The sequence below is a fragment of the Neophocaena asiaeorientalis genome, unplaced genomic scaffold (assembly GCF_003031525.2).
Source record: "Neophocaena asiaeorientalis asiaeorientalis breed wild unplaced genomic scaffold, Neophocaena_asiaeorientalis_V1.1 scaffold43, whole genome shotgun sequence".
Classification (NCBI taxonomy): Eukaryota; Metazoa; Chordata; class Mammalia; order Artiodactyla; family Phocoenidae; genus Neophocaena; species Neophocaena asiaeorientalis.
This window is the reverse complement of record NW_020173674.1, coordinates 15,239,835-15,384,013: the sequence shown is the minus strand read 5'-3', so window position 1 is coordinate 15,384,013 and position 144,179 is coordinate 15,239,835.

Below are 144,179 nucleotides of genomic sequence, written 5' to 3'. Positions count from 1 at the left end.
TGGATTAGGGTCCACCCATATGGCATTTTTTTTTTTTCTTTGCGGTACACGGGCCTCTCACTGTTGCGGCCTCTCCCGTTGCGGAGCACAGGCTCCAGACGCGCAGGCTCAGCGGCCATGGCTCACGGGCCCAGCTGCTCCGCGGCATGTGGGATCCTCCCAGACCAGGGCACGAACCCGTGTCCCCTGCATTTGCAGGCAGACTCTCAACCACTGCGCCACCAGGGAAGCCGCATATAGCCTTATTTTACCTTAATTAACTCTTTAAAGGCCTGACCTCCATATATATATGGTCACATTCTGAGGTACTGGGGGTTAGAACTTCAATATATGAACCATGTGGGGACACAATGCAGCCCATAACAGGGGTCTTGAACCAAAGCAACTTGCCTGCCCATCATTCACCTGCAGAGTTTCCTTGCTTTGGCCCTTGAAGGAATTTTGAGCTTTAAGAATTCCCTCTCCAAATGGGTCTATCTCTAGGGTGGAGCTGTCCTCTTATCAGCTAGCTCATAAGTAAAAGCAGAGATTAGCTGAAGTCACTGGGATGGGCTTCATGGAGGACAGAGACCCAGGAGGGATGCTCACTGGCCAGGGAGGATGTCCGGCTATGGCAGAGTGCTACACGTGTCCCCTGGGCTGGTCCTGGGCCCAGACTTTTCCTGCAGGGTCTTTTCAAACCCGACTTTGATGCCTGTAAATGTCAGTCTCATTCCCCACTCGCTAGGCTGCCAGGCCTGGGTGTGTGGGGCATTGGGGAGAAGATGGGCAGACTGTTTTGGTGAAACAGGCATACTGGCAGACCTCCCACAGAGTGGGGCAGGTTGGCATGAGCTTGAGGCTCATCTTGTTGGCAGCCACATCCTGCATCTCCCGAGGCTCCTCTACATCCCTCTTGCCCAGAGCTTGATGCCCACTCCCAGGCAGAAGGCAGACTAAACACGAGCAAGGCCCAGGGTTGGCACAGATCTCTGGGCCTCAGAGACGCTGCCATGGGCGTCCTTGCCATTTCTGACAGGTCCAGAAACTGATTTGCTCCCTGCTGAGGGCAAGAAACTTGAGTCTCTGTGAATCCATTTCCTCTGGTTGTGAAATGGATGATCCTGTTGTATTGCGTGACAAAGAAGCGCTATGGTGATTCCTCCATGGCGCTTGGAACAGATGGTGCCAGGCTCTGATTCAGCTGAAACACGCTATGCTTATTTCGTGAGAGAGGGGCTTGGGGGTAGGATCAGGGTCAGTGGAAGCACTTCAGGGATTATTAAAAAACTCTGCCTCTTTGGGGCAGAGGTTATGGGGAGACAAAACCACACACTAGTGGGATTTGTATCTCTCATTTGTGTGTAGGAGCTGAGAAACCCTGGAATTTGCCAGAAGAGAGGTCTAATCATAGACTTTTATTCTACATTGATGCACATACATATCAAGATTTCCTTTTTGATCAGATCTTATATAAGAGAAAGCGCATGAGCTCATTCGATCATCAGACAATAAGAACAAAACCATGGGCCATGTTTTCCTTTTCACCTTGGCCACCAGGAAGCTCTGGGTAAGATCTAGCATTCAGTTGCTGTATCTTTCAGATCTCTGGTTTCTGATACATTTTCCTCTTCTTTTCCCTTAATATTTGTCACTTAAATTATGTTCAAGCATTAAAATTAAAGGCAATATTACATGTGCATGACTCACTTGGTATGGAATTTGATAGGTGCTGAGGGGTGTGTGTGTGTGTGTGTGTGTGTGTGTGTGTGGGTGTGTGTGTGTGTGGGTGTGTGTGTGTGTGTGTGTGTGTGTGTGTGTGTATGAGGAGCAATACTTCTGACATTTATACATAGGGACACATTGCCAACTTCCATAATTTGTAATCCAGTTTCATTGACTAGCCCTTATCTTGTGCCAGGTGCTGATGAAGTGCTTTACAAATATTAATTCATTTAATCTTCGTAACAACTCTAGGCAGTACGGACTATTATCATCCCCATTTTGCAGATGAAGAAACTGAGGTAGATGCAAAGGAAGTAACTTGCCCAGAGTCACACGGCTATTAAGTGGCAAAGCCAAGATCTGAATCTGGGCAGCCTGGCTCCGGAGCCCAGGTTTTAGACCAGTGCTTTAGGACTTTTCTGTGCTGTCCAATCGTGGATCCGCCAGCCACACGCGGCTTCTGAGCACCTGAGACCTAGCTAGTGTGACTGAGGAACTGGATTTTAGATTGAACATAATTTTAATTTAAATAGCCATTTAAATTGGCTAGTGGCTAGTGGCTAAATTGGCTAGTGGCCACTGTGTTGGTCAGTGCAGCTCTAAACCACCAGGCTTTGCTGCCTCTTTACATTCCTGATGTTGGTGGGAAGGCAGTTCAGGGCAACGTAGTGTAGTTGATTACAATTTGCAATAATTATCCAGAGGCTTCAAAAATTCCTCTTCCTCCTCCTCTCCATCTTTTTTCTTTTCCTTCATCATCATAGCTAACATTTTCTGAGCACTTAAGATTCTCATTTAATTCTCCCCCAAATCCTTGGATGTAGGTGCTTTTTCTAATAAACCCATTTAACAGGAGAGAGAACCAACACTGAAAGAAGATAAGTGTCTTGTGGGGAGTCACAGAGCCACTAAATGCTAGAGCCTGAATCTGAACCAAAGGCTATTTGACTCTAAAGCCAAATTATGTTTCTCCATTTTTTTTTAAATTTTAAAGTAAAATGTGCTCCATTCTGACTCCTTAGGCCACAGGCCTGTTAGTTTCCTCCAAAGTAAAGTTATGTTGTCGACTAAAGTCAGCATTTTTGAAGGGAGGAGAGAGGAAGACGGGGTGGTGAGCAGAGGCGGATGAAGTGCTGGGTCAGCACAGATGCGGAGCAGCTGGACAGGCTGGGGCCCCCTGGGAGTAGCCAGGGCGGTGCCCAGAGAGCCTAGGCCCAGCCCCACCTTCACCAAGAAAGGCCTACACTCCGGAAGGAAGGTCAGAACAAGACACCTCAGTTTCCCCATCTGTCAAATGGGAACAGGAGCATTAAAAAAAGGCAGTGTCTGATAACATGCCTGGCAGATAAGACGGAGGCTGCCTTTCCTGCCTCAGAGCTCATCTCTGGGGTAGAAGCTTCTGGGAGTCCTATCGGGGGGAAGTCATCTGGGCGCAGAGCTGTCTCCATTGTGGGCGAAGGGAAGAAAAACAGCTTTTTAGCTGAGGGGTCGGGGTGGGCGGCAGGGGCTGCAGCACATACATGGCTGTCAGCTGAGATCACTGCCTTCTCCCTTCCAGCTGCCTGGGGATATTATGAAGTTGCAGAGACATGGAGAGGAAGCTCAAGCTTGGGGGCCTCTTTGGGGGGCTGGGGAGGGGAGCAGAGAAGGAAGACGTTAATGAAAAAAACATTCCTCGTTCAAGGTGACTGAAAGGGTTTGGGGCTGGTTGGGTCAGGGTCTGACTTTGGCTGAAAAGAAGTCCCCCAGATTCAGAGGCGCCAGGCGTGGCACAGCTGCTGGGTAGCAGGCTGGTGCCAGCCCAGCTGACTGACCCTCTCAGGGGCGGACAACTCCCAAAGACCCCTGACTCTGAGGTGGGGCAGCTGTGAGATCCTGGGGCCAGCGCTGTGCTCCCGTGGCCTTCCTCTCGCTTTGCAGATTCCAGCCCCTCCTCACCGCCTGCCTCTAGACTACATTTGGGCACAAGGGGGGTCTGCTGAAGGATTCTAGCCTGCTCCAGAGATGACACATGCCGGGCCCAGCCTGAGAAATGGAAGAACCTTCCAAGGTGGGAAGGCTAAGATGGGTTTCTTGGGGCAACTCCTAACTCGACTCCTAACTTTGCTACTAGACAATTTCCAGATTTGCAAAGAGTGTGTAATATCTGACAAGCATCCGAATAAGGGCCCCTCCCAATCAGAGAAAGTCAGCCACTGAACTTGTCCTCAGGATAGACCTGACAGGTGGCCATTCTCATTTCACAGCTGGGAAAACTGAGGTTCAGGAAGGTTAAGACCTTATGCTACTCGGCTGAGAAAGGAGCAGGGCTGGGACTAGATTTCTGATCCCAGGGGAAGAAACCCCTAACTCTTTACACCGCCTCTCCCCACTTCCTTCTAGATGCCAGGAAAACCTCTAAAGGCCCAGAGACCTTGAAAAGAGCCCCAGCCTGGAGCGAAGCAGGGAGGGGCAGAGCGGAGGGTTGAAGAGTGCCTGTGATTTGTCCTCAGGTCACTTTGACAAAAGACAAGGGTCCTGTTTCTTAGAACTATGGCCCCAGGGAAGCTAAAGGAATAGATCAAAGCCACATGGAACCAAGAACAGGCCCTGGATCATGCTGGGACCCCCATTCCCTCTTCCAAACCCGATTTCATCACGACTGGTCTTCATCCCTCCAGAGGGAAACGGGCCCCTGCAGTGTGTTTTAGGACACACACAGAGTCCACTTTCTTCCCTTGGGAAGCTTGGTTTTCCTTGGGATTGAATCTCTGATTAGCTATGCACACAAATGCATCTTTCATCCCCTGGAAGCCCCCCTCCCCCAGGATGGGGACCAAGCCACCCCTCTCCTGACTACAACAGTGTCTCGAGGGGCCCAGCTGCATCAGGAAGTTGCAGAAGCTGCTAAAGGTTGTGAGCTGACTCAGATGGGATGCCCAGACCCCGTAAGTCCCCCTGTTGGGCATATGGAAGCCTTTGCAGGCCAGACAGCATCTCAGCCCTTCACAGACTGGTGAGCCACCAGCTCTGGAAGAGACCCTGGGCATCATCTCATCCAACTCCCTTATAGCACAGACAGGTAAACTGAGGCCCAGAGAGGGGAAGGCACTGCCGAGTGTGGGCTGGAGTGGGGCTCCTGACTCCCGGGCTGGAGAACCTTCCAGTAGTCCACACTGCCTTTCCAGAGACGAGCTGGTGTGGATAGGGAGGAAGTGGATAGTCAGGGGCCTGGTCGGAGGTTTTGGGAGGAACCAGCCCCTGGAACATTCAGAAACGGCCTCTCTGCTGCGGCTTCTGAAGATGCAGGATGTCCCTGTCTTCCTCAAGTCTTGTTCGGCTTGGCTGTGCTCAAGAAGAGGGGGTAACGCCCTTCTCCCCTCCTCTTCTGGGAAGAGAAAGGGCTCTGTCAGCTCTGAACAGGAGAACTTTCTCCGCTGAAGGGCTTCGCGCATCTCCAGTGGGTTCCAGAGAAAACTAGATGAGGGTGTCCTCAAAGGAAACAGCCCCAAAGCACTCTCAGGGTCCAACAGCTCCCATGACCGTGACATCCCCAACCCAAGTACCATGTCCTGGCCACAGATGGAATGTCACACACACACCAGGCACTTCCTCAAGGGTCACCTTAAGTCCTCCGAGGGGCCCTGTGAGGGAGGCATTATCACGGTCCTGTGGAAAGATGGAGACAGAACTACGCGGGGTGCGCTGACTTGCCCGGTACACAAACGGAAGCGGGCAGGGCAGGCTGTAAACCCATCCACCCCTGACTCTGCACCGCCCGCTTCTCACGAAAACCGTTATCAAACTTGTGCGTTAAAAATCCTAACTCCATTTGCATTCATTTTTGCCCACTTCAGACACTCTCTACCCTCCCTCTTTTTTATTTTCCTGCTTTAAATGGAACTTGCAAATCTCTAGCGCCCTGAAAAACCAAAACCAAAACCAAAAATGACCCTCCAAGTCCTGAGAGATACGATGGGCCGGGACACCAGCCTCCCGCATCTTCCCAAGTGTAGGACTCCCGAATTTCTGTTCAGAAGCAGAACGGCTTTTTTTTTTCCCCCCTTAGACAATGTGGTTCTAATATATATCAACAGAGCCAAAGAAAAGCCCCCCCCCCCTTTTTTTTAAGAAGTTAACTTCATTTCAAGAACTTGTGTGTTTCTCATTAGTAACGCTGTCTTTTGAAATCCAGCTGAGGGAGGTAATTCCAGCTGAAATCAAAACTGATATGTGAGGGTTTGACTCCAGTGTCACTCTGTGCCCCCTGCTCGCTGCCTTGTTGGGGCTGATTGCTGCAGAGATGGGATAGGCAGGGCAGGCCGCCAGCTCTCTTCTCCCCCACCCATGGTCCCATGTCTGTGGTGGGTGTTGGTGTGTCTGGGGAGCTGGGTAGGTAGGGGGGCTTTCAGCCTGGCATGCATCTCACCTGATGAAGGGACTTGAGACTTGAGCTTGAGATAAGACCTTGAAGGAGGGAAAGCAGGATTCCTTGGCCTAGCAGCCGGGGTGCTGGGGGCCTATGGGGGGCAGAGGGCTCAAGTCTTGATCAGAGCTGTGAACTGAGTAACTTTTACCCATCATGGGCATGATAATAAGGCAAGATCAACCAGTCCCAAGGGGAGCCACATTACTCTCCAAGTTCTAGGTTTTTCGAGCTGTTCTAAGCAGAAAACTCTTACTTTTTGGGCCAGTTTTGGGCATTTCTTCTCTGTGAGACCAGGCTTCTTGTAGAACATTAGGAAAATGGGAAAATCTTTCCTTGGTCAGCAAAGGGGCTGCTCAGCCTTCCTGCTGTTGGGGACCACTTTCTCTGGAAGGGTCATTTTCTGGATGGACCAGGAAGGCACAGGGCATTCTCTGCTTGTCCTTCTCTTCTCTTCTCAATGACCCCAAATTGGATTTTTTTTCCTTAATAAAAAACCGTCTTGTTCTTAAGGAGAGCTGATGTGGCTTGATCTGCAGGCCAAAGGTATTTGTTTCAAGGGTGATAGAAACGAACAGGATGGCTCCCCCCACCCAGCCCTCTAATCAGATTTCCCCATCCTTCAAGACCTAGCAACATCCTTCCTTCCTTGGGAAACTTTTCTCCACCCGCAACCCCTCAGGGATGGCTCCAGCCCCAGGGTTAAATCTGAACCATTCTCTTTACAATGAACGGGTTGTTGTCTTTTTTAAAAAATTGAACCATCCCTTCTCTCTTGCATTATTTAATTTTTCAGAATCCAGACATTTCTGTCTTGTCTCCTTAGCTAGAGGTATGATTTTCTCGAGGAGCTGAGCCTTTTCCATGCTTGTATCCCCAGCTCCTTCTCAGCCAGACTTAGCAAAGGGTTTGCAAAGAGTCGCGGTAATGATTTAAAGACTATCACAACATTTAAAGGCTCTAACCTGTGCTCTTACCTGTCCCCTTGAATGGTGAGTCCCTTAGAGAAATAAAAAGTGTTCCCAAGAGACAACCAGAATAATCATTGAGTCACTTTCTCTTGAAGGGCCCTTCTGGTCCCAAGAATTGTGATCTTCAAATTTGTTGGGCAGTCTCCATGTGCTTGGCCTATGCTGGAAGCTTTCTCATGCATTGCCTTGTTTAAAGAATTTATGGATCTATTGATATATCTATTCCGTTTTCCCAAAATTACGTTTGGGGAAACAGGAGGCAGTGTGTTTTGGAACCTGCCCTGGTTTAAATCCCAGCTCCGTCTGTCTGTGGGACATTCTGATCCTCACTGTAAAATGGGCATCACCATGATGCCATTCTTCCCTGGGTGTGGTCTCGATGAAGTGAGCTCTCAGGAACATTGCATTTGCTCCCATTTGTTGAGCTTTACTAGGCTTAGAAGTAAACGTGAGAAGCTCAAACGTCAGCTTTTCCAGAAGTCCTTCCCACGTCCCTGCCCCCACCGGGTCAGCTCCCTCTGTGATACACTCTGCGTCTTCCCCTCACAGCAACCCAGTTTGTATCTACTGTGTGTTGTGTGAGTGGTTGACATCATTCTTCCTCACTAGAGCTCCCAGAAAGCCAAGGCCTTGTCTGTTTTCACTCCCACTATTGATCTAGGGCCTGGATGAGTACTTAATAAACATTCATTCTCATCTCCCTTGGGTCTCTTTTCGGAATTAAATCAAAAGTTCCCTTGCTCTCCTGAGAGCCGTGTATCAGGGACTATAGCAGCAGAGGCCACAGAGTGGAGACTTCATGTCCATTTTATGGAGGTTTGAGCCACGCAGGGATGTTCTCTCCTGATTGAAACCTACAAGATCCCTGTGCCCTTGCTCCTGCTGAGGCCTTGGCAGTTGACAGCCATCCCATGTCCCCATCCCATCAACCTTAGTCCCCCTTTAGGATGTGCTCCAATGCCACCTCCTCTGAGAAGCCTTCCTTTACTCTCTGTAATAGACTGAAAAATCTGAAAATACTTATGAACACAGGCACAGTCTTGATCACTGGACCGTGGCTCCCTTGGGGCTCGCTGAAGCTTTGGCTTCCAAGTGCCTGGTACAGAGATAATTACCAGTAAGTGCTAATCGAATGAATCCTGTCAAAGCAAAACCAAACCCAAGTCACTTCCACACTGCCCAGAAAAAGCTAGTATACACCCTTGTGATTTACACAGCTAGTTTCTTTCTTAATTCATTCAAAACATATTTGTTGAGCACCCAATTTGGACCCCACGTTGGGTGCTGGGAGCCAGTGGTAAATCAGGCAGACTCTTTCCTTATGTCCTGGCAGCCCTGGAACTCTCTCTCTGGGCCAGTGGATTCATGGGCAAGGGTAAAACAAGACCAGGGAGCAGGAGAGCACAAGCCTCCCCACCAGACACTTGCTGGAACCCACCATCCCCACGACGACCATGCATCTCCAAAGAAAAAGGATGAAAACGAGCCATCTCTCCACAGAGGTGCGTGGGTCCAGCTTCTTCCCTTGGCTGCAGCACCTGTGGGCCCAGGGGAGCAGACAGACAGGGCTGACCCTCTGAACTCAGGGCAGGGAGGGCTCCGTCCACCCAGAACCAGCTGGGGCTGCCCAGCTGTGGGCCAGCACAGCTGAAAGGTCCTAATTAGCTCATTTCCCCAGCCCCGTGGGCTGTGAGCAGGCTCCCTTCACCTTTTGCCCTGCCCCATCTCACTCAATTTAGCAGTTCAAGGTTCACCGTGATGCCAGGGTGGGGACAGGGAAAATGTCCCCCCACTCCCATGCCATTAAGCAAAAGCATCCCTTGTGGTCAGCTCTACCCTGAAGACTTCGGAATCCTTCCCTCCTCAGCCTGATCCTGATGGCTGCACTGAGAGGAGAGGCTGTGGGGTGTACCCAGCTTCAGACTCTGTCTCTGCCGTTGGACGAGCAGCTGTGTGATCCTGAGCAAGTGACTCACCCTCTCTGACCCTCATTTTCTTCAATTCTGAGGACGCTGACACTCACTTCACTCGGTGCTTGTGAGGATTTGATGTGATGAGGTCTGCAAGGCAAGGGGCACATGGCCCGGATGTAGCAAGCCCTCAGTTCTAGCCCTTGCACTCCGCCCAACTCTCCCCAGACTGTAAGCCCTGTGGGGGCAGGCACGGCGTCTGCGCTGCTCACCACTGTGTGTCCAGCACCTTGCTGAGGTCCTGGACACAGAAGGGGCTTTCTTCTTCCTTTCTTTAATCACTCCTCTATGCCAGGCCCTGAGCCCAGGAAACAGCCAGTGAATGAATGAATGTTTTCTTCTTCCTCTCCCCACTTTTGCAGAGCTGAGCTCTGGCAAAGGGCATCTCTGGCAAGCTAGTTAGACACTGTGGATGGAGCACGGGACACAGGGTCAGAAGGCTGGGAAAGAGCTGGAGCTTTGCATCCCGGCAGCTCTCCTGTCTTAGGCAATGTCTCCCCCCCCCCATGCCCACACTAGCAACCTCAGGGCCTGGGTGTGCCATGAGCCCCCAGCCTACTCCTGTTACTGGCTCCAGTCTGGAAAATTGCCCGCAGCTCCTGAAGCCTCACCTTTCTCAGGAGCGGGAATGGGGAAAAACGTTTCTCTGTCCCAGGGTGACAAGTGGTGTTGACCAGGGCGTGAAATGGGAGTGAACACAGTAAAGAGCCTGGCACAGGGCCTGGCTGGGAGAGGACTCCATCATGTCAGTTTCCTTTTCTTCATCCAGCATGACAGCTACCTTGTTCCTCTAAGCGTGGTCCTCAGACCTGGGAGCTGGCTGGAAACAGGATCCCTGGGTGTCATTCCAGACCCACTGCATCCAAACCTGCATTTTAACAAGATCTCCAGGTGCTTCTGTACCACCCAAATTTGAGGTGCATGTTCCACTGCATGCCCTCTCCTCTGCAGCTCTAAGCCGTGGTGATGTTAATAAGAGCTCTCCAGCCTTGGCATAAGCCAAACGGAATGAGGGAGGATTGGGATGGCCTGTTCCAAAGCCAAACAGAAACAGACTGAGGGCTTTCTGCGGGTCTGTGGGCCACAGCTCCATTGGTTGCTGGAAGCAGATGGAACCCAAGAGTGGGTTGGGGGATGGGCAGTGGGGTCAACTCCTCCATCCTGTGTTGGGTTTAAAAATAGAGCTGAGGGAGCAGTCCACGTCTGGATGGGTAAAATACCTTCTCCTGCTTCTCTTTATTACGGGGTCTGCAGAGGCGAGGTCAGGAATCACGCCCCATCCTGCGGTTTACAGGACCTTTCCCTAATAAAGCCGAGGGCCAGGAGGCCGCGCATTCCAGGGAACGTAATTAAAACCACCGAGGGTTATTCGGAATAACAGACCCGTTTAGTCGGAAGCACTTGCCATGCTAATTCAAACAAGGTGATTACAGGCGATTAGCAAACCTAATGCCTTCAGTTGAAACCCAGCCTGGAGGAGGGATGAGCAAGTAGCCCTGGCTACTTCCTGTGGGTGGTGGAGGGTGCTGACCTGGGACTGAAGTTTCCCAAGGTCAGTGCCAAGTGGGGCTCCTGGGCCGCCCACCTGGGTAAGGTGCTCTCCTAGTGCAGACTCCTTGGCGGGGAGGAGGCTGACCCCACCTGGGGAGGGTCAGAAATGAATCCCTCCAGGTCTCCTGGGACCATTCTGGGCACATCCTACAAGAGCTGGCCCTACCTACCTCTTCGGCTCCATCCTCTGTGGCCTCTTGAAGGCAGGGGCTGTGTCTTCTGGTCCCTCTTTCCCTGAAAGGGGATGATTACAGATGTGCCTATGGACACCTAATAATCATCTTTTTTTTAAAAAAAAAATTAATTTATTTTATTTATTTATTTTTATTTTTGGCTGTGCTGGGTCTTCGTTGATGCGCGTGGGCTTTCTCTAGTTGAGGCGAGCAGGCTTCTCATTGCGGTGGCTTCTCCTGTTGCGGAGCACAGGCTCTAGGCGCACCGGCTTCAGTAGTTGTGGCATGTGGGCTCGCTAGTTGTGGTTTACGGGCTTAGTTGCTCTGCGGCATGTGGGATCTTCCCCGACCAGGGCATGAACCCGTGTCCCCTGCGTTGGCAGGCGGGTTCTTAACCACTGCGCCACCAGGGAAGCCCTCATCTTTTACTTAGTGCTTATTATGTGCCAAACACTGTGCTAAGCAGTTCTTACGCATCACCTCATTTAATTCATTGAAGTCAGCACTGTTTTTGTCCCCATTTGATGGATGAGGAGTAGTGGGCATGGAGAGAAGTCTCTGCTCCAGGCTGCACTGCCCGAAAGTGGTCACTGGGGTCTTCTACCCAGATCCACTGGACTCTGAGGCCCTCTCAGTACCTCACTGAATTTCTTCTTACAGTTGAAGGGGACTGAAGCTCAGAGAACTAAGTAAGTTGCCAGAGATCATCAGCTGGTGAGTGGCGGAAATGGAATTTGCCCCTGATGTTGCTGCTTCCAAAGCCCCTGTGCGACAACTTCTACCGGAGCACCCTGGAGAGCACACAGAATGGTAGCCAAACCTGGAAGGGGAGGTGCCACCAGGGAGGCTCATTAGGGAAGGGCATCCCAGACAGAGGGAGCTCTACAGACGCCTGTGATAGGGAGCTCTCAGCTGCCAGTGACCAAAACCCCCAAATCAACCAGCTTAAACTTATTTAATAAGGGCTATTTATCATTACAAGCAACCAGGATTCCTGAGGGCTGGTTAATTTAGAGGCTCCTCAGTATCACCAAGAATACAGGTCTCCTTCCTCCCTTCCTGCTTTCCATCCATCAGATATTACTGGGTACCTTCTAGATGCCAGGTGCTCTCCTAAACCCTGGGGTTAAAGTGCTGAAAAAAAGGTCCTTGACTTTTTGGAGCTTGTATTCTTGTGTTAAGGACTGATAATCAACATACAGTGTGTGTGTGTGTGTGTGTGTGTGTGTGTGTGTGTGTGTGTACATTATACATATATATACAATACATACATATGTATATGTATATTTAATGTGCATATATAATATATAGTGTGCATATATAATGTGTATATATGTATTATATGTATATAAATATATATCATATATTGTGTGTATATATACATGAACAGAGTGTGTGTATATATGTTATATACCCACATTGTGTATATATATATATATTTTTATATATATATATATAATATATATATAAATAACATAATGTCAAAAAAAAAAAGCCACAGGAAAAGAGAGTAAAGGACGGGAAAGAAGTCAGAGAAAGCCTTCTGAGGAGCTGACATTTGAGCAGAGACCTGAATGAAGTACAGGAATGAGCTCGAAGAGATCTGGGGAAAGTGTTCTTGGCAGTGGGCACTGCATGTGCAAAGTCCCTGGGGTAGGGTAGTACTTGGAGTGGAGTGATTGAGACCTCTTTGCTGTGCATCTTCAGAGGGTTGGCTTCTCCTCCAGATAATTCCCCTCATGGTGGTCAAGGTAGCTGTAGCAATTCCAGGCACCCTAGGCAGACAAGACACTTGCTGATGAATAAGAGGGTGTCTTTCGTAAATCAGTGGAGAAATCCTTCCCAGAAACCCCCAGTATATTTCTCCTCAATCCTGCTGGCCAGAATTGAGTCACGGGCACATGTCTAAATCAATCCCAGGCAGGGAAATGGACTACAGTGGTTGGCTTAGACCAGTGGGGATACACCTTTGCAGCTGGAGATGGGGCCATGCTTGTTTGAGTTGTAGGGGATAGATAACCCCCTGATAAAATGGGGCCCTGCCAGGAAGAAAGAAGGGGGATATAAGTAGAAATGATGTGTACAATTATGGGTCATGATTTTAAAAGGAAGGGGCATGTCCTTCCCTTCACTGGCTGGAATCTGAACTTGCTGGTGGTTATCCAGTCTTTTTTTTTTTTTTTTTTAACATCTTTATTGGAGTACAATTGCTTTACAATGGTGTGTTAGTTTCTGCTAGTTATCCAGTCTTGACCATGAGGACAAGGGCAGCTGCCTAGGGATGGCAGAGCAACATGGCAGAAGGAGACTGGGAATCATCAAGTTAGCCCTGGAATGCTCGCGTTTAGATGACAGGGAGACATAGTTAGAGATGATAGAGACAGAGAAAGAGACACAGATAGGTTCCTATCAGGGGAATTTGCATTCTAACTGATTCAGCTCCCCAGCTTGCCTCAACCAGAGTAGGTCCTCTTCACTTATCAGGGCCCATGTCAGGCTTTACTGGAGAAAAAGCTCTGCTGCTTAAAAACCCTTTGACAATGACTAGTGTAGTCCAGCCTCCTCATTTGACAAACTGGGAAGGGAGATCCAGCAAGGGGAAGTGACTTGCCCAGGACCACACAGTTAGCAGGTATCAGAGCCAGGACCAGACTCAGACTCTGCCCAGCAGGCACTGGTACCGCATTCCTGGATCACTCCCATCAGGCACATTCTCTATTGTGATCTTAAATCTGTGCTATGGGGAATTCCCTTGTGGTCCAGTGGTTAGAACTCTGCACTTTCACTGCTGAGGGCCCAGGTTTGATCCCTGGTCGGGGAAGTAAGATCCCACAAGCCACTTGGTGCAGCTCCCCGAAACCCAAAACAAATTTAAAAAATCCAAAAACAACACACACACACACACACACACACACACACACACACACACACACAAAACCAGAAAACAAAGCAAAACTGTGCTGTGGAGAGAATGTGGCTGATTCCAATCCTGATGGAAGACAGCCTCATGGCTCCTAGGCATTACATGCTCAGGCTGCTACTCCAGCTTTTACTTCCATCTTCATGTTAACCTCAGCCAGGGTCCTGTGGACCTGGGCAGGGAGACAGCTGCCTCTTGGCTTTTGTTAGCAGGTCTTAAACTTTGTTCTGCTTAAGAATCATCTAGGGGGCTTCCCTGGTGGCGCAGTGGTTGAGAGTCTGCCTGCCGATGCAGGGGACGTGGGTTCGTGCCCCGGTCTGGGAGGATCCCACATGCCGCGGAGCGGCTGGGCCCGTGAGCCATGGCCACTGAGCCTGCGCGTCCGGAGCCTGTGCTCCGCAACGGGAGAGGCCACAACAGTGAGAGGCCCGCGTACCACAAAAAAAAAAAAAACAAAAAACAGTCATCTAGGGGTGGGGGTGAAGGGGGGCCAGTGATTATGCTGTAGACTCCTGGGCCCTCTCCTGGAAGATTCTGACTCAGTAGGTTTGAGGTAGGGCCCAGGAATCTGCCTAGAAATTAAGGCCTCTCTAGGTAACTGTGCTGCAGGCTGTCCACAGGCTACACCCTGAGAAACAGTGGCCCAAAGGATTCTGGAGGAAAGTTCTCTTCATCCTAAAGAAACAATCCCACAACCAAATCTGAGGCTTGATATTGTTTTTCCAGGTGCTAACACTTTTATTACAGCTGGAGATCAGACTGAATACCTAGTGAAGAGGAGAGCTGGGTTGTTGCACTTAAATCCAAACTAGTGAAAATATTTTTAATATTAATGGCAATAAATTTAATCCAAAATTGCTGAAAACTGGGATCCAATCTTTCCTGAGAGAAGGTTTTTCAGGGAGCTTAAGCTGGCATTGGGTACCCAGGAGCCGTGAGTAAAGGACATGGTCTCCCCTGCTCCATGGATCTCTTCCCTGCATTCTGCTTCCCCTAGCCTGTGGCAGGTAGGTCTGGGGAATTGCACCCCCTTTCTTCCTGGAGTAGCTCTCTCCTTCATCTCCCTTCCCTGGACTCTTATCTACCTCAATATTGGCTTTCAAAATATCTCCACACTGAGGAAAAGAAGCAGCAAAACTAAAAAATACAGAAAAACCCCAGCTTTTGACAAAATTCACAGCTGGAGAAGTAAAAAATAAGTGATATATTGGTATTTTGAAAATCAAGATTTTATAGTTTTATTTTTTTAAATTCCCCCTAAAGCAGTCAGGTCCAGATATTCCTTGCTTCTGGCTTAGATTTCCTAAGGTCTGGGTTTCAGAGGCCATATAAACACTGCCCTGCTTCCCTGTAACCAGGAATTCCAGGGGTCACTGTCTTCAGGCATGGCTGGATCCAGGAGCTCTATGTCTTTGTCTCTTCCACCTCTTGACTCTGCTTTTCTCTGTGTAGCTTCATTCTCAGGTAAGCTTTCTCCCTGTGGTGGAAAAGATACCCACTGGAAGCCTGAGGCATGCACGGCGCTGACAGCTTGGGATCCCGAGGAGGAGACACTCATATGGATCTCTGCCAGCATCCATATAGCGAAGCCCAATTCTTGGACCAATCACAATGGACTGGAGGGTGGGGTTCCATGGTTTGTAGGTGTGGATCCTGTTCCCACCTCGGTCATCTGGGGATAGGCAGGGCACTGAGATTTTTTTCTCTCTGTGCTTTGGAATGTGGTGAGGTTGCCCTAATAGACAGAGGGTTCCTGCTGATGAACCAGGGCTGCCCACCCCTGGAAGCGATTGGCCTGGTGTCACCCTAGGGCTGAAAAGCAAAGTCTAATTCAGCCCAATGTCCTTATCCATGGTCCAGGGCTCTTCCAATCATGTCACTGACCTGAAGAGGACACTGGGAGCCTCCTGTTGGGGCTACGGTGTCTGTGGATGACAATATAATGGAGTTAGGGTGGAAGTGTCAAGGTCTTGGCCAAGCTTTCAGGCAGCCATGAGGGGAATGGGCAGATCTCAGTGCCAGTGATGGAATTCTGCCATTTATTCTGTATTTGGACTCTGCCATTTACTTGTAATTGTTAAACTTAGTTAACCTTTCTGACCCTCAGTTTTCTCATCTGTAAAAGGAAGATAATAAATATCTATGTCCCTGGACTGAGCAAATTATTGATAATCCTTGTGTGGAGGGAGAAAGGGGGAAGGGAGAACAGTTCCGGGAGCTATGCTCAGGAAGACTGGCACAGGTGAGGAGGGACAGAGGACACAGATGAACCCTGTCCCCTAGAGTGGCCTTGGTAGGAGACGGCCTGCATGGGGCCTCCCATAGTGCACTATTACCTGTGGGGTCAGGGAGGGTTTGCAAGATTTAGCAAATAAAAATACAGCACACCCAGTTAACCCAGAATTTCAGATAGCAATTTTTTTTTTTTTTTAGTATAGGTGTATCTCATACAATATCTGGGATATACAAAAAATTATTTTTGTTGTTTATCTGAAATTCAAATTTCCTGTATCTTATCCTGTATTTTAGGTCAGGGGAAAGTGTGAGGATCCCCTTGATTCAGGCTAATGAACCTGATCCCGGTTGCGGGGGGTGGTGGGCAGCCTACCCAGAGCTCTAATTATGCCATCAGGAATTTGTCTTTCTCTGTCTCCTGGCTCTGCTTTCCTCTGTTTTGCTTCATTCCCAAACAGTATGAAGGTAGTCACGAGCAGCTCCAGGATCTCCTTCCGAGCAGCCTAGCAAACCCAGGAAGAGAGCACACCTCCTTCCCAGCCGGTCCAGCAAAAGTTTCAGGCCTGACTCTCATTGGCCTGAATTATCACACGCGGTTTCCTGAACCAATCATTGTGGTCTGGGAAGATGAAGTCACCTGATTGGCCAGGCCTGGGTCATGTGCCCATCTTAGGGGCTGTGGAGTGAAAGGGGGAAAATGTGGTGTTGTTATCACAGTGGGAAGTGGAACTGGACTGCTGGAAACAGCAGGAGCCCACTAAGGGGGATCCACTTCCTCCTGACTAAAGCCGTCTCTCTAGGGGCAGACTCAGCTAAGCCCGTGTGGCCTCCTGGGCAAGGCAAGTCTGCATTCCTGCTCTTCCTGGAGAGGTCTGGGGTTACAGACCATGAAGAACTTGAATAAGTCCCAGCTCTGCCTGTGTGATCTTGGGCCAGTTCTTTTACCTCTCTGTGGCTCAGTTTCCCCATTTATAAGTCAAGAATAAATGGCACCAGCATTATCAGTGTTATCAAGCAAGTAGAGCACATGGCACTGGGGCTGGCACATGGTAGCTCTAACTTTTCTGGAGGTTTTTGATGGTTATTGGTCCACGTGAGGTCCTTTCAAGGGTGAAGTGGCAAAGCTTTGATTCCTGGATTGTCAGAAGGACCACCTTTCCGTCTTTGGGTAGGTAAAATGTTTGAATGGTCCTAGCCCACTGGCTATACCTACCATTGGAGCTATATATCAGGGTGGGGAAAGCAGATTCCTTGGAGTCCGTGAGCCTGGGCATGCCCTCCCCCCCCACTTCCCCCTACTCCCGCTGTCAGTCGCATGTCAAAGTCATGCATGTGGGCAGAATGACTCAGGAGACCTAACGTAGGCTGCCCCTTCTGGGATCCGTAACCATCCTTGGCTCTCACACTCCCAGACTGACCTACACAAGAGACCTATGGTATTTTATTCACCAGCCAAAAAGGCTTGAAGTTGTCTATTCCCAAGCCTGCCACATGCTTGAAGTGCCCTATCACGGCTCTGTGACTTCAGTTTTAGACTTTCATCCTTTCCAAGATATAAATACTCCTGGGAGAGGTTTGACTTTAAGCAGTTAATAACTGTTGACACCTCTCTATAAATGAAGGCACTGAAAACAAGATTTATAAGGGAAATGAGAGAGGGAGAGAAGGGGGCACTGGGTATAAAAGGAAGTGGGTTTGGGCCCTACGGATGGGGAGAACTTTTAGGACGGGGAGGCTGTGGCCGTCTCCTCCACGTGGCACTGCCCCGCGCTGTGGAGCCAGCTACTCGCACTGCCCTGCCGCTCCCTGGTGCCTGGGGCCATGCAGATGGTGGCAGCACGTGTAATGAAAAGAAGGTGGGCTTTGGAAGCATCTGGGACGGGAAGAGAATTCTGTCTTTGCCAATTAAACACAATGTTTGACCTTCCGCAAGTCATTTAACGTCTCAGAGCCTCAGTTTCCTCATCTGTTAAATGGGGATCCTACTGCCTCCCTGACAGGGTTAGTACCAGGATTTGTGAATTATACTTCAAGACCCTGTATTTTGACTTACCAACCTAGATTTTCCTGAAAGCAGTTGGCTGGCTCTAGATCTTTCTGTGTTCTCATGGCAACCCCACCCAAAGGATTCCCCCCTCATTACCAGGCTCCTGACCTTGACTTCAGAAACAGAACCAGACAGCCCATCAGAGGCTTACAGGGTGAGGTCCTGGCTTGGGCTTCACCCCCAGGTCCCCAAATCAGGAGGCATCTTATACCTCCAGGCCCCCTCACCCTCCAAGCACCGCCATTTGCCTGTCAAGGAACTTGGGCCCATGCGGAGCTCAGACAACAGCAGCTTTTTTCTTCATTAAAGTATCTTACTGGACTGAAGAAGAAGAAAAAAATCTGAGCTCGTCCATAATTTAATAGGTGAAATGTCAGGGAAAGTCAATGCCAAGCTGTTTCTTGGCGGCCTCATTATGTCGTCCATTAAACAACTTTTATGTTTTGTTTATAGTCGCCCGTTTTTCCCCTTGTTATTCCACCCCCCCCTTTTTTTTTAAAAATAAAAGAACATTTAAAAACTTATAACGTTAAAAAGGGACATGGGCTGAGAAACCGATTACGAGAAATCTACTGGCCATCCCTGGCAGGGCTGGGAAAATCCAGCCACCACAGAAAGGAGATGCTCCCAGGAGCAGCCCCTGCTGAGGTCTGGGCCCAGCAGCGCGGGCTCAGGGTCAGCACGTTCTTAGCGTTTTGCTGATTTTGAGGGCATTTCTGAGGTAAGAAAGTCCTTATCTGTTGGGTAATGGTCAGAAAGGCCCTGGAGGGCCCAGAGAGAGAGAAGAGCAAGAGAACATTGGAACTTTCCTTTTCCCTTCAGGGAGAGAAACCCTGGGCCCCGTTGTCTGGCAGGACCTGGCAGGTCAAGAGAGGCGCTGGTCCGGATGTGGCCTTGTTTACAGGCCTGTGTATGAGCCACTCAACACGCAAAGGAAAGTCTTAGGAAGCGAGGCCTCTGGCACGGTCAGCTGGGTCGTGCTTGTTCCCAGCTATGCTCTGGCCACAAGTGTGACCTCTTGTGGGACATCCCGATGTGAGAAATGACCCCGGCTCAAGATGAAGCTGCCCCCAGCTTGGGGGTCTCCAGCCTTGGTCAAGGGGGTGAGCAGAAGTAAATCTCTCTGGAGCTTCTAGAGGATGCTGCCTTGGGATTCTTTGAATCAGCTCAGACATGAGGGTCTGGACCAGTTCCTGCCAGGCTCTCAGGGGAGAAAAGATGCCCTTTCTGGAGGTCTCTAAGTATGGGTTCTTCCAGAAGCTGACCCAGAGATGAGGTGCCCACTGCAAGTAGTTGATGCACGGGGTGATCCCAGGAAACACCAGCAGAGGAGTGGGGAATTGAGAGAGGGAAGGGGAGGAAGCCGGTAAAGGGTGACTTATCAACTTGATTACCATGGGCAACTGGGACTTAATTCATCTGGGGAAATAGTGTAGCACATGCCCCGGCAAAGGCTGGGAAGGGTGCAGATTCTGGATCAAAGCTTCCACCCTGGGCCAGGCTCCTGCCAGGCACAAGAACACAAGGATGGAGGGTGCAGAGATGCAGCCCCTTGTCCTTCAGGACTTCTCTGCCCGAGGAGAACCAGAAGAGGGATGGTGTACGCTGGGACTGGCGTGGCCGCTGTGAGCACAGAGGCTGAGCCGTATCCTCGCTGTGTTCCTCACCCGCACGGCGGCCCAGAGCTGAGTTCTAGGGCCTTCAGGTTCCTTGTAAGATGTAGGTCATCATTCCTACTTGTGGCCCGCACTGTGGCTGTGAAGGTGGCTGGGTAAAGAGGTTCACTCCTTGTTCTGGACTGAATTGTACCCCACCCACCCCCAAATTCATATGTCGAAGCCCTAACTTCCAAGGTGACTGAATTTGGAGACGAAGCCTTAAGGTTAAATGAGGTTATAAATGTGAGGCCCTACTCCCATAGGGTTCGTGTCCTTTTTTTTTTTTTGCAGTATGCGGGCCTCTCACTATTGTGGCCTCTGCCTCTGCGGAGCACAGGCTCCGGACGCGCAGGCTCAGCGGCCATGGCTCACGGGCCCAGCCGCTCTGCGGCATGTGGGATCCTCCCAGACCGGGGCACGAACCCGCGTCCCCTGCATCGGCAGGTGGACCCTCAACCACTGCGCCACCAGGGAAGCCCTCGTGAACTTTGAAGAAGAGGAGGAGACACCAGAGATCTCTCTCCACATGCTCAAAGACTATGAGAGGACAGAGTGAGAAGGTAGCGTCTCGAGCCCGTGTCCCCTGCATCGGCAGGCGGACCCTCAACCACTGTGCCACCAGGGAAGCCCCCGTGAACTTTTAAGAAGAGGAGGAGACACCAGAGATCTCTCTCCACATGCTCAAAGACTATGAGAGGACAGAGTGAGAAGGTAGCGTCCACAAGCCCAGGAGAAAGCCTCACCAGAAGCCAACCCTGATGGCACTTTGATCTTGAACTTCTAGCATCCAGAACTGTGAGAAAATCAAGTTCTGTTGTTTAAGTCCCTCCAGTCTGTGCTGTTTTATTTGGCAACCTGGGCTGGCTAAGACCCTCCTGAACCCCGGGGCCAGACTAGGTGGGTTTGAATCCTACCTCTGTTTACATTTAAGCCATGAGAACCTGGGAAGTTTTTACTTATTCTTAATTTTCTCATCTGTGAAATGGGAAGAATAATGATACCTGCCTCCTCAGGAGCTACCACTTCACAGCCGAGCAGCTGAAGACAACGAGCATCGATTCCTGCTCATGAGTCTGCATTCTGGGGGGCAGGCAGCTGTGGGCTGAACAGGCAGCTCTGCTCGTCTCTGCTGGGTCCTCACGTCCTTGGGTGTCAGCTGACTATGGGCAGGTCTGGAATGGCCCCAGCTGCCTTCAGGTACGTCACTACAGGCACACGTATATGAAGATGCTACACAGGCCACCTGGCACACCACACATGCAGAGCTATGTCTCCATCCCCCAGCTGGCTGGCCCAGGCTTCTTCACAGCACTGCGACAGTTCCATGCAAGCGAGTGGAAGCTGCCAGGCCTCCAGAGGCCTAGGTGTAGAGCTAGCACTCCATCACTTCCACCCCATTCTACTGGCCAAGGCAAGAGTCCCAGACTAGCTCACATGAAGGGGAGGTGAAATAGACTCTACCTCTGCATGGGAATTGAAACAAAGTTATATTGCAAAGGGCAGGTCGTTACTTGGGGCCATGAATTCAATCACTGAACTCATAGCACATTTGGGGGGTGAAATAAGGCACCATGTAAAGTACTTGAAAAAGCTATGACTGAAACGATGCTCTCCTACCGTATCTGTGAATGAGCCAGGAATTTTCAAGATAAGACTGGATGCCCGTGGGTCATTGAGTCAGAACTTAATTATTTTAAAGCCAGAGCTTCTTTGAGCGTGAACACAGGGGTCTACCTCTCTCTGCCACACACACACACACACTTAACACATTCATATGCAGACGCACCCAGCTGAGATGCTCAGACATATCTAGATGCACACAGGTGCACGTGGCCCCTACACACCCCATATGCAACATGTATTGTCGCACAGGCCCCAGGAGCTGGTTCACACACCCAGCGGACACGGACGTCCCCACACACACACCACACACGTAGGCACATGTGTTCACACACCTGGACACGCAGATGGCGCAACCGACACACGCGGCTCTCGCAGGGACACGGATGCACGTGTGCCCCGCCAGGACCCAGCAGCCTCTGGCACCTCAACTCCTCGCCCCCACCGGCCTTTTCGGTGAGGCCTCTTCAGAGGGGTGCGAGCAGCGCGTGGGTGCAGTGGGTGGCAGTGTGATGAATGCTCTCCTCGGGCCCCAGCGTCTGCTGGGGGTTGGCATCGGTGCCCACGGGGCAGGCCACAGGATGCCTGGCAGATGAAAGGGAGGTGGGCAATGAGTCCTGGGAGGAGAAGGGAGTCTTCCCAGGTGGGCCCGGGACCTGAGGGCAAATAGCCCTCCAGCAGCTCCGTGCCTGCTCCGCCCCCTGGGAGGGGGAGTGTGAGCCCCGGACTGAGCAGGCTGATTGAAGCTGCCGCACCCCGCCACCCCGGGTGCACGTTAGCAGGCGGTTAGAGGGGACAGTGATGTTGAAAGGTCCCCCGCTTGGAACCTTACATGGACTGTGTCACAGCTTCTTGGCCATCAGACCATCAGCTGCTGCAGCCTGGGCTATAAACGGGGGAGGCAGTGGGCTCCGGAGGCTCAACCTTCTGCCTCTAGATGGTGACGGCCGGGCAAGCTCCCCCCGACCTCCCCTGCAGCTAGTGACTGTGGCCTTTGTGGGGTTTACTGTGCCCTGAGTTTTTGCGTCTTTGGCCTGACTCTGTCCCAGAATCCAGTCCTTCAGGGTTTGGGGTGCGTTGGGGGCAGAGTGCAGGGGACTCCAGGAGGCTAAGAGAGCTATCTTTGACCTCAGGACAGCCTGATCCTCTAGTGAAGTGGGCCCAGCAGAAAGACATGCATATGCGCCTGTCTGCCCCCAGGGGCTGGGTCTAAACACTTCAGAGAAGGGAACCTCCAGGGCCACGGGGAGAAAGTGGGGTGGGGGTAGTGGCGGTTGGCAGCTGGGGCCACCTGGGCAGGTCTGGGATCCGCGAGACAACCTGGATTTGTCTTCCTGTTCTTGTTCTCAGGAGTGTCTGTGGTGGGTGATGGTGTGGACAAGCTTGTGAGCGTGCTTTCCCCAGGGCTCAGCAAACTACGGCCTGGGGGCCAAATCCCACCTGATGCCTATTTTTATAAATAAAGTTTTATTGGAACATGGCCACATCCACTCCAGTATGTATTGTCCACGGTTGCTTTCACACGATAACCACAGAGAGGAGTAGTTGCAACAGAGGTCTGACGGCCCACAAAACTGAAAAATATTTACAGAAAAAAGTTTGCCAATCCCTGCTTTACTTTATACCCTGAAAACAAGAACGTGGGTTCCAGAATGAGAAAGACCTGGGAGGAAACACCACTTCCTAGCCCTGTGACCTTGGGCAGGTCACTTAACCTCTCAGAGCCTCAGTTTTCCCATCTGTAAAATAGGGATAATCACACCTACCTCACAGGGGGGCACAGAGAACAGCACTCAGCCTGGCTGGTGCTGGGCACGCGCCATTGCTCAGTAAATGGCAGCATTTTTTCAGTGTTTTGCTAGAGGCTCCTTTAAATTAGTGTTTCCCCAGTTGAATCCCTGGTAGGGGAGAAGAATCCCTGGCAGCGGAGCTTGATGAAAATGCACAGCCCTGAGCTTCACCCCAAACCTGCTGAATCAGCCATGCAGAGGATGGGGTGAGCTGTGTGAGGGCTCATCAGGCCAGCTGGGAAAGGGGGGCGGGGCCAGAGTGGAGGTGGGTGTGGCTCAGGACGACCAAACTCATCCTGTTTGCGTGGGACTAAGGGGCTGCCCTGGGATGCACTACAACCAGGAAAGTCCTAGGCAAACTGGAGTGAGCTGGTTGTTCTAAGTTGTTCATTATAATAGCTATCCAGTGGGATGGCTTGGCAGGCAGAGGCCTGGTTCCCAAAATACTGCTCAGCTGAAGTGACTCGCCCCAGGTCACAAACCACGAGAGCCAGGGTCTTCAAGCCCTGCGGAGGGGGCACTTCACAGTATTTCTCTTAGGCAGCCTTACCCACCCCCTCTCCTCCCTCTCCATCTCTGCCCATCTCCTTGTTATTCCTATTTCCATCATTTTCCATCTTTGGGGGGTCTCATGCCTCCCTTGCTCCATCAATACTGATTCTGTCAGGATGGATGAGCTGTCAGTTATAACACCTTAGAACTAATTTCTGTATGTGAGCTGTGCATTTGACACTTCATTTTTTTTTTTGTTTTTTTTTTTTTTTTGCGGTACGCGGGCCTCTCACTGTTGCGGCCTCTCCCGTTGCGGAGCACAGGCTCCGGACGCGCAGGCTCAGCGGCCATGGCTCACGGGCGCAGCCGCTCCGCGGCATGTGGGATCTTCCCGGACTGGGGCACGAACCCGCGTCCGCTGCGTCGGCAGGCGGACTCCCAACCACTGCGCCAGCAGGGAGGCCCGAGGCTCATTTTTAAGCGCCTGCTGGCAGGCACTGGAAAGAGATGTCTGGATTCCCACATAGCAATAGCACCTCTTCCTACTTAGCCTGCCCTGGGAGCCCCGGGAGAAACTCAGGGGGTGTCCTCTCGCCCCTGAAGGGACTCTGGGGCCCTGGCCACCCTGGCCCATCTTTGTCTTGACTCCCCTGAGAACGGTGAAATCTTAGCTTTTGAGCCAGGAATATTGTTTTGAAAAAATTAAATGCCCCAAGAGTCCCTATAGTCCCCAAACCTCATTTTAAAGGGATTATAGCAGCTGGCTTGTAAATCCTGTTTCTTATGGTGGGGGGCTTAGAGTGGGGCTCAGGCAGGGACTGGGGTGGGGGGGAAAGAAAGGAGGTCATTTCATTTCCTAGAGAGAAAGGCCTGGGTTCTCCCTGCTGCCGTGCCTGGGACCGGGCTCAGTGCCTCCACTGGGGAAAATGGACTTGGAACCTGGCCACCAGGGTTCCAGCCCCAGGTTTGCCATCGGTTTATGGCTGACCTTGGGGCTGCTCTGTTACCTTCTCTGGGCCTCAGTCTCCTGAGTGACAAGGATTTGAAAATTAAGAAGAGTTTTACCATCCTCCCTTCTTTTCTTACCTTCCAAGTAGGGGTCTCTGTCTCTGGGCTCCCACACATGTGAGGCTGTGACAGAGGCGGGAGACTGGAGAGCTGGATCAAAATGCTCTGTCCAGGGGCAGCTGTGTGGCTGAGAGATTGCAAAAACTTTAATTTAGAAAAAAAAATGAGGCTTATTTTTGGGGACTGGGTGGAATTGAGGAAGACCTTTGACACCTGCCAGGAAGTGGGACCAGGGGGAGGGCCAGGTGGGAAAGGAGGATTTCGAGTAAGTTTCACTGCATGCGCTTCCCCTCCCCTGAGCCCCTGCAGAAGCTTCAGTCAAGCTCCAGCGGCTACCATAGTTCGTTTGGGCAAGTGCCTACGCAGACGCAGGCCCGCTTGGAATTGACTGGTGCTTCTAGACTACAAGACTGGTCCAGATTGGTGCTGGCCTGAGGGTGGGGGACAAATTATTAGTGATACAGGAGATGATTTGGGTGAACTTAAGGGAATTGTGATGTATTTATTTATTTATTTAGACTATGAATGCTATTTGGTAGTTTTTTTTTTTTAATAGATCTTTATTGGAGTATAACTGCTTCACAACACTGTGTTAGTTTCTGTTGTACAACAAAGTGAATCAGCCATATGCATACATATGTCCCCATATCCCCTCCCTCTTGAGCCTCCCTCCCATCCTCCCTATCCCACCCTCATCGCAAAACACGAAGCTGATCTCCCTGTGCTATGCTGCTGCTTCCCACCAGCTAACAAATTTATATTCGGTAGTGTATATATGTCAATGCTACTCTCACTTCACCCAAGCTTTCCCCTCCCCCTCCGTGTCCTCAAGTTCATACTCTATGTCTATGTTGTTATTCCTGCCCCGCCACTTGGTGTTAGGTAGTGTTCTAATTTCATTCTTTTACATGTAGCTGTCGAGTTTTCCTAGCACCACTTATTGACGAGGCTGTCTTTTCTCCATTGTATGTTGCCTCCTTTGTCATAAATTAGGTGCCCATATGTGCATGGGTTTATCTCTGGGCTTTCTATCCTGTACCACTGATCTACATTTCTGTTTTTGTGCCAGTACCATACTGTCTTGATTACTGTAGCTTTGTAGTATAGTTTGAAGTCAGGGAGCCTGATTCCTCCAGCTCCGTTTTTCTTTCTCAAGAGTCCTTCGGCTATTCGAGGTCTTTTGTGTTTTCACACAAATTGTAAATTTTTTTGTTCTAATTCTGTGAAGAATGCCATTGGTAATTTGATAGGGATTGCATTGAATCTGTAGATTTTTGCTTTGGGTAGTATAGTCATTTTCACAATATTGATTCTTCCATTCCAAGAACATGATATATCTCTCCAACTGTTTATGTCATCTTTGATTTCTTTCATCAGTGTTTTATAGTTTCCTGAGTACAATTCTTTCGCCTCCTTATGTAAGTTTATTCCTAGGTATTTTATTCTTTTTTTTTTTTTTTTTTTTTTTTTGGGTATGCGGGCCTCTCACTGTTGTGGCTGCTCCCGTTGCAGAGCAAGGCTCCGGGCTCGCAGGCTCAGCGGCCATGGCTGATGAGCCCAGCCGCTCCGCGGCACGTGGGATCTTCCCAGACCGGGGCACAAACCCATGTCCCCTGCATCGGCAGGCGAACTCTCAATCACTGCGCCACCAGGGAAGCCCGGTATTTTATTCTTTTTGTTGCCATGGTAAAGGGGATTGTTTCCTTAATTTCTCTTTCTGATTTTTCATTGTTAGTGTATAGGAATGCCAGAGATTTCTGTGCATTAATTTTGTATCTTGCAGCCTTACCAAATTCATTAGTTCATCAATTCTTTGAATTGCTATAAACTTCCCTCTCAGAACTGCTTTTGCTGCGTCCCATAGGTTTTGGGTCATTGTGTTTTCATTGTCATTTGTTTCTATGTATTTTTTAATTTCTTCTTTGATTTCTTCAGTGATCTCTTGGTTATTTAGTAGCACACTGTTTAGCCTCCATGTATTTGTGGTTTTTACATTTTTTTCCCTGTCATTGATTTCCAATCTCATAGTGTTGTGGTCAGAAAAGATGCTTGATATGATTTCAATTTTCTTAAATTTTCTGAGACTTGCTTTATGACCCAGGATATGATCTGTCCTGGAGAATGTTCTGGGTGCACTTGAGAAGAAGGTGTATTCTGTTGTTTTTGGATGGAATGTCCTATAAATATCGATTAAGTCCACCTGTTCTATTGTGTCATTTAAAACTTGTGTTTCCTTATTTATTTTCTGCCTGGATGATTTATCCATTGGTGTAATTGGAGTGTTAAAGTCCCCTACTGTTATTGTGTTACTGTCGATTTCCCCTTTCATGGTTGTTAACATTTGCCTTATGTATTGAGGTGCTCCTATGTTGGGTGCATAAACATTTATAATTGTTATATCTTCTTCTTGGATTGATCCCTCGATCATTATGTAGTGTCCTTCCTTATCTCTTGTAACAGTCTTTATTTTAAAGTCTATTTTATCTGCTACAAGTATTGCTAGTCCAGCTTTCTTTTGATTTCCATTTGCACGGAATATTTTTTTCCATCCCTTCACTTTCAGTCATATTTGCTCCTAGGTCTGAAGTGTGTCTCTTGTAGACAGCATATATATATGGGTCTTGTTTTTGTATCCATTCAGCCAGTCTGTGTCTTTTGGTTGGGGCATTTAATCCATTTACATTCAAGGTTATTATCAATTTGTATGTTCCTATTACCATTTTCTCTAATTGTTTTGGGTTTGTTTTTGTGGGTCTTTTTCTTCTCTTGTGTTTCCTGCCTAGAGAAGTTTCTTTAGCATTTGTCGTAAAGCTGGTTTGATGGTGCTGAATTCTCTTAGCTTTTGCTTGTCTGAAAAGCTTTTGATTTCTCTGTCACATCTGAATGAAACCCTTGTTGGATAGAGTAATCTTGGTTGTAGGTTTTTCCCTTTCATCGTTTTAAATATGTCTTGCCACTTCCTCCTGGCTTGCAGAGTTTCTGCTGAAAGATCAGCTGTTAACCTGATGCAGATTCCCTTACATGTTATTTGTTGCTTTTCCCTTGCTGCTTTTAACATTTTTCCTTTCTTTGTATTTAATTGTTGATACTTTGATTAATATGTGTCTCGGCGTGTTTCTCTTTGGGTTTATCCTGTATGGTACTCTCTGTGCTTCCTGGAATTGGTTGACTATTTTCTTTCCCATGTTAAGGGAGTTTTCTACTATAATCTCTTCAAATATTTTCTCAGACCCTTTCTTTTTCTCTTCTTCTTCTGGGACCCCTATAATTTGAATGTTGGTGCATTTAGTGTTGTCCCAGAGGTCTCTGAGATTGTCTTCAATTCTTTTCATTCTTTTTTCTTTATTCTGCTCCTTGGCAGTTATTTCCACCATTTTGTCTTCCAGCTCACTTATTTGTTCTTCTGCCTCAGTTATTCTGTTATTGGTTCCTTCTAGTGTTTTTTTTTTTTTCCTTCTAGTGTATTTTTCATTTCAGTTATTGTGTTGTTCAACTCTGTTTGCTTGTTCTTTAGTTCTTCTAGATCTTTGTTAAACATTTCTGTATTTTCTCAATCTGTGCTTCCATTTTATTTACAAGTTTCTGGATCATCTTTACTATCATTACTCTGAATTCTTTTTCAGGTAGATTGCCTATTTCCTCTTTATTTATTTGGTCTTGTAGGTTTTTATCTTACTCCTTCATCTGTGTCATATTTTTTTGCAGTCTCATTTTTTCCCCCTTATTTTTATGAGTGGGATTGTGTCCCTGTCTTACTGGTTGTTTGGCCTGAGGCTTCTAACACTGGAGTTTGAGGCTGTTGGGTAGAGCTGGGTCTTGGTGCTGAGATGAGGACCTCCGGAAGACCTCACTCCGATGAATATTCCCTGGGGTCTGAGGTTCTCTGTTAATCCAGTGATTTGGACTTGGAGCTCCCACCACAGGAGCTTCAGCCTGACACCCAGAGGTTCTCTTAGGGGTTATTCCCATCTCCTTGGGCGTCGGGGTCCCCCAACAGCATCCAGCAGGCACCCTAGTTGTGGGGAGATGTGAACTCTGCATCTTCCCACACTGCCATCTTTTGATGTATTGATTTAAATGGGTCCTGGAAGAAGGTAATGCATGAAATAATTATGAAAATAATTGCATAATCTGCAATTTTGAGGATATTAATGCTGAAGACAAGGTCCAAAGAGGTGTTTATGTTAATAATCTGTGAGTTGATTCAAGGGGAATATTAAGTGATGCTGTGACCGTGAGGCCACTGACTGAAAAGGCCAATGGCAGCCACCAGAAGGATGGGACTTTGGTGGGCATCAGCCAGCCCACCCCCAAAGGGCCTGGCTCCACGTTCACTGCCCGCACCCTGTATGCCATGAGGTTACAGAAGCCCCTTCCCCAAACACCCAGTTTCTATCTGAAGAGAAGTAGGGAGAGCTGGGGAGGAATTGAAGCATCAGTAAACAGAATGAGCTGATGCAAAGAGATTGTTAAAATGATTGGATTGGAGGGAGTCGTAAACCAAACTGGACAAAACTCAACCTCCCTCTCTCTCTCATCCCCCTTTCTGACTTCTTTTCTCCCCTTCTTTCCTTCTACCCATGCAGTGCAAGCTCGTAAGGAAATTTAGAGTAGCTTTAGAGAAATAAACTACATGTTTGTGGCAAATTTGCTCCACCTAGAACAGTAGTGCTACTGGACGATCTTCACACACACAAATCATATGAATCAAGTTAAATAAATTTTCAATCAACAACACCTCATGGCCTTTTCTTGGACAGTCACAATATTACATGTGCAAATTTAAGTCCTGAGAAGTCCTGTACTTAAAAAGAATATACCTGAGTGTGAGCATTTCTCAAATACATTTGACTCTGGTATGTTACCTCCATACAACATGTGTTGAGATCCAGCAGAATTGGTTCCTGAAGAACCCATTTTTGGGAAATGCTGGACTGGGCACTGGTGAAGGTGCCTTGCATCCCGACAACTCATGCATTGATGATCGATAAACCCCAGGAGACATCCGGCTCCCAGGCCAGCCTCTCCTGGGTGGGCAAGAGGACTGACTCCTCCACAGGAGGCTTCCGGCCAAGATCCTTCCCCCACACCATTCCTGTCTCCACCAGGGAGAAGTTGGAGTGACCTGCCAGCCATGCGGTGGGGTTTTTAGAGCTCCCAGTTTCCAAATAATGCCTTTCTACTGCCCAGGCTTCTTGCCTCTGTTTATTGGGATTAGAAAGAGAACAACAGCTACGAAAACACAAAACACCAAACAACAAAAACCCTCGGACTGAACAATACCCCAAGCCACATCAGAAGAGCCTTTTCCCTGCTGGCCCGCCGCCTGTGCAGAGTTGGGATGTCTGGGTATGGCTCCCAGCTCCACCCTTGGTCAAGGCCAACATGCTCTCTGGGGTCCTCGGTTTCCTCAACTCTCCCCTCTTTCTAGGCCACCCTCCTTGGGTGGTATAGCCCCCATGATGAAATCTCAGCCCTAAGGTCATTGGAAGCTCTTTATTTAAATACTTAGAATTCTGAACAACCTGAATAGTGTATTAATCATAATTAGTAAGTTGACATCTATTCAGCATTTGACAGTTTACAAAGCCACTATACAGTCCTTCCTAAGAAGAGCCCATGAAGAGAATAGTGATTCTCCATTCCATCAGTGAGGAAACAGAGAGGATAAGCAGCTTGGCCAAGGCCACACAGGTAGCTGGCAGACCTGGGTTTTGAAATGAAGTTTTCTGATTTTAAAGTGGGCATTATTAAGAGCAGAAGACATAGTCCCTGCCTTTGGGAGTTTTAGTCCTGCTGAGAAAGTGAGGCTTACTTAACCCCATTTTCTCTTGTCTGTTATTTTGAATGTGTGTGAGAATAAATTGGGCTGTACAAGTTGTGTAGACACTGTCTCACTCAAGAGATCTGAATTCAGAGAAAGGAGAAGTCCTGTGGGCTGGGGTGGTTAAGGGAGGCTTCCTAGAGGAGGCAGACCCAGAGCGAGGCCTTAAAGAATAAAACACAAAACTTAAGAAAAATCTCTAATACATCAGTCATTTATACCACAGTATAAAATTCATTTGGTACCCCATCTCTGAACATAGGACAAAAACAAGGCTTTCTTACTTTTTCATTCAGTTCAACATTTTGAGCCATTACTGTGTGGCAACCAGAGGATAGCTTGCTGATGCTAGCTTGTTCCTTGGAATAGGCCCCTAGGATCAGAATATGCCTTTAAATGTAAAGAGGAAGGAAACAGGGGTCCCCCAGCCAGTGGGTGGTAGAGTAGGATTAGCACCCAGATCTCAGTCTCTGTCCTTAACCCACTTCTCTCTATCAAAGTAGTTCACCTGCCCTGAGCAGGTCTGAGCCACGTCCAGCTCAGACGGGGCTGAGGACTCAGACGCTGGTCGTGGAGTTTCGGTGGGAAGGGGTAGAAAATTCAGGGAACCAGAATTTGAGCCTTGGGACAGGGAAGGCTGGAGTTGGAGCAAGAGGGAACAGTGTCTAACTGCCTGTTTCACCAAAAACACAGAAGAAAGAAAGAGCCTAGAGCAGAGATTAGTAAAACCAAAGGAGACCAAGAGGTCAAGAAGTGGATCATCTGGGAGGCTGAGCCTGCGGGCGGGTGCTGGGCAGAGGAGCTAACGAAGGCCCTTGGGCAGGTTAACAATTAGCAAAAGAGTTGTGTTTCTAATTACATTTCTGATCTCAATCTGTTCGTTCCTTGAGTGAAATGAAGTAGTGATAGTAGATGGGGAATTGCTTCGGAAAGTAGAAGAGGTTTGCAGTGTTAAGTGACCGATGAACTCTTCATTAGGGGCTGTTAGCTTCTCTCTCTGATATTTATCTTTGTAGGTTGCAAAAAGGACACTTGTGCCTGAATTTCTTTCTTTCTTCCCCCCCCCCCCCGCTTTTTTTTTCTTTCACAGAGAACATTGTAATGAATATCATATGGGTAGTGCCTGTTGACTTACTTTCTTGGAACATACTCTTAGGAGTGGAGTGAATATCTCAAATCATCGAAAAGGTTTTGTCCTTTGTGCAGTGATTTCTTTCCTTTTTCCCCCCCCCCCCCCTTTTTTTTTTTTTTTTTTTTTTGCTTCCTACAGGGATTCTTGTACACAAGGGAGACCTGATGTTTGCTCATTGCCCGGCTGATCTCTGGTCCCGTGACTTTTAACATCCATCTACAAATTGAGTTTCCCATGTGGACTTGCCAGCTCTGATATGTCTTCTGGGCCACCTTTCCAGTCCAGAACCCCTTTGAGCTCACCGCAGCCAGTCTCCCCTTCTCTTCTCCAAGTTCAATCCAGCCCCTTTCTGTGCTCTCCACAGTGCACACACACTGTCTTTTCTGTCCTTTGAACATCCAAGCTTGGTCTCACCTCTGAGCCTTTGCCTGTGCTGTTCACTGGATCTGGAATGCTTTCCCCACACCCTCTCATGGCTGACACCTTCTCATGTAGGGCTGAGTCAAAGATCGCTTCCTCAAAAAGGCCTTCAATGACCATTCATCTCAAGAAGCATCCCCATCACTAGTCACTCTCATTACTCGCTTTATTTTCTTTATGGTGTTTGATGATAGGGAATTCTTTCTTTCTTTCTTATTTACTTTTTTGAGAGGGAATGTCTAGTTTTGTAAAAAAGTAATATACGTACATGACTTTAGAAGTTTACATTCAAATAAAGGTTACATAAAACACAGCAGTCTCCTGCCCCCCTCCTCTCTGCTTCTCAGAAGCAAGCATTTTTAGTTCTTTTAGCTGCTGCTTCTATTTCCTGCTATATTTCTAAATAATATCCTTGTATTAGAAGTCCTTGATTTTTCTACTTTATTCACAATTCATGCTATTTCTACTGATGGTTCAACTTTTACATACTCATACATGGTTGTATGCATACACGGGGTTGTCCTTTCCCTCCATCCTCCTTGAATAATTTATCACAGTTTTTGGAAAATTCACTATTCAACTCTTTAGGATCATTACTATGTAAATATTGTTCACAGATAAGCCATGTGAAATAATAGCATTTTTCTCTTTCTTGCATAATTTTGTGTTTCTTCTGCAATGATCTGAGAATTATTAAATGGCTTCTTGTGTTCATTTTCTTTTTTTTAAATTAATTTTTATTGGCATATAGTTGCTTTACAATTTTGTGTTAGTTTCTGCTGTACAGCAAAGCTAATCAGCTATACTTATACGTATATCCTCTCTTTTTTGGATTTTCTTCCCATTTACATCACCACAGGACACTCAGGAGACTTCCCTGTGCTACATGGTAGGTTCTAATTAGCTATATATTTTATACATAATATAAAATAGTGCATATATGTCAATCCCAATTTCCCAATTCATCCCACCCCCCTTCCCCCCTTGGTATCCATACATTTGTTCTCTACGTCTGTGTCTCTATTCCTGCTTTGCAAATAAGTTCATCTGTAGCATTTTTCTAGATTCCACATATAAGAGATATTTGTTTTGCTCTTTCTGACTTACTTCACTCTGTATGACAGTCTCTAGGTCTATCCATATCTCTGCAAATGGCACAATTCCGTTCATTTTATGGCTGAGTAATATTCCATTGTATATATGTACCACATCTTCTTTATCTATTCCTCTGTTGATGGACATTTAGGTTGCTTCCATGTCCTGGCTATTGTAAATAGTGCTGCAATGAACATTGGGGTGCATGTATCTTTCTGAATTATGGTTTCCTCCTCATTTTCTTAGTTTTCTGTTTGCCTATCATTAATTCTCTCCTAAACTCTCTGACAGATTTAAAACTCCTCTCAGTATAGGTAGTCTATCACCTCTAGTTTTTAAATTCCTGGAGACATAGCTCCTGGAGCACACCTATCTTCTGCTTTAATGGGGGCTGTTTGCTCTTTGAGCATAGCTGTAGTTCTAGAAACTTCCTCCTCCCATCTACTATGTTGGATCCAGATCTCGGGTTTTGGTGGGTGGGGGGGTTTGTTTGTTTGTTGGAGTTTTATTTTTGTTGTTTAATCCAAGGACTGACAAACATTTCTGTGAAAGGTGAGATAATAAATATTTTTGAGTCTGCTGGCCATATGGTCTCTTGCAACTATTCAACTCTGCCATTGCAGTGTGAAAGCAGCAGTAGAAATCATGTAAATGAATGGGCACAGCTATCTTTCAATAAAACTTTATTTACAAAGACAGATGGTAAGCTGAATTTGGCCTGCAGGCCATAGTTTGCCCTCCCTTGGTTTACACCTTCATTTTGGTGGAGTACATCCTTCAGTAGCTTCTTGAGAAAGGATGCATGGGAAATAGTTTTAAAAGAATTTGCACACCTAAAAATGTCATCATTCTACCCTGTGTTTAATTGATAGTTTGTCTGGAATTTCATTCTAGGTTGGAAATAACTTTTCTTCAGAATTTTTAGGTCATTCCTCTATTGTTTTCTAGAGGTTTAGGTTGCTATTGAGATGTTTGATACTCTTCTGATTCTTTGCATAAATTTATTTTTTTGTTTCTAAAAGTCTTTAGGATATCTTTATCATGGAATTTCTGAGATTTCCTGATGACATCCCTTGGTGGTTTTTGTTTTAATCTATTATCTGGGCAAATAATAGCTCTCCCCCAAATTTATCCTAATAATCTATGGGCTTCAGTTTGAAGAAACATTCTTGTATTATCTCTTCACTGTCTACCTGCTCCCACATGGCAATTTTCTCTACACTCTTTTTTCTGGAATTCCTGTGAGTTGGTTGCAGAAATTCCTGGTTTGACCCACTAATTTTTACTTTGTTTCCTCTCATAATTTCTACCTTTTCTTGTCTTTTTGTTCTCTGAATTATTTTCTTATTTTTATCTTCTATTGAATATTTTATTTTAGCCCCCATTTTTAATTTCAAAGAGCTATTTCTAAATGTGTTCCTTTTTATAGCTGCCTATGGTTTCATGGATGAAATATCTTCCCATATGTTATGAGGATGGAAATGATAATTCTCTGACATTTTCTTTTGCTCCATGAATTACTCACTTCGCCTGTTTGCCTTTCTCCTCCTCCCTCTCCTCCTCCCTCTCCTCCTCCTCTGCCCCCTCTCCTTCTGTTTGTTTTGTTGTCTACTTTTCATGTTAGAGGATTTCTCAGGTCCCTGGTGATCGTGGTTGTCTGTCTAAGGGTGAGAATTCTGTAAAGTGGACTGGAAGTCTCTGGGAGTGGGCAGAGTTTGTGTGGTATTATTGGAGAGTGGCCCAGACCTTTAGTTGGGAGCCCCCCAGATCAGTATCTCTGGGTCTCTGCCCTTGGCTGAAGGTCCCTACAGAGATGGATCACCCAATCTTTCACCTGGTTGGTGGGGAGGGAAAAAACTGGGGTCCCTGGGTTTTGAGAGTTGAGTGGGGAAAAGGAGCTGGAAGTTCCCCGTTCTGGCTGTGGACTTCCACTTCAACCTTCTTCTTGCCTCCCCAAGTCCAGGGTCTTTCTGGTTCACCCCCATCTTCAGTCATATCTGCTGCGTCCAATTCCTGGCCTTTCCTGGATTTGGTGGCTCATGTTGGCTTTTCTTCTTCAGGCACTTCCCTTGGCAGTTGGATTTCAGTTTCTCCAGACTAGAAAATCAGTTCCCACTCCTTCCTCCACTTTCCATCTTCCAGAAATGTGTTACCTCTGATCTTTAGTGGTTTATCCTCTTCCATTCTCATTGCCCTTGCTGTTTGAGTGGCATTTTTGAAAGGCGTGGAGATAAACTCATGTATGTAAGTGGGTGTTCTTTTTATTCTGTTCTTGGCTGCCTTCTTCTTGCTAGGCTCCAGGAAGGCAGGGAGCTTGTCAGTTTTTTTGTGACTTTGTCTCTATCCAAAGGGGCAGGGCAAATCTTGAATAAAAAGCCTGCCCAGGAGAGGACATCTGGGGCTGTGTGAGGGATTCAGGGGGTGCAGTGGCCAGGAGGAGGCCCCACTCCCATTTAAAGCAGCATCTCTTTCATCGAGTTTCACTCATTCATTCATACTCCTCATGTTTACTGAGAACTTACTGTGTGCTTGACATTATACAAGACCTTGGAGATGTAGCAGTGGACAAGACAGATGTAGCCCCTGTCTTCATGGCGTTAGAACCTAAAGGACAAGTTGTTACAATCAAGTAGGGTGAGCATTTAGGAAAAGAAAAACAGATACTACTGTCTAGGGGACCGAAAAAGTGATGGTTCAGGAGACACCTTTTGGCCAGAGGAGACTAAGCTATCCAGTTGAGGAAGCAACTGACTGGAGAGTAGTGTGTCCTGGGCAGAGGGGAGAGCATGTGCAAAGCCTGGTGTATAAGTTAGCTATTGCTGCATAACAAATAACTCCCAAAGTCAGTGGTTTAAAACAATATTTGTTATCTCACAATGTCTGTGGGCCAGAATCCAAACATGGCTTAACTGGGTCCTCTGGCTCAGGATCTTTCACAGGCTACAGTCAAGGTCTCAACTGGGGCTGCAGTTACCTTAAGGCTCAACTGGGAGTGGACCTGCTTCCAAGCTCAACCAACTGCATTTTTGCCAGATTCAGTTCTCCCTCAGCTGTTGGACTGAGGATCTCCATTCTTCCTAAGGGGTTGGCCCAGTTGGGCTTCTCCACAGAGCAACTCTAATATGTTGGGAGGCTTCATCAGAGCAAGCAGGTGTGAGAACAGGACAGAAGCCATAGTCTTTCATGACCTGACCTCAAAAAGTGACACCCATCACTTTTGCTGGTCAGAAGTGGTTAGAGGGGAGTCCCTGGGTCCAGCCCACTCTCAAGGGGAGGGGATTCCACAAGGGCATGAGTCCCAAGGAGATAGGTGTTCCTGATCACTGGGAGCCATTTTAGAAGCACCTTTCACCTGGACTGTGTGACTGGATTATTTGACTGGAGTGTATATATATCCAGCCAAGCTGGAACCAAGAGTGTGAGGGTGAGAGTGTGAGTGGAGGCCTGGAGAATTAGGCAGTAGCCATGGAAGGTTTTTCAGCCCATGGAAGGTTTTTGGCTTGGGCTATTATAATAAAATACCATAGACCAAGTAGCTTGAACAACAGACCTTTATCTCTCACCATTCTGGAGGCTGGGAAGTACAAGATCAGGTGCCAGAGGACTTAATTCCTGGTGAGGGCTCTCCTTCTGGTTTGCAGATGAGCACTTTTCCCTGTGCCCTCATATGGCTGAGAGAGAGAGAGAGAGAGAGAGAGAGAGAGAGAGAGAGAGAGAGAGAGAGAGAGGAAGCTCTCTGGTGTCTCTTCTTACAAGGGTGCTAATCCTATTATGAGGGCCCCACCCTCATGACTTCATCCAAACCTCCCAAAGGCCCCATCGCCAAAAACCATTGTCTTGGGGGTTAGGGCTTCATACATGAATTTTGGAACCACAATTCAGTCCATAGTAGCAGGTGAGGTTCATGATTGGATATACAGGTTTTGGGAGATCAGTTGGGCTGCTTTAAGAGGTTTAGAGGAAAAAGACTGCAGGACAGGAATCAGTTAGGATAAGGAGAAGTGGCAAAGGAGACCAAGAAGGGGCATCCAGTGAAGTCAGGGGAAACCTGGGTGAGGGTGGTGGCCTGAGGCCCAGGAGAAAGAATTTCAAGGAGGTGGAAGCACAGGTCTGGTCCATTGGATCCGCTGTCCTAGGTCCAACTTCCCTGGTAAAGGCATCCATGGCTCAAAAACCCTGAAAAGCAACTGCTTAGCTCCAAACCCCTCATATATACCTGAGGAAACTGAGGCCCAGAGCAGTGATTTCTGTGAGGAACGAGACTGTCTGGGGCTCGCAGGCCGAAGGTCACACTGAGTGCCATGGTGTCCAGATTCTGTCCAGTGAGCAAATTTGCATTCTGCTTCCCCTCAGCATGTGATGGAGCCCTCACGATTCCAGGTGTGAAAGAGGCTGAGACAGGCAGAAGCTGTGAGAAACGTCTCTGTGAGCCTTCCAGAACATGAGCCCATGTGGTTCAGACAGGGCCATAGGAGACCTGCTTCAGGGGGGTGTAAGGGGAAACGGAGCCTATCAGAAGGACCAGCTTTGCAGATATTAATTATCCTTCTTTTGGGGCTCCTGGCCACAAGTCCCTGTGCCCAGCCTAGATTAAAACCCCACGGTGCTGCAATCCTGGGCCCTCAAGGAAGAGGTTTCCAACAATGCAAAACTGCTAATGAGGCAATCCTGATGGAAGGCGTGGGCCTCCTCCCTGGACCCCCTCCTGGGTCTTGGCTTTGAAATCCCATCCCATGGAGGTAGGGGGGAGGGCTGTAGCTCTGACTGTCTGGAGGTCCCCTCCCCCCCACGCTGGTGCTCCCTGGATGGGGCTCAGCCCCTCCCCAGCCTCCTGCTTTTGGCCGCGCTGCTGAGCAGCTCACTTTCTTGGCGGGGGTTCGTCAGTTCCAGGCATCAGATCCCACCATGGGAACCTCGCTAGTTGGGGCCACCTCGCCAAGGGGCACAAGTGTGTACCACACGCAGGCGGGCAGGGAGCAGGAGCTGGACTCCTTTCTCCCCAGAAGGAACAGAAGCGGCTGTCATTCAGTGATGCCTGGGCCTGGCGGGAGACCAAGGTGACACTTCAGGGACCCCTTCCCACCTGCTGCCCCACCCAGCCTTGCGCGGGGGCTGCCGGGCTACTGCTCATTAGGAAGAGCTGCGGAAAAATGGGGCCCCGAGCGAACGCCCTACCTTCAACAGGAGCAATGGGCGGGCGTTTCCATAGAGAATCTAAGCAGGGCTGCTCGCTGACACAGGTCATGCCCTGACCCTGTACTCCAGGCGGCTGCCCTCTCAGCACCTGGGGCACCTGGGACAGAACGGAGGCAGAAACCAAGCAGTGTGGGGAGGCCCTAGTGACCCCCTCCTCATTACCTTCACGGCCAATCTCAAGTGTAGGACGGACCCTGAGGTGTGGCCCATGGCGAGGGGTCAGTGCAAACCCACGAGCCCATGTTTGCTGCCACCGAAAAGGGGCCCATGCTTTTTGCCTACCAAGCCCATTGGGCAAGAGACCTTTGGGTCAAGGGGCCAGCTGAGGAAACTGTCCCAAAGTAGTTTTCACGGCAAAGGACCATGGAAGGTTCTGGACCTTCTGAAAGCTGCCCCATAATATTCTCAGGTGATTCAGGGAGGAAAATGAAGCACATTACATTCAAGATCACATTTAATCAATAACTCCGAGATAGGTACTACTGTTATCCTCATTTTGTGAAGACACTGAGGCATAAGGCCCCTAAGGAAGATCCTCAAGGTCACACCGACAGGAGGTGCAGAGCTGAGACTCGAGCCCACGGCTGTCTGCTTGCCCGGTCAGTGCCCATCTTCCCTCTCCTGCCTCCCCTTGGACTCCAGGCTCCCAGTGGGCATGTGCCCCAGAACAGGTGCCCGCAGAGTTCTAGATCCTCCTCATCTATGCTGCCCTCCAGCCCCCTGTGCAAGGGGTTCCACAGTGAGAAAGAGGCAGTTCTGCTTCCTCGTTCTGCTGGTTCCAATGATGGTGGCTCGAATTACAAACTACTGCAGTGATGCTGTAGAGCTGAACTGAGGCCTCCGAAACCTAGGGCAGGCCTCTGGCTGGGATCCAGCCTCTCTTGAAGTACCTCTGTCCTCTTCCCTGGAATAATGGTTGGACCGTCCAGAAACTCTGAAACTCTGGGTTTCAGAATCCCAAGGTACAGCCTGCAAAACATTAGTTTCTCTGTGCTGATCTACCACAGCCTCCAACACACACTCACACACCTCACCTACCCTTTTATGCCTCTTGTTATCTTCATGACCTTGGGCAAGTGACTTCATCTGTCTTAACCTCAGTTTCCTCATCTGTAAAATGGGGATAATCACAGTATCTAATTCTCAGGGCTGTTGTGAGGGTTAATATGATGTGTCATTTTCATTTTCTTTCCTCTTTGCCCCAAATCAAGCCTGACTGTTACTATCATTCTCCAGACGCTGTCATCCTTTGGCGGAGGGCATAAGAGTAGGGCAGGGAGCCTTAAGCCACCATTGCAGAGGCTTCACCCCACTCGGCCATATGCCAGCACCCAATATAGAAGTTGGGGGCATTCCTTGTTTTCCCAGCCCTGCATGTCTTTCTCCTCTCCCTTCTTTTCTGGTAATAGGCTTGAGATTTTTCTCTGGGGAGCCATGGGCTCCTGAGGCTCAGATAGACCTGACTTTGTTTGGGTTCTAAGACTGGGCATGTGATCCAGCCTGCCCAACTAGCACATTCCACTCTCTAGCCAAGCGCTTGGTTCAGGGACGGCCATGTGATCCAGGATGGGCCAATGAGAAACCTGGCTGGGATTTATGCAGCTTTTTTTCCTCTGCGAGTGCTAAATTGGTAGAACGTAAACTGGAAGAGGCTGGCAGGTGTCTTTGACATCACTTGGGGAGAACCCACCTGAAACTGAAGCCATGAACCCACATAGCTGTCTTCTTTCTCTCCAGAGGAACTCAGAGGAAGATAAAGAGAGACATATAGATGGAAAGACTGGACAATTGTGGTTCTAGGCTGTAGAACCCATGCTCTACAAGAAAAGAGTCCATGGCTCAGTGAATCTGGAAAGGCCTGCATCTGTACCCCTTCCTGGGGCACTAGAGTACATATTAGTATACTGAAGTATAGATAAGAAGGCCTGAACAAAAGAAACCTGTTTATCTTGGTTTACCACATGTTTCCCAAACTTACTGGACTATGGAACCCTTATCTCAGAGTCCTTCAACAAAGAGTTATTGAGAGCCTACTATGTGCCAGACACACTTCTAGGTGCTGGGGATACAGCGGTGAAGAGGGCAGACACAGCCCCAGCCCTCAAGGAGCTGACATGTTCCCATCACTCTAATTGACACTCTGTGGAACCAGTGGACATATTGGAAAATTCTGCTTTAGACCAGCCCTTAGGCCAGAGACAGAGCCTGACCCAAGTCCCAAGGATGTTTGAGGCCAAGCCCTCTTCAGGATTTTACCACCTTGTACATGCCTTCTTTTTTTTTTTTTGCGGTATGCGGGCCTCTCACTGCTGTGGCCTCTCCTTTTGCGGAGCACAGGCTCCGGACGCGCAGGCTCAGTGGCCATGGCTCATGGGCCCAGCCGCTCCACGGCATGTGGGATCCTCCCAGACTGGGGCACGAACCCGTGTCCCCTGCATCGGCAGGCGGACTCTCAATCCCTGCGCCACCAGGGAAGCCCTGCAGTGGATTTTTACTTGTTTATTTTCTCCTGTATGAAAAAGACACTGAAACACACAGGTATTCTTGATGGTTGCACCCATTTTCACTGCAGGACATTCTCCCTCGCTCAGGCCAATGCTATCCGCAAGTTTACTTTAATATTGTCAGACCTTAACCTGCTCTTTCCTTTAAATGGGTCTATAGACATGGCTCCTAGAAGAGCTGAGAGTGTCAGGGGAAGCAGCAGATGGTCCTCCAGCTCCATGATGGGGCCTCTCTGTCCCACACACACTAGCCAGCTCCCTGCCAGTTGCAGAAGGTACGCGCTGCACGGTATCAGAAGGAAGAGGTCACAGGTGATGCATGGCTAAGCTGTTGAGGGATTGGCTCCTGAGGACCTGCCTTTCTCTGCAACACTGTAATTGGTGCATCTTCACAGATTTTCACGTGGCTTCTTCTTTTCTTCATGTTTCTTTCTCTTTTTTAACATTTGAATGATCTGTCTTTGGTTTTTTTTTCCTTTCCATCTCCAAAATAATTCAGTAAAGAGCCTTCCTACTTTCTGGCACTGACAGGGCAGCAACAGCCCCTCCCTGCCCCCACCCTGCGCTCCCTGCCTCTACCTGCCCATCGTGGTCTCATCTGGCACAGAGGGAAGAGGAGCCCTGACAGAGGGTAGAGGCAGTGGGGAGGAGCAAGGCCTAATGCTCAGAGAAGATGCCAGAACCAAGGAAGAGACATTCCTGGGATGTACGTCTCTCCTTATTTCCTCCCAAATCTTAAGTCAATCTAACCAGAACTTTGGGGGAAATTTCTCCCCAAGAATCCAAGAACTTGGGAGGCCTCTGAGAGATGAAGCACTGTGGTGACTTCTTTTTTTTTTTTTCCTTATTTTTTTTTTTTCGGTATGCGGGCCTCTCACTGTTGTGGTCTCTCCCGTTGCGGAGCACAGGCTCTGGACGTGCAGGCCCAGTGGCCATGGCTCAGGGGCCCAGCCTCTCCGCGGCATGTGGGATCTTCCCGGACCGGGGCACGAACCTGTGTACCCTGCATCGGCAGGCGGACTCTCAACCACTGCGCCACCAGGGAAGCCCCACTGTGGTGATTTCTAAAGATTCCTACCTACTGGTATTCATACCCTGTGTCATGCCCTCCCCTGAGTGTGGGCTACCCCCAGAGACTTACTGCTAAAGAATAGAATATGCAAGAAATGATGGGATGTCCCCTCCGTGACTGGGTTAGGAAAGACTGTGACCTCCATCTTACGGGTATTCTCTTGCTCTCTCTCCCCGGCTCACACTAACGAAGCCAGCCGCCATGTTGTGAGCTGCCCAGCAAGGAGAAACTGAACCCTGCCAACTACCACAGGAGCGAGCTTGGAAGGAGACCCTTCCCCAGATGAGCCTTGAGAATGACTGCGCCCTGGAGGACAGCTTGACTGCAGCCTATGAGAGACCCTGAGCCAGAGGACTCAGATTAACTTTGACCAATTCCTGACCCTCAGCAACTTTAAGATAGTAAGTGCTGTTGCTTTAAGCCACCGTGTTTTGGGGGGTCATATGTTATGCGGCAGTAGATGACCAATACAAGTACAAACCTTCTACTTCCCACGGGAGACCATGAAGGCCAGAGAGAAAGTAAGTCACCTGAGGCTGTAGAGATGGTGGCTGAGAGCAGAGCGAGGGCTATAATCCAGGTCTCTGTCCACTGCCCTTGGGGGGGGACTGGAAGTAACCCCACGCCATGATCTTTGTCCGCACTAGGATTGTCACCATGAATGCTAAGCCTCGGTTCTGTCATCTATAAAATGGGATGACTAATAACTAAGTGGAAAGATGGTAAATGCTGCATGTAAAGCACCTAGTACCTGGTGCATAGTAGGTGCTTTGTCTAGAGAATTCTTTCTAGAAGAGAAGCCTCACCTGAAACCATCTTTCCAGAACGTTTTAGGAAATCAAAGCAGCTGGTCAGAGGGGAATCCTAACAGTTATACGCGTTTTATCTTGGCTAAAACTACAAATGGGCCTCCATGTTGATGTGAGGCCAAGCGTTTTCTTGGCCTATAGGTTTACTTATTGGAATCCTTTTCCTCTTTCTTGTATAAAGTACACCCATGATGCAGCATCTCCATTTCTTTAAAAAGAAGAGAGAACTTACAGATATTTGGAAATAATATGATGGCAGAATCCTGGATTTTTATAATCCCCTACGTCCATCTTTTATAGTCATCTTCTTTATATCTAATTTGAAAGCCATGATTTAGGGGAACTCACCCTTTTTTTTGAATATTTCCAAAACGTTCAAATAAGCATTCATAGAAATATTAGCATTATTTTGTTTCATCCTTGTATTTCATGATTTTCCTCGTATTAAGTTCAAGTCCATGATATCGAGCTTAAGGGATATACGCAGACCGGTGTGGTAACCACACAAGTGCCTCCTGGTAAAGCTGGAACTCAGTGATGGGGAGGAAATTCAGGGACATGTTAGTCACAGTCACTTACCTTCGGCATGCCACCCCTGTCACCCAGATGTTTACAAGAGCAGGGATAACACTGGCTCATCCCATGAACCAGGCAAGTTGAACTCTGTTAAGGAGAATCTACCAGGTTAATAACTTCCAACAAAGCAGAGGTGCGGTCGTGAGCTCTACTTTCCAGCTGAGAAACAGAGGAACTTGCCCAGGTGCACACAGTTTATTCATCACAGAACTAGACCTGTATATATTTTCATCTTATATCTCTTTTCAATCTTTATAAAGATGGTTATAATGCTGCAATGTAACCTTTTTCGGAACTTACTCTTTTCACTTAATATTTGCCTTACTCTGTTTGGGCTGCTGTAACAAAATACCACAGACTGGGTAGCTTATAAACAACAGAAAATTGTTTCTCACAGCTCTTGAGGCTGGAAGTCCAAGATAAGAGTACCAGCATGATCAGGTTCTCCTGAGAGCCCTCTTCCTGGTTGCAGACTGCTGACTTTTTGCTGTGTCCACACACTGTGGAAGGGGTGAGCTAGCTCTTTTTATAAGGGCACTAATCACCTTCCAAAGGCCATGCCTCCTAATATCATCACCTTGGGCATTAGGTTTTCAACATGTGAATTTTGGGGGGGGACACAAACATTCAGACCATGGCAATATTCTATTGTTAAGATTCATCCCTATTACTGTGTGTGTTGCCCTGGTTCACTTATGTTTTTAAAATTTAAACTTTTTATTTTGAAATAACTTTAGACTTACATACAAGGTACAAAAGTGTACAGAATTTCCATCTACCCTTCACCCAGCTTCCCCTGATAGTAACATCTTACGTAACCACAGAACATTTATCAAGACTAAGAAGTTAACATTGGTACAACAGTAGTAATGAAACTACAGACTTTATTCTGATCTCACCAGTTTTTCCTCTAATGTTTTTCTGTTCCATAATCTAATTTAGCACACAGCACTGCATTTAGTTGTCATGTCTCCTTAGTCTCCCATCTGTGATGACTCCTCTCTGGTTCACTTATTTTGACAACTGTGTGATATTCCACTCTTTGAATTCACTATGTTGGTTCATCCATAGATGAGCATTTGGGTTGCTTAGGAGGTTTTGCTCTCATGACCAGTGCTGCTGTGGAACCACACATACGTATGTCCTGCCATACAGTGGCCAGAGTTTCTCTTGTGTGTATACCAGGAGTTGAATATTCCGGATCATAGGTTTAAATGTTCAACTTTAGGAGATAATGCCAAACCTTTACAGAATGAGTGTGCCAGTCATAAGTCTACCGCTGTAAATATGAATGTCTATGACCCCTTCCTTATTTGATATGGTCAGACTCGTTAATGTTTGCCAACTGCATGGGTCTAAGTGGACTTGATTGGGGTCTAAGCGGGCTTGATTGCTCTCAGTTCTTTGAACACACCAGTGTCTTTGCCCCTCAGGACCTCAGGCATAAATGTCTCCCCGCGGGCACAGCTGTCTCCCCATGGGCACGCCCCTCCTTTCCAGCTCTCCCTTCCTCTTGCTCTTCAGATCCCAGGGTGGGCTTCCTCCCTCACCCTCTCCAAGTCTTCCCCCACCCTCATATTGCATCTTAGCATCTTGTCTCTTCTCTCTGACCACAGTGTCAGCTCCATGAGAGCCGTGATTGCATCACTCTTCCCCATTCACGCTCCCCAGCTGGGCACAGTGCCTGGGACTGAGTAGATGTTCAACATGTGTCTGTTAAATGAATGAATGAGTGGATGGAGCTTGTCTGTACAGGATGCTTCCTATTGGGAATCACCCTGGCCCCATAGCCAGTAAAAGTAAAAGCTTCATCTGGTTTCCAAACCCCAGCCTCCTGTTTTCACCAGCAATAATTTGCTGCAAACCCTGCCAGTAAAGGACAGACCATTTGGGATGCATAAAGCAAAACGGAATCATGTGCAAGATCTTTGGGGTGGGCTGTGCTGCTCATCCCGAGTCTGGGGGGCCACAAGTCAAGGCTGGAGGACAAGCTGGGTGGGTGAGAGAGAGGAGGTGAGGGAGAGGACAGTCTTCTCCTTGTCGGCCACCTTTTCTTCAGTTTGAGAAATGTGAGGAGGTGGAGAGTGGGGGGGTGGGCAGGCCACGCAGGTGGTCTAAGGATCCTCCACTTTTCCAGTGGGAACTTCGCTGATGTTGGGTGGTCTCCTGGGCAGCCCCATGGAGGGGATGGGCTCCGACATGCTCTTCTCATGACTGTAGGGCTGATGGGGCTTCTGGGAGAATTTACAGTGTGCCATCAGGGCTGCTTGCTGATCTCTTGTTAAAAAATACTATTGTACTGTTGGTTGTCTCTGACTGTAAATAAAATACATGCAGTTGTAGAAAAGAAAACAATAAAATCATTAAGGCCTTCCCATCACCCAGAGATCTCACTGGTTCCATGCTGCCATATTTCTTTCCTGTCTTTCCTACTCCTCCCTTGTTCACTTAGGAGAGCCTGGGGAATTGAGGGATTAAGAATATGGGTTTTGCAGACTGGCAGCCATAATTCAAATCCTGACTCTGCCTCTTGCTAGCTGCACGGTTTTGGCAAATTCCTTAACTCTTCTGTTTTCCAATCTGTAAAGGGGAGCATTAGCCCATCCATAGTGCCTGCCTCTTAGAATGGTTGTAAGGATGTCATGACCTATTACATATAAAGCACCTGGCCCACGGTAACGGCTGAATAAATGTTAGCCACTATTGTGTCAAACCCATTCAGTCATTCAATTAACATTTATTGAGCATTTACTGTGTGCCAAGCACTGTCTGGGGAGCTAGGCGTACAGAGGTGAACAAAACAAGCATGTTGCCTTCCCTGGGGGAACTTACAGCCTCTTTGGGGTGAGGGTGGAGGCACACATGGTCCAAATAACATGCTACTGAGTTTATAATCATGTGTTGCCCGGTGCCTTATAAACATAAAGAATAGGAGAAAGTTACATTTCAGCCAGACCTGAAAGACAATGAATAAGGTGCAGTGCAGCGGTGGGGGAGGGGTGTCAGGCAGAAAGTGGAGGGACTCGAAGGAGGTTTGGGTGTGTTGAGGTGCTGACAGCCGGCCTTTGTGGCTGAACACAGCTGAGCAAGGGGACAGAGGAATGATGTGAGATGGGGCTAGAGGGGCAGCCGGGTCAGAGTCTTTGGGGCCTTGTCAGTGTCCTTGAAGATTTTTAATGCAATTCCCATGCAGATTGAATATAAATTATAGGCAAACATGTCTAAAAGGAGATCACACGTGTCCACCATTCTTCTTCCATTTAGCCTGGAGCCCAACTTCTCTACAAAGGGCTTGTAGATATCATTTTGAAGGACGGTGTAGTACTCCATCATGTGGATGGAGCTATAATGAGTCATCTCTCCATTGTTGGCGGTTTGGGCTGTTTCCATCTGGGGGCAGCCAGTGCTTGCTCTTCATATGCTCCTGGCAGCTTTCTGCGGGGACACTCCTCCACTCTGACAATCCATCCAACCATGGCACCGGGACACCTGTAGACAGGAGGGAAGGGGAGTTCAGAGCTACCTCTCTGCCCCTGAAGGTTTGGCCCAGGCTGGCCTCTGATGTCATGGAAAGTGGGCCGGTAGCTCCTGGCTCTCTCGCCAACACTGGCTGTACCAGGCTGGCATCTGCCCCTTGACCGCAGCTTGCAGCTCAAATGCTCCACCAGGACATCAGGGGCCAAGGCAGGGCCTTCTGGGGCCTCGTTGCTCCATTCTGTCCCTTCTCACTTCACCCCTTTGTTCTGCAGACCCCACCCCCAACCCCCTGCCCCCAGCCCTACCCCCATGGGATGAATGAGCTGGGGAGGTGTCTCTGGCCTGTTACTGATTATTTCCAAAAGCCCCTTGTGACCAGGCTGGTGGGGCTGGGACAGACACCAGCTCTTCTCCCGCCGTCCTGCAGCTTATCATTCAGAAAACACATCTTAGAGGAGGAAGTCGGGGAGCTGGGCACAGGTGCGAGGGGAGGGGAGGGTTTCTCTGGAGGGACAGGCCGCCATAAGGGGAGGTCCCAGAGGAAGTGATTGATGTGGGATGGGATCTGGTGTGGGCCAGTGGGAGGGCTCTCACCAGAAGAAATGTATGGGCAGCTCACGTTTTTACCTTCTTTTTCCACTCCTAGGGCCATCCTGGGAATGTGGGGATAAGAAGGGCCCCTCTGGGCCTGACACAAAGTAAGAGCTTGATAAAGGTTTGCGTGAATGAAGGAACAAAACGACCCTTGGATTCAGAATCACAGAACGGCACACACAAAGGATCCGTGGAGATCACCCAGTTCTGTGTTCTTAAGCTCTCTCGAGTCAGGCACTTTTAGGAGAACCTGATGAAGTTTCTGGTCCTTTTCTCCAGTCCATACTCCTACCCACACACCCTCAAAGCTTCTAATATGATTTAGAGGAATTCCAACCCCCTAGAATCTTTCCATGGACCCCTCATTGTCCAATTCTCTCTTTTGACAGAAGGTGAAAGAGATGCCTAGGGAGGATCAGGGACCAGCCCAAGTTCCCCGGAGGTGGTGGCCAGAATCTTGACCTTCCTTCTCACCCCAGTGCTGGGAATCCTGTACAGCCGTGGTCCCGGGCCTGCCATTCACATGCTGTGTGATCTTGTCAAGATACCTGAGCTCTCCGGACCTCAGTTTCCTCATCTGTAATTGGGGAGAAACAAGGCTCATGGCCCATGTCTGTGCTTGTACTAAGCAAGGGTGCTTGTCGAGTGCCCCACCGCACGGCAGGTGGTAACCACACACTGGCTGGTCTAGCGCTTCCCCATCACACAGAGGTCAGTAGAGCTTCAGTGAAGGGAAGTGTTTTTGCTTAAGGCTGCAACATGGGAGGAGCGTGGAGAGTCTTCCCTTGGCTCAAATATGAGTCCCGCATGACACTGTGTCTGTCCCCTCGGGGCTGAGCACCTCCAAGCCATCAGAAAGGTTCTCACATTTAGGTTCAGTGTGTCAGAGGCAGGCTGTGTGGCCTGGGGCCTCCATCTTCTGATTTGCTGCATTGAATGGACATTAGTTCCTAGTTCCCTCCAGGATTAGAATGCAAAAAATTTGTTTCTTTCCAAAAAAGACATTCTCTTACTCTCTGGGGGAGTCACTTGCCCCAGTCAGCTGGCCACAGAGACGGCAGAGAGGTAGTGACTTGATAATCCCTTTAGTTGGGGGTGGATGGGAGTGGGCAGAAGGGAGCATGGCCAAGGGTCTGCTGCAGCAAGTGACAAATAATCAGTGACCTTGAGTTTGGACTACCGCGTGAGAGAGTTCAGTGAGGGAGACCGTCGTCGTGATACGAGGTGGCCAGGAAAAGTTGTGGAGCTTCCCAGGGGAATATAAAGTGTCACATAAAGTCTAGAATGTGGGACCCTATACCTCTCAGCACCCGGGCTTCTGTCTTATAAATGGTTTCTTCTGTTCTGACTACAAGCTTTGTGATTTGTGTTCTACAAAGGCAGAATTTGTGTCTGAATTGCCCTTTAGACTCTGCACAGAGCCAGGCACATAGTAGGTGCTCAATAAATATTTGTGGAATAAAGGAACCAACTGGACTGCAGCAGTACAGACTCTGCTGACCCCAGCCCCAGCCTAAGAGCCTTGTTAGCGAGACGACAGAGGCAGCTCCAAATACAGGGGGCACCCGTGGGTGTCTGTGCAGTCACCACCCACTCTCAAACCCCTTTGACATGCCCACTGGCATTTGGCACATGGAGGTATCTGCCAGGCCATGGAGTGCTTTCCCATGCATGAGGCCCCATGGAGGCCTCGGAGAGCTGGGCATTGTCCTGCCCAGAAAGCTTCCATTTCTTTCAATGAAAGGGTCATTAATAACAATGTATTTAATTAAAGGAAAGCTGGCTTCAAAGAGCTGTGGGTTTATGGGAAGAGACTTGGATGGAAGTCATTATTCTTTTTGTCCCATCTCGCCCCTCATTCTGTCTCTTCTGTCTTCCATTCAGCCCACGTTTGCTCTCCTGCCTGTGCTTTCTTCTGCCAGTTCAGGATCCAGGGGGAATGGGCTACTGTGTCCATGGCGGGAGGAATGGGGAAATCTTTTGAACTGGCCTCTTGTCCAGGAGAAGCGGAAGCCATAGTGGAGTGGGATGGGGGAGCTCTGAGATGTGTCTGGGGGTGTGAACTGAAAGCAGGAGCTGGTGGTGAGGACCCAAAGGAAAGTTCTCTGCCAGGTCAGGTGAAGAAGGGGCTCTGGTTTGCAAAACACCTGCCAGAGAAAGAACTGGGACCTTGTGCTCTGCCCTCCCTGATAGATATAATAACAATCACAATGATTAATATAGCTCATACTGAGAGCTCACTGTGTGTCAGGTCTGTGCCTGGCACAAGGGCATTGTTTCATTTCATCTTCACAATAGCTGTCCTCATTTTACAGATGAAGAAACAGAGACTCTGTGCCCTGTCGCTTCTCCAGTCACACAGCTGACATCACTCCTCTGTGTGACCTGGGTCACAAAGGCTCACCTCTCTGAACTTCTGTTTGTTTGTTTTTTTTGAACTTCTGTTTTATTTTCATCTGCAAAATGGAAAGGCTGAACTAAGTGTTTCTGGTTCTTGGTATGAATCACATGAACTTTGATGTAATTTTTGTCTGGTTAGGGCAGGGTGGACCATGAAGAGGTACTCAGCACCCTTGCTTTGGCAGCACAGCTCCCAGGTCCCAGGGGAATTCTTCAGGAGGTGCCTCTCCATAGCAGGTAGGAAAACATGATAATAAAGCTGTGTCTTGAGGATGAGTTCTAGTCCTTACTTATCATTAGTTGAATGTGGCTATTGGGGAAGACCACAGGTCTTCCTGTAGTCATGGACTACAGCCTCCTGGAGGAGGATGGGACCTCATGTGTAAGCCGGAAGTTGTGGGCCCTGCCTTGGAGAGAGCAAAAGAGGGAAATAGAGATAGAGGAGAGATAGAAACAGACAGAGGTATAAAGAGAAAGACAGAGACAAATGGTTATACAGAGAGATAGCGAGTGAGACAGAATGAGTCAGAGAGAGAGAAAGGGGTCGGGGGAAAATATCAGAGAAACAGGGGCAGAATAAGAGAAGAAGAAAAAGAAAGATAGAGGAGAGAAAGTCAGAAAGACGGAGAACCTAAACGGGGTAGGAGTGGAGGCTGCCCAGGCAGCCTATCCGGGATTGGGCCTCATCTTCCTGTAATTGCAGTTCTGATCGCTCAAAGACAGTAGCTGAGAAGCAAACCCCAGCACACCCCAGAGAGCTGCCTGGGGTGAGGGCCTGGAAGGCAATGCAGAGATGCGAGGCCTCAGAAGGTGTTGGATGGGGAGAGAGAAACCTGCGGTTCTTTCGGTTAAACCAAAATTATGATTGTCCAGCTCAATTTCAGAAGTGAGCAGAGCCCTCAAAGCAGGCCTCGTGCTCTTTCTGTGTTTTATGGGAGCTGGAACATTGTGGGTGTTAAGCAAACATACTCTTTCAAGTTCAATCATGGAGGGAAGCTGGATGGGAGCTATTAAACAGAGCAGCTCTCACAGCTGGAAAAATAAATCCATGGGCTGAGGCATCATCCAGCGGCATGAGCTGGGCCCCTAATCCAAGATGGCAGAGGGAGCCCATCTGCTCTGCTGTAAAAGGGAGCCCTGGGGTGGCCCTGGAGCCCAGGTCTTCACTTGAAATCTCAAGGTCTCCGACGTGCAGAACGGCACAGGCTCTTGGAAATGGATAATAATAGCGCTCCCTTCCAGAACATGACGAGGCCAGCCCCATCTAGTGCCTTACAAATATTCTCTGTAACCCTCAAAGTAACCCTATGAGGTACGTCCTTTTGCTGAACCTACTTGTTTACTATGACTTAACCTGTTCATTATGGGGTAGCCCCATTTTATAGGCAGAAAAACTGAGCCCTGCTATTTGTCCAAGATCACACCTGGCAAATGGCAAAGTCAAGACTTAAACCTCAGATCTGCTGCTTTCCTGGCCATTGCTGCCCAGGTGAGCACCATGAGATATCGCAGGTACCTCCAACGGGGAAGGCCCTGCCTGTGGTCACAGAGGCACCCCCATGGGTTGAGAATAAGGGGCAAGGGGCCAGCTGGAGGGACCATGTCTCCTTTCCAGGTGATAACCCGGGAATGCAGACTTGCTCTTCTTTCTAGACCCTCTGTAAGTAACATGTACCCCAAGAAGCCCCTTTGGGGAGGTGCATTGGGGGGATGGGCAGGTGGCAGGGTGGGAGATGGACAGCTACTGACTTGTGGGCTCAGCATCTTTTTATTTCCCCTTTTGCTGGTGACACCCTTTTCTTTTCCTCTGGGGGATCTCTCCCCCTCTGTACTATGTGATTCTAGCAGAGATTTCCATTCCCCAACTGTCCCCTGCCCTTCATAGTGGCTCGCGTATGACACCGTGTCTCTGTTAGGAATGCTTTCACCTGCGAGTAATGGAATGCACACCTAACGGGAACTTCAACAATAAAGACATTTAATTACATCCCGTAGGGAAAAAAATCTGGAAGTGGAAATTTCTAAGTTTGGTGTAACAGCTAAACAATATCATCAAAGAGCAGATTTTTATCATTCTTCTGGTATTACTGTGCTGGAGTTTTGTCTTTGAGCTCGTTGCCTTATGGTGGCAAGATGGCTGTAGTGACTTTTGCATCATGATTCCATTCAGAAGCAAGGACGCAAGAATCTTTCCTCTTGCTAACGTGGCTTTTATCAGGGAGAGAAAAACTTTTCAAGAAGATACTAGCATACTTCCATATATATATGTGTGTGTGTGTGTGTGTGTGTGTGTGTGTGTGTATACATATGTATATATTTCATGTTTTCTACCTGGACATCTCTCTCTCTTCATCTCTCTCTCTCTCTCTCTTTCTTTCTTCTAAATTAAATTAAAGTTGCCCAGGTGAAAGTCTGAATTCTTTACTTTTGACATTGTTATAGGTGAAAATATGGTGGTGTCTTGTGCCATGGTAGAAATGAATATTGGTGGAATTGAGTACAAAATGGAATGTTGTGAAGGTATGAGGATGAAAGGGCATTGCATCGGGTTGCTTTCCTTAGAGATCTGTTAAAATAGGATTCTATTGGGTTTCTATTCCTGCATAACAATTGACCACACACTTAGTAGCTTAAAAAACACACACACATCTATCGTCTCATGTTTTCTGTGGGTCAGGAGTCCAGGCACAGCTTAGCTAACTCTTCTGCTCAGGCTTGAATCCGAATGTTGGCTGGGGTTGAAGTCTTATCAGAAGCTTGACTGGGGAAAGATCCACTTGCAAATACACTCAGGATGTTGGCAGAAATCATCTCCTTGTGGTTGTAGGACTGAAGTGCCCATCTTCTTGCTGGCTGTCAGCTGGTGGTTGCTGGCAGCTTCTAGAAGCCACCACAGTCCCTTCTACATGGCCCTTGCACAGCAACGTAGAAATTTACTTCTTCAAAGCAGCAAAGGCATCTCTTTCTGTAGTCCGCTAAGATGGAGTCTTTTATAAAGAATCGTAACCATGGAAGTGATATCCCATTGCCTTTGCCACATTCTATTGGTTTGAAGTAAGTCACAGGTCCTTTCCCACACTCAAGGAGAGGGGATTACAAAAGGACACGACTCATGGGGGAGTCACTTTAGGGCATGTTTGCCATAAGGATTATTCCTCAAGTGCTTCTTGGTGGAGTTTTGCAGGAGCAGAGGGATAGCTTTGATGACTTTCAAGACACCCATGCGTGTCAAGAGTCCAACCAGCATGCCATTCAGGTCTCATTGAGCTTGGTTCTAATGGCCATATGAATAAGGGGCTACAGCTCCCTGCCTGAATTCCGTGATGCTGAGCCTGTTTTGCAAATCTCTGATTGGTGACGTACTCCACTCCCTCCCCCGAAGACTTCCTCTGCAGTTTCAGAGGTTGGCTGGGACCAAGAGGATGAACCACAAGTGTCTAAGGCCTAGGCAGTCTCCATAACTGGGCACCCAAGTGCATGCCCAGCCTTTTGAGCTGCTCACCAGACAACTGCTAAGTAGAAGGGGAGGAAGGCCTACAAGAATTGGGCGAATTTTTTAATTCCCTCATTCTGTTGGCTGTAATTCTGCTGGATTTTCTGTCTCTGAGTCCTGCCTGCTTCTGCAGCTCTGCCCTCTCGTCCTGCACACTGCCCCCAGCGCCACTCTAACCCTCCCCTTAGCTTCTCCCTGCATCATCCATCGGCCTGGTCTTGTCTGGCTACCAGCTCCTGAGTCAGCTCATTCATTCATGGATTCATTCATTACGCATTTACTAAACACTTAGTAATGAGTCAGGCAGGGTCTATGTACAAGGAATACCTATCAGTGAACAAAATGGAGAAACAAAGTCCCCGCCTTCCTGGAGCAGTAGGCATACGAACAAATAAATGTATGATAAATTGTCAAGTTCAGTGAAGAAGTTAAAGCAGGATAAGCGTTTTGAGAGCAAGGCTGCTGCTTTATATCACAGGTGGTCGGGGAGGCCTTTGATAAAACAACAGCTAATTACAACTCTGTGGGTGTCTGGGGCAAGCATTCCTGGGAGAGGAAACAGCATGTACAAAGGCCCTGAAGTGGAAGTGTGCTTGGTGCATTTGAGGAAGAGCAAGGATGCAGTGTGGATGGAGCAGAGTGAAGAGAAACTGGTGAGGAAAGAGAGGGGAGAGGTTGGCAGAGCCTTCTAGCCACCGAGGGGACTTTAGATTGTATCTATGTGATGATAGAGTTCATCTCTGTATGAAATGCCATCCATCCTCTCCTGAGGACAAACCACCGTAAGGAGATGTCATGTAGAATATCTACTACTTATTAGCTCTGTGGCCTTCAGCAAAGGACCTGAATTTTGAGTCCCAGTTCTCTTTTGATCTGAAAATTGGGGATGATGATAATGGTGTTATATCAGAAAGATGCCGCTCATTCAACAAACAGGTGTTGAGTTCCTCCTTAGTGTTAGGCCCCAGGCTATGTGCTGAGAAAGACAGAGCTCACTGAAGCTTGTGTTCTGCTTGGGGAAAGAGATCAAAAGTGCACAAGTAAACAATAACATAATTACAGATGGCAACACAGACTAAATGGGAAACAAACAGGGTGCTGCTGGAGTGTTAACAAGTGGGACTTACTTTGACTAGGCTAGATGGCATCTCTGAGAAGGGGCCATTTAAGCCAAGTCTCAAAAAGAAAGAAATTCAGTAATTCAAAGTTGGTGTGGGGGGAAAGGAGAGTTTAGATAAGATATGTTTATAAAACCTCTTGCCTGGCACATAGAAAGTCAATGGTGGCTGTGGTTTTTATAGGATTCAAGGTCAGGGAGGTGGTGAGTAAGGAAGGTTCAAGGTCAATGGTAGCAGTTCACCACAGATCTGACAGCTGGATTAAGGAAATGGAGCTTTAGTTTGAGATAAGGGGAAGCCTTCGATGGTTTCTATTAGCAAATTGTTGTCCTTGCCGCTGTTGGGAGAGGGCTGGGTGCCCCGTGGAGAAAAGCAGTGATTTTTGTGGCCAGTGGTTAGATGGTCCCTGATTGCCTCTGTGTCCCTCTCATTCTCCTTCAGTCCACTTCTTCCCCCCAAAGCCCTCAGAGTCCAGGAAGCGGTAGGATAACAGCAATTGTCTTGATACACTAGAGCAGCACTTTACAGTTTGTACAGGGCTTCCTCCCACTTGAGCAGAACTGCTCTCTAAGGGAGGAGGAAGAGGGAGGGGGTAAGGCACTCTCTCCATTCCACAGCTGGGAGACTGAGTCCCAGAGAAGTTGAGGAATTTGCTAAGTACTCACAATTCAGGAGGGTTTGACCTCTTAGCCCAAGAGCCCAGGAAAACCTCTTCCCATTCCCTGTTTGTGTGTGTTGGGGGAGGGGTGCATGAATGAGGGAGACTGCCCCAAAGGGGAGACACCCTTGTGGTTAACCAAGCCACGTCAGGCACACCCCAGTGCCAAGCCACTTGCCTACCAGAAAAGCAGCCACCACCCCCCGCCGCCCCCCAGTATGACAGGGACATTTCTCTCCCTGGGATTCCCCCGCCTCAAGACAGGAAACTAAGCGGGTTACGAGCTGACGAGACAAGAGACATGGGCTCATTAACCCACTCCTCTCGGTCCCTTGGAAGGCTGTGTTTGTCAGTCTCTCTTTTCACATTTTTTTTTCCCACTTATCTCTTGGCCATTAATCTGCTGCCTTTACCAAGGTTCTCAGGCTCCTCTGTGACCTCCTGCCCTTCCTCGGCATCCCTCCTGTCCTTCCCAGGAGCTTTAGTGGGACAGGAAGTTCATCCGCTCACTCATTTATTTTTTCCTTTTTTCATCCATCCACCCATCATCCATCTATCCACTCATCCACCCACCCATCCACTCACCCATCCTCTCACCTATGTATCTACCCACTCATCCACCCCCCCATCCACTCCCCCATCCTCTCACCCATCCTCTCACCTATGTATCTACCCACTCATCCACCCCCCCATCCACTCCCCCATCCTCTCACCCATCCTCTCACCTATGTATCTACCCACTCATCCACCCCCCCATCCACTCCCCCATCCTCTCACCCATCCTCTCACCTATGTATCTACCCACTCATCCACCCCCCCATCCACTCCCCCATCCTCTCACCCATCCTCTCACCTATGTATCTACCCACTCATCCACCCCCCCATCCACTCCCCCATCCTCTCACCCATCCTCTCACCTATGTATCTACCCACTCATCCACCCCCCCATCCACTCCCCCATCCTCTCACCCATCCTCTCACCTATGTATCTACCCACTCATCCACCCCCCCATCCACTCCCCCATCCTCTCACCCATCCTCTCACCTATGTATCTACCCACTCATCCACCCCCCCATCCACTCCCCCATCCTCTCACCCATCCTCTCACCTATGTATCTACCCACTCATCCACCCCCCCATCCACTCCCCCATCCTCTCACCCATCCTCTCACCTATGTATCTACCCACTCATCCACCCCCCCATCCACTCCCCCATCCTCTCACCCATCCTCTCACCTATGTATCTACCCACTCATCCACCCCCCCATCCACTCCCCCATCCTCTCACCCATCCTCTCACCTATGTATCTACCCACTCATCCACCCCCCCATCCACTCCCCCATCCTCTCACCCATCCTCTCACCTATGTATCTACCCACTCATCCACCCCCCCATCCACTCCCCCATCCTCTCACCCATCCTCTCACCTATGTATCTACCCACTCATCCACCCCCCCATCCACTCCCCCATCCTCTCACCCATCCTCTCACCTATGTATCTACCCACTCATCCACCCCCCCATCCACTCCCCCATCCTCTCACCCATCCTCTCACCTATGTATCTACCCACTCATCCACCCCCCCATCCACTCCCCCATCCTCTCACCCATCCTCTCACCTATGTATCTACCCACTCATCCACCCCCCCATCCACTCCCCCATCCTCTCACCCATCCTCTCACCTATGTATCTACCCACTCATCCACCCCCCCATCCACTCCCCCATCCTCTCACCCATCCTCTCACCTATGTATCTACCCACTCATCCACCCCCCCATCCACTCCCCCATCCTCTCACCCATCCTCTCACCTATGTATCTACCCACTCATCCACCCCCCCATCCACTCCCCCATCCTCTCACCCATCCTCTCACCTATGTATCTACCCACTCATCCACCCCCCCATCCACTCCCCCATCCTCTCACCCATCCTCTCACCTATGTATCTACCCACTCATCCACCCCCCCATCCACTCACCCATCCTCTCACCCACCTATCTACCCACCCATCCACTCACCCATCCTCTCACCTATGTATCTACCCACTCATCCACCCATCCATCCACTCACCCATCCTCTCACCCACCTATCTACCCACTCATCCACCCACCCATCCACTCACCCATCCTCTCACCCACCTATCTACCCACTCATCCACCCATCCATCCATCTTTACAGTCATTACTGTGCTCTAGGTGTTACAAGGATGGACAATGATGGCCTGCCCTGACAGGCCCTAGCTGTTGTGCTGTATCAGGCAGCATGAAGAGAAGGGAAAGCATGGGAAAGGGGTTGGTGAGATGGTGATAATGATGATATGAGGCTGGGGACACTCTACCTTGGGCTCAGGCTCCCCAGGAGGTACTGGAATTGGAAAGGCAGGAACTTGTTTCAGACGGTCAAGGGGAGATGTCTAAGGACCTTCCAGATTTGATGTGATGCTATGGGCTTCTCTCCTGAGCTGGCAACCTTTCCTGTCAGGGAGAGGAGTTACAGAAGCCCTAATGCCTTAGGAAGTGGATATGCCTCCTAACCAGCTTTCTGTCTCAACAGCCCACCCCTTTCATCCATCCACAGAGTGGTCCTTCTAAAGCATAAATCTGGCCACATCCCTCCCCTGCTCAACAACTTTCTGTGGCTCCCCAGTGCCTTTAGGATAAACTCCAAGCTTCTGTGCTTTGCCCCATGTTGTCTTTTGAGTCTCCTCCTACATTTTTTCTTTAGAACCCTATGTTCCAGCTTGTTACCATGGGTACTCATGCCTTCTCTCCTGCCACTTCATATGCAAGTGGTGTGCTGGTCAACCAGCTCTCTGGAAAAAATAAAATAAAAAGCCCTGATCTGTAGCACTTGCCAATTTCTGTGCTCCCACCATGGCCAATTTCAAGCTGCCAACCTGATACCATTGAAAGTAGAGTTGAGAAGAGATGACAAGAATGGGTTCTCAGAAACCCTTCCCTTTTCTCCATCTGAGGCAGGACAGTGTCCAAAGTAAGGGTGCTGCATTCCCAGTTTCCCCCTTGGGTCTGTGTGACTTTGGGCAAGCTACTTAAGCTCTCTAAGCCTCAGTTTTCCCTAATCTAAAATGGGGACAGGGATAATATCCCCTTCATACGATCATTATAAGAACAAGATGAGAGGATGCATCAAAGTGCTTAGCACAAGGCCTGACACACGGCAAGTGCTTAATAAACAGTGACCATCATCTCCACCTGTGAGATGCCTTCCGCATCCTCCATCCTCTGCTCGGAGCCACCTCCAACCCGGAGCCTTCTGTGATTTCATCATTGAACGAAGTTCCTCGTTTTATACACCAGAGCACACGTTTTACACGCCATTGCTCACATCTTTATCACTCAGGTCATTTTACCTTGTAACAGGTTATAGGGTCTGTAGCCCCACTGCTGTCTTGTGCCTGATTCCTCAGTATTCTGCAGAGCCTGGCACACCAATCCATCTTTAAGGAATACTGGTGAGTTTGTGCGTGAAGCACGTACATGAAGCGTGTGCTGGTGGGCTGGGGGGATGGGAGGCACTGACATGGAGGGAAGTGTATGCCTTGGTAAGAGGTAGCAGGGTGGGGGCCTAGTCACTTATGTTGGATGGACTAGTGTGTGTATGTGACAAGCAAGGACATCTGGCCAGCTGTGCACACCTGGAGACCCAGGCGGCCCTCATTCCTCAAAGCTGAGAAGATCACAGCCATCCCAGCTCGGCGGAAGGAGCCGGGCTCCCAGGGATGGGCTCGCCTGTGACAGTGAAGCTGACGGGCTGGTTATTAGAGAGAAGCCAGCACGGGGCCGAGACCCAATGGAAAAATAAATCCACATCGTGCCAGACAAGCCTGGTTCCAGGCTGGGTGAGTTAATAAAGTGGCTCCCAGACTGGGGAGGAATTTCCTCATTTCTCATAAAGACTTAATCAGTGTTAGTCACTTCAAGTGATTACGAGGGCTTAAAATAGCCACCAGCAGCCAGCCTGAAGGAGGGGTCTGAGGCTGCTTTGTTTTGTTCCTGTGGGGAGCACAGCTGGGCCTGGGAGGGACACATGTCTGTCCCTCACTGGACCACGAGCGACCCTGAGCTCACGGAGGGCGGAGACGGGTCTGGCTGGCTGGCGTGTCCCCAGGCCTGGGATAAGCCTCTTCTGGGATAAGCCGCTGACTGGCTGAGGGGGTCACTCAGCTCGATTCCGATCCTGGGGCCACCACTGTCTCTCGAACACTTCTTCCTACTTGTTTGATTTTTATCTGTTTTTCTCACTAGAATATCAATGTTCTGTTCACTGCTGTATTTCCAGTGCCTTGAGCAGTGCTTGGCCGGTGGTAGGAGCTCAATGGAGAGACAGATGAGATGGGAAACCATCTTCTAAAGACTCCACTAAGATTCTCAGAAGGTCACCGGTATCACCATCCCCATGGGCCTACCCTTCAGACCCGGCTCCCCATAGCAGCCCGAGACCTGCTTCCAACAAACGTCTTTGTTCCACAAATTCCTCCCTGGCATCCCCGACCCCTGATAACATCCTGATAAAACTTCCTCTCAGGGAAGGATCCCAGAGCAGTCATTGACACTGTAGTGTGAATTTCAGGCAGTGTGTCACCTTGCGAGGTTATCTGTGGAAGTCTCCATTCTCGCCAGGGAAAGGTAAACAGCCTCTGTAAATCCATCTTGAGCATCAGAGGGAAAGGAGGAGGGTTTAGTCCCAGCGCTCCCCGAGGGAGGTGTAACTATTAAGAGAACAGGTTTTGGAGTCCAACTGCCTCGGTTCAAATCCTAATTTTGCCCCTTCCTAGCTTTCTGACCTTGGTTTTCTCTTTTGAAAAAGAGGCTGATAAGATAGGATTTGTCTCACTGAGGTATTGTGACGAGCAGAGGATGGGACACAGAGGTGGGTAGTGGTTACCTAGCGAATGGGAGCCAGTGGGAGTCTTGGCTGTGGGACTGTGGGCATGTTCCTTGCCCTCTCTGAACCTCCAGAGGTGCATGTGGATTGTCACTGGCCTGAGTTCCTTCCCCATACCCGCCATTTTTGGCTGTGTGATCCTGGGCAAAGACCAACCTTCTCTGATCCTCGTTTTCTGATCTATACAATGAGGGGAGTTAATCCATGTCATCGAGAACACTATGCGGGTAAGGTCTTAGCACCTGGTGCCCAGTCTACGTGGGTCAAGTTGATCAGTTTCCTACATCTGAGTGGAGAGTGTGACCCAGCTTTGCCTCTGAGGGCCTTCTGCCTCCACCTGTCGCTGTCACTCAGGCCAAGTCTGAGTGAGACGCAAACCCTTTGCCTAAGAAACACAGTCACCTGCCCAGTGCCCCCATTCCCTCACAAAGTCTCCTTTTCCTGGAGCCCAGGCGGATCTTCGCCGATCAGACTGTGTGTGTGTGTGAAGTGGAGGGGGGCTGCTGGAGAAATTTAAGGAGGTCCTGCCTGGGAAAATGGGGATGGGGCTGCTGTGAGAACCCACCACCAGCACATTCAGCCCTTGGGGCCGAAACCCTGCACCTGGAATCACCGCCAAACTTTACCGGTGAGGGCGCCCAGTCCCCTCACATACTTCTGCCACGCTGACTTTCCAAATCCATCTACTGATCTCACTCCTTGCTGCTTCATGACCTTTGCAAGTACAGTTCCCTCTGCCTGAAAACCCCCTCCTTATGCTTAGCTGGCCCTTGAGTACTCACCTTTCAGGTCCCCTCTTAAATGTCACTTCCTCACGGAGGGCATCCCTGACCACTCAGGCACCTTGGGGCCCCTCTGTTAGACACGGCCACCATGCCCTCTATGACATGGTCATGGCGTTCATAACAAAAACTCTCAGTCAGTCAGTTAATCAACTGTGTAATGGTCATCCACACTAGACCCTGAGCTCCAGAAGAGTAGGGACCTGGGTCTGTCTTGTTCACCTTGTTGATATCTGGAAAGTATTCATTAAATAAATACAGGGACTGCCCACATTATGATCTACTAGATCTGCTTTTGTTACTGAGGCTGTTTGTAATGAACACATTACATGTATTCATTCAACAAACACTGGTTGAACACCTACTGTATATCAGGAATGTGGAATTTTTGTTCCTGACCCTCAGAGAGGGTTGGGAGTCCAGGGATCCAGACTGACCTGGAGAGGGACAGTTGGAAAAGCACAACACTGGAGAAATGTTCTAGGTGTTATGGGATCACAGTGGAAGGGGTCACAACATGGTACGGAGGAGGGGTTAGGTGGGGATGAAGTGAAGACTGGGGAGGTTTCACGGGGCAGGCAACTCAGAATTGGGTCTTTATGAACGCTTAGGCATTCCAGGCATGTGTATGGCATGTGCAAAGACCCCAAGGCACCCCCAGAGCAAGGTGTGTTGGGCTCAGTGGTTGATGAGAAGAGGCAGGAGAATGTCCAGCGCTGGAGTTTGGGCTTCATCCTCTAGGCCAGTGGTTCTCAGGAGGGGCAATGTTGTCCTCTTCCTGCCTGTCCTGGGGGCTTCTGGGAATGTCTGGAGGCATTTTTGATTTTCATAACTGAGTGGGGAGAGAACTACTGGCATCTAGTAGATAGAGTCAAAAGATGCTGCTAAACACCCTCGAGGGCACAGGACAGCCCCCTTAGTGAAGCCTTATCCAGCCCCAAATGTCAATAGTTCCAAGGCTGAGAAACCTGCTCCAGATGGGGTTCTGTTAGCGTGATGTACAAAAGTCTCGAAAATTGTTATTTTCAGAGGACGTAGTAGTGACTAGAATCTCTGTTTACAAGATAAACCTCTACCTCTCTGTTCCAACAATACAGACCTCAACCTAACCTGGGCACCAAGGTGATGGCAACTGGCCTGAGCGGCGGGGGTGCTGTGTCTATGAGAATTCCAGGGGCCTTCAAAGCCTTCAGCATGACACCCAAGGGGCCCGGCTGGCCACGATGAACCCTTTCCTCATGTCAGCAGGTGGCTCCTGCCATGTCCTTTCTGCTGCCCGCTTTCTGGCTGGGCAGGGGGCCAGGAGAGGACGCTCATGTGGTCAGGATGACTCCACCCCAGGAGGTGAGACGCAGGACTCGGAAGCCAGACTGTATAGGTTCGAATCCCAGTTCAGCCCTTCCTGCCTGTGTGAGCTTCGGCCAAGTTCTTAAGCTCCCTGTGCCTCAGTTTCCCCCTGCTAGGACCCACGCCTCGCTGGCTGGGCTGTTTTCAAATGAAATGAGATGATGAGATTGTTGGTTAAGATCCTGGCTGTGGTGTCCAGGTGATCTGGGTGTGAGTCCGAACTCTCCCACCCACTGTGCGACTGCAGGAAAAATCGCTTAACTTTCTGAACCTTTCTGGTTTCCTCATTTGTAAATCGGGAGACATCGGAGTACCTGCCTCAGCGTGTTGTTCTGAGAATTAAGGATTAACTGTGACAACGCAGCTAAAAGAGCCCAAGCCAGCGCCTGGCTCCTGATGAGTGCTTAGCCTGTGCTACTTGAATGCTCCCGGGTCCTAGCACAGAGCCTGGCACATAGGAAGTGCCCTGGGTGTTAATTCCTTCCATCCTTGCCCCGGTCAGGCGCGGCGCCTGTGGAGGTCTTGGTCCCTGCTGGGACCTTTCTGCTTGTGCAGACTACTTTCTGCCCCAGCCTCTCCCCAGGTTTCTGGTACAGGGCGGCCACCCTGGGTCAGGGCAGGGCCTGGAGCAAGCCGGGCCTTCAGCTTTCAATTTCTGCCGCTCCCCCTTCCCTTCTTTGGCCCATTCCATCCCGATTAGCTTCCTGGCCACCCCAGCTCTTCCTCTTCCCCTTTGAAATCCCTGCCGCTGTCCCGGGTCCCTTCAGACATTGCACAAAGGCGTCTTGGATTCCAGCGTCAGCCCCAGAGGCCAGCTCCGTAATTCAATTATGGTGAGGAGGATTTCTCCTTTCCTTCCCCCCTCTTCCCCTGCCTTCCTTTCTTCTTTTCTTTTTTAGATCAAAAATAAAAAGACAGACATCGTGACCCTCAGAAGACGCCGGGGCTGAAAATTCCCTTCTCGGCTCCAGGCCCCTCAAATGAAATACCAAGAATCTTCTCCCCTTGGAACACGTGTGCATGGCATTTGATGTGTGTTCTTTGTTTGGGGCTTCTTTCTGGTGCCTCCCACCCAATGCCGGGGACCCATATAATTTTCCGACCAGAGAAACGACGGCGGTCCCCTTCATCTGCCCAGCCTACACTTGGGCGGCCGTCGGCTGGACCCAGGAAGAGAGGCTGTCTCCTATAAGGCCTTGCTCATTTCTGAGCTTGGCGTGTATTTTTTGCTGCCTTCACACATGTGGAATGTGTGGATGGGGTCATTGCCTGGAAGAGGGCAGGCGGAGGGATGGGGGACAGGGCAGTGGTCTGGGGGCTGAGCCTGGGACCCCATCCTGGCTCTTCTGTGTAGTGTGACAGAGGCAGGTCACTGGCTCTTGCTGAGTCTTGCTTGCCCGTGGACGTCAGTTCTGTCTGCAGTTCAGCAGATGTGGGCTTAGAGTGCCCCAGGTTCCCAGCTCTGTGCTGGGGTCTGTGGGCAAAAACCCAAAAAACCCTTGTCCTGGACCTGCATGAATTTGGAGAAGACGGTTTTGGAAGCCCTTTCTGGCTCTGATGTGCTAGAAACAGCCAAGACAGGCTCAAAATAGACACTCGAGCTGATTTAGCCAGGGGCTCACAGGAAACCAGGTGGCAGGGATAGAAGATTTTCTGTTGCTTTTCTAAGTGAATTTTCAGGAACAAACAGAGTCTTAGAGGCCAAATGACTCTGAGTATTCAGTTGTTCCAATTCCTCTCCAACACAGGAAGTCTCTCAAAAAGTTGGAGACCAATGCTCTTCTCATCTTGCCCGGGAGCAACTGCCGCCCCTAGGGGGCAGCACAGAGCACAGTGGGAGAGCTTGGCCCCTCCGTAAACCCCCCTCACTCATTCTACTTCTGCCTCCAAAGGGCCTCACAGACAGAGTCCAATCGCTGGAAAGATGGTGATCATGTTTCTGTAAGCCCTCCTTTTCCAGTCTCAGCTACCCCGATTCCTGCACTCGGGGCCCCCAAGGGGGCCAAGAATGACCAGAAGAGGAAAATGACAGGCAGGGTAGAGTGACACTGGTGACAGGAGTGGATCCATGGGATATCTTAAAGATGTAAGAGAATGTTGGTGGCCCAGACTGGAACACCTCAATGGAAGTCGTTCACCGGGGATGGCAGAAAAGAAAGGCTGTTTCCCAGGGGGAAGGAGGTCCAGAGGATGAGGGTGCTTTGCCTTTTCCTGCCTCTGGGCTTTTGCTGAAGCTCTTCCCTTCCTCCTCCCCTGCAGCTCTGCACACTCACACCTTTCCCATCTGTCACTGCCCTGTTCAAATGGTACCTCCTCCATGAAGCCTTCCTACATCTCCCAGCTGGAAGTTGCCTTTTCCCTCCTTCAGACTCTCATTGCATTTTGCCTGGACTGCTCACGAGACATTTAAGACGTCCTTCTCTGTGTTCTATATGTGTGTACAGGAACACTGGGTTGCAAATTACTGGGATGGTGTTGATTGTGTCTTATCCACTTCTGAATCCTCCAGAGCTATGAGCACAGGGCTTAACTGCTGTTTATGGAATGAATCAGTGAGAGACCTACAACGACAGCCAGTCTCGGTGATAGGTGCTTTAGTTGCAACATTTCATTTCATCCTCACACCACCTTAAAAGCTGCAGACTGTTGTTTCATCACTTTGCAGGGGAGGAAACCAAAGCTCAGAGAGGTTCTATAATTTTTCCAAGGTTGCAAAACTCATTTATTGTAGAGCTTCATCTGCACTTTTACCCTAGAGCAGCCTGCTCATTATATGTGGCTCAGGCAGTGTTTTTTTTTAATGCTTCGTACCCACTCCATTGGGGATGACTTTAAAAAATTTAAACCTTATTATATATTTACATTAATGTGGAGTAGTAAAATTATAATCAGCACAGTAAACCTGTTATTTTATAAATGCTATTGCATGAAATGAAGCCAAAAGAGGTAAGTGAGTTTTAAAAATTCAGAGGATTATTTTGTAGGAGATGAATTTTAAATACTAACTAAATGGTATACAGGATAATAACTGTGAATGTGGTTTAGAGATGACTGGAGTTTGTGAAACATTGTTGCAAGTGAATCCATGGTCTACCTAGTTTTGCTTAAAAACGTCAAAAAATTATGAGGAAGAGTAATTACGTATTAACTGGAGAAAGATTTGACAATTGAGATAAACCAGGAAAGAAAAGTTAAAATCCTCCTCCACCCCACAGGGAGGCACTGTGCACAGTGGGCCCAAGCGGAACCTGGGCCCAAAGATAGAATTTCCCTGGTGAAGGTTCCTTGAAGCTACACTTAGAACCTGGCCTCAGGCTGTTGCTGAGACCTTTGAGTCCATGGTACTAGCCTGCCCAGTGGTTGGGGGATGCCAGGTTCAATGCTACAGACAATGCAGTCATGATCCCATTTCCCCATCCCCTGCCCCAGGTGTTCAATGTAGACCCCAGAAGCTGGTGCAAGCTCCTTCCTTTGCCCCTACTTGATGAGGCCACCTTCAACTTTTGTCAGCACTTGTACGTGAGTTTTTTATCAATACGTGTATACCATCCTCGCCCAAGCCCCTGAAGCTCTCACAGGGTCTGAGCTTTGCAGTGCTTTGCATACAGCTTGGCACACAGTGGATTCTGAGTAAAGAAAAGTTTTGTGTCAGTGCAATCCTGTCTGGAGACCAGACCAGATTATTCCTGAAACCCAATGGGATCTAAAGAAAAAAAACTTTAAGAGTCTTTATTCTCTGGCCCTGAGACAAATTCTCTCTCTTTTTCACTGTGGTCTTCTTGGTTTCTACTTTTCCTAAAAAGTAAGCACTGGATATCTGTCTATCTATCTATCTATCTATCACCTATCTATCTATCTATCATCTATCTATCTATCTATCTAGACTCACAAGGAAGATGGTATTGCTCCTTTGGGACACCTGAGTGATGAGGTCAAACAGTATAATTTATTACAATGAATAGCTATTATGTTTCTGACCCAAGTTAGTGCTTCTTCCAATTTATCTCATTCAGTCTTCACACACGTGCTGAGATGACTGATATGATTATTCTTCCTTCTACAGGAAGGAAATTGACCTCAGAGAGGATCAAGACTTGTCCAAGAGGACTGTGCGGATCGTGAGTGAGGTTCACCAAATATTTTTAGTTGAGCTCCGTGGCACGTGGTAGGATTGTACTTCCTTTGGAATTTGCTTTAGCCAATGAAATGTGAGGGCCTCATCCTCTCCCATTGCCCAGGCAAGTGGTGGCATTTCAGGTGGTGGTGACTCCATCAGTCTTGGCTCTGGAGGGAGGATATCAGGGAGCAGAGCCTCCCACCAGCTTGGAGTGGACTTGTAGCGTGAGCAAGAGATGGGCCTCGTTGTAAGCCCCTGAGTCTCGGGGATGTTTGTTACCACAGCATAGCCCAGCAGCCCTTCCTGAAGCAAACATTTCCAAAGCCAGTGAGTTGGCAGAGCTGGAATTTCGATCTCAGTCTGTGTGACTCTAAAGCTATTGCTTTTCCTACTATCCCCATAGTTCCTGCCACCACGTTTTGGGGGCTGTCTGATGGTGAGATCTCAGAACTTCTGATATACTGATAATGTACACGTGGGAAAAGTCACCTCCCTTGCAAGCTCTAAGTTTTCCTGATTTCAGATGTGTCTGCTGCAAGCTCATTTTAGTAGGGAGGGCTGAGTGAGTGATAGGCAGTATAAAAATAACAATAATAAAGGAAGACAACTAAAGCGGGTGCTTCCTACACATCACCTGTTGGGCTGAGCGCTTTATGCCTTTACAACCACCCTCAGCAGTAGGGACTGTTATTTTCACATTTCACAAATGAAGAAAACTTGAGATCTAGAGGGGTTAAGTAACTTGTCCAAGTTGATACATCCCTGTAGTATGGGATGGCTTCCTAGGAGTCAAGGCAAAAATGGAAAGCAATGGGTTACACGCTTTTCATTATTGGTTGAAAGAAAGCGTGTTGGCATTTAGCACCAAGGAGAAATCTGACTTCCCCCAAGAAAATGAAGGTTTTTCTATGGATCATTTATAAGGCATACTGTGCAGTGCATGACTTTTTATAAAATAGTTTATTGTGAGATAACTTCAAAGTTATAGAAAATTTGCAAGAATAGAAGAAAGATCCCCCATATGCCCTTCACTCAGATTCACCCTTGTTAACATCTGCCTCATTTGCTTTATCGGTCTTTCCCTCCACACATATGACTATTCGTTTAGTTGTAACGTCTCTCCGGACCCTAATCTGAGTAGTTCCTTGGCCTTTCATTGACGTTTTCCTAGAGCAGATCATTTGTTTGTAGGGTCCCCCTCAATATAGGTTTGCCTGGCGTTTCTTTACATGTAGATCTGAGCTGCGCACGTTTGGCAGGAATATCACTGAAGCGATGTTGTGTCCTTCTCACTACATCATATCAGAAGGCACGTGATACCTGTGTGTCCCATTGTTGTGGAGGGTGAATTTGTCTTCTTGAATAAGGGCGTACCTGCCAACTTTCTTCTATGTCAAGGTGCTATTTTTCTTTTTGTAATAAGTAAGTGATTGTGGAAGGATACTTTGGGAGTATGAAGATATCCTATTAATCCTCAAACTTTCACATACTAGTTTTAGCATCAACGGATGTAACAGCTCCTTGACTACTAACTTGTCCCAAGAGTGGAGAGAGGAAGACTTTGGAAAACTGGGAGTCATTTCAAGTATCTGAGGGTAAGGAAAGCCTGTTACTCTTTGTTGGAATAAGTGACAGAAGGAAGGAGAGGTTCACGTCTAGAGAGTCAAACCGGCTCTTGTATTAATCTGCAAGGGCTGCTGTAACAAAATACCACAGACTGGGGCTCAAACAACATAAATTAATTTTCTCAGAGTTCTGGAGGCTGGAAGTCCAAGATCAAGGAGACCTCTCTCCTTGGCTTGTAGGTGGCCATCTTCTTGCTGTGTCCTCACGTGGCCTTTCCTCTGTGTGCACGCATCTCTTCTTCATCTTATAAGGACATCAGTCACATTGAATTAGGGACCCACCTTTTGACTTCATTTAACCTTAATTACCTTCGTAAAGGCCCTAGCTCTAAATACAGTCACACCGAGGGTTAGGGCTTCAACATATGAACTGTTGTGGTGGCGAGGTGCACAATTCGGACCATAGCACTTGGATAGGGGAAAAAATCAGGAGGACTAAAGAATGAGCTAGTGGTGTACAATTTCCTCTCCACCACCTCTGCCCCATGCACTCAGTGGGCTTGTTTATAACTGCCATGTGTGAGCAGTCCCCAGCAGGGCAGACCCTCACGTTCCTTTCTCCAGATGATATATCCGACCCACTGGCAACCCCATAGTGTACAAACCCCTACTGTCGCCTAATGCTGTTTACCTGAAGGTTCTTCCCTATCATTCTAGATTCAAGAATGGTCATGATCAAAGGACTTCCAAGGCACCCCATGAGGTATCTCCCAGGGAAGTGATGCCTTGATCTAGGGTCTGTGCCACACCTTGCTCCCTAGCCTGCTCGCACAAATGTGTCCAGCAGAGCCAACTGATAACTATAGCAATATTAAACCTATAGGAACCAATCCCTTAGGTCTCAGAATGTTTCTTTCTTTAAATCTGGCCCTTAGTTCTCTGCACACTTTGTCTATACCTTCTTGGCAAGAATGGTTCCATCTATAAAGAGGGTCTCCTCAGATCCAGCCACAAAGTCTTTTCTCTTTGTCAGAAAGACTCGCTTTCTCCAAGCTCTACTGTCAGAGAGCTCCTCAATGAAGTATGGTGCGGAGGGGCCTCCCCATCCTCTTAGCTCCTTGAGTCTAAAGGGCTCCCCAGTCCCTCAGTCCCGTTATTTTAGGGCTTAGCTTTCTTTCCCATGGCATCAGCTGCAGCCACCTCCGGCCATTTTCCCTGCTTCCAAATTCTGTTGTTCCTGCCTACAGTCCTTCACTGAGTCTGACGCAGGAGGCCTGAAGACCGCTCGGGAGCGGTCCCAAGTTCTCTCTCCCTCCCAGACCCTCCAGGGGGCTGCCAAGTGGGAGGAGATGGGGCTCAATTCTCCGCCTTCCTGCAACTCAGCAAACTGCAATTTATGAGTTTCAATCCACATGAAAGGGCCCCCAACTAAGTCTCTCTGGATTCATTTGGAATGTTGAATTAATTTGGAAAACAAGGGGAAAAAATCCTTGGTTTCAGCCCAGCAAGGGATCATGACATTTTACCAAGCCCTGTCACCCCTTTAAATTTTCTTCATCTCCTACTTGAGTACCTCCTTCCAGACCGACCACAGGTAAAGTGAGGATGGTAGCAAAATTCTGTCCTGTTGTGAGAGTCATAATTCACCCAAGAGAGGGTGCACACTGAGGAGTTCGGGCTGTCACGCATCTCTGCAGAGAGCAAGTGAGGCTTAAGGGAAAGGAAGCTCTAATGGGGGTATTCCCCATGTTAGAGAAGCATGATCCTTGAACTCTGAGGCCAAAAGACCTAGATTCAAATTTTGCCTCTGCAGGAAATACATTTCTTGATCGTTGCCTTTCCAAACAGCTAGGGGGAGGACAACAGAAGGGCCCCCCCCAAAAAAACTCATCCTGTATCAGTACATTACTCTCCTCCAACACGCTCACCTGAGTTCACTGTAATCTCGCTCCTTTCCTGGTGCAGTTGCCACTGGTCACCCCCCTTCCACTTTCTCCATCCTCAAATCCATTCTCCATGCAGCAGCCAGAGTGATCGTTCTAAGATATAAATCAGATCCCATCTCTGCTCGGCTAAGCCTTCCATTGCTTGTCGTCTCACTTGGATACAGCTCAGACTCCTCACTGGACCTACCAGGTAATAAAACCTGGTCCCTGCCTTCCCCTCCATGCCACCGCCTCTCCCTCTTCCCACACTCCACGTTCTCACTGCTCCTCAAATCTCCAGGATCCTCTGCCACTTGCTGTTCCCTCTGCATGGAACCTTCTTCCCCCTTCACCTGTCTGGTTCCTTCCGGTCATCCAGGTGTCAGCTCAAATGGCCCTCTCCGGAGAGGCCCGCACTGAACCATCAATTTAAAGAGATGCCGCTGACCCCAGCCTGTTCTATTTTCGTGGTCATTACCCATTGAAACCCTCCTCTCCATTTTGTTGCTGTTGTTTTGTCGATAGACTGCCTTCTCCACCGAAATGTCAGGTCCGTGAGCACAGGAACCCTTTTGGTCTTGTATCCCCAGTGGCTGGAAAGGTGCCTGGTCCATAGTAGTTGTTCAGCAAATGTTTGTTCAGTGAATGAATGATCAGAAGGGGGCGGGGGCAGGCAATGAGACCTCGTCATCATCATCTGTTGCTTCATCTAGAACATGGGGATAATAATAGTATCTTGCTCATGAGATTGTTTGAGGACTAGATTAGTTAATAGAATAAAGTGTTTAGAATAGCGCCTAGCGCATAGCAAGCACTCAGTAAGTGATAACTGCTAATATTGTTATTTTAATATTATCACGATTAGTGTTACCGATGTATTTCCTAACTCTCTGAAGATTTAGTGTCTCACAGGGTGCCACAGTATCCAGGGGTGCTTTCCTCTCTGAGGGATGTCCTCGAGTGCCCCCATGGTGGTGGGACGCCCCACTTCATCCCCTGCCCTTAAGGAGGCCCTGTAGAGAGTTGAAAAAATTGTGAGCTGTAGTCCAATGCGGTCTAGTAGAGGTCCCAGCTCTGCCGTTTAATTACCACGTGCTTTTGAACAACAAATGAGACCTCTCTGAGCCTCAGTCTCTTCAAAAAGGAGATACTAGGAATTCCCCATTGTTGGAAGGGTTAATGACATGAGCAGGTCCTCAGTAAAGTTCTGTCCCCATAGAGTCCAACTCTGCCCCTGCTGGAAAAGGCATGGACCAGGCCGTTCTGATCTCCCCGGGATGCCTGACACCTTGGCCCGCTGCCGCTCTCTGTGTAGGCTCCAGAACTTGCCATCTCCGAAGAAATCAAGAATTCCAGGGAAAGTGACCCTGGTCACGTTGTCAATGTCCAGCAGCCATCAGGATTTGGCAGGCCCTCCCCATCTCCTGAGTGGGGCTGGCTTCCTTCCTGCCGTCCCCACCTCTCCTGGCCCTGGTACAGATAGGAGGGGTGGGAACCACGTAATAAGGACTTGCAAATAGCTACTCGCCCATGGCAAGAGCTGGTTTATACTTCACTGTGGACCACCTGGCTGATATCAGTGGAGCGTGGAGGTTAAACTTCCTGAGTCTGAGCCAGGCATCAGGCTCAGATCCTAACACGACCATGTAGTTGTATGAGACCAGAGGGGTCCAGTCACATCGAATTCCATGTCAAGGGAACCTGGGAAGCAGGGGCAGCTGCATGTCTCCATAACTGGGGAGTAATGCTCCGGGGCTTGTGCGACCAAACTTCAGTTTCCTCATCTGTAAAATTAGTGTGTGGAGCGCTTAAACAAGACAACGTGTGGAAGAAGCTGGGCATCGTGGTGGCTCAATAAATAGCAACTGTGATGATTAGTTCTGTTTCTTTCCCTCTCTGGGTGTCCCTGGGATGTCTACCTTGTGTGAAAGTCCCGAGGGCTCCGGGAACAACTGTCCCCACTTTGGAGACTTGTTCCTGAGATCTTCCTGAGTAAAACACTCCAGTGTATCTTCCCAGTAGAAGATACCCAGGGTGGCTTCCAGATCTTTCTCTCTAGCTTCCATCCTTCAATTCTTCTGATTATATGGGGAAGAAAGTCTCTGTTGGTCTTAACACCTGGTGATGTTTGCTGCCCAGGGCGTCTGAGCAGCAGGGTTCCACCGGGGAGCAGCCGTGGTCAGGAGGAGAGGATGGTGTGATCCTGTGGAGGATGAAGTGCTATAATTTTCCCAACCTTGGCTCCCTGCCTGGTGACTGTCTCCCTCAGACCTATTTGAAAGGTGAAAAGAGGTGCCCTGTGACTGCCCCTCCCCAGTGTGGGTGAGGTGTCTCGGATGCGGCCACGTGAGGTGCGGAGTGAGCCCTCTGGCTCTGGAAATGAACCCATGAAAAATCTTGGAGTGGCATTCCCGCCTTTGGAGCCACTGGGACACCGCAGACCTCAGGCTGGGGGCAGTAGACAGCAGCCCACAGGGCTGGAGGCAGGAACCGGCTGTGGGAACACACAGAGCTGATGGGGTCAAACTGACTTTTTGGACACATTTCTGTGGGAAGGCGTCCTCAAGTGAGGAGCCAGCTCCCAGAGCAGAGTGGGACCTTTCATGTGGCTCCAGGGCTGACACTGGTCCCGTTTGCGGGACGTCGGGGCCCTGCCTGGGCGGAGAGTCAGAGGGTAGGACAGGAGGATGCCTGATGGGCATACCAGGGTGACCCAGGCCCAGGCCACGAGGAAAAAGCTCAATCCCCAACTTCTTTCTACTTCCAGCCCCATGGCATCTGCCTCACCTATGACTGGGACAGCAGCCTGTATCCGGGGTTCAAATCTCTTCTCTTCACCAGCTGTGTGACCTGGGCAAGCCATTTAACCTTCTGGACTTTCGTTTTCTCATCTGTAAGACAAGGATGAGTCAGAAATGAAGCCAACCAGTGGGAAAAAGTAGTGCTAGTGACTGATGGCGGCAATGTTCCAGGCACTTACAGGGGCTACTATTTCATTAAAATATATTATTTTATTGATACAGGTTGCCTATTTTATTATTTCATCGAATCAGAACAATCCTGAAAGGCAGGGATTATTAAGTCCATTTTACAGATGAGGAAACTGAGGCTGGGGCTTAAGGAACACCCAGAAGGTGAGGGGCACAGCCTGGATGTAAACCGGGGCTGTAGGCCTCCAAAGCCAGTGTTCTTTTCTCTACCTCAGAAACCACTCTGCTTCATGTTATTAATGGAAATACAGTTTGCGTTTTGTTAGTGAAGCTGATCACAAACGACTGGAGCAGACAGCATCCTCGTCGCCCTGTCCTTGGAGCCTCTGGCCATCCCTGTGTGGTAGATACAAATATCCTCATTTCATGGTGGGGAGGCTGAGGCTTATGAGACCAGAGAAGAAACCCAATGAGGAAAGGGAATGGACAGCAGGCCTCCCACTGATGGTGAGACATCCAGCTCACTCTTCTTCCCCTGGAGTCACGCCAAGCCTGGGAACCATGGTGGCTTTGGAGAATACCACCCGAAATTAGAGTGGCCGGGCAGGAGGGGGTCTGCCCCTCGGCCTCCCTGCAGGCCCCCCACATAGCTGGGGGATGAGTCGCACACTCCTGGGGACTCCCCTAATTGCCCACAAGACCTTACTGACCAGCCTCCCGGGGGCTTGATGGAGTCCAGGCCCGAGTGCAAGGAGCTGGGAAGTAAAGTGGTTGGAGCGGCTCAGAGGAGGTGAGGGAGGGTGGCCGTGTTGGTGCCACCTGCCCTGGGATCCCCAGGGTTCTGTCTGTCTGGGCAGGGATGGATCAGCTGAGGCTCAGGCCAGGCCAGTGCCCGGAGACCACGTGGTGGAACATGGGGCTGGGGAGACAGACAGAACTGGCCTTGAATTCCAGTCCTGCCACTTACCGGCTCAGAGACTTTGGCCAGCTGACGTCCCCTCGCTGAATCTCAGCTGCTGCTTCTGAGAAAAGAAGCAATAAAGGTACACCCTCCACAGGGGTGTCAGAGGACCCTATATGATAGTAAAGAGCGTAGTACATGGAAACACTCAATATGTGTTGGCTGGTATTGTTGTTATTATTATCACCCTTGATTTAATTTCCAGAACCTTCTGCCAGCTCAAAGCCACACACAGAAGGGCGGTGCCCAGGACTGCTTTGATTAGTCAGTGAGGTACGCAAGTCCATGTGGGGGGCCCTGAAGGTCTATTTTCACCAGCATCTGTTCCTATTTAGGGACCTGAAGGATTTCTGGTCTTCAGAGTGTCCCCTGTGGAGACACCATTGCCTGGCAAGGGGCTGTCTGTGGGCTTTTATCAGGGAAGCTTTTGTTGGGTGATCAAGGGATGGAGTGGGGGGGCTTCCAGGGGAGGCAGCTGGGATGGGGATGCTGGCTGGCGAGACTCCTTTCCTCTCTGGGCCTGAGTCCCTTTGGCCTGGCAGAATCTGGATGGACTGCCGCCCTCTAAGCGGTGGCGTTTTGGGACCTGGGATTCAAATGATCCAAGCTGTGTGGCCCTCTCCTTGGTGGGTCCATTGAAAGACACTATCTGGACACAGCCATCCTTGCTGCTGAGGTGCGGTGCCCTCCGAGTTGCTAGAGGACGGTGGGGCCGATTTACAGTGGGACTTGGGTGAAATGAGGCCCCTCTCTCGGCCTCAGTGTTCCCCTCCGAGAAGTGGGTAGAGGCTCCTTGGCTTCCTCTGCCTTCTTGGGGGAAGCTGAGGATGTGGAGGCTAAAGAGCGTGCCTGGGGGTACCCAGGATGAGCTTCTGGTTTGGCTGGGAGCCACGATGGATCTTCAGGGCTCCTGGGTGGGCAGCCTCGTCCACACAACTGAGGGTGGTCAGCACATGCCAGGCCTCCCCCTGAGCTCTGTGTCGCTGGTGGAGGCTCCCGCTCCCTGGAAAGGAGTGAATATTAATTAAAGTCATCAGAGCCTAAGTAAACTCACCACTGTCAATTTCCTCCCTCTGGTTCTTGCTGTCAGAATAAATTGGACGGCCATTACCTAATAGTCAGCCCTATTTTCCTAATATTTCTTGGACACTGAAGTGCTGATGGGAAAGAGGGAAGATGCGGCCCTTCTGAGCAGGGGAGAGGGGGAGCTGTGTGGGGCTGTGCTGTCCTGGCAGAGAGGCCTGCCTCAAGCTACTCTCTGGGGCTGTGGCCTCAGGAGGGGGCTCAGGGGACAGTCCCCAGGGGCCAGGGATTGGGTTCTGTCCACAAAGGTCTGATCCAAATGAGACCAAAGAGCCTCTGTTAGCTGATGTATAAAATGGAGATGCTGTGCTCTGGGCCCTGCCTAGCTCCCCAGAGTATACATAGGCTCCATCACACCAGGCTTAGTGTCATTCACCTCCAATCCCCAAGGCCTAGAACACACTGAAAGTGGGGACCCAATATATATTTTTTGAATTAACGTGCAATAAAATCAAGCATGGGATGGGTCCCCAAAAAGCCAAGGCAATCTTGAAAAAGAAGAACGAAATTGGAGGACTCACTCTTCCTGATTTCAAAACCTACTACAAAGCTATGGTAATCAAAACAGTGTAGCGTTGGCATAAAGACAGACATATAGACCAATGGAATAGAATAAAGAGCCCAGAAATCAATGCTCAAAGATACTGTCAAATTATTTTTGACAAGGGTGCAAGGCCATTCAATGGGAAAAGGACAGTCTTTGCAACGAGTGTGCTGGGAAAACAATATTCACACGCAAAAGAGGAAGTTGAACCCTTAGTTAATACCGTACACAAAAATTAACTCAAAATGGATTAAGGACCTAAAACATAAAACTCTTGTAAGAAATCACAGGACAAAATCTTCATGACATCGGATTTGGCAATGATTTATTGGACTTGACACCAAAGGCATAGGTAACAAAAGAAAAGATAGACAAATTTGACTTCATGAAAACTTAAAAATTTTGTGCATCATAAGACACCATCCGGGCTTCCCTGGTGGCGCAGTGGTTGAGAGTCCGCCTGCCGATGCAGGGGACGCAGGTTCGTGCCCCGGTCCGGGAGGATCCCGCGTGCCGCGGAGCGGCTGGGCCCGTGAGCCATGGCCGTTGAGCCTGCGCGTCTGGAGCCTGTGCTCCACAACGGGAGAGGCCACAGCAGTGAGAGGCCCGCGTACTGCCAAAAAGAAAAAAAAAAAAAAAAGGTTAAGAAAGTAAATTTTATGTTATGTGTATTCTAACACAATTTTTAAAAAATCAAGCAGAGGAAGTGGTTTGTAAACTATGAGACTAGGTATATCTTGGACATTGTTATATTTACTCCTGGCTTGGACCCTGAGAGATAAAATTGGGACCATCCCTCAGCTCGGGGTATATACGATGGGGAAGGGACACCTCCCAGGCAGCAGGAACACCTTAAGCAAAGAGGAGAAGCGGGAAAGGGGAAAGCCCACAGCGATGGAAGTTTGTATTTTTTCTTTCGAAACAGTATGTGGGTCTAGAGCAGACACAGTGTCACCCTAGTCCCTGATTTCAGCGACGCCACCCGGAAGGTCCCGCCTAGGTGGGACATGGACACCCCCCATGGCTGCATCTGGGAGGCTCAGCTGGCTGCTCTCTTTGAAGTCCCCATCGTTCCCAGAGCTTCACAGTATTACTTAATCCCCCCAAATACAAGCAGCTTTTAGTTTACAGGGACACAATCGTGGCCCTGGGGTCTGAGCTAGGAATCAAAGCAAACAGGCATCATTTACCATAAACAGGCAGTTCCCCAGTGGGTTCTGAGGCCCGGGGACAAGGAAACCCCGAGATCCTCGGGCATTCACAATAGAAGTCACCAGCACGCAGGGATGTCATCCAAGGCTCTGACCACGAGGTTCCCTCCCGCCCCGCCCCGCCCCCTCCTTCAGAGGAGCCTCGGAGGAGCTGGGCGGGGCCGTGGACAATGGGGGGTGGAGCCCACCGGCTAGACGGGGGGGAACAATGGGTCCCATCAATTTAGGAGACTCCACGGTTGTTCTAAATAAGGCCTGGAGGTTGGGGGTGGAAGTAAATCCCACTAGGGAAGAAGAGGCTCACATTCGTCTGTTGGGAGTGGGCTCTGGTCCTCTGAGCCCGCAGCAGCTCGCCACTGTCGTGCAGGGCAGGGGTGTGCTTGTAAGCGTCTGACAACCAGTTCTGGAGGGGGCAGCTATGCTTTGTGGCGTTTGCTGATTTCCATGGTGTACATACTCCCTCCAAAGCCAATTTCAAACACCCTGGGTGGTATCACAGATCGCAGAGCTGGGAAGAGGGGTGCAGACAGGGCACCGCTGTATAGGGCTTCCGCCGTGCACAGAGCATAGCTGTAAATAACCTCGTGGCCATTGATAATGGTACTACTAAGAAAGTACTAAGTGCTTAGGAAATAATGAGCTTTGGCTATTTATTACCTTTGTTTTTAATATAATTTATTTATTTAACTGTAGGTTTCTATTGTTCAGTTTTTAATAACGGCTCACGAAAGTCCTGAAAACATACCAGTGGGTCTCGTGAGCCGAAACAGGTTTGTATGGGTTGGTGTGGCTCCTGCACATCACCAAGGACAGGGAACCTGGGCCAGGCCCGTCACAACCTCCTCTCCAGCCTCTGAACAACGCTGAACAGCTCCTGTCCTTCTGGGAGGCAAGAGGGGCTGCCCCTGGGTGAGATCTGGACTCCAGTGGGGATGGGGGAGGGGGAAGAAGCCGGAGTTGCCACGACTTGCGCTCCAGCCCTGACACGCCTCGGCCTGGGCAGCCTTCTCCTCCCCCAGACTCCTGCTAAGGTGGGGCCCTGCCTGACTCCAGCCTCCTTCATGGGGTCTGGCTCCTTCTGCGAGCCCCCTCCCCTGCAGCAGGGTATCCGACCTGAGTCTTCCACTATCCCAGCCACTTAGCCGTGGGTAGTTCCCACAGGAGCGCGATTCCACAGCTTTATCACTGCGGGAAACCTCTTGATGCTGGGCTCCACGGATGCTTCTGGTACCCCAGTCTGCCCACACCACACCTTGCCTGCCTACTGCTAAAAGAACAACTCACTTTTATTGAGTCTTTACTGAGTGCCAGGCATTGGGCTACCACAGTGGGACCCTATGTGGGAGGAGCCACGCTTACCCCCATTTTTGCAGAGGGACAACCCCAGGCACTCAGAGTGAGGAAGTCACTTGCCCAAAGGCACACAAAGGCTATGTTACAAGCTGAAGCCTGTCACTGAAAGCAATTGTTTTAGTTATATTTCTTAAACATATTTAGTCCTCTTTTTTTGTTTGTTCGCATGCAGTTGATCTCGCCCAGGTTGTGTCTACAGAAACCTTGGCTGGTGGTAGAGTCCTGGATCAGGGGCAGGGAGCAGCTGTGAGGATGGGCAGACATACCAGGAACAGAAATTGGCATGTGGGCAAAAAAAAGGAAGGCATTTCGGTCTTTCTCCCTCTGCCTGCTCCCCACTTGGGACACGCTTCCCTACTGGGGAAGTGGGAGCGGTTCTTAAGAGACCTCGATCGGTGCTAGGTTTGAGGTCCCCCACTTCCCAGCTATATACCCTCGGGCAGGTCAGTTTGCCTGTCTGAGCCTCAGTTTCCTCATCTGTAGAAAGGGGAGAGCATAATAATGGGCAGTGAGGGTGGTGATGAGAGAGAGAGCAAAGCGCTCACTCGGCACAGTGATAGCAGATGCCTGTCCATCGTTATTTATTGTCATCAGATGACCTGGGCATTCGTCACCGTGGTCTGGCTTCACCCCTGCCCCGAGGCTCTGGTCCCTGTCACCGCCCCCTCGCTGGCACCACTAGCAGACTGCTTCTCTGGTCTTTTGACAACAAGATTCAAAGCCCCATCTGGGTGCATTCATTGATACTGTGAATGAAATTCTAGGGGGGCAGCGGCCTCCCTTCCCCTGCTCTGGGGCCGCCTGGTATTGACAGAATAAGTGCTCACATTTCCCCAGCTCTCCACGGGCTCCGGGCTCTGTGTTTGATCACTTCAAAAGGGTCTGACACAGACAATCCAGGTTCGGAGGCTGACAGGGGAAAGAGTGCAGAAGACCAAGCACTGGATGAGGCGCTCCCGGGGCCCAGCCAGGCCCGTGGAGCGGGCAAGCAGCTTACACTGGCCTGGGACGTCTGGAAATGGGTGAAGGGACCAGGAAACCAGCCTGGTCAGGTGCCAAGGAGGCCTGGGGGAGGGGGGTCTCTGGGGCTGCCCCGGGTCTCTCTCCACCCCTGCTGCCACCCGGCCCTCTGCCTGTGAGGCCACACCCTTCACCCACAAGGGCCAGAGCAGTGATGGGAACAGAGGCCATGAGCACTACTCTCTTCCCCCAACTTTGCCAAAGAGAGGCACCCTCACCACAGTTTTGCAAAGTCAAAGGCTGAGCTCCAGTCATCCTCACAACCGCCTTTGGGAGGTGAGTGAAAGGCCCACTTCACAGATGGAAAAGTAGAGGCCCAGAGAGGCCCACTGGCTGGGCCAGTGGTGGCTCAGCTGTGAACTATAGTCTCTCCTCTGGTTCTGGGTCTTCTGATTCACCAGTGCTCTTGCAACCTGGCCACCACGTTTCCCACGAAAGTGACTGGGTGTGTGGCACGAGGCAGAGGGTAGATAACTTTGTCATTCTTCTGTAGTGGCTGTGACCACCCCAAGTCCGGCAGATTTACAAGAACAGGCTTGTAAACTCAGCAACACCCCATAATCCTTTTTATGGGGTCTGCTGTGGTAACGGACATTCATCAGATCTCCCAGGCTAAGCGTGGTAGGCCCTGGGGGTGAGGGGCTGAGGGGAGCCAGGCCTGCCATCTACCAACCCCCTTGGTGGATCAATCATCCCAAGAGAGGAGCAGGGCCAACAGGTTTCTGTACATTGCCAGGATCCTCGGCCAGGGGGCGCTGTGCAGCCAGGGCTGGAGAGGAAGCTATAGAGGTAAACAATGGGTCAAAACACCTGGACACCTGCATTAGCAACATCTTTGCGTCCCTCCAGGGGCTCGGGTGGGCCAGGAAGAGGGGAAGCGTTGCCTAAATTCCAGTTTCCAGGCTCCTGTCCAAACCTCCTGATTTAGAATCTCTGAAGGTGGCCCAAGGAACGTGCATTTAATAAGAGCTCTTGATGCACTTTCACATCCACTATTTTAGGAAGAGGCAGCGAATAACGGCAGGGAAGTGCAAGGCAGATCAGATACTTGATTATTCATGTACTCACTCAACAAACATTTGTCCAGATCTGGCCCTGATCTTAGACAGGTGTGGCTTCCCTTTGCCTCCATGGGGATAGGGCCAGCCTCCACCCTCACCTCCACAGTGACCTTGGACCCTTCCCTCCCCTCTCTGGCCACTGTATCGTCCTCCGTCAAATGGGAGGAGTGTTTGTGGTCCCTTTCAGCTCTAACATTGTTAGATGTTTCAATCGGGGTGTAAATAATTAACCAGGATGTGCTTGTTATCAGTTAACATCTGGGCTATTAGGGGACTGAGGGTAGATCCCGGGGATACCCTGGACCTGGGGCTCCAGGCTAAGGGCCTTTCATGTCCCTTTTCCACCTGCCCACTCTCCCAAAGGGTGTGAGCTGTGCCCTCAAAGCCAGGGCAGACGAGCATGGCAGCGCCTCCCTCTGTCCACACGGAGCTTAGGAGGGCAAGCACTGGGGGTCTCTAAGGCCTTACATGGATGGATCCCTGACTTGATCATAATCTTGAGGCCCCCTAAACGGCAGCATTGCTTGTTGGGTCCTAGACTGGGTTCTGTTTAGTCAGATTTGGGTTTTAACAGGTTCCCAAATGATACGTCATACCTGAGTACTGTCTGTATCATTATTTACTTAATACAGTTCCTCGAATCCATTGATCTCTTTTTCTTTTTTACTTAAGGAAATGTATTTAAAAGGGAAATGTTATATCATTACTGTAAACGGAAAAGTAGAATCGATTGCATGAAGAGCGTAGAGCAATAAAAATTAACGCAAGGAAAACAAAACAAGGTAATTAAAACCTAGGCAGATCTGGAGTGTGGTGGTAGTTACAAGAATCTACCCCTGATAAAATGACATAAAACTATACACACACATTGTACCAATGTCGACTTCCTGGTTTTGATATTGTACTTTAGCTATGTAAGATGTAATCACTGGGGGGAACTGGGTGAAAGGTACACAAGACCTCTCTCAACCATCTTTGCAACTTCCTGTGAATCTATAATTATTTAAAAATAAAAAGTAAAAACAAAAACCACCCCCAAACCCTAAGCACATATGGATGCCTTCTTCTAGCTGAGGCTGGCTCTCTCTCCTTTTAAAGAGGGACCGGTGAGTGTTGGTGTCAGACATCCTAACCCCATCCAAGACTTCGTCCTTGACTAATCAGATTAGACAGGCATTCTGAAAAGAACCACACTTTCTCACTGTGGGAGTCAAAATCACTAAACACTACACCGTCTCACATGCCATGAGTGGTGTGTGTGTCTACTTTGGGCAGCACCATCCCTGGTTTTGCCTCTGCTGCCCTGCGTGGGATAGACAGCTCATAGCCCAGCTACGTGGCTGAGAGAGTGCCTGCTTATCGAGTATTACAGAGCTGCGGGCACCAGTCCCACCCAGTCAGTGCTCTTCACATTCAGGAACCCACAGACATGGGCCATGCTCTTGTCAGGCACCTCCCATGAGCTAGCACAGAGCATCTTGAGATCAGGATGCCTGGATCTTAGTTGCAGTTCTAATTGAAAAGTTACTATGTGGCCTTGGGCAAGTCCCTTCCCTTTTCTGGATCACTCTTTTTTTTATCTGTTAAATGGGATCTGGGGTTCCCCAACTAAGAATCATGAGAGGGCACCAAAGATTATAGAGCAGCTGTGTTCTGTGCATCGTTCCAAGGAGATGGTCTAGAGCTATGCTAGCCAATCTAAGGCAACCAATCATCCAAGTGTGCATAGGACCCAGGGGTTTTCCAGGACACGGGACCATCAGTGCTAAAATCAGGACAGTCCTGGGCAAACTGGGACGGTTGGTCACCGTAAACATGGCAGCCAGTAGCCACGTGTGGCCACCGAGCAGCTGAAATGTGGCTAGTCCAAATTAGATGGGCTGTAAATGTAAAACACTCTGCAGATGTTGAAGACTTAGTGTGAAAAAAGGATGTAAAATATCTCAGTAATTTTTAATTGATTCTATGTTGAAATGATAATATTTTGGATATACTTAGTTAAATAAAATATGTTATTAAAATTAAATTATTAAAATAAATCTTTCTTTTACTTTTTTAAATGTCGCTACTTAAAAATCGCATCCATAGCTCGCATGACATTTCCACTGGACAGCACTGCTCTAGAGCCTTCAGCAGATCCCCAAAGGGGTCTGGTCTGTGACTCACAAAGTGCTCCAGCCCTTCTTGATAGAAGATTCCAAGGTTCCTTCTAAGTTAATGATGGCACATTTTGCTTTTCTGGGTAGCTTCCTGGACCTTTTCTTGTGAAAGGCCCTTGTGTGAAGGCAGACACACACACACACGCACACACACACACACACACACACACACACACACACACACACACGCAAACGCACGCACGCGCACACACACTGGTACGGCCACCATCTACGCCTCCCCTTTCCTGATGGCCGCCCTGCCCTCATCCTTTCTTTGAAAGGCACTCCTGCGAGCTCAGTCTGCCTCCCCCTCTGCTCCATGTGATTTTCATTTGTCTAATTAAAGCTAATCTGATAAAGGCAGGAATGACAGAGATGCATAAAAGCTCCAGTGAGCACAGGTCATGGCCTGATCCAAAGAGGGGGCCTTTGTCTCTCCACCCCCAGGCAGCAGCCAGCTGGGCAATGGGTTACCCAGGGGAGCAGGCAGAGGGGCCAGGACCAGGGAGGGGGCTCTGCTGGGACGATCTGCGCTGACATCACTGTGCTGACCATTTGCAAACAACCAGAAAGAAGCTAAAGAAGGAGAAAATCACAGGAGAAAAGTCCTGTGAAAAACAGGGGTGCTCAGAAGTTAATTGTGTGCTGGGATCCTGGCTTCCTGTGCCTTCGTCTTTCCTTCTGGTCAGTGACAGCGTCTAGGGGAGAGGTGGTGGCTTAGTCACTGCTCTGGCCAAAGACAGGAGGGTCCAGTATGGATCACAAGTATCCTGTAAGCAGGGACACTGGGCTCCCCCAGAGCCTTGGGATCTCCCCACGTCCATCCCTCGAGCCCTCCTCCAAGAGCTCCCCACAAAGGCTCTTCTTCAAGAGCTGGGACCCCTGGAGCAGCCCCTCTCACCACTCAGGACATTGTGACACCCACCTACCCACTCTCTCACTCAAATTACTGGGAGTCCAGAGATGAACTAGACGGGGTCTGGAATATCTAAGGTTTTCTGTGTTTGCGGCAGCTCTTTGGTTTAAAATTCTCTACTTCCTCTTTGGTTGAGGGAGGTAGTCCAGTGGGGGAAAATCAAAGATGCTACTGATTAATGAATTAACCAAGCCAGAAGCATTTACCAAAGAGTTGTGGGTAACTGGGCCTCTGCTGGGAATTTTGATGGAGGCGAGAGAAGAAATAAAGGACGTCACACTTTCACTGGGGAGACTGCACTCACGTACAAGAACAGCCATGGGAGAAGATGGACACACTCTATTGCCAGGCTGAAGAGAGCCCAGCCAGGGCTCTCAGGGATGAGAGTGGGGAGACAGCCAAGGAGCCTCGGGCGTCAGGGCAGAAGAGCTAGAGGTGGGCATGAAATGAGGACAAGTCTAGTGGAAAGAGGACCACAGGGGCCCAGGAGGCCTGTGCTCTACTTAAGGGTTCTTTTTTTTTTTTTTTTTTTTTGGGTGGGGGGCGCCTTCTCTGGTTTTGTCCCCTGTATCGGCAGGCGGACTCTCAACCACTGCACCACCAGGGAAGTCCTACTTAAGGGTTCTTATACCAACCCTGGGAGCCTGGGCAACCCAGCTTGTTGCTCCTTGGGCCTCATCTTACTCATCTGTAAAATGAGTGTGCTGACTGGGTCGGCATCTTTACTGACCATAATATTCTAGGATTGGAAGCAGCAAAGAAGAGCAGGTGGGAATTCCAGGTGGGAAGAAGTGTTGGGGCACTTCTGGTAGGACTGAGACAGCTGTGAGTAGGGAGGACCCATGGCCAGTGGTCCCGGGAGGAGCAGCTCCCCAAAGCTGGGGAAAGTGACCCAGACCTTTGCTCATTCCGGTCTATCCCAGGGCAAGGAAGGCCCATGGCCTCGCTGGGGTCTCAAACAAGCAGCTGTATTGTGTATGCCCAGCTGGGGTGCGGGCCAGGGCGGGTGTCATGGGAACGGCCCCTCTGCTTCTGAGGAGAGAAGCAAGATATGGCCTCAGAGGCCTTGCCTGGCGCCTCTGTTCTTTGCTGACAAACTTTGGGCCACTTCCCCAGAGCCCCCTCCATCCTTCTCCATCATCTTCCCAAGGCAAGCAGAACCCTGAGAGTCAGAGCTGACCATGCAGGGGGCACGGGGAGGGGGGTTAGATCTGGATTCTAGAGAAGTGTTATAGGTGACTTCTGTCATTTTGGTTTCATCTGTATTGGAGCTTGATCCAGCTAGAGACCTTGTAACACCAGCATGGATTCAACCTATGAAAATCTTTCAGGAAGTTCACCCATGCAAATAATGGCAAGCTTTATCCCTTGTTTTGTTCTTTCACCAATCTGTAAGTGGCTGTGAAAGGCCGTTGTGCACCCAAAATTGCGCCATGAGGTTTGCAAAAGGCAACCGTGCATGGTTTGCTCTTTCAACATTGGAAGATATTCCATATGGATTGCACCCCAGATGTGGGTCTTCTATGCAAGGTGTCTGGAGCCATGTGGCTCCCTCCAACCACGGCCCTGCTTTGTCGTCTTTTTTTTTTTTTTTTTAAAGAACATGATGGGGGTAGGAGTTTACTAATTTATTTTATTTATTTGTGCTGTGTTGGGTCTTTGTTTCTGTGCGAGGGCTTTCTCTAGTTGTGGCAAGCGGGGGCCACTCTTCATCGCGGTGCGCGGGCCTCTCGCTATCGCGGCCTCTCTTGTTGCAGAACACAGGCTGCAGACGCGCAGGCTCAGTAGTTGTGGTTCACGGGCCTAGTTGCTTCGCGGCATGTGGGATCCTCCCAGACCAAGGCTTGAACACGTGTCCCCTGCATTAGCAGGCTGATTCTCAACCACGGTGCCACCAGGGAAGCCCTGCATTGTCTTCTTTATAAACGCATTGCTATCCAACATCTTATACCTTTACTTGTTTGTTTACTGTGTACTGCCATCCCAAGCACATGGCTCCATGAGGAACAGGACTGCGCCTATCCTGTTTACTGCTGTATCCCCGACCCCTAGATAAGGCCAGTCACCTGTAGGTGGTAAAGAAAATTTCGTTGAATAAATGAATGTGGAGACATGGGCGTGCTGCTTCCAAATGGGACAGTCTAGAACAGTAGGTGGGGGGATGTGAGTAAGCGGAGCTATTATTTGGGCTGGCATCACTCATCAGCCGGGGTCCCAGTGGGAAACAGGGGACAAACTTCGACAGGTAACTTGAGGCCAGTTTACTAAAGGGCTGTTTACAAAGACACAGCAGTGTTAAAGGCATGGAAAAGGGACAGAAACACAGGCCACAAGGAGCAAGGCGGGGTGGGTGCATTTACTGGAACCATAGCAAGGGTAGCCCGAGAGGAGCTGCGGCCTTTGGTTGAGGGGTTCTGCTGTTCCCTGGTGACACGTCAGGATGGGAGCTGGGGAATAAATGCCCAGCCTCGCCCTCCTATTCTTTCTCCCATTCTCCTCACAGGGCCACCTGTGGCTGAGCCCAGCCAGCAGCCAGAGGCCAGGGGAGTCTGACGATGCCATTCACACGGGAGATGGGGTCACGGGAGAGTCAGCCTCGTGGGGTGCAGACAGGGAGGAGAAGGGTGGAGCGGGGGTCTGGAGGGATAAGCAGAGGATGTCCAGCCCAGGTGGTGGAGGGGACCAGGGCTGTTCCTGGGACGCACTGCCACATAACAAATCTGCCCAAAACTCTGGCTAGAAACGACCGCCATTAGGTTAGTACCTTTCACAGTTTTTGTGGCTTTGTAGGGTAATTCCAGCTTGGGGCTTCTCACAGTTACAGACAGATGGTGGCCCCAGCTGGGGTGGTGAAGGGCTGGAGGAGCTGGGTGGGAGCAGGCATCTCTGTTTCTCCTAGAAATCTCTGGCCTCTCTGTGTGTTCTCTCCATGGGAGCTAGTTTGGGCTTCCCCATAGCATGGCAGCCTCACTGTGGTAGAAAGTCTGGCATGGAACTCAGGGCTTCAGCGTGAGCCTGCTTGGTGAACACAGCAGAAGCAGCACCACATTTATGACCCACCCCGGGTCAGAAAAGTGTCAGGAAGTGTTACTTCCACCATAGTCTAGTGGTCAACCAGTCTCGAAGATTGGCCAGATGCAAGGGGAGGGGCCATAGACTCCACCTCTTAATGGGAAAAATGTTGAAGAATTTGAAGACACGTTTTAAAAGGTTAGAGAATGTGGGCTTCCCTGGTGGTGCAGTGGTTAAGATGCAGGGGACACGGGTTCAAGCTCTGGTCCGGGAAGATCCCATATGCCATGGAGCAACTAAGCCCATGTGCCACAGCTACTGAGACCGCGCTCTAGAGCCCCCGAGCCACAACTACTGAGCCCGCGTGCCACAGCTACCGAAGCCCGCACACCTGGAGCCCGTGCTCCGCAGCAAGAGAAGCCACCCAATGAGAAGCCCGCGCAGCATAACGAAGAATAGCCCCCGCTCGCCACAACTAGAGAAAGCCCGCGCACAGCAACAAAAGCCCAACGCAGCCAAAAATAAAATAAACTTAAAGTAAAACAAAGTAAAAGGTTAGAGAATGTGGGGTCACTTGAGTTATAATTGAGTATTATTTGGGTGTTTGCCAAAGAAGTCTATGAAATGGTGCTTGGTGGAGACAGGGACAGGATGGAAACTTCCTACATTGTTAGGAAGCTGGAGCTTTTTTTTTTTTTTTTTTTTTGCGGTATGCAGGCCTCTCACTGTTGTGGCCTCTCCCGTTGCGGAGCACAGGCTCCGGACGCGCAGGCTCAGCGGCCATGGCTCACAGGCCCAGCCGCTCCGCAGCATGTGGCTTGTGGGATCTTCCCGGACCGGGGCACAAACCCATGTCCCCTGTATCGGCAGGCGAACTCTCAACCACTGCACCACCAGGGAAGCCCAAGCTGGAGCTTTTGAATTTCTCCTCTTTAGGAACTAAAGGACAGAAACTTGGAGAGGGAAAGTGACAAGTCAAAGTCAGGTGGGGCATCCAGGCTGGAGAAGCAGAACCCTTTCCTCGGTCTCTAGAGATTCTGTGCTCAGTGCAAAGGGAGGCTGGGTGGTGAGAGCAGAACCCAGCCCATAGGTCTCTAGGGCTGCTCATCCAAAGCTGGAGAACCAAAGGCCAGCTGCTTTTGGCTAAGATTCCTCCCACATTCCCCTCCCAGACTCCAGCAGCCTCCCTCCCTGGAAGGAAGGGGGAAGGAAGGGCAATTTGGAGACTATCAAAGCGAGTAGCTTTCACTTTCAGGGAGCAAGCTGAGGAAGATTGCTTCCAGGTGCCTCTCGGGGCCCCTCCCAGCCTGGCTGGGGCAGAGGGTGGGCCAGGAGGCAGGGGCAGCAGGCCTGGATGCTGGATGAACTGCTCCCCTGGCCCGGGATGCCTTTTTCCGGAGCTGTCAGGGCCGCCTGCTGCTTAGCCAGGTCTCAGCTCAAAGGCCCCCTCCTCTCGGAGGCCTTTCCTCACCCTCTAAACTGAATCAGCACCCCACCCCCGGGGCTTCCTAGAGGGGCAGCCCTGGAACCCGATTCAGAGGGCCCCACTCTGGCCTGACCCATGGGGTGAGAAGTCCATGGGCTGAGGTGGTGTGCCCACCTGGAGAACACATCCTCCCGTCTAGACGACTCTCAGGGTTCTGAGATCTCTGGAATTCCCTGTCCAAACATTCTGAGCCTGCTTCTAGGCGTGAGGACCTCTTCCCTGGTCCGTCCTGCAGAGACCAACTGTGCTGCTTGTGTGAGCACGTCCAGGCCCGAGGGGTGGCCCAACGGTGGCCGGGTTGTGTGTACAGTGTCTGTCGATGCTGGAGGAGATGGACAGAGTTTTTATGTGTCCGCACACACGCATGTGAGGGCCCTTAGGATCCGGAGCAGAGACAGGGTGGGGAGACGGAGGCTTGGGCTGGGATCTTCGTTAGGACTTATGCTGGGCCCACAAACACCAGGGGTGTTTCAGGCTTTCTATTTCAACACTGTTTTATTTATTCCTACTGCTTTCAACTGTCTGAAGTTTGTCACTCCTTTTCTTTTTTCCGCTCCCTTCTCCAACTGGAATACACACTCAGCAGGAGCTGGGACCTTGGGTTGCATGCTTGCTTGTGAATTGGGGTCCATCTGTCTCCTTGGCAAGAAGTGGACGTTAGTCTCTAAGAATGTCCCTGCAGGAAGGAAACTTGCAGAGTCTTAATGCCAAATCACCCAATTTTACAGATGTGCAAACTGAGGCCCAGGGAGGAGGAGGGACTTGCCCAAGGTTACCCAGGTAGTATGTGTCAAGACAGGCATGTCCCAGATGATGAGAATAACTCCTAAAACCAGGATGGTTATGTCAGCCAATTGACTGGGCAGCTCCACCCAGGCCCGACAGGTACCTGGACCTCCTCTAAGCAGGCAGCTCCCAAAGGGGAAATGTGTTAAAAATACAGATGCCCAGCCCCATTTGTCGTGATGCAGGATGTCTGCAGGGGCGCCAAGGTGTCTGTACTCCCAGCAAGCTCCACAGGGAGACTGGGGGATGCCCAGCGCTGGGAGGAAGGGCAACCCTGGGCTTCACAGCTGTTGGTGCCAGGAAGTCCTTCCAGAGTCCAATCCAGGTGCCCCCCACTGTCTTCACTCAGTCTTTTGTGGGGGACACGACACCTTCTGCTGAGGGTGCCTGTCCCCAAGCCCTTAGGTGAGCTAGGTGCCTGTGCCCAAGCTCTGGGTCACAGAAGGCCAGATGCCCCAGGAGGACAGCAAATGGACACGGTGAGACAGTGACATCTCTCTCATGCCACCTGGTCACCCACTGCCTCGGTGAAGCCCTCACCCCTCTATTTCCTTCTCCCCCACCTGTGGCCCCTGCACCCAGAGAGTACCGTGCAGGACAGAGAGGCAGGGGACAGTAGCCCCTTCCATCTCTTCCTTGCGTGTGAGCGGGAAAGTGTGTGGCCTGAGGTCAGGAGACCTGGGTTCTGGGCCCGGATCTGCTATGAGCATGTCACTAAAGTTTCTGCAACTTTAGATGGCAAATAGCGGCTTCTTCCCTCCCAAGGATGGTGTGATAGATGTGATTATGAAAGCAAAGCTTCCTTGAGAATCAAAACATGCTGCCTGTCATAGGGATGATGCTCCAATTTAGCAATTACTCCACTGAGCAAACACATCCATCTCAGCCGCCTGCTCTGAGCGGCCATCCCTCCTGCACGGACAAAAGTAAATACATGGATTTCGACTCGGAGTCAGATGAAGAGCATGGACAAGAAGAGGAAAAGGTGTTCAGAAGAGGAAGAAATGACGACAAAAATAAAAACAACTCAGATGCATGGAGTGCTTACCCTGTGCCGGGCACGGTTGTCAGTGTTTTCCAATCCCATGAATCAGGTACTATTAAATACCCATTTTATAGATAAGGAAGCTGAGGCACAAAGAGGCCACAGAACTAGTAGGTGGCAGAGCCAGGATTTGCACCCAGGACAAGCCCTGGTGAACAGGAGTAGCCGGGCAGGGACCCCCTCCCCGGGGTGGGGCTCAGAGGGGCCCTTGGGGGCTTTTGCTAAATGAGTGGGAGAAGCCAGATCTTTCTTGGCCCCTGAGGAAAGATAAGATTCCTTCAGGCGGATGGGATCCTCCAGGGTGCAATACGGCAAAGAGGAAGTGAGCACGCTGTCGATTCCCTAACTCCTCATGCCAGGCAGCTGCCGCGAGGGATTCTGGGATTCTCCCAGTCCACTGTGTCACTAAGCCTTGTCTAGCTGGAGGCTGGCATTGGTCTTTGGTCTCTGGCTTCCATACCCCACAATGGTCTGCCTGGTTTGACACGTAGTAGGTGACACAGAATACTTGCTGCCTGTGGTGGGATCGGTACCTGCTCTGTGGGGTAAAGGGTGCCCGGAAGGCCGGCACAGGGGCTCGCCGAAATCCTCATTGCTGCCTGGAAGACCGTCCTCCCTCCCTGCTGCCCTGGCCTCCTGCTGGCTTGCTTTACGCCCCCTCCCCGCTCCAGCATGGCCCTTCCATTCCCCTACTAAGATGTTCCCCCTCTGAGCCCAGTGGAGGTCAGAGGTAGGTAGGACGGGAATGGGGGACCCAGTCGAGAGACTGTTTCTTGGGCAGGTGGTGGTCGGCTCACCCTCGCCCCAGGTTCCCCAGCCCGCGTGGCCTTATCAAGACCTCATCTCCGATGCCTGCTCCTTTCAGATGCCACCTCCAACTTCCCCAGCAGAGACCACCACCTCTGCTGTTCAACACCCACATGGAGACTTCCCTGGCAGTCTGCTAGCTAAGACTCTGTGCTTCAAGTGCAGGGGTATGGGTTCGATCCCTGGTCAGAGAACTAAGATCCCACATGCTGTGCGGCCAAAAAAAAAAAAGAAAACAAAAAAACACCCACGTGGCCTAACTCACTCATTGGGCCACTGTAGGACTTGTTTTTGTGTTTTTTTGATTGTGGTAAATATATATAAACATTTACATATATACTACATACACGGTATATATGTTATATATGTAACATTTACCGTTTTATACCATCTTAATATGTATAGTTCAGCAGTGTTGAGTATACGCAGAATGTTGTGAAACGGATCTCCAGAACTTTGTCATCTTGCAAATCTGAAACCCTATACCCACTAAACAACAACTCTTCACTTCCCCCTCCCACCAGTCCCTGGCAACCACCGTTCTACTTTCTATCTCTTGAACTTGACTATTCTAGATACCTCACATAAACGGAATCATCCAGTATTTATCTTTTTGCGACTGGTTTATTTCATTCACGTAGTGTCCTCAAGGTTCATCCATGTTGTAGCATGTGTCAGGATTTGTTCCCTTTTTGAGGCTGAATAATATTCCACTGTATGCATATTCCCCATTTTGTTCATCTATTCATCTGTCAGTGGACACTTGGGTTCACTTGCTTCCACCTTTTGACTATTGTGAATAATGCTCTAGGACTTTGCTTTCTAGATAAATAAGACTGTGCCAATTATTCCTTTAGAACCAGGTACTTTATGTACTTTTCCAAGAGACTATCACTGTCTTCATTTAACAATGAAGGAAACAGGAGCTCCCACAGTTTACGTCACCTGCTTCAAATCCCACAGCCAATAAGTGGCAGAGCCTGACTTTGAATTCATATTGATGCCAAACCTCACATTCATCTCCTGCTTCCTGCTGTCTCCTTTTCTCAAGGGTATTTGTCTTCATCTCTTATCTGCTGGAGAGATGTCCAGGCTGCATGTGCCCACCTCCAAGGTTAGGGGCTAGTGCTTGTACAGGACAATACAGCATGGCGGTTAAGATCGAGGCTTGAATCTAGACAGCCCAAGTTCAAGAGTTGGCTCCTCTCATTTATCAGCTGTGTGACTTTTGCCAAATTACTTATCCTCTCTGTGCCATGAATGATTAGTGATGCCTGCCATGGACTCAGGATGGGATCCAAATGTCTCATAGCTCTCTTGACAAAAGGAAAAGCTCACCTGAAACGACGCCCCACACCAGGCTCCTTCCAGATTCTTAGCCTTGGAAGCAAGAATGTTTCCTACAGAACTGCAAGCAGAGAGGCCCTGAGTGAGGATGGGGCAGGATTCACCCCAGGGGGATTTGGCTTCCATCAGAATGGGAGTGTCTTCCATGGCTCACAGTCTACTTACCCTGAGGCAGGGGGGTTGGTCCCCGGGCCCTGTGGCCAGCAGGTTCCAGGTGGGGGAGATTAGACTACATGGTGGCCCCCTCCCCAGCCTGTCCTTTGCACAGCCTGCATACATTACTGTTCCTTGAGCTGTAGCTGTGGCCTGCCACCTTTCTAATGTGCTTACAAGATCCCTCGTGGTTCCTTCCTCCCCAGAATTCCTGAGGCCCTCGGTTCTCTCTGCCTCTCCTCCTGGCCCCCCAGCTTGTCAGAGCAAGTCTTTAGCTGAGATCCCGGGAGAGGTGGCATGAGATCTCCAGCTTGGTGGTGCCCTGAACACAACCTCTGCTGACCCCAGGGCCTCAAAGTGGAAGGGGAGATGCGTTTGCTGGCTGTGGGGCAAGTGTGGGAGGGTTCAGGCACCACTCTGGGGGACAGGAAAGAGCAGTTAAAGTGACATCTGTGAGTGCCACTGTGGGTGACGAGGAGACTGATGGAGAATATGGGTGGGTGATGGCGTGAAGAAATGGAACTACCATGGTTATGGGTGAGATGGGAGGGGTGACAGTGTAGGTGGCCCTATAAATGTCACCATGAGTGATTGACAGAGCTGACCCATGGGAATCTGAGTGGATGACCTTGCACGTGGGTGATGGCGTCAGCGACACGTGATGGGAGACGAGGGAGCAGCTGAGAACGGGGGCTGGGGACGGGTGGGGGAGCGTCAGAGGGTGTGAGAGGGTGGCGGGCTGGCGGGCGCCGAGACTCCGGGCTGCTTGGAGCCACTGGTCAGGCCCCTGGGCTTGTCTCTTGGGGACATTGTCCATGCCGGAAAGAAAAGAACGAATGTGTTTTCTCTGCCTGTTGAAAATGATTCTGAGCGAAGGGGCTTTGCCTCCTGGCCGGCGTGAGCCTGACTCCGCTGTGTCAGAAGATGATCTTTCACAGATGCTGAAAAGTTAGGAAGTGTAATTACGGGGAAATTGCGCTCCGGCAAACGAGTACAAGCCAAGGGCTGCCAGGCCCCATTCCTCACCTGAGCCCCCTGATTGTGGCCGACAGCCCCACATCTGTATGTGCTTTGCAGCCAGGAGAGGAAAGAAAGGGGGAAGCAGAGCCGGTTCAGGGAGGAGAGGGGGGTGAGGGGACCTTCAGCTATCCTGCCCACTGCTCCCCCAGCTTCCTCGGGGAGAGCTGAGGGAAGGCGAGGTCTGGGGCGCATTCCTGGGCTCCCAGGGCCTTCTGGGACACCCTCACTCCTGGGGGTGATAGGAGGAGCTGGGGTTGGCTCCGGAGGAAGAGAAGGGAGGCTGAGGCTCTTTCCTTCCAACGTCCTCATTTCACTGGCAGGGAAACTGAGGCTGGTGACTCTGTGCCCAGGTCACGTGGTGAGTTAATGGTGCAAGCAGGATGTGACCCTCCACCTCTCGACCAGCCAGGGCTCTTCCCACCGCCCGACCCCCTCCCCCCCACCAGGAGGTGGGGGGCTGACAAGGGGCTGGCCTGGTGTGCAACAGGGACCCCCTGCCCTCCGCCTAGCCTCTCTACAGAGCCACCCAGCAGCCTCTGCATTCCTCAGATTCCTCTCTCTCATCTTCTCCCTTTGGTTCCTGAGCCTTGGCACCTCCCTGCTGAGGAAGCTGGGAAGGTCCCGGCAGGGGACCTCCAGCTCCTCCCTTGCTGTGGAGACCACTGCTCCATCCCACCCCCCACTGGCTCCTTGTGTTTCTCCCTCCAGCTCCTGGGATGGCCCCAGAGGGTCGGGCAGCCCCCCTTGTTCAACCCCTCTTGGATTAACTCAAGGGTACCTGGATGCCCACAGCTCCCTGCTCCTTGGCCGGTATATGGAGCTATTTTTTCCACTGGACACAGAGTTTGCTCCCCATCTCCATTGTTCTGGTAACAAGTGCCCTTCCCCCTAGCCTCAGAGGTGGGCACAGGCAGACTCTGACTGGACCAATCATCCCAGCATCCTCCTGGCCCTAGTGATTGGGTCAGGGGTGGCCATGTGACCCCCACAGGTAAAGTCACTAGGATCAGGACCTGGCTTCATTCCCACTGGAGCTGAAAGGTTGGGAAGCTGTAGATTTGGAGATTTTCTTTATCTGCAGGAGGCAAGAATGAGGCATACAGAGTCGGGGTGGGTGGGAGGGAGAAAACCATTATTAGCACTTTTGGACTCTGGATTCAGTCCTGTCCCCATCCCCACAGCCCCCAGTTATATTAGCCAATGATTCTATTCTATTCTATTCTATTCCATTCTGTTTTGCTTTCAGTACATGCAACTGGATTTCTGTCGCTTGCAATCAAAAGAGACCTGATTGAATAGCGGCCTCAGAGCTGGAGCTTGGGTGTCCTGGGAGGTGTTGATGGGTAAGTTGGTCGGACTGAGGAGGGTCCAGTGCCAGCGAGGATGGTAGCCACCTGCTGGCCGGGAGGGGCTTGGTGGGGGCAGTGTGCGTGGTAGAAATTTGCTAAGGAGGAAGTAGGCACAAAGGAACTTGAAACCCCAGCACAGAAGCAAACGGACGGCTTAAGTCCACCTGCAGCTCCTGCAAGAATGCTTGTCTGGGGGAGGGAGAAATACTCCACCCCCCAGGAAGAAAGGACATCTGATGGAAAGGGTCCTTCCAGGCAAAACTCAGACCGGAAGGAGTGTTTCTACTGCCCAGCCAGGAGTGGTCACCGGGACAGTGTAGCAGCTGTCAAGGACATCTCTGGACAGGGAAGGGAAGGGCTGAGAACACTCCAGAGAAGGTCAGAGCAGAGTGTAGCCCAGCGTCATAGCTGCCCAACCTGGAACCAAGCCAGAGCAAACCGGTATTAGCCCAAGTGTGGGAAACGCCACCGATGGAGAATGTGTCCTGGGCCCGAGCCCCCTTCCCTTAAGTCTGGGTTCTGAGGAACTGTAGTCAGAGATCTCTTGGCAGGTGGGACTCCAGTTCTCAGAAACGATGAACGATGTGAGATACAGGACGGGGGCCAGCAGGGCCTGAGCAGGACCGCATGGGTTTCTGGCTGCCATTGGCTAACTGTTCCCAAACCCCCAGTGAGGAGGGATTGGGATAACCTCGGCTCTGCAGTTCTTTACTCTCAAGGAGGCTGTTGAGAATCCTTCACGTCATTTGGCGGGGAAAATTCCATTCCCCGGACGGAGTGCGGTATGGGAGGAAGAATCAGAGTTTAGAGACAAACACAGATTTGAGTCTGAGCCCTGGATCTACCACTTTCTAGCTCAGAGACCTTGAGCAAGTTACTTAAGCCCTCTGAACCTCAGTTTTTTAATTTATGAAATGGGAATAATAATATCTCCCCCATGAGGTTGTTGTGGGATTAAATGAGATCACAGATCTAATGTGAATTAAATGAAGCAAAGGTATGTCAATGTGCCTGGTGCGTTCCAGGCACTCCCCAAACACTCTCCTTTCCCCTTATTTGCTGTGGTTTAAGCAAAGCCCTTGAGTTATGAGAACCACCTCAGGTATCGTTAAGGCAAGGTACTGAACTAGAGAAACGCTTACATCACTCCTTGGTACTCAGCTTCGGCTGATGGAGCAAGGAACTCCCCACCCCTTCCCACCACTTACCAAAAAGCATTCAAGGCAGAATTCTTCTTGGGAAAGCCAGGCTTACCAAAAAGGCACAGGACATGGCACCTTAAATGAAGTAAGATGGTCTCACTGAGTTTTGAGCTATTCAATGTCAATTATTAGCATCAGCAGGCTGTGGGGTGGTGAATTTTGTGGTGGCGAGAGCCTACCCTGCCTTGCTTCTCCCTGCTCCAGTTCCTCAAACACCTCAGCCCCAAGCATACCACACTCCTGTTCTGCAACCTTCAATGGCTCCCTCTTCCCCTGGAATTAAGTATAATTTCTTTGACCTGGCATTTGGTGATACCCACGGTCTGATCCCAACCTACCTTCTAGCCTTATCTCCTACTACTCTGCTTCTTCCTCCTTATCCTCTGGTCAAATTCAACTTCTCTTTTCCAATCGCACCCTGTGCTTTCCCGCCTCTATGCCTTTGCTCAGCCTGTGCCCACTGCCAGGTTTGCCCTTCTCCCCTCGGTCTGGGGAAATACGATTCCTTCTTCACAGCATCAGGCGAATCCCAGCTCCTTCCTGAAGTTCCTCTTTACCCTGAACTGGACGTGATTCTTTCCACCTCCGTTTCCCCCTGAATCTCATCTTGCGAACCTCAGCTTCAACACAAGCTCCTGTGAAAACATCCCTCCCCCAAGAAGGATTAATCTCTCCCACTCTGGGCCTGCAATGTGCTGTCCTCAGTATGTGCCTGGGATGAGCTGTTTAAGTTTTCTCTGCCGGCCACAGAGACTGGGATGCCTGGCCCTTGCCCATACATCTCTGTGCCCTCCCTGGGGATGGCAACATGCTCGACCTGTGTTTTCCAGAATGATGGTTCATGGCCTCAGGACTCTGGCTACTTCTATTCTCTGCCTGTATCTAACACACCTGGGAATAGTGTCCTGGGAGTAGCTACAAGCATAAGATCAAGTCCACCCCTCTGCTCCAGGTAACCAGGGGCCTTCATGTTCTGTTTCCCCTCCTTGCCGTCAAAACTCCTCTACCACCAAGTAGTTAGACCTTGGGTGAGTCACGACCCCCACCTGAGCACTGATTTCCTCCACGGGAAGATGGAGTTTGGCCAAAATCATCCTTAACATCTCCCTCAGCCTAACAATTCTCCCGCAGTCTCTCATGGAGGGAAACCAATGCATAATGACAGATATATAATTAATAATACTGTGTTATATACTTGAAAGTTGCTAAGAGACTAGACTGTAAACGTCTCACTACAGAAAAGAAATGGCAATTGTGATAGGATGGAGGTGTTGGCTAAGGCTATAGGGGTCATCATCTTGCAATATGTGAGTGTATCAAATCAACACGATGTCCACCTTAAACTTATACAATGTTATATGTCAATCATATCTCAAGAAAACTGGGAAAAATAATGGCAGATAAATGCTTCAGTGGTGGAATTCTCAGGACCTCGACAGACATTTGAAGCAGACGAGGTTAACCAGGTTGATGAGGGTGTAGACGACGTTGAGAAGATCTATTGGTATCATTTAGCAGGCATTGCTGTGTGCGAGGCACTTTGTATAAGCTATCTTGAATTCTCCCAATAAATCTTTGAGGGAATATTAAAACCCACTTTATAGATGAGGAAACTGAGGTTCAGAGAGGTGATGTGACTTTCGTTATTCCACCAGCAAGTGGCCAAGGCAGAACTTGGAGCCGGGCCCACTGGGCTCCCTCCCATACTCCTCTAGTACATTCCAGGCAGGCCCAAGTGGCCGGAGCAGGCCCCGCCTGCCTCCCCTCCCGCCCTCTGCGGCTGTTTCGCATCCTGCTGGATTCCTGAGGTGTCAGGCCTCATTAGAGCCCGCACCCCAGCGAGCGCAGAGAGGCAGTTGACAGGTATACAATCTGACCGCGACTCCCTTCACATTATCAAGCTGTCTTCAAGCAGGAACGTGCCGGGAAGCTGGACAGAGGCCCCTGGCTTGGCTGTATAATCTGAGGCACATTAAAAACATCTCTCAGACGCCTCCCCCTTGCTGCACGCTTGTTCTCACTCTCCCGGTTTCCCTTTTTCGCCATCCAACAAAAGCTGATGAAGTTAGCCAGCAATGTGGGCTCTCCAGCCCAAGCGGGGTCTTGTTGACTGAATGGCCACCCAGGAACGGCTGACATTCTTGGTGTTTGGCTGGCATCTGGGTGAGAGCGCCTGTGACATCGGGCCACATCCACCCGAGTTTTGACAGGGACCAGTAGCTCTGCCTCCCTCTCCAGCTCCGGGGAATGGGTGCAATTTTACCACAGCCATCAGTAGAAAGCCTGGACTAATACTAGCCATGAGTGGCATCGGATGAGTGCTTGATTTGGGGGCTGAATCTCTTTTTGTGCTTGGGGAGTTCCCCATCGCATGAGCCATGTTGGGGGAGGACAGCCAGCCTTCCACCAAGAACCCAAGAAAACCAGATCCTTGCTTTCCCAGGGACCCTTGCAACCAGGAAGTGGGCATGTGGCCAGAGCCAGCCAATCCGACGCTCCTGCCTCTCGTTGAATTCAGCCCAGGGGCAGGGGAGAGTCTGACCCCATACCCGCCACTGTCCTGGGGTGGCGAGGACACAGGCAGTAGGCGTCGGCTGCACAGAGCTGAGGGTGGTACACAGAAAACTTCACTGGGCGTAGCCTGGTTTGGGCTGTGGTTCTGGCTGTGCCAGTTCTGGGATTTTCTGACCCTAGATTTGCAGCCCTCCCGATGACTTTTCTGCTTCAAGAAGCACAAAGGCAACTCCTGTTGTTTCTAATTAAGGTTCTCTGGCTAGAACTCACGTGGTGGCTTCTTTAATTCTTACAACAACCCTTGAGATAGATGCACTGATTAACCTCATTTTACAGGTGAGGAAACTGAGGCACGGAGTGATTCACTAACACAAGGTGACACAGTAGGAAATGGCAGGACATGGATTCAAACCCAGGTCCGAGAGCCTGGGCTGTCAAACACTTCGAGAAAGAGCCTGGGGTAGGCTGAACAGTGGCCTACAAAGATGTTGGTTGTAATTAGGTTAAGGATCTTGAGATGAGGAGATCATCCTGGATTATCTGAGTGGGCCTATTGTAATTACAAGAGTCCTGTAAGGGAGAAAGATGTAAGGACAGAGCGGAAGTCAGAGAGGAGAGACGCCGCTACACTGCTGGTTTGAGGATGGAGGAAGGGGCCATGAGCTCGGGAATGTAGGCAGCCTCTGGAAACTGGCAAAGCCGAGGCAACAGATCCCTCCCCAGAAGGAAGCCGCCCTTCCAACACCTTGATTCTGGCCCGGTGAGACTGATTTGGGACTTCTGAACTCTAAAGCTGTAAGATAATACATTTATGTTGTTTTAAGACACTAAGTTTGTGGTCATTTTTTTATGGTAGCAGTAGGAAACTCCCCGGAGCTATAAAAAGGTTTACACCATTTGTAATTTTTGTTGAAGATAAGCTATTGACAGGATGGAGCTCCCCCATTGTACCCCCAGGGCCTATCACAGTGCCTGGCTCAGGGCGGCTGTTCAGTATATCTGTGTCACACAAAAGGACAAATAAACTCAGACACCATGATCCCTGTCCTGGAGAGAGATGAGGCCAGTCATAGGAGATCGTAGCTGTGGCCTTGGCCCCAAGACCAAGGAGGAGGCCCCGGAAGCCCAAGTGGGTCACACACACGGAGGCTGGGGCAGACCTGGACCCAGAGCTGATTGAGCCAGCCCCGTTACCGTTTGCTGCCAAACCCATGCCCTCAGTGGCTTCCCACTCCCAGGGTGAGGAACAGCCTCATTCCAAAAGCGCAGAAGCCAGAGGGCTCCGTCCTAGCCTGAAAGGCTGTGCTGTGCTTCCTGTTTGAGCTTGCTTGTAAAATCCCTCATTCAGGCCCTCCATGCAGGAGACAGGCCTGAGGAGGCAGGCTTGGCCTGAATCCGTACTTACCTCTTCCTATATCCCTTCCATGAACTCATGGTTGAAGGGGGTGTGCCTGGGAATGGCTGACACGAGGAACATCTTTTGTGGTCTCACTTCCTCTATCTTATTTCTGGGGAAATAGCATGGTCTTCAGGCATATGTTATAAAGTCCGGGTGGTCCTCCCATCTCTGTCACGCTCAGAAGCTCCAACGCCTAGAGCTGTGCCCTGGTGAACTCCTATTCATCCTTCAAAACTAAGCTGACTAAATGCTATATGGTATCCTGGATTGGATGCTGGATTGCAAAAACTGCTGAAATCCCAACAAAGACTGTAGTCTAGTTAATAGGATTGTACCAACATGCATCTCTTCATTTTGACAAATGTAGCGTGGTTATAGAAGATGTTAACATTAGGGGAAGCTGTGGGAAGAATATATGGGAACTCTCTGTACGACCTTTGCAACTTTTCTACAAATCTAAAATTATCCCCAAATAAAAAGTTTGTTAAAAAAAAAAAAAAAAAAGAAACAACTATCTTGGCCCAGGGATGGCCAGGAGTGGAAGCCCTCGTGGCCAGTTGGTATCCCTGCCACGTATGCCTGTGTGCCCTGTTCTTTTCCCTGTTGCGGCTTAGATCATCCCAAGATGTGGTGACCTTTCCCATTCAACTAGAAGCTCACGAGGGCAGAGGCTGTGTCTTATTGCACCTTCTGCAACGGTCAGGGAGCACTTACCACGTATTTTCCATGTGTTAACTCGTTTAGTCCTTACAGGACTTGGAGGCAGGTGCTGTCGTTACCCGCGTGTCACAGGTGAGCGTATTGAGGCACAGAGAAGTCAGATAACGACTAAAGTCACAAAGCTAGCGAATGGCAAGACCAGCACCGGGATTTGAATAGCTCCAGCAGTCTGCTTTCGGAAGTCACGTCCTGCGCCCTCTGCCACAGGAAGCCACGGGGCCTGGGGGCTCAGCAGACCTCGGGCGTCAGGTTAGCATCCCAGTTTGCCACTCACCAGCTGTGTGACCCTAGACAAGTGAATCAACCTCTCTGAGTTCAGTTTCCTCATCCATGAAATGAAGAGAAGAATCAAAACCGTTTCACCAGGAGTAAATGAGACACGCAGAGTGCTTAGCCTGGTGCCAGACACATAGCAACCGTGCTGATGATGGTAGGTAGTTAACTGTGGGGATGATGCTAAAGGTAGTAAGTGGTGAGCGTGATGATTGATAGAGTGAGTGTGATGATAGGGAGGATGATTCATGCTTGCTCACTGAGGGAACAATGCAGGAGCAAAAGGGGACTAGTATCAGCTTCTGGAAGGGTCCAGTCACGATGAACTGGGTGTCGGAGGAAAAGCATATGGCAGTAACAGGCAATGACCACCAATCCAGAGGCCGGAGAGGAGAGCGTGAGGGAGGAGGCCAGCTGCAAGGGAGCACAGCCAGCAGAAAGTGGCGGTAGAGAGAATGGGCCCAGCCCCAGACCAGATGCACAGTCCTCTGACTCTGCCAGAAGGTGGATGTTTCCACCACGGCCTCCTGTACTGCTCCGAGCCTGGGAAAAAGCAAGCAGATCAGGCCTAGGCCCCAGGCAGCCCTGCTGCTCTCCCTGCTGGAAAAGGCTTGTTGCACAATTACAGACGGGCTCTTGTCCCTGCCTGAGCAGGAACCTTTTGTCTGGCTGGGGGAGGAAGAGACAAGGGGACGCCGGAGAGGAGCTCCCGGATGCCACACGCTCTGAGCTCCTCCTACAGTGCCTGCCAGGGCCCAGGTGGGTGTGTGGGATGAGGAAGCCCTTGCCACCCAGCGAGCGAGGCTCCAGAGGCCTGGCACCAGAAGGAGAGGTGGCAGATGTCAGCACCGAGAAGAGCATTCTGAGACACAAGAATAGGCCAACCACAAAACAGGGAGGCGCTGTCTCTGAAACATCGCCTTCCTCCCTGGAGCAGAAGAGACCACATGTTGGGAGGCCACGAGGTTTCCTGGAACTGCTAGGAGCAGAGGCTGATCCCCAGTGGACCAGTTTCCCTTGCAGAGTCCCAGAGCCCTGGGCATGGGGTGGGCACCCTCACGGAAAGGGTCCATATCTGTGCTTGTCCATGTTCTGAAAGATATCCTCCCAGCCGCTGATGTCCCTGATGAGAAAGTGACGCTCCTGCAACCACCCAGCAGAAGATGGTCCACGCTTTTATTGTTTATGGGAGACCCTCCATGGAAAGTGTTGGCAGAGCCTGGATCCTGCTACGAACCACAGAAAACCTGTGCAGACTTCAGCTCTACCCCTGATCACAAACGCTTATGCGTTTAATTGCGTTAATTTTAAATAGCAGTTGAGTGCCTTTGTGCCAGGCCTTGTTCTAGGAACAGGGAGGTGGGGGATGGGTGGAATGGCAAACAAGACCAGCCCCAGAATTAACGTCTACAAGGGAGAAAAGGGACAGTGAACAAAAAAGAAAGCCAGCTGATTCTTTTGGATAGCGATGAATGGTGCAAAGACCCTAAGTGTGGTTAGGAGAGGGAGATGTCCAGGCCTGGGGGCACCGAGCAGCTGCTTCAGTCTGGTGGTCAGGGAGGCTTCTCGGAGGAGGTGATATCTGAGTGGATCCCTCGGAGGTGAGAAGCAGCTAACTGTGCAAAGATCCGTGTGAGGAGGGTTTCGAGCAGAAAAAGGATCAAACTGCAGAAGCCCCATCCAAGGAAGGAGCAAGCAGGGAAGGGCAGAGTGGCTGGAATGGAATGTGAACAGGGCAAGTGGCACAGATGGACTTGGTGGAAGAGCAGTGACTGGGGCGTGTAGATGCGGAGCCTTATAAGTCAGAGGAGGGAAACTGGACTCAATTCTACGGGAAATGGGAAGTCAGTAGAGAGCTGTAAACAGAGGTGTGGCGTGATCTGGCTGTTGTCAAAGCCCGCTCTAGCAGTGGGAGGAAAGTGGATTGTAGAGGGGCAGTGGAAGGAAGCAGGGAGACCTAGCAGGTCTATTTCAGTTGTAGGCAGAGAGGATGATGGCCCGGACTAGTGAGGGAGAGCAGTGGACAGAATGAGGCTATACAGTATTTTGGAAGGTTGAGCTGATGGGAGCTGCTGATGGAATAGATATAAGCGGTGGTAGAAAGTAGAGGATTAAGATTTGGCACTAGAGCTGATGGCTGGGTGACAGTGTCCGTTTGCTGCTGTGGGAAAGAACAGGTTTTGGGGTAGGGGTAGGGATCAAGAGAGTGCCACCTTCCACAGGAAGCTGGACATCGAGGGGTTTGGGCTGGACTCAGGTTTTCACGAGGTGTTTGGGAAGGTGGCTCAGGTCTACGGAGCTGCTGCAGGGTGTAGGGAGATTGTGGGTGGAATCAAATCTCAGTTAAAACACAGTGACTCCCCTTTAATCTATTTTGTAGATAAAAATGTTTTTTTACTGATTCAGGAAAAAAAAAAGACACCTTCATCACAAGGTTGTTCACAATAGCCGAAAGGTGGAAACAACCCAAGTGCCCATTAAAAATAGATGAATGGATAAAGAAAATGTGGCATGTAGACACAGTGGAATATTTTTCAGCCATAAAAAGGAATGAAACTATGACACTTGTTACAACACAGGTGAACCATAGAAACATTACAATAAGTGAAATAAGCCAGATACAGAAGGACAAACATTGTATGATTCCACTTACATGAAGTATCAAGAACAGGCAAACTTACAGAGACAGAAAGTTGAATAGATGTTACCAGGGGCTGGCGAGAGGTGAGAAGCGGGATTTATTAATTAATGGGTCCAGAGTTTTTGTTCAAGATGGTGAAGAAGATTTGGAAACAGATAGTGGTGATGGTTAACACCTGATCCTCTAGATACCTGGCTGCAGGTCCAGGCAGATCTGCATCCCCAAGAAGAGTGCCTCCAGGTGGAGCTTCACCCAAATTCACCTGTCTCCACCCACCCGCAGGATGTCCCCAGTCTGGTGTCCCACGTGGTCTTGTCTCAGTCAGCTCAGGCTGCCATAACAGAGCACCACAGCCTGGGTGGCTTAAACAACAGAAACATATATCTCACAGTTCTGGAGGCTGAGAAGTCCAAGATCAAGGGGCTGGTCAGTTTGATTCCTGATGAGAGCTGTCTTTTTGGCTTGCAGACCTTTTCATTGTATCTTCACATGGGAGAGAGAGAGAGAGAGAGAGAGAGAGAGAGAGAGAGAGAGAGAGAGAGATAACTCTCTGGTATCTCCTCCTGTAAAGACACTAATCCTATCGGATCAGGGCTCCACCATTATGACCTCATTTAGCCTTAATTACTTCCTTACAACAAATACAGCCACACTGGAAGTTAAGTCTCCAACATATGAATTATTAGGGTGAGGGGGTCACAAGGTAGTCCATAGCAAGTTTCAACCTCAGTGTGGCCTAATCCAATCTGCCCTCCTGCCCCCACATCAGCGTCTCCTGCTCATTTCTCTGTTCTACTGGTGGCAGCTCTGTGCTCCAAGTCATTGAGTGGTCCATCCTCCCTCTACCTGCCCGTGTGCCTGCTGTCACAGAGGTCTTCCCAAAACACCAAAGGGACCATATCATCCCTTCTATATCTCCACCATGTATGTTCAGACACCTTCAGTGGCTCCCCATTGCCAACCGGATAACATTTAAACCTTTCACCCTGGTATTCAAGGCCATCCCACAGAATGGTCCAAACCTGTCTTCCCAGTTACTCCCCTGTTCTCTTATCAACTGTTACACTTTTCCACTCCTATGTCTTTGCTCACCCCATCCCCTTTGCCTGCAATGCTCTACCACCTCCTACCTAGAGGGTTTACATCCTCCCAAGTCAAGTTCAAGCTTATCATCCTGCAAGATACCTTCTCTGACTATTCTAGCTGGAAGAGACATCTCCCTCCTTGAGCTCCTTTGTTTCTTGCATTAGTCAATGACACCTTTGATAAAAAGAAAAAAAAAAAAAAAACCCCAACAGAAACTCAGCTCTTACTAGCATCTTAAGGGGAAATTAATTGGCTCATGTATCTGGCAAGTCCAAGCTTGGAGAAAGTCCCAGAAATGAATATCAGGGCTCTTATGCCTTTCATCACTCAACCCTTCATTTCTCTAGGGCTGCCCTCACTCTTTCCTACTACAGATGTAGTACCTCCATGCAGTGGGGGGCAGAAAGACAATATGGTCATGGACAGTTGCAGGCTCCCACCATCCCAATTTAGTGGCTCTGCGTGAATGAGAGCATCTGCCTACAATCCTAAGGAATGATTCTGATTGGTCAGGTTTGGACCATGTGCCATCCCAGATCCGTCACTGAGACCAGGAGAATAAGGTGCAGTGATTGGTCTGGCAAAGGTCACATCACCACTTGGTGGGCCAGAAACATGGACTACTGTGATTGGCACCTTGCCAGTGATGGAGTAGGGGAAGGGCAGCTTCCCAAAGGGGTGTGTGGCAGATGAAAACAATGGTCCATCATACCACTTGTCTTTATTATGTAACTATTTGTAATCCCCTTTGCCTGTGTCTATGTGCATCTCACATGCCAGCTTTAAACTCCTTGGGGACAAGGGGATGGGTCTTATTTTTGTCTAAAGCCCCACACCTGGCATAGGATCTGACCCATACATTTTCAATAAATGCTACTAGCTGTGCATGGAGTTGTCCTCTTCCCCCTACGCTGACCTTTCAAATGGTCCTCGGTGGGGGAGAAGAGGCAGAGCTGAGTGTATCCTTCAGATGGTGTCACGTGGCTCCCTAGGAGTTCTGAACACCTTTCCAGGGGCCCCACTGGGAAGGACAGTGAGTCATCATGCTTCTGTGTGTTCCCATCCCTGCTTTTATCTGTTTCATATAAATTTAGATTTCTTACAGAAAATAATTGGCAGAAATAATTTTTATAATACTTATAAAAAAGTTTGAAAACCACTGTGCCGGGGAAGGGCATAGATGGACTCTGGATTCTTTGAACTGTTGCTCATCAAAGGATCCTGTGGTCAAATGAGCCTGGGAAACTTGATTCACTATAACCCCTTCTTGGTGAAAAATAATGCACATTAATATATCAAACTCTCTGAGAAGTCCTGCAGCAGAGAATATCTTCTTGGATTTGTTTAACTCACTGATTCCCAAGATGATTCAATCCTAAATTCTATTGTCTATGAGCACCAATTAACATCCTGAAGAACCAGTGTCCCATGGAACCCAGATTGGAAACTCCTGGGCTGGGGATCTCTAAGGCCCCTTCTGAGCCGGCTGTTCTTGGATCCCTGTGAGAAATGGCTGAAAGAGCTGGAGACAAAGAGACTAAATCTTATCTGAAAGATCTGTCACTGGAAGAGGTAGCTGGTCGTACGATGGGTCCCCCACAGGAAGCCTGCCTTAAAAACTGAGCTCTCCTTGGGCTTCCCTGGTGGTGCAGTGGTTGAGAGTCCGCCTGCCGATACAGGGGACATGGGTTTGTGCCCCGGTCCGGGAAGATCCCACATGCTGCGGAGCGGCTGGGCCCGTGAGCCATAGCCGCTGAGCCTGCGTGTCCAGAGCCTGTGCTCCGCAACGGGAAAGGCCACAACAGTGAGTAGGCTCGTGTACCGCAAAAAAAAAAAAAAAAAAAAGTCTGGGGAGGAAATGCAATACTAGGTCAAGAATGATTTTTCTCTAAATAGTGAGTTTGGAGTAATCAGTCTTTTTCTTTTTGAAAACTCTGTATTTCAGCTTTGCTATCATGAAAGTGCATTTTTTGAGTAATAAAAAAGTGTCCGAGGTGAGGCTGGATGCGCGTTTCATAAGGAGGTCGTACAGGCTGTCTGGCACGGGGTGGGTGGGAAGCCGGGAGCAGATGGCCATGGCGCCTTTCAGTTCCCAGATGAGACCTGTGGCTGCCTTTGTAGGGGGAGACATTTGTGGGTCAGCAGCTTCCTGCAGGCAGAGCCGGGAAGAGGCGGGAGGGTTTGGTTCTCTTCTGAGTCTGGAGCGTCGTCCCTGGCCCTCGTCGCTGCTGTCCCCACCACTCCATCCCCATCCCTGGGCACTGAACTCTCTGGCCATCCTTCCGCTTCCCCAGCCTCACCTGGGGGGATACAGGGCGTCACTAGTGTCACCTGCACAGCTCAGTGCCACCGCAGGCCACCACTGAGCCACCAGACACCACGTCAGGGCCTCCTGAGTCCAGGCCCCTGCCAAGACCCCGGGCAACGTCTGTCCGCTCCTAGGCTCCTCCAGGGAGTTTCCCCGGGGACCTCCACCCTGCCAGCCCGCCAGCCAGAGGAGGAGGGAGGGAAGACAGGGGCAGCACAGTTGTGGTTAGCCTAGGGGGAGGGGTGGAAAAAGGCCTCCCCACTGCCATTCCTGCGGGGTGGGGGCAGCGCTGTCCCCCAGGACAGGAGCCTGGCTTTGTTGTTGTTGTTTCCTAAAGAGAAGAAACGGCAGAGATGAGTTTCCAGACGCCAAGAAGGGGGAAGAATGTGAACCCCTGCTGGGATGACAAGGCCTCCGCCTCTGTGGTACCCAGACCCAGTGGAGGCCTGGGGGCCAGGGGACCGACTGTGCCAAACGCAGCCGGCTTCCCAGAGCCGTCACTCACTCTGGACCCAGAGGGAGGGTGGGGTGACCTTGGGTGACTATAGATCTCTTGTGCATACCTAAGTTCGGGCAAATCATGGTTGTCAAGGCACAGATCTGAGGATTCAGACTGTTCCAGAGTTTACACCAACCCAATGAGACAGCTATTAGTGTTATTCCTGTTTTACAAATGAGGAAACTGAGGCTCAGAGCAATAAAGTGACTTAATTGCCTAAAGCCACAGAATTGGGAAGTGGCAGAGCTTGGACTCAAGCCTGTGCCAAGCTTACGCTAAGACATATGCTCTCTCTGCCAGGACATTCTGTCTCCTAAGAAGGTAAAGAAGGTGTGGTCTAATTCTGGTTTGTACTCACACTCCCTTCCGGAGAGCCTTGCCACATCAAAGGCTCCCAATGCACGGTATGTAGACTTTGCTTCTTCCTAGCCTCCATCCCTGTTGGAAGGTGCCAAGAAGCCAGTTGTTGTCGATGTGCAGTGGGTGAAGGGCTAGAGCTTGGATGGAACTGGAGCTCTGCACTGGGGACTCCAGGCTGGATCTTTGCTCCAGGGCTGGCCAAGTCCAGAAGTCCACGTGGGCTGGAGCCTGGGTGGGGCCATTGCTTCAACCCACATTGTCCGGGGCAGCTCCAAATCCCCAACCCTGTGCTGCAGCTCTAGTCAGGGGCACCTGCCATCCCAGGCTCTGGAGGGTTTGTCATGGGCCTGGGTCTCTCTGCCCAAACTTAGCCCTGCTAAGCCAACCTGGTCCTCCTTCAGAGGTGCTTCTGGATGATGTCAGAGACAAGGGCCAGGCGTGGGACTGGGAGCCAGATAAGGGTGAGATGCTGAGTTTGGCCATCCCAAACTTGGGAAAACAAGTGGAATTCTAGAATTCTGGCTGAGTTACTGGACTAACCAGGAATTCAGATCAAATCCTTGGAAAGACATCAGCAACAACAGCCAAGTGAAAGAAAAATCTTTTAAATGGGATTTATAGAGCTATCCCATCTTTGCAAGTACATGCATTTCAATGGGTGTATATGTATAAATCTACATCTATTTCCATAAGAACCCAGAGATAGGTCAAACTTTACAGATTAAGAACATGGTCCTCCACAAGACTGCCCTCCCTTCAGACACAAGGGCTACCTGCACTTCAGACCAGCTGGCTACAGACTCTGAGATCCCCATGGACTCCCTCAGGTTCCATAATTCGCTAGAAAGACAGAACTCAAAAAAGCACTATAATTATGATTATTGTTTTATTATAGCAAAAAGGACACAAATTAGAAGATATGCATGGGGCTAAGTCTGGGAGGGTTCCAAACACAATGCTTCCATCACCCTCAGGACCGTGTTACCCTCCTGGCATCGATGTATGACCAAGAGTACTGCCAACCAGAAACTTCGCCAGAGCTTCAGAGTCAAGAGTTTTTAATGAGTCTTCATTGCACAGGTATGATTGGCTGATCTCCAGCCCTTTCCCTTCCCCAGATGTTGGGCTGATATCACGCAGCTCAAAGCCCTAACCCTCTAATCATAGGACTGGTCTTTCAGGCATGGCCAGCCCCTATCCTGAGACACCCTGTTAGTACGAACTCTTAGGTGTGGTCCCAGGAGCCCACCAGGAATAATAATGCACTCTTATTACCCAGCAAATTCCAAGGGCTTAGAGGTTGCATCCCAGAACTGAAGACAAAAACCCAGCCAAATGCTTTAGTACACAAAATGTCCATGGCATACAAAAAAGAATGGAAGGAGGCCCCTCAAAACGTGAATAGTGGTTCTGTCAGGGCGCAGAAGTTTGGGTTATGGCAGACACAGTGATATGTTCACCAGACCCAATTTCTCTTCTTCCTGACACACAGTTAGACTACATGTCCCAGCTTCCCTTGCAGTCAGAGGCAGCCATGTGACTGAATTCTGGCCAATGAAATGTGAGCAGAAAATAACCAAGCCTAACCCATAAAACCTGCTGCACAGTCTTTACTCTCTTTTTTCCCACCTACTGGCTAGAGACATAGAGCTCAGGGCCCTAGAGGATGATGGAGCCATAAGATATGAGGGTTCTGGGTACCAGAATCATCAAGAGAAAGGCCATGGATCAAATACTGTCATTGGACTTTTGCATGAGCAAAAACAATCTATTATTTTAAGCAACTGAGATTTGGAAGTTGTTTATTAACATCAGATGGCCTACTGTAATTAATGCATGGCAAATTTCTTCCCCCCACGCTTATGTTAATTTTCTTAACATGCTATAATAAAAACTTCCCATGCTTGTAAGACCAAAAGCAAACACCAAGGTTATTTTTTAATGACAACATACAAAAAATTAAATTAGATGGTTAGATTAGAGTAAGCCTGAATAATTTTTACATGTTTTTGAAGAAAAAATTAAATTTGTTGGCACAGGAAAAAATCTTTGCTCTTCTTGAATCCCTGAACCTGGAGGAGTTCCTCTCCTTTCTCAGTGACCCACCCAGCAGGCCTTGAAGTAGCTTTTTAACTTGAACACCCCCAGAGTTAAAATCATGGTTCCCCTACAGGACTTCTTCCCAGCCTGCCGCTTGGGTTGCATTCCAGGAGCTGCTTCTGCTCCTACCCAGTTCCCTTGGCCTGAGACTGAGGCCCAGGGATATGGAAGGGGACTCAGGCTAGGACCCCAGACTTCTCTCCGTTCACAGGGTTTCTCCCCAAGGTGGGTCCTTATAGAGAACAGTCTGGGCTCCATAAGGATATCTCATCAACCTCACTACCTTGACATTTTCACCAAGAAGGAGCTTTTTTTCCTTCGGCTGAATCTACTGTGGCTTCACAGAGTAACCAGACCCAGGTCACTCAGGGCTTGCCCAGGGCCTGGGGCCCCAAGAGTCTACTTCCTGAGGATATACTTCCAGTTCAATTCCAAAGTAACCCGCTGAGAACTTCCCTTTTCCCACTTTTCATCCATGAGGTGGTTGGTGCTGCATGGCATGCTTTTCATTATCAATAAATATAGGATTTATATTAGTCAGGGTTCTCCAGAGAAACAGAACCAGGAGAATGTGTGTTTACATATAATGTGTGTGTACACATATAATGTATAATGTGTATACATATAATGTGTATGTGTATATATGTGTGTGTGTATATATATGTGTGTGTATGTGTGTGTGCATACATATATATACACATATTTAGAGACATTTATTTTAAAGAATTGGCTCATGTGCTTACAGAGGCTGACCAGTCCAAAATCTGTAGGGTTGCTCAGCAGGCTAGAGACCCAAAGACTAGTCCTTGTTGCAGTTCAAATCCAAAGGCCATCTCCTGGCAGAATTTTCTCTTGCTCGGGGGATTCAGTCTTTTGTTCTATTCAGGACTTCAACTGTTTGGACAAGGCCCACCCACATTATGGAGGACAATCTGCTTTACTCAAAGTCCACTGATTTAAATGTTAATTTCATCTAAAAACACCCTCACAGAAACATCCAGAATAACATTTGACCAAATATCTGGTCATTATGGCCCACTGAAGTTGACACATACAATTAACCATCATGGGATCCTTGAAAACCCAGCCTTTAGGTCAGTTTTTCTTGAGAACTAAGACTTCATACTCCGGGAGCATCTCAGCTCATGGTAATCTAACGACACAGCTACCTGCTGAGTGCTACTAGCCCCTCACATCATCATCATCACCATCATCATCATCACTACCACCATCATCATCATCGTTATTATTCCCACTTGACCAAGCAGGTGCCCAAAATTCAGAGAGGCTCAGTGACTCGTCCAGGACTACATAGATGGGAAAGAGAGGAAACTGGATTTGAACTGAGATATTGGAACCAAACTCATACACTTTCCATCTTGCCAGGCTGTCTCTTTTCAAGCAAACACAAAAAAACATTTACAACAAGGCCTGGCACCACTCTGGGCATTGATAGGTATTCACCCATCAAATGCCTACCATAGTCCTACGACATCAGCACCTCTAATAGCCCCATTTAACAAATGAGGGGAAAAAAACAGGCACAGAGAGGCGGGCTAGCTGGCACCACAGCAGAGCTGAGATTTGATCCCGGAAGCCTGACCCCTGAGCCCATAGCTAACCACTGCCTCACACTGCCTCCCTCTCCACCCCACACCTACTTGTATTTTTAAAGGAGCTTCATAGGAAAGAAGAATCTAAAATTTATTAGGCTCCTGATCTTTGTGACCCTCTAAACTGAGCCTCTGAAACGTATGTGCCCTGTTGTAACCACGGCTGCCAGCCATCTGGGGCTCTGCCTTTTTTTGCCCTGTCACCTCCCCATCTCCGCCATCCACAGAGCCCACACACTGCCACTTCCGTGGACCAGTGTCTCCCACTCTGCTGATTTCCCACAGCTCCTTGCCCAGTTGGTTGGGGGTTACTAAGAGAGAGCATTTCCATAGAGCCAACTCTGGGCCAAGCGTAGGGCTAGATTTATCCACATGGACTCCAGGGCACCCTGGCAACCCTGTGAGGCAGGTACTGTATCATCCCCACTACACAGATGAGGCGACTGGGGCACAGAGCCGTCAGGTGACTTGGCCGAGGCTGTGCAGCTGCTAGGCGTGGCCCAATCCAGGTCTGACTGACGTGACAGCTAGAGCTGGCCCAGGGACTAGCCAGTCTTTTGGGAGACATGCACTGGGTCCCACGGCATACCTGACTTCAGCACGTGCTGGCAACCCAGATACGAGTGAGACGCAGGCCCTGCCCTTCTCTGGCTCACTGTCTAGCCAGGCGGCATAAAAATAGCCTCCCTCTCTAACGTGAAACCAGCTTTCCAGGACCCCACGTTGCAATCCCTGGCCAGCCTCCACCTTATAACTCTACAGCTAGGCCTCCCAGCCTCCAGCCTGCCGTCCAGTGCCAAGGTCTGGCCTCCACTGGAGGAGGTGGCATCTGGTTCTGCTTTGCTTGGGAAAACAGCTCCATTTACATATATTTGGACTGTGCAGCTTGCCTCCCCACTCAGCCTCGGCTTGGGCCTCAAAATGAAGCCTTCCTGTAAGGCACCGGAGACAGGTCTACCGGCTGGGAAAGGGGGAGGTCTCTGTTGAAGTCATCATTTTCCCTAATGGAAACTGCACTCCCAACCCCCCGACAGGGCAGGGCTGCTGGTGGTCTGGAGCCCCTGGTGGGCAGTATTTCCAGATAACTGGGCTGAGCTTGTGGGAGCTCACTGACTGCCTGTCACACTAAGACTCTGGACCCCTCCCCATAACACCACAACAAAAGGCCTTCGACTCCCCTTTCCCATAACATCCCTCCTAGGGTTCCCCCTCCTGCCCTCCTAGTTCTGGCAGCCATGTTGGCCCCCCCTGGAGCACTGTGGCCTGGAAAGCAGGTGACCTGGGAGCAAGGGTCTGGCCATATGGAGACCAGGATGGTTCTTCCACAGGGGAATGCCAGGTATTGCTGTGGCAGAGCTGCACCTCAGCCAGGAGTCTCCCCCGAGGACTCACAGGCAAAAGGCAAAGCCGTTCAAAGTTGCCAAGAGACACGATTCATTCACTTGCCAATTACTGAGTTCCCACTCGGTGTCAGCTCAAAGTTAAGACCTGGGGTTCCCCGGTGAACAAAAGCAGACACAGTCCCTTCATTCCTAGTGGGGAGGTGGTGAGAAATCACAGTGATGAATGAGAATTAAAACTAAGGGAAGGTGCTGAGGAGAAGAGGAGCTTGATTCTACGAGGCCTGACACAAAGAACCAGATGAGAGTCTGGGAAGACTTCCTGGAGGAAGTGAGGCTTGCCTTGTGTTCTGTCCTATCAGTAGGAGTTAACCAAGGGAGAGGGCAAAAGAATGAGGATCCCAGGTTTGGATGAGCAGGGAGTTTTTCAGGAAGTGAACATAAGTCCCGGTCAGCAGGAGGACAGAAATGAGCAGAAAGTCATAGGGGATGGGCTGAAATTCATGGAGGAGAGATGGGGGAGGCAGACCAGGCAGGGCCTTGACACTATGTTAAGAATCTGTATCCCCACACTTGAGGGACAATCCATGTCTTCACCTGGGTTTGTGTGCCTGTGGGGCAACTTGCCCAACGACAAGAGTGTCTAATGTCCATCCCTCACTGGAGGATTTTGACATCCATATAGATATTATTACTTATTTCTTTTTAAAGAAAAGCCAAATAATTTATCCAAGTGATTAAAAGTTGTTCAAAACTTTAAAAATGTTTCCACAATAATTTTTAAAAATTCTATTATAGTATCCACAGGGGATTGGTTCCAGGAGCCCCCTCTTATACTAAAATCCATGGATGTTCAAGTCCCTTATACAAAATGGCCTAATACAATGAAAGGATGGTCCCTCCATATCCACGCATGTGAAACCCACAAATACGGAGGGCTGACTATACATTTATTGAAAAAAATCTGAGTATAGGTGGACCTGCGCAGTTTGAGCCCATGTTGTTCAAGGGTCAGCTGTGTTTATAAAAGTTTAATTTTAAAGTCACTATTGAGTCTAACACTTAAGAGCAGGCAGGTGTGTCCTTTATGAGCTGAGGGTCACTTCCCCTCTCCAAAACTCTTTTCTCATTTGGAAAATGGCAAAGTATCTAGTTCACAGAACTACTGATAAATTAAGGAATGAATGTAAGCCAACAGCAGGCACTTTGCGTTCAATTAACTATTCATGAGTTTTAAATATCCTCCCACCCAAAACCTGTTCCATCCTCTGTCTTTCTCACTTTGAAAAACAGCCTCACACTGTATCCAGCAACGCTGAAGCCTCAAATCCAGGAGTCACCTTTATAGCACACTTCCTTTACCCCAAAGGCTGATCCACGGGCAGTAGGCGCCACATCCTCAATCTGCCCATGTTGGCCACGTCTTTGCATGTCCCCCGCCTTTCTCTCCTTCCAACTCTCTATCACGGCCCCCTCGCTCACTCTACTGCTTCTCAAGTGGCCTCCCGTTTGCCCCTGCCGCCCACGGTCCATTCTCCACACAGTGGCCGGAGTGACCCTCGGATCCCCACAGCTCTGAATCCTTCTTAACGTTCGGGTACAAGTTAAGTTGCAGCTCCTCAGCGAAGCCTCTCCTGACTACCTGTCTTAAGTCATTCCTCCCCACCCCTCACTTTCTATCCCTTTATCTTATCAACTTATCTACAGCACTTCCACCTATTTGAGATTATCTTAGTTATTTGCTTACTTGTTAGTGCCTAGAATGTAACTTCCTGGAGGGCAAGGACCCCTCAGTCTGGTTTATCACTCTATCCCCAGCACATAGTAAAAGCTTGGTAAGTATTTGTTAAGTGTAGGGATTAATAGCAATACTGTTCATATAAAATTAATTTGGAAATGCCTCAAATGTCACCTCCTCTCTGAAGCCATCTCTGATTTCTGGAGCATTTTGTGCCTATGTCTACTGGCCAGCTGACCTGGGGTTGAGCTGCTTTAAGGTAAGGTGGTCCAGGGCTGATGAGGGTTGCTGTAGGGTTTTTCTGAGAGAATAGCTCAGCCTTGTCGCCCTGGAGGCCTGGAACCCCCACCAAGCAACAGGCTGGCACAGGCAAGGAGACTTCATCCCCATCGTGCAACTGATGGGCCAGAGAAGAAGAGGTCAGGACCAAAAACTAGAAACAATTTTCGAAAGAGGGAGAAAACTTCAACCATCGACCACAATGTAATGAAATGAGAGAGCCACCCAGGGAAAATTTGCATTTTAAAAACTGAGATCTTCCAGGGCCCAGCCATACCAAATCAGCATCTGGTTTTTGCCATATAATTCATCTCCTCACCCAACACTTGGAGCCTCCCCAAATGGCTCTGCTTGTCTGGTCTGATATCCTGGGACTGCCTGGAAAGCTGGGAGTCCCTGACCGCCCCGGGGTGGCTGAGTCGAAGAAGATGCAAAAAAGAGAAGGCAAGCTCTGTGGTCAACCTGGATTTGGGTTTCAGAGGTTATTCTGGAGCTCTGAATAAAGAGCAGATTTCTACTGGGTTAACTCATGTTACTGCAGTGACTATCGGGCTCCAGAGTCATTGGATTCAAATCTTGGCTCTACAAACTATAAACTAAATGACTGTGGGAAAGTCACTCAGCCTTTCTGGGCCTCAGTTTCTTCACCTGTAAAATGGGTACCCACCTCAAAGGGAGATTAAACGAGAGAATTTATATAAATTGCTTAGAAGAGTATTTCACACACAGCTAGTGCTGCTTTGGTGTTTGCTTTTATTATTATCCTTTAACTACACAGACTGGCTTCCTATAACACAATATTAGAGTAAATCATGACAAAATTACAGTTCAAAAATTGAAGATTCATTCTACCTCATCACCAATTCAATAGGTAGAACTTCTGGATTCTTGTCTACTAACCTTGAAGTTTTCAGTCTTAACATAGATTAGAAGAAAGAAATCATACTTAGCATGATGGGCCATTTAGGGCTAAGACCCCACTCTGAGCCTCCAGCTTCTACCACCTCAGTGTTTTCCTAGAGAATAATCATTCTGAAGCATAGACCTGGAAAGTAAGAAGTTTATTTTCATCTCTCTGGAAAGGCCAAGATAATTAATGGAAAACAATGATAAACAATAAAAGCTTGGTATAATGTATAGTTACAAAATAAATATACAAAAGTCAGTAACCTTGTTATATAGCAACAATAATCAGTAGAGTGGAAATAAAGAATTCATTCACAAAAGCAGCAATACTAACAACAACAGATAGAATATTAGGAATATATTTGGTAAGGATTGGCAGGTTCATATGAAAAAACTATATATATGAAATATATATATATATAAACCCCAAAAGTATGGAAAGGAGGACTTGAGTAAATAGATATGTATCTTTTTCTTGTCTAGAAGGCCTCAAAATTATACAACCGTCAATTCTCCTAAAACACATTGAAAAATCCAACCCAATCTCAACCTAAATTCCAGTGCGGTTATCTTTGGAGCTTGAAAGCATGGAAGAATAAGTAGGAGAAAATAAATATCTGGGGCAAAAATGAGAAAAGATGGAAAAGTTGCACTAGCAGATATGAAAGTACTTTATAAAAATAGAATACTATAGATGCTGTGATATGGGATCAAAGATAAGGACATCAATAGGGTAGATTAGAAAGTGCAACTTAATATGAGAACTTAGTACACTAGGAGAGACACTTCTAATCAGAGGGGAGAAATATATTATTTAATAGATGAGGTAGGCAACTGGCTGGCCATTTGGAAAATAATAAAGACAGATGCATACTTCTCTCACCAGAATAAATTCCAGATGGAATAAAATTTAAATGTAAAAACCCAAACCATAAAAATATTAGAAAAAACGATGGAAGAATATTTTATAAGGAAAAGCCTTTATAAGTGGCAAATGAGACCCAGAGCCATAATGGAAAAAGATAGGCAGTTTGAGGTTTTACAGATTTTACAGTAAAACACATTGCAAATAAAGTTGAAAGACAAGCTTCGCTTGGGAAAAAAATATGACAGAGGTATGTTTACTATCTGTAAGATAGAAAGAGTTTCTACAAATCAATGAGTAAAAAAAGCAAAGAGCCTGAACAACATTCAGAAAGATGACCAACCTCTCTAACAATAAAAGAAATGAAAAATGAGAACAATGAAATATATTCTCCACCCCCCACAGCCCCCATTGACAGTTTTCAAAGATCAGATACTCAAAGTTGGCTAAGAGGTTCGGAAATAGGCATTTTCATACATTGCTGGTAGAAGTATAAATTGGTTCAAGCTTTCTGGAGAGAAATTTGGCCATATCAATCAACATTTTAAATGTGCAAAATACGGAGAATAAATCTCTGTCTTTCTGGTGGTTCTTACACATGTTTTCATGTGAGAAAAACTGTGCTGTAGTGGATGCTGTGGTAGTTCGCCCAGATCCTCCTTCAGCTACTAAGAGGGTGGGCAGCTGACAGCTGAGAACCACCCTCACTCCAGCCACCCCAGGGATTGCTCTCCGCTGAAAAGAAACATCTTGCCCAAGGTCATAGCCTGAATCCAATGACTGGTTAATGGAGGTGTATAAAGACTTAACCTTCTCAGCCCAACGTGGGGTAACTCTAGCTCCAGAACTCCCTGTGGGATTGGCTGGGGCTTTTGTTGCGTCTGCATTGCAACCTAACTCCTCCTTGTGCCCAAGAAATGCTTCCTTTGCTCCCTTGCCAATGTTGATGCTGAGAACATCTTCCAATAAACCTCCCGCAAGCAAATCTCTGTCTCAGAGTCTGATTCCCAGGAAACCTGACCTGTGCTGTTTGGCGCCATGAGTGGTCCAAGACGGCACATTTTAAAATGGGATTTTTGAGCTGGATTATCTGCTGCCCGGCTGGCAATAAGGGCCTCATCGCTGTTGGCACGTGGAGCACTGATCATCACTAGAGCACTGTAGCAATGAAATTATTAGTCTTTGACTAGTAGTGAACTGGGGTGGTTTGGAGTAGAAAGGAACAGGAGGTTTGGACAATGTAACAGGAGTGACAGGTATGGGGGAAATAGTAATTCTAAGGACAGTAGAATTGAATGACTGTTGCTAAGGGCAATAGATGTTTTGGAGATAGACAAGGAAAAGCTGAAGGAGTTTAGAATGGATTTGAGGACATGGGGTGGGGGGAGGGGGAAGCTGGGGTGAAGTGAGAGTAGCATCGACATATATACACTACTGAATGTAAACTAGTCAGCTAGCGAGAAGCAGCAGCATGGCACAGGGAGGTCAGCTCGGTGCTTTGTGTCCACCTAGAGGGGTGGGATAGGGAGGGTGGGAGGGAGACGCAAGAGGGAGGGGATATGGGGACATGTGTATGCATATGGCTGATTCACTTTGTTATACAACAGAAACTAACACAGTACTGTGAAGCAATTATACTCCAATAAAGATCTGTTAAAAGAAAAAGCTAATTGTTTTTCCTTCTCTGATTGCCATAGCTAGGGCTTCCAAAACTATGTTGGATAAAATTGGTGAGAGTGGACATCCTTGTGTTTTTCCTGATCTTAGAGGAAATGCTTTCAGCTTTTCACCATTGAGTATGATGTTAGCTGTAGGTTTGTCATACATGGTCTTTATTATGTTGAAGTATGTTCCCTCTATGCCCACTATCTGCAGAGTTTTTATCATAACTCGGTCTTGAATTTTGTCAAAAGCTTTTTCTGCATCTATTGAGATGCTCATATGGTTTTTATTCTTCAATTTGCTGATGTGGTGCATCACGCTGACTAATTTGTGGATATTGAAAAATCCTTGCATCCCTGGGGTAAATCCCACTTGATCATGGTGTGTGATCCTTTTAATCTATTGTTGGATTCGGATTGTTCGTATTTTGTTGAGGATTTTTGCGTCTATGTTCATCAATGATATTGGCCTGTAATTTCCTTTTTTTGTGATATCTTTGTCTGGTTTTTGTATCGGGGTGATGGTGACCTCATAGAATGAGTTTAGGAGTTTTCCTTCCTCTGCATTATTTTGGAACAGTTTCAGAAGGAGAGTTATTAGCTCTTCTCTAAATGTTTAATAGAATTCGCTTGTGAGGCCATCTGGTCATAGACTTTTGTTTGTTGGGAGTTTTTAAATCACAGTTTCAATTTCAGTACTTGTGATTGGTCTGTTCATATTTTCCATTTCTTCCTGGTTCAGTATTGGGAGATTGTACCTTTCTAAGAATTTGTTGATTTATTCCAGGTTGTCCATTTTATTGGCATACAGTTGCTTGTAGTATTCTCTTATGATCCTTTGTATTTCTGTGGTGTCTGTTGTAACTTCTTTTCCATTTCTAATTTTATTGATTTGAGTTCTTTCCATTTTTTTCTTGATGAGTCTGTTAAAGCTGTATCAACTTTGTTATCTTTTCAGAGAACCAGCTTTCAGTTTCATTGATCTTTGTTATTGTTTTCTTCATCTCTGTTTCATTTATTTCTGCTCTGATCACTATGATTTCTTTCCTTCTACTAACTTTAGGTTTTATTTGTTCTTCTTCCTCTAGTTGCTTTAGGTATAAGGTTAGGTTGTTTATTTGAGATTTTTCTTTTTTCCTGAGGTAAGATTGTTTTGCTATAAACTTCCCTCTTAGAACTGCTTTTGCTGCATCCCATAGGTTTTGGATCATTGTGCTTTCATTTTCATTTCCAGCAGTATTTATAATAGTGAAGACATGGAAGCAACCTGAATGTTCATCGACAGATGACTGGATAAAGATGTGCTACATATATACAATGGGATATTATTCAGCCATTAAAAAGAATGAAATAATGCCATTTGCAGCAACATGGATGGAACTAGAGACTGTCATACTGAGTGAAGTAAGTCAGAGAAAGACAAATATCATATGATATAGCTTATATGTGGAATCTAAAAAACAAAACATACAAGTGAACTTATTTACAAAACAGATTCACAGACAGAAAATGAGTTTATGGTTACTGGGGGGAAGGGTGGCGGGGAGGGATGTTTAGGGAGTTTGGGATTGACTTCTACTCTTTAGGGTAGAAGAGCTCCAGGAAAGGAGTTTCTATGAAAGGTCAGACCTTTAGGAAGGAGTAGGACCCTGAGATAAGAGCTGGGGACATCTGGACTGATACACTTGAAAATCTTCTGTCTCCAGATAACCTTGAATCTTCTGACCATTTCTTTTTTTTTTTTTTTTTTTTTTTTGCGGTATGCGGGCCTCTCACTGTTGTGGCCTCTCCCGTTGCGGAGCACAGGCTCCGGATGCGCAGGCTCAGCGGCCATGGCTCACGGGCCCAGCCGCTCCGTGTCACGTGGGATCTTCCCGGACCGGGGCACGAACCCGTGTCCCCTGCATCGGCAGGCGGACTCTCAACCACTGCGCCACCAGGGAAGCCCTCTTCTGACCATTTCTTGATGGCAATGCAGAGGCCTCTGACTTACAGGCAATATATGCCTCCCTCAGAATGTGCTCCTACCTGCCCTCCTGACCATCAGACGAATAATTAGGATTAATTCACAACATAACTCAGGCAGGGATATGCTGGACCTTCTAAGAGGGGAAAGGGACTATATTCTGAAGGAATAGAGCCAACCGGAGTTGGTTAAGAGAAAATGGCATCCTCGGGTTGGACGGGCGACCAACGAGGGTTTTTCTTAATCTATACAATTAAATTTAAGAATGAACAATCGGGAGTCTGAGAGCAGCCACCCAATAAAAAGCCATGATTCCTTGACCGGTTTCTGATCCTGAGTCAGTTTTCAGACTTAAACCCATTGGCTGAAGAAGAGGCTGGGTCTCCATGAGGAAGGAGCCTGCGATATCACGGCAAGTGTATATGATAAAGATTTCCCCAGCCCTTCCACCAAAGGGACTTATAGCCATTTACTTGGGTAACTGAACACTGGGGAAAGAGGTATTCCTAAACATTTTGAGGACTATTAGACACAGGGCATGAGTTGACTCTGATACTCAGGGACTCAAAGCATCATCGTGGGCCTTCTGTTGGAGTGAGTGCCTATGGGATCCAGCCCCAGCTTACAGTGGGTCCACTGGGTCTATGGTCTTACTCAGCTCATTTGCCTTGTCCCCAAATTGATCACTGTAATGTCTGCACTTAGAAGTTGGCAGAATACATTGGTTCCTTGGCATGTGAAGGAAGATCCAAGTGTCAGCTTTTGAAATTGGCCCCCTCATCCCAACCAAGATAGTAAATTAAAAAAATATTGTAGGGCTTCCCTGGTGGCACAGTGGTTGGGAGTCCGCCTGCCGATGCAAGGGACACGGGTTCGTGTCCCAGTCTGGGAGGATCCCACATGCCAAGGAGCGGCTGGGCCCGTGAGCCATGGTCGCTGGGCCTGCGCTTCCGGAGGCTGTGCTCCGCAACGGGAGAGGCCGCGACAGTGAGAGGCCCGCGTACCGCAAAAAAAAATAATAATAAAAAAAATATTGTACCCAGAGTTGGCGGAGGGTGTAGGGAAAATAGCAGCAATTAGTGGCACTCAAAAGTTCTAAAGGATGCATGGATGGCGGTCCCATCCTCTTTCCATTTAATTCAGTCTGGCCCCTATAAAAGCCAGACAGATCCTGAATGATGACCATAGACTACTGCAAACTTAACCAATTAGTAGCCCCTATTGCAGCTACTGTGGCAGCTGTGGTTTCTCTGCTAGAACAGATCAGTGTGGGCTCTAGGAAATGACCTGACCACTGATCTGGTGAATGTGTTATTTTCCATCTATCGGACAGGAGGGTCAGGAACAGTTTGCCTTCAGTTGGAAGGAGCAACAGTGTATCTTTACCGTCTTGCCTCTGGGGCTATGTTAATTATCTCACCCTCTGTCCTAATATAATCTGAAGGAACTGCACCATCTGAATAGCCTGCAGACCATCACATTAGTCTTCTAGGTTGATGACATCAAGTTAACAGGACTAGATGAACCATAAGTAGCAAATACATTGGAAGCCTTGGTATAACTCCTCCAGGGAGTGGGAGGTAGTCCTAGAAGATTTAGGAGCCGCTTTAGTGAAGTTAAGGGTCCAATCTGGTCCTGGTCTAGAGCATACCAGGACATTCCCTCTAAAGTAAAGGGCAATTTATTGCAATCTTCGGGTTCTAGAGGCAGAACATTTTACATGTGTTCCACCTATACATCGAAATACATGAGAAGCAGCCAGCTTTCAGTGGAGACCAGAGCAGGGTCTGTCTACAACAGACCCAGACTGTAGTGTAAGAAGTTCAGCTGCTTGGGCCATATGACCCAACAAATTCTATGGTACTGGAGCTCTCCAAGGTGGGAAAAAGTGCTATGTAGATTTTATGGCGAGCCCCAGTAGGAGACTCTCGGTGTAGACCTCTGAAGCTCTGGAGCAAGTTCATGCCATCTGCAGTGGAAAAATAGACATCGTTCAAAAACAGCTCCTGGAATGATACTGATACTGATAGAGTACCCAACCATGGACAGCAAGCCTCCAGGTAGCCAGAGTTGTCCATCATTAGCTGAGTCCAGACAGCACTGCAAAACCATAAGTTTGGCCCAACAGGACCAGAGGGTACAAATAAGTTGACAGGCAAATAACCCAAATCCCCACATCATCGGCCACTGTTCCACTCACCCCATGTCCATATGCAGGGTCCTTATAAATAGCTGATAGAGGAAGGGAAAAGTTCACAGATGACATTTAGAATGGATAAATAACAAGGTCCTACTGTAGAGCACAGGGAACTATATCCAATCTCCTGGGATAAACCATAAAGCAAAAGAATATTTAAAAAAAAAAGAATGTCTATATGTGTATAACTGAGTCACTTTGCTGTACAGCAGAGATTGGTACAGCACTGTAAACCAGCTCTACTTCAATTTAAAAAAACAGTTAAGGACTTCCTTGGTGGCTCAGTAGTTAAGAATCCGCCTGCCAATGCAGGGGACACAGGTTCGAGCTCTGGTCCGGGAAGATCCCACATGCCATGGAGCAACTAAGCCTGTGTGCCACAACTACTGAAGCCTGCACATGTAGAGCCCATGCTCCACAACAAGAGAAGCCACCGCAGTGAGAAGCCCACCCACTGCAACAAAGAGTAGCCCCCACCTGCCTCAACTAGAGAAAGCCCCGCTCGCCACAACTAGAGAAATCCCGGGCACAGCAGCGAGGACCCAGCACAGTCAAAAATAAATAAAAATAAAATAAATAAATTTATTTAAAAAAAAAAAACAGTTAAAAAAAATTCACAGATGGGTTAGTTTGACTTGTGGATGCAAGCAGTACCTGAAAAACAGTGATGGCGGGAGATTCTAGCTCTGGGTGGAGTTTTGGGCAGTGACCTGGTCATCCACTTAGTGTAGAAAGAGAATTGGCCTGAGGTTAGAATATGGACAGATTCATAGGCAGAGGTGAATGGCTTGATTGGCTGTTCAGGAAACTAGAAAGAGAAAATTTGGAGAAATGGGTGGATGGGTTTAAGGGAACAGGCATAAAATGTGAAGATTTTTCCATTGCATGTTAATGTCTGCAAGGGAGCGTCCACCTCAGAAGAGCCATTAACCAACTAAACAGACAGAATGACTCAGCCAGATGATGTCAGCCAAAGAGGTATCGGCCACCCCAGTGCCTGTACAACTGACACTGAATGGAGTAGGCATGGTGGCTGGGATGGAGGCTACACATGCGAGGGGTCCCAGGCCTCAAGGCTGATCTAGCTATTGCCACTGCTGGAACAGTTGGTGCCAGGAGTGGGACCAACGCTGAGCCCCCCACATGGCAGTTTCCCTTAAGGAAAACAAACAGCTTCTCAGTGGCAAGTGACTGTGTTGGATTCTGTCCACCCAGGAAGGAGCAGATTTATCTTGACTTAAAGTGACACATACTCAAGGTATGAGTTTGTCTTTTCTGTCCACAAGGCTTTAGCCCATACCTACCAGTATTCAAGGTGTAGCCAGGTGTTCGTCCACCCACCCAGTTAGTGCACAGTATTGCATTGGACCAAAGGATCCACGTTAGAACAAAGAAGGCACAACCCCCTTCCTCCGTCTTCGAAACACATCATTTCAATCTCGGCTTCCATCGTCACTTCTCCTCTCTGATCCTCTTGACTTCCTCTTATGTGATGCTTGTGATTATGCTGAGCCCACCTTGATAACCCAGGATCATCCGCCCCTCTCAAAATCCTAAAGTTAACCGCATCTTCAAATTCCCCTTTGCTATGTAAAATGACATATTCACAGTTGCGGGGGATTAAGATGTGGACCACTTGGGCGGGTGTGCATCGTACCGTCCACCACAAATGGTAATCCCAGCAGCCACACTGATAAGACGGCCAAGGACGAAACCCTACCTATAGTTCTTTCATACACTGCGGTTTGAAGTCTAGGGAGCTGGTCTGTCTGATCTTAGCTAGGACAGAGAGCAGAGCAAGGATGTTAATTTAGAGCCATAGAAAGGCTAATGGCTTGGTGAGAGCTGAGGGTTGGCAACGGCAGTGATGCTGAGCAGGGAGATTAGCCCAGGGTACTCTGCACAGGTGGTGATGGAGAGTGTGTAATGCAGAGCCTGAGAGGACAGCAGTGCTGTGTCGGTAAGACAGTGCCAACCGTCAGCCTTCAAGCCAGAGCTCGGAAATGCGAACCCAGCCACCTTGCCAGCACAATTAGAAAACAAGAGAAACCGCTGTTTCTGAGAGACAGCGCTGCAGCAAGGGGTCATCCCTCAGGGCCTCATTCCTCGGCTGGAAGATGAGGGTGATACTAAGGGTCCTCCCCTACGGAGCTGCCGTGAGCCTCCATGAATGATGGGTGTAAAAGGTATCACGTGGGACCAGGCACATAACCAGGGAGTGCTAGCCAGGCACAGAGCCAGCGGTGGTTGTCTGTCCACCAAGAATTATGCTCTCCTCCCAGAGTACAGAGTCATTACTGGCAAACAGCCGTCCAGCCGAGGACGACAGTTGCCGGTCCCCTCATCCGTGTGTGATCACATGACTGGTTCTGCTTGATGGACCGTGGATAGCGTGATGAGTTCCTTCAGGCTGGGCCCACAGAATCTCTACTGGTGGCCTCCACATCCTGCCTCTCATGTCTCTGGCTGAATGTTGATGCCCAGTATGACCTTTGAACCTAGGAGATGAAGATGGCATAGCCTCCATCAACCTGGGTCCCTGAGAACACGGGGCTAACACCTCCCTGGTATCCCACGGCCATTTAGACTTTACATGGATGAGAAATAAGCTTCTATTATGTTAAACCACTAAGATCTTGGGATTTACTCTATTTTTAGTATCAACTAACAACTGATCCAGTTGTCAATGATTACTTAGCCATTTGGTCATCCCGAATATCTAACCCAAGATTATAAAATTGACATGAGGCTCAGAGAAAAGCCTCAACAAATCTGGAAACAGCAGGATGGAGCAGTGCATCAGTTATAGCCCTTAGGTCCCATGACTGACCCTGTTCTGACAGTTTGAGACACACAGGCTCAATGTTGTACCTGGACTAAGTGAATATATCCATCATGACAGATCTAAATCATTAAGCACTTCCTATGTGCTGACTCTTCCCTTGCTTTATCCCCCTGAATCCTATTAAACCAAGTTTATGTCCATTTTACAGAGAAGGAGCCTCTGTAAAAACTGCACAGAGAAGTTCTGTGATTTGCTGAAGGCTGCACAGCTGGAAAGTAGGGGAGCTGGGATTCCAGGCCAGGGCTCCTGAAGCCAAGCCAGACTCACAGGTTCTGTGCTGGCTTTCCTTCCTGGGCTGGTGGGAGCTAAATGGATTGCCAGACTCATAAGGAGAGTTTTCGTTACAACAATGAACGATTGCCCAGGAGGTGGCTAAAGCCATCACATTAAGATGCTTAGAATCAGATTTGTATAATTAACAGGGAAGGTCCTGAAGAGAGGGCTCTAATTTATGATCCTGGAGCCAAGATGGCTACAAGGTTTGGGTTAGAAGACGTAGAAAGAGAGAGTGACGTGGCCTGTTTTCTCCTCTCACTTCGTCTGTCTGGCCAACATCATTAATGTTTCTGCTATTGGCTCTTTACCTCAAACAGAACAAAGCAAAACAAAATAAAGAATCTTTTTGAAAATTATATTTCAGATTCGGAGATTTATGTGTTCACAGTTAAAGAGTCTTATGGGAATTAGGGCAGGGGTGAACTCTCATTACAAATGTCAGTATCTTTGGGTTCTAAATGCCTGAAGAGCCATCTAAAGGAGTCTCGAGTCCATAAGCAAGCATCACTAACATGGCATATTAAGATCTGTATCTATTATCTGTTGCCACAGTAGTGCTGATTCACAAGCACAAAGCCTTGGATGCCTACAACAATAAACGTGTATTTGGCTCAAGCGTCTGTAGGGTTCCACTGATGGGGGTGGGCTTGGCTGACTTCAGCTGGATTTGCTCACGCTTCTGCTGCCAGCTGCAGGTTGTCTGGGCAGCTTTAACTCGGCTGAGTCTGTGCACATGCCTGGAGTTGGCTGGCTTCTGGCTGATCTAGGTTGGCCTCGTCTGAGATGACTGGGCTGACCCAGCTCTGCTGCATGTGTCACATCCTCCGGCAGGAATGCCCAGACCTATATGAAGGTGCTTCTTGAAGTACAGTTGACCCTTGAACAGCACGGGTTTGAACTGCGCAGGGTCCACTCATACACTAGTTTTTTCAATAACAAATACTATAGAACTAAAGATCCGTGGTTTGTTGAATCTGTGGATGTGGAACCGTGGATATGGAGGATCCACAGGTAGAAGGGACCTGTCTATACAAAGGGACAACCCTAAGTTATACTTGGATTTTCGACTGCAGAGAGGGTTGGTGCCTCTAAACCCCATGTTGTTCAAGGGTCAACCTTATAAGCTAACATTCCATTGTTTAAAGCCGGTCACATGTCCATGCCACAGTCAGAGAGGCATGACACTAAAAATGTACATAACAGAGAGTGAGGACCTGTGATGGGGTAAAGAATTAGGCAGAGGGTGGGGAGGAGGGGAGGGGGCAGAGGTATTAACACCATCTACCACAAAACTCATCATTTACTGTGTATTTACAATGAGCCATTTCCTGGGCCAGATCCTTTATATATGATCTTTAATACTCACAAGTATTATCATTCTGTCCCTGATTTAGAGCCTCAGAGAGGTGCAGTAACTTGCCCAGGGTCACACAGTTCGCAAACAGCAGAGCTGATATTAGAATTCCAGGCCTGCTTCTACAGTAGGTGACCTTTCCACATCAGCACATGGCTTGGATATAAATATTTTTATTACTAATTTTGAGGCTCTATCATACTATAAGTGCTTAAATTTCTACCTTAAGTAAAAGATCTATCTAGAATGTTTGAGCCTTTGTTGGTTTGTAAGGGTGAACATTTGAAGTATACAATTTTGATATAAAATAATTACTCTCAAACAGCAAGAATAATGGCGATAGTAATAATAACAGGAACTTACCATGCGACAAGCACTTACTTTTCATAATTACCTTATGATGTAGGTATCCTTTCTCCCTCTGCTTTACAGATGCTGGTAAGAGGCAGATCTAGGCTCTAAAACAGGCACGATGATGCCAGAGCATGATGGCTCCCTTCCTTGGTTATTAAGTCGAATTTCACGCATTTGGGAACCACTTTGGGGACAGTCAGATATGTCCCATGAGCCTCTCCCTCTCTGCCTTCACAGCTCCCTTTTATCTCATGTGATTGATCTTGGGCAGGGATGAACCAATCCCGGGTGGGGGTGGGAGGGTGTTGGGTGGAGGGGAAGTTTCCAAAGCCGCAGCCAGGAGATTGTGCTGGAAAGGGGGAGAGGGTCCTCCTCATGGAGAGAACGGGCGCTGGCCACGGGGACCTGGCTTCTTGGCGGTGTAGCCTCCAAGATGGATGGTCATGGCTTTCAGGGCTGGACAACCTCTTCTCAGGCCTTTGATGCTGAAAGAAGAACAAATGTGAGCCGCCTGGCCACAGCTGCCTCTCATTAGGGCCGGCTTCTTCCAGCCCAGGACAAGGTGGACCCGAGAGGTAAGCCGGGGCAAACGCCAGATGTGTCCGCCACAGCTGGCTGCAAAACCTTGCTCCTGACTTCTCGCCCCCAGACCTACTTCCCAGCCCCCACCCGACATCCCCCTGGCTCCTCAAGCCAGAATCTGAAGTCCAAGTGGGTCCTCCCGCCCACCACCACCACTTCCCCCACATACCTAATCCATCAGCAGATCCCATCAGCGCTGCTCTCAAAACGTGTCTTCTGTCTGACCGCTCTCTCCGCCTCCACTGACATCACCTGGTCCAGGCCACGTGTTCTACCTCTCCTGGACTTATTGCACTAGCCTCCTGGTATGGATTGAAAATTCAAAAAATTTATATGTTGAAGTCCTAGACCCCAAACCTCAGAATATGACCTTAGTGGGGAATAGGGTCCTTATAGACGTAATTTGTTATGATGAGGTCGTACTGGAGTAGGATGCGCCGCTAATCCAACATGACTGGTGTCCTCATAAAAAGGGGAAATTGGGACACAGGTGTGCACGCAGGGAGAATGCCACGTGAAGATGGAGGCCGAGATGAGGGTGATGCTTCTATAAGCTAAGGAATGCCAAAGATCGTCGGCAAACCATCAGAAGCTAGGGGAGGGGCACAAATAGATTCTCCCTTCCAGCCCTCAGAAGGAACCAACCCTGCCAACACATTGATCTCAGACTTCCAGCCTCCAGAATTGTGAGCCGGGACATTTCTGTAGTTTAAGCTGCCCAGCCAGTGGTTCTTTCTTGTGGCAGCCCTAGCAAATGAATACACCTCTGAACTGGAGTCTCTGCTTTCTCTCTTGCTTCTTTCCCCAGCCCACATGCACATTATACTCCACAGAAAGTGGATATTTTAGAATTCTAACTGGGACCATGTAATTCTCTTGCACTCGCCATGGCCTGCAAGGCCCTGGGAGACCTGGTCGTGCCGAGTTCTCCAATGTCCCCTCTTCCTTTTTCCCCCAGGGCCACTACACACCATTCACACCAGCCTCCGTATCAGTCTTTTTTGTTTTTTGCTTTTTTGGCCGTGCCGCACAGCTTGCGGGATCTTAGTTCCCCGACCAGGGATCAAACCTTGGGCCCTGGCAGCGAGAGCGCCAAGTCCTAACCACTGGACTACCAGGGAATTCCCCCTCCATGTCAGTCTTGAACATGTCAAGCTCCTTCCAGCTAAGGGTCTTTGCACTTGCTGTACCCTCTCCTCTCTTCCGAGTCTTTGCATGGTCACATTGTCTAGAGAGCCAGGGAAATATGAATACCAGTGACATCCCTGGGACAGGGAGGAGGATGCCACTGGAGAAAGGGGAGGGGAGGGAAGGATGCTGATGGAAGGGTGAGGGGCCTGTGCCTAGCTCACAGCCTCTGAGAGGAGAGGTTTGTTTGCCAGGGATTTTCACGTTTTGAGGTAAAGACCCAGATTCTTACCCCCAATTCTTCTCTAGGGACTTGTGTAGCCTCAGATGAGTCTCTGGGACAGTGATGCGGGCCTCAGTTTACCCGTCTGTAAAATGGATCTGTACATGACCTCATTCAGTTCTCTTGACAACAGTATAAGGTAGGTGTCGTCTCAACAATAGGTGCTATTAGTGTCTTTATTTGTTAGGGGGGAAACTTAGGTTGGGGTTGATGAAGTCACTTGCCCAGATCACCCAGCATGAGGAATGGCAGAGCAGGGATTTAAACCCAGGTCTCTCTGGCTCCAGAATTCACATCCTTGGCCACTGAGCTATAGTGCCTCCAAGAAGCTGGGCCCAGGACTGTCCACATCTGCAAAACGGGCAGGTGTCTGTGGAGGTGGGGTTACAAGGCACTGGGTGAATTCATCCAGTATGATTCCATGGAGCCTTTCTGAAATGAGAAGTCCATCTAGATATAAAGCCAGATGAAAAGCTCCCCACAAGCACACATGCAATAGATACTGTATACACCCTGTGTGCCCTCTGCTCTGTGGCTTAAGCAGGCGAGAAATCCCCATACCCACAGGCCACACTCTGTGGACTCTCCCCGCATAGTCAGCGGACGCTGATCTTGGGGAGAGGGAGAAACAGCTGGGGTAACCGCTGAGACTTTGTCAAGATGGAGATGTTTGCAATGGACATGGGGCCCCATGTTTTCAACTTTATACCAGCTCTGAGTTTAAAAACGAGCAATATAGGGGCTTCCCTGGTGGCGCAGTGGTTGAGAGTCCGCCTGCCAATGCAGGGGTCCGCTAAAAAAAAAAAAAAAAAACAAGCAATATATGCAAGATTACAAAATCAATATTCTTGGAGCAAAGTTTGAAGCTACTGTAAACAAACGACTTTTAAACATTCCTAATGCAGATTGCATATTATCCATGGGAAGTCCCCCAATACAGCTTACCTGCCACCTGAAAAGAGCAGCTACTGCCCGATATCCTGCCTGTGGAGGGTGCCAGCCTCTGGGTTAAGACCCTCACATACAGTCCCATGTAGCCCTCAAACAATCTTCTGATGTGGATAGCAGCCTCCCTGTACCCATTTTACAGAAAAGGGAACTGGACTTCAGTGATGGCGGCCCTCATGCTGGGATCACGGCAGGCTGATGAGCGACGCATAATTCATATGCTTTTCTACAACTTTCTTAACCCTTTGACACTCCCCACCTCTCACCTCTGTGTACTGTACCTTTTAGCTTTAGCCTTTAGATGTGGTCCCCAGGGAGGTGTCACAAGCAACTGGGAAAGGCCAAAGTTTCCAACATTCTATAATTTAGATAAAAAGCTAAGCAATTTGGGAAGAGGGTTTGTTTCAGGAACGGCAGCGTTTGGGGAAGGTAGCCGGAGGCTTTGTGTTGGAATGGGGACTCTACCAGCGCTGGGGCACAATCCGGAGAAGGTGGGAAGAACAGCCCCTGTTACGCTGGGAGATGGGCAGGCGCAAGGAGGTGGTGCCTTGCGGCCCAGGGGGTTGTCCAGGCAAGCCTGGAGCACAGTCCTTCATCCCACAAGAAGTGACAATGACCGCACGAGGGGACTGTGCCAGTGTCCCCCAAGCAAGCAGGGCTTGGAGAGAGAGTGGCTCCACAGTGTGGCAAGCGCCTCTGGGTGGGTGTCCAGGGACACCTCCCCACGGCTTCTGTGGGACTCAAGTTGGCTAAATGACAGAAAGGCAGGGGCCAAAAGCGGAGGAGAACCCCGAGCCCTGGGGAGCTGGCAAGGAGAGGCCCAACGGAGCCTGATCTGCCTCCACGGGCACCAGCCTGAGGGGCCAGCAGCTGAGAACTGCCTCCAGAGGATGAAGGATGGGGCAGTGGCCCCCCACTGAGTAATGCCTGCCTCCCGTGCTGGCCTAGCGAAAGCCTGAGAAACTCACTGCTGTCGGTGCATCCGCCTGGATGTGACCAAATTTCATTGCATCAGCACAATGAGGGCTCCGGAGAGAGATGAAGGTTTGTCACAGGAAAAGAAGAAGTCACGTTTATTTGCACACCTGCCTGTAAAACGTGTACCTGCCTTATTGTTCTACCTCACACTATGAGTTTGTTCCTGCTAGAAGGTTCAGTTCTCTTACACACACACACACACACACACACTCACACACACACTCAGGAGGGTCTCTCTCTGAGCCTGTGTGATTGGCAGAAAATGCCACCCCCCAAATATGTCCTAATTCCCAGAACCTGTGATAAGTTACATGATGGGAGAATTAAGGTTGGCGTCAGTTGAGGCTGCTGGAAATGGGAAGCTCCTGAATTCCGGGTCCTGTGGGACAGGAACAAGCCGTCACTTTCCTGGGCCTCTTTAGTCTTTTCCAAGGGGAGGCCACCCCGTCCCGCACACCACCCTTCCCCCGCCTCCCCCGCCAAGGCCAAGGGTGGGAGTGCAGACCGGGGGTTCCTGCCTGTAAAGGCTCTAATGTGGGCTGGGAGCAGGAAAGGGGGCGGGTAGGGCCCGCTGAAGTTACTGGAGAGCATCACACCTCGTAAAGCAGTGCGAGCTGGCGCGCAGAGAGGGATAGCTCTCCCGCCTTTCATCTCCTGTCAATAAAGCGTTATCAGCACCGAGCTGGGTTTTTGGCTCTTAATTCCAGATGTGGCCCAAGGCCCATCCCCAGCAGGCTTCTTTCCCCCCTGCCCTCTTCCCACGCAGGCCCCTCAGGGCGATGCTGCACTAGAGGAGAGGGACAAAAGGCCTTTAGGGACTGTGTCTTGGGGTCGCAGGAGCCAGGCCAGCCCAGCCAGGCTGGTGGAAGGTCATGGATGCAGAAATCCCTGCCCCTGAGGCAGAGAGGGGATGGTGGTGCCTCCACCAAGGGTCTGCCTGTCCCTGCTGAGGTGTGGGAGGGGCACACCCTGGACCAGGACTGTCCTTGACCTGAACGGTGACCTTGGACAAGTTCATTTCCTTTTCTGACCTCAACAGTCTTGGTAAAATGAGGCACTTGCTCTAGTTTCTTTTGTTAGTCAATAACTATGTACTAAGCCCGTAGTCCTTGCTGGTTTCTGCTTAGTCTTGGGAGATGCCGGGTAGACAAAGAGCAGGGTTCCTGTCCTTATAAAGCGCCCATTCTCATGGGAAGAAGCAGTGAGTCCCAAGAAAACACGCACAGAAGCCAAATACCCAGACTGTGAAAAAATTCTGTGCAAGAAAGGAAGTAGGATGCCAGCTAGAGGAAAGCTCAGGGGAAGGAACCTCGTCAGGAAGGCGGTCGGGGACGCCCTCTCTGAAGAGGGAATGTTTGAGCAGAGCCAGATGGGAAGATGAAGAAGAAAAGCATTCCAGGAAGATAGAACAGAGAGTATAAAGTCTCCAGGTGGGAATAAGCTTGGAGCATTATAGGAACAGGAAAGCCACTGTAGCTGGCATGGAGTGAGTAAGAGGCAGAGGGGTAGGAAGTGAGGACCATCTGATAGTCAGGGGTCAGATTTCCTCGTATTAACCAGGACCAGGTCAGTCGCATGGCAAAGAAGTCCAGAAGTATGTAGTTTGCGGCTGGTGTGACACTGCAGTGTCACATCCCCAGCTCCTTCCATGTTGCTATTCCACGTTCTCAGCATGTGACTTACTCCTCGTGATCCAAGATGGATGCTTGAGCTCCAGATATCAAGTCCACTTTCCAGTTATCCAGAAGGAGGAAGAAGGGCTTCCCTGGTGGCGCAGTGTTTGAGAGTCCGCCTGCCGATGCAGGGGACACAGGTTCGTGCCCCGGTCCGGGAATATCCCACATGCCGCAGAGCGGCTGGGCCCATGAGCCATGGCCACTGAGCCCGCGCGTCTGGAGCCTGTGCTCCGCAATGGAAGAGGCCACAACAGTGAGAGGTCCGCGTACCGCAAAAAAAACAAAACCAAAAACAAAACAAAACAGAAGGAGGAAGAAAAAACAAAGGAAGGTGGCCTACTGGGGCACTGCTCAGTAGTTGAACACGGCATTTCTGCTTACATCTTGATAGTAGGAATGCTGGGAAGTGGCTCTTTATTCCAGGTGCCTACATGCCCAGCTAAGAATCAGGGGTTATATTATATACTAAAGAGGAAAGGGAGAATATGTAGAGGTAGACACCTGACAACTCTACCACTACCTATAAGGTAGGGAGTTCTCAATCAGAGCCTACCTCCTGGTTCCACCACTCAAAGCCACATCCAGTGCTAAGCTGATCACTTACCCCATAAACCTAGCCTTCTCCATCTCAGGAATTGGCACCACTGTCCTCCAGTCAGTTGCCCAAGACAGAAATCTGACAACTCTTCTCCCACATCCAGCAAAGACCCACATCAAACATATCACCAAGGCCTGCCCATTAGACGCCCCAAATATTCCCGAATCTATCATTTTCTCTCTATTTCCCCTGTCACCACCTTAATTAAAGGCCCATCTCTTCCCTGGTCCACTGCAGTGGCCTCCAAATTGGTCTTCCTGCTTCCCTACTATCGGTTCACCACAAAGCAGCCATCATCATCGCTCTAAAGTCCTTCAGTGGCTTTCTGGATAAAAATAATAAAGTCCCAGATCTATGATGTGGTCTTGTGATGACCAGGCTCTTATCGTCCCTTGTTTCATCTCCTCTCTCTCCCTCCCTCCCTCCTTCCCTCTGTCCATCTGACTGTCTGTCTTTCTCTCTCCTCCTGTCACATCAGCCTTCTTTCAAGCCATCAAACATTCCAAACTCCTTCCTGTCACAGGGCCTTTGCACATGCAGATCCTGCTGTCAGGAGTGCTTCCCCCATCTCCTTTCTCACCTGATTAAATCCTATCATAGAGGGCCTTCCTACCACCTATCCTAGATGATGTTATTTGCTCCCACATTGCCCTGTATATCTCACACATGGCACTTAACACAATTGCAATTAATTAATTGTTTTATGTCTGCTCTCCCGCCAGAACGTCCGCTCCTGGGTGCGGGCAATGTATCATGTTCAAAAGGAGGGTGTATAGTAAACGGCCCAATGCATACATTGAACTACCCTGTCAATCCGTGTAGCCAGCCTTGCACCAGCTGATGCCTCTCGATCCTGAAGAGGGACACACAGACATCTGGGAGTGGAGAGACTGTTCATGTTAATGGTGGGGCTCGTCTTGTACAGGCTGCTCATTACATGGTAAAGCCTGTGGCTTCTTGAAGGGAACTTAATAGCTTCATGAAGGGCTGGATTCTCAGCCACACACATGTGGTGGAGCCCATCTCTGGGAGTCAGAGACGAGCTTAAATCTCACTTGAGATGTCCAGCAGGCGGAATTCCAGAAGGTGAGAGACGGAGGGGCAGTGAGGGGCCGGGGAAGGGGAAAGAGGGGTCTTTGAAGGGTTGAAGGAAGCCAGGGTGGTTTACAGTGAGCTGCCCAGAGGCAAGCAGCATCTGGGACACCAGAAGCCTGCCCCACAGACAAAATGTCTTTTTAGGCTTCTTTGGAGGAGCCAGTCTTTTGAACTTTTAGAGTATATTTCATTGAAACCTTGATTTGATCAGAGTGGCCATGATGGGCTGTGGGCCAGGAGACCCCAGGTGGGGACTCACCCAGGCCACCCTGGTTCCTCACCGGTGCTGTTGCTCCTCCTCTCTGGGCCTGCCTCAGTTTCTCCATCTGTGAAAAGGGGGTGGTTGAACCAGAAGACTGAGAGTCCTTAAAATGAACTCTCGTGTTGATAAAACTACGAGCTCTTGCCTATCTCTGAAACATGCAGGAGACTTGCTTAGATGTGAATCCAGCTACTAGTTAGGACAGACCAGGCTGTGCTATGGTAACTGATAGACCCACACAGCTCAGCGGCTTGGGGACATTACCATTGTATTTCTCGCTCTCATCAACTCCGCTGTGTGTTAGCAGCAGACTCTGGAACAGGCGGCCGCCTAGGTCCCGAGGCAGAGAGAAAGACGAGGAAGGGACGCCGGCTCTAACTGCCTATGCCTGGCAGGGGCATCCAGAGTCTCCATTCGGAGGCTACTATCCCAGGGAGTCCTGGGGCCCCGTCCCTGCTGCAAGGGTTTCTGGGAGATGAAAGGAGCACTTGGAATATTTGGTGGATTCCAACCATCTCTGACATAATCCATGACGTGATGTTGGGGTGAGACAAACCTCTACACTCGTGAGCCTGTGTCGCAACACACAAGCATCGAGCACTTCCCTGGTGTGTGTCCCAGAGCTGGGCTTCCTGCCGCGCCCTCTCCTGACACGCAGAGACCCCGATCTCTCCTCTACGACACCACCTGTCGGTTGAGCAGCCAGTTCCTCAGAATCATCCGGAATCCCTCTTTCCCAGTGGGAGACATGGAGCTGGCCCCAGATGGTGTCTCGCCAATTCTGGGGCATCCGTGGTATGACTAAGGGGACATCTGTTCTCACTTTGTCTCGAGTTTGGTTAAAGAGAAGGAAAAAGGAGAGTGGTCTTTCAACTGAAGAAAATACTTGAAATATTGAACTGGTTACGTTTGTCCTTCCTTCTTCTGCTACACAACCCACCCACCTATGCATTCAGTTATTCAAGAGTCATTTCACACCAGGCACGGGATGACACTTCAGAGTGTAGAGCCCCTAAAATGTACAGACTATTGTTGAGGGCACCAGAGTACTGTGTAGGGGACTTGCCTCGGGAGCCAGTCTAACTGGCTTGCTGAGATGAATAATAAAAAAGTCACCACAGTGATGACTTTCTGACTTCTCTTTCATAAGCAGAAGAGTTGCCACTGCCTCCCTCCTGGACCCGACTCTGACAATAATCCCATTGGTTAGAGCTGAATGGTGGCCACTTCTTACAAACAGGGCAAATGTTCTCCTTTTTCCTATAGCTTCTACCTAGCTCACTTCTCCCATTTACGCAAAATCTGTCCTGGCCTCCCATAAGCACTGACATTTTCGGTCCCTGATTTATTTAAAGCCTTATTTTACAGGTGGACATACATGCCCTGCTAGGGGGTTGTCCAAGGTTGCATTTAGTGACAAAGTTTGGCCCAAGGCCGGGACTAAAGTCCCTGGGTCCTCACCCCACGCCTCCATCTGCCCCGGGTTCTCCATGCATCCTTCCCATACAGTGAAATCAGCCTGCGTGCACCCCACACGTGCTTGGAATCTCCGTTTTGGATTTGCCTTAAGCTCCTTTCGCTACAAGGTTCGGATGTTTTAGAGCCTCCTAAGTCTCCACCAGCTCCTCCCATTACCACCCCCAACGAGATCCTCGGTGCCCCGAGTGCGGCGTCCAGAGCCACATACATCACGGACACTGGGCTGTCAGCAGGGCCACGTGCCCCTCTCAAAGGCCCGAATCCAGAATGGATTTATCCCAGGGGGAACCTTGTTATGCTTTCATGTCTTCAATTCATTAGATTTTCTGTCAGCAGCATAAATCAGCGCCGGACCCTCATCTCACACACTCGGGAATGGGGAGGACACGCAGAGAACAGATAGAAAACTCATGGAGGGCTGGACGTGGTGGAAAGTGATTTTACCACCCCTATATTTATTCCTTTTTTTATATAAAAAAAGGGACCTTAGAGAGATTTGGGGAGGCACAGGGAGAGAGGATGGATGGGGAGACTGAGGCTGAAAGTGTTGCTTTCCCCATAATTTTATAAGATTGCCCTTAATTTCCCCCAATTCCATAGTCAAAAAATCTCCCCTTTTATTCTGTCATAGCATACCCAGGGGAGTTATCTTTACAAAATATAAACCAAATCATGTTAGATTCTTCAGTATCTCCCTACTTCAGTTAGTACAAATGCCAAACTTCCTGCCAGGGTCTCCTAGTCTCTTGTGGTCCCTCTCCTTCCTTCTCTCCCATCTCCTTCTGCTTGACAAGTTACAAAAAAGCTTTCTATTCATTTGCTTATTAATTCAGTCATTTGACAAATGTTTCATAAGCACCTGCTGGGGGCCAGATAATTTTATAAGCCCTCAGAATGCAGTAAGGAACAGACACACATTCCTGTTCTCCTAGAGCTTACATTTTAGTGGGAGAGAGGCAATATTACAAATAAACAAACATATATAATATGTCAGATTGCGATAAGTGCTAGTAAAAAAAAAAAAAGAAGAATAAGGAATGGGGTGGCCCCAGAAGACCTCTTTGAAGCAATGTCATTTGGGTAGAGACCAGAGTGAAGTGTGAGGGATAAAAGGAGAGAGAGTGATCCAGGGAGAGGTAGCAGCAAGTGCAAAGGCCCTGGGGTGGGAGTGTTCAAGCATGTGCAAGAAGGCCCATGTGGCAGCCGAAGGTGGGATAGGAGTGAATTTGGAAGAGGTGACCAGAAGCCAGCTCACGCAGTCCATGCCTCCGGGCCACGGTAGGGACTGAGATGTATTCTGAGTGTGGCAGAAGCGCTGAGGGTTTAAGCCTGTGAGTGGCATGCTCATCCGCTTTAACAGGATCCCTCTGCATCCTGTCCTCCCGTGGGATAGACCTCGGGAAGGCCCGAGTGGGTGCTGGGAGCAGTGCAGGTGGGGGCCTGCTCTGGGGCAAGGAGAGACTGGAGAGGGAGAGTGGGTAGGGGAGTCTTGGCATCAGGACAGCAGAGAATGAAGCTTTATGTCCTAGGTGTTGGCCTGGATCGCACACTGTGACATTACATCCACACTACATCTTTATATTATGACCACCTCCATTGAGCCATCCAGCTGTCCAGAAGCCTCCCTGGGCTTGGAATCTCAGATCATCCTCCGATTCTACCTCCCACTTTGTTTTGCGCATCTAAATGAGTACTAGGTTCACGTCAGCACGAAGCGTGCCCAGAGGGAAGAGATACTTTCCTAAGGATGGCTAATGGAAAGGTGGGAATTTTATTCCTCTTGGCCCCAAACTCATCCCCATGTCAGGGCTTCTGAAACAGGCACTGCTTCTAGAATGTGGGTCCCCTTCCCCCAGCACCTTCACCCTTCATCCGGGACCTCACCTGTCCATTCTTTAGGGCAGAGGTATGCCCCCCAGACTCATAATATTGAAGCCCTAACCTCCAACGTGATTACATTTGGAGATAAATCTTTTAGCAGGGAATTAAGGTTCAGTAAAGTCATAGGATGGGAGCCTAGTCTGATAGGCTAGGTGGCCTTATAAGAAGAGGAAGAAAGAGGGGCCTCTCTCTCCACCCACGTGCACACAAGCTGTGTGAGGACGCAGGGAAAAGGTAGTCAGCTGCAAGCCAGGAAGAGAGCTCTCACCAGGAAACAAATTGGCCAACACCTTGATCTTGGACTTCCCAGCCTCTAGAAACATGAGAAATAAATTTCTGTTGTTTAAACCATGCAGTGTATGGTATTTCATGAGGGCAGCCTGAGCTAAGACGAGGGGTCTCCCAACTCTTGATCACACGACTCTCCCCAGCAGTAAAAACACGGAGCACACCACACTGCATGTAGAGCTATTTGTGAACTTCACGTATGTACCACATAGTCTATCATCGGTCTGTATATATAATCAGAGAAAATGTTAGTTTCTTATTTTAAAATTGAGAAATAAAAATAAATAGAATTTCTACTCTTTTCTTCATGTATTCCACTGGACTCTCCATTTGGGAGACATTATTTTAAAACTCAGCTTCTGTCCTTCAGGAAAGCCTTTTCTGATCTACAGCTCACTCATTCATTCATTCACTGGACAAATATTCATAAAGGACCTCCTAGGGACCCAGTATACATGGAGGCATCAAATAGACACAGTTCTGCTCTTGAAGGTGACAATCCAGTCTTGGTTGGCCTTCCTGTAAGGCCATCCCCTCTGTAATTAACTGTAATTAATTAAGGGTTTAATTACCTGTTTATAAGACATCTGTCTTTCCTACCAGAGGACCGAGGAGGACAGAGGTGAGCCTGTCCTCCTTTACTGTTGCATCTTCAGTGCCTGGCATACACTACGCATTCAATAAAAAGTGAATGGCTGAGCCTGCGCGTCCGGAGCCTGTGCTCCGCAACGGCAGAGGCCACAACAGTGAGAGGCCCGCGTACCGCAAAAAAAAAAAAAAAAAAAAAAAAAAAAAAAAGTGAATGGATGAGAGATGAGTGGTGAATGAATGAATGAATGAACAAATGAACGAAGAGCGAATGACAGCGTTCACGCCCCCTTTTCTCCCTTTTCCTCAGGTCAATCTTGCCATGAAAAAGTGTTGAAGTAGCTCAGGGGCAGGCGAGCTGGCCGCAGGGTGGAGGCAAGGGGGAGAGATTTGTGAGCAGGGCCAGGTTAGCGGTGGTTTTATTACATCCCATTAACCATCTGGTCATGATTATAATAAGCGCATGAGTTATGGCAAATGACATGTGTTTCTTGAAAAAAAAAGGAGAGAGGAAGAGGAGGAAAAGAAACACAGCAAAGCCCCCAGAGGTGGCCTGGCTGGCCGGCCGGGGATCGGGCTGTGAGTGGGCCTGTCCTGCCCTGTGCTTTTTAACCCCCTCACATCCTGGGCATGGCGTGTGGGGAGAGGGGGACTCCTGGGGGCCCGTCAGGGTCAGGAGGCTCCCAGGAGGATCTTTCTTGCCCACTTGTCTAAGAGCTATCAGAGGACAGGGATGTGGTCGGCTTAGCTCGGAGGCCCCACTATCTGGGACAAAGCCTGGCCCAGAACAGACATTTGGAGTGTGGAGGAGGGAAGGAGGAGGGAGGAGGGAAAGAAAGGAGAAGAGAAAGGCAAGAATGAAGGGAGGGAGGGGGAAGAGAGGGAGGGAGGGAGGGAGGATGTTGGGGCTTCTCACTGAACTTTCATTCATTAATTCATTCATTCAACAACCAGGATCTTTCTATTGTACACAGCGTGGTGTAGCAGGTGAGGCCTGGGCTGAGGTCAGAACACCTGGTTGCTCCCTGGGCTTTGCCACGTACATCCTGTGTGGCTTTGGGTGAGTTCCTTTCCTTCTCTGTGCTCATTTGTAAAAGGAGGTGGTCACTCAAGTCTCTCCCAGCTCTGACTTCATGGGGACTGCAGATCTCTGGGGGCAAGGGGCACAGAGATGCTGCCTCCTGCCCCAGCACTGGGGAGGTCCACACCCAGCCCTCAGCTGGAAGTGTCCTAAGAGATCATCTAATCTCATTCCTGCTCACCCATTTCACAGGAGGCCTGGGTGTCTATGTTGCCTAATGAGGAACTCTCCAGTTCTCTTCCACCCCCTTTCTCTCCTCCTCATCCTAAGGTCAAAGGGGATTACAACCACTCAAAGACACAATCTTCTGTGACCAAGGAGGTCTCCACATCTGAGTGGCAGCAGAAGACAAGAGCCCCTGTTTTGGGAAGTTCCACCTCACCCTGGCAGCCAGGCCATGGCTCTTGGCTCCAGGAACAGACCTCGGGGGCTGCAGATGGAGGGTGTGGGAACTGGGGACCTTGGCCACCAGACCTGTGGGTGTCAGGAAGTGTGAGGCCTCATCTCTGAAAATGTGCCCACGAATCAGATCACCTAGAGAATTAGTCCTTAACTCCCTCAAGTGGTTTCACACCCTCTTTCCAGATGAGGAAATGAGGTTTGCTCACAATCTCACAGCAGTGGGTGGCAGACCCGGGCTGGGATCCAGGCCTGCCTAACTCCAAAGCCCGTGCTGTGTCTTCCTCCCTAAGGCCTCTACCTCTGCAGCGTGGAGGCCTGACCTGGCCTCCGCCAGTGTGACAATGGGCAAGTCAGGTCACCTCCCTAAATCTCAGTGTCCTCACCTGGAGAATGGGACCACCCTCAGGGGGCCGACAGGAGGGGTCATCAAAGCAGCATCAAGCCCAGAGCTGGGGTAGGGGGGCAGGGATGGTGCTGGACCAAATTAGAGCTTCCCGGTCTTTTTTCCAAGCTTTCATTATCCTGTGTTTTGAAAGATCTTATCTCTTGAACAAACTTTGTTTTAAAGTAATAATTTATTCCTCCCTCCTTCTACCCCTCCAACATGCCTGTGGTCATCCTCTGAGATGACTGCTGTGTCCACACTGGGCTGTTGGAATTCTAATCACCCCTAAGAGAGAACATTCTCTGTCCAGGCAGGATTCTCCAAGCTGGGGGTGTAAGGGCCTTGGAATTGCCAGAATAATGGGATGATTCCTATTCTGTTACCTCTCTGAAGACCCCAGGTCAAGAGCCCCTGGGAGGGTGATGGTGATAAGAAATGCAGTCGTGGGCCTTCATTGAGCTCACCTCCTATGCCCTGCATGGTTCCAGGAAGTTTCCACGTGTTACCTCACAGGTTGTATTACTTGTCCTCAGTCTGCACGGGAGGAACAAAGACTCGGAGAACTTACCAGCTCCCAAGGTCACGAGCTGGGATGTGGAGAGTCAGGGCTCCAGTCCTGTCTGATTCCAGAACTCCACTTCTGAATCCCAGCACTAAGTTTCCTTCCCGTGCCTGAGTCTAGAATCCTGTGATTGGGGTGGGAGATCTGGGGCAGCGTGGGCCTTGCCTGGAGGACTTCCCAGTCTAGCAGAGGACACTGGACATGAATTGGTCTGCCCAGACCTGCAGGACGTCAAGGCAAAGGCCCCACAAGGCCTTGCGCGATTTGGCCAAAGATCGGCCACTGGTGCCCGCAGCAGAGCCAGGCAACCAGGAGACCCCTGAGCCGAGCAGCTCCCCACTCTGTGCCTCCGTCTCCCCCGGTAAAGTGCACAGACACTAATGCTTCAAAGGGCTGCCAAGAGATAGCAGAGGCCCAAACGCCCAGTTATAAGGGCCTGTGACTAAGACGAATCGCCCTCAGGCAGCAAGCCTTCTCTGTGCGTTGCCAGGTGGGGAACTGGAAAGTAAGCCGGAGGAGGACCGGATTCTGGAGGCCTGTCCCGAGCACTGCGGCTGCCCCGCAGAGTGACGGCCGCTGGGGGATGAACCTGAAGATAAATAAGAACAGTCCGCGTGAGCCCAGGCTCACCTTAACACTGAGCAGAGAGGCCTGGGGCGGGACTTGAAAGCGTCCGGCTGAGATGGATGGGCTGCCGCCAAGGTGGGGGCAGCTGGGCGTGCGGGATGAGTGATGGGGTGTCGGGGCGCTCAGTCACCGCCAGCCAGAGATGCCGGCCTCTGTCCAGCCGCCGGGACATGTGCGGGGGCCTGCCCCTCCCACCGCCCTGCCCGGGGATTTATGGCTTCGCTGAGGCCTGGAGAGGGGCTGAGGCCAGGCCTGTGGTGGGAGGGTTTGATGTCAGCCTGGCTGCCCCTGCTGGATTTCCGCCCTGCGCAGTCCAGGGAAAACTAGGCCGGGCCCCACGGGGCAGCGCTGACTCAGGGTCACGCACAGAGGGCTGTGGGGTTTGGCCCCCTTCCTTATGTTGACTGGCCCTGGGGAGCTCTGGTAGGGAGCCTCCGGGTGCCCTGTCCTTAGCCAATTTACGCCTCTGTGCTTTTCCAGCCTCCTTGCCTTTACCCACGCAGGCCCTCTGCCTGGAGTGCCGGGTGCCCTGGAGAAGTGCCACCTGCCCTCGCAGCCTTGGCGTCTGTGCCACCTGCTGTTGGCAGGCTTGCTTTGACACCCGTGCTCCATCCAGGGCCCTCCTGGCCCTTACTAACCTCTCCCACAGTCATTAGGTATCTGTCCCCAAGTGACCGTGAGCTTGAGGGCAGGGAGCCCACCTTTCTTCATCTTGAGCCCCTGACATTTACTCCGTGATATAAACTGCTGTTTATATCTTCCCATGCGCCAGAAGCTGTGCTGTGTTTTTCTATTTTACTATTTACCATGTTCATCCATTTTACGGGCACGGAAACTGAGGCTCAGAGAATCATTAGACAGGATTCAAAGTCTGATTCCAAAACACAAGTGCCGGCCTGTTAAATGCCAGCTTGCGGGGGAAAATCAGCAAACAGGGAACAAGTTTTCTTTTCCCTCTGAGTCCATCACCCAGTGCCTACGCTCTGCATTCACGCAATAACGTGGCTTCACCTATTGATCCCCATAGCAGTCCTGTGGGGTGGGTGTTGTTGTGATCATCCCATTTTACGGAGTGAGAAGACTGAGGTCCAGAGAGGGCACACGCCTGCCAGGGCCACAGCCAGCTGGTGGCTGGGCCAGCGCTTTTGAGGTGGACGTCCCGCCCTCTCCCCACAGCCCCTCAGCTATTCCCACACCTCCTCCCTCTCAGGCCAATCTCAGCTCAGGAGGGCCCACCTGAGGGACGCTGAGACTCTGCAGGTGGACTCTTGGCCCTTGCACTGGGGAGCAGAAGAGCCTTCCCGAAGCCCAGGCCCTCGCTAACCCCACCCTGGAAGGGATCTTTCCCTTTGGTAGAATAAAGCCCCTAGCCGCCAGCCAGTCTTGACTCTCCTGAGCCTGGGACGCTCCCAGATGGCCCTGACCTCCTGCCCACTTACAGCCCCCCTGTGCTGGGGGTGGAGGTGCCCTCCCCATCCCCCTTCCTGTCCAGCCCTGCAGCTCCAGAGTCGACGCAGCTGTGAGGAAGCAGCCTTCTCCCACCACCTTGGCCTCCCTGGCGGGGGCCCTGCTTCTAACAGGGGTGTGGATGACGGCGCACCGGGGCTGTCTGGAGAACAGCAAGAGCGCTGTGAGCTGGTCCCATCTCCAGCTCTCCCTCTTCTCACTCCACGTCCCCGTAGCCCCGCTACATGCTGGCTTTCCTTAATCACCTGTTTTGGGCCCAGATGTTTGAGTTGGGATTCTCAACACCTGTCCCAAAGGATCAGTCTAACGAGCACAAAAAATTGAAATTGCCACATGTGACTAGTGTCTGCCAAACTGGACAATGCAGAGACAGCTTGGAGAAGGTAGCAGTTGAGACCAGCCTTAAAGGACCAGCCTTCCAACTGCAGGTTGCAATTTGTGGGTTAAGAAATCGATATGGTAGCTCACGATTGGTATTTTGTAATGAATGAAGACAGTAGCATAGAACACAGCAGAATGAAACGGAATAGAACAGAATGGAATAAGAATAAAATATCAGAATGCAGGGTATGATTCTGAGAGATGTTTATTTCAGTTGTATGGGTATGTGTATGTGTATGTACCCTGGATCAAAAGTAAAATGTACTTTTCATCTCTAAAAAAAAAAAGGATCAGTCAAGCTCCCTGTTCACTCGCTTTTTGGGAGGGAAGGGAGGTTTGAGGAGGAAACTGACAAGTCTGCATCCTCTTTGGGGCAGGAGCGCAGTTAGAACTTGAGCCTGCAAAGATTTTCTGCCTCATTCATTCATTCATTCACCCATTCACCTACAGTGTGCAAGGCACTGTTCGTTGAGCACCTACTATGTGTGAGGCACTGTTCTAAGCATTGAGATACCATTACGGACAAGACAGGCAAGTGTTTTGTTTTCATGGAGCGACAGTCTGGTGGGAAAGACAGACATTAGATAGACTTTCAGGGAATAATTCATTTATGCTGTGATAAATCACTTCCCTATAGCTCTGCTTCAGTATCACCTCCTCAGAGAGGCTTTCCCTGACCCCTGTTTCTAAAATACCACCCTGTCAATCTTCATCCCCTTTCTTGATTATTTATTAGCAGTATGAGTATTTGGTATTATGTTATATATTTCTTTATTTTCCATCTTTCCCGCTAGAATGTAAACACCATGACACTGGAGATGGTGATGATTTTGTGCTCAATCTCCAGCACCTGGCATATAGTAGATGCTCAATAAATTCCTGTAGGATGAGGAACGAACGAATGGATGAATGAATGAAGGCAAAGGAACCACAGTGTGTGCAGAGCCCAGGATGCCTGAGATAGCTGTTAAGGCCCCTGCTGAAGTTCCCATAGAGGACAGTCATGGGCTGCTGCCGTGAGGGCACACACTGGGGAGGAGGGCATTTTCCTGCAAGTCTTTGGTGGCACCGCAGGGGCTCTGGATCCTTGGATTAAATCCTGGATCCCCCACTGCCTATTTGAGTGATCTCGG